Raw genomic sequence first — 144,179 nt, 5'->3', positions numbered from 1 at the left:
TTTATTGAGGCATAATTGTACATGCCATAACATTCACCCATTTTATATGTACAGTTCAATTATTTCATTTATACAGCTGTGCAGTTATCATCATAATCCAGTATCATGGTCAGTTTCTGTTTTCTTAGTCCATCTTTTCTATATGGTGAAGGAGGACTTATTCTCTGAAAGACCCCTTCAGTGAAAGATGGGTGGAGCTGAACTCTAAAATGACCTATACGAGACTTCCTTGTCTAATGATATCTCTCTTTAATTTGACATATGCATCTTTCTGGTACAAAATGAATTCTAAAAGTATCAGGACATTTTTTGCTACTGTTAGAAGGAAAATTTGAAAGGTTGAACAGGGCAGACATAGCCTAGATTCTGTTTGGTTGGTTTTTTGACCTTTCTGTAAGTGAAAAATTTCCACAGAATATTGATTACTGTCGAAGTTTCCAACTCAGATGTAGGTATTGAATGGAAGCAAATGTGAGCAGTTCTCTGATGCTCCCAAACCATGCTTGTGGAGAGCATTGCTCACATGCTGCCCACATCTCCAGCTCACCTGAGAAGCCAGTCCTACAGTCCCCAGGCTGGGGCCTCTTCTCAGTGATGTACCCAGAGAAGGAAATGTCAGTGTATTCACCTGGCTCCCTACCACAGAGACACCTTCGGAAAGAAGTCACCTGAGACAGGTTAGCACCTAAATACCGGCCCAACCCTTGCTCCAGCCTCCTACCTGCGGAGAAGCAGACAGGACACCTGGTGCCACAGTGGACTACACCTAGAACAGTGGGAGCAGGGAACATGGCTTCACTGTTGGTGTGCTCAGTCATCAGAGGACTCTGGCTTCCACTCCTCAGCAGGCTAGCCTGATCTGGACTCTTCATTCAGTCTGAGGAGTCCCGAACCCAGAGGACACCTGTGCCAGTACCTCTGCCCCAGACAAAGGAACACAGCTGCCACTTCCACACCCTGACAGTGTACGTTTTAAAAGGCAAAAGAGGTCTAAAGTGTTTTTACATATCTGCAGGTTATTATAATTCATTTATAATATATATTTTCCAATGGTTGTGAGGAAAAATATTTTCTGTAAAGAGTTTATAAAATCATCTGACTCAACTGACTGGAAAGGAAACACTTGGTAAAGTAGTCTTCAAACATTTGTGAAGTAAAATGAAGGGAAAACACGTCCATGGAGCCGACAGGCAGAGTTGTATTGAAACTGATGAACATGAGACCTATTTAGTAATATTTAATAATATCAAAAGTCATTGTGCATTTTCACATGCACAGACTAATGGGTTCATAGGGAATGGTCCCTGATTAAAACAGACTATCTTACTCAAAAAATGTGGAGCAAAAGAATCTTGTTTTTATATTATATTATAAAATATTATAATATTTACACTATAAATATTATATTAATGCACAATGATATAATTAATACACATTAATATATTAATACACATTATATCAATACTACCATGAACCTATGGTGTTATATAAGGAAAATTGAAGTTTATGTCTATCAAATATGCAACTTAAATCTTGGCCCTCAGAAATTATTAGAGGTTTTCAACAGTTTCTAAGAAAGTATAAATAGGAGAGTTGATATCAGAATTACATTTGTAGTATTCTCAATTCAGTGCATAAATTTGTGTGTATGTTCATGCCAGTGTGTGATTGTGTGTGTGTTTCCATGAGCCATGGTGTAAACTTGCTATCAATATGTTAGTTGACTGTCTTGTTTTGCTAAGTATTATACACACATATAAATTCCTGTTAACTTAAATATTTTAAAGAATTTCTGTTTCAAATTATTTATATACACCTATATGTTTTAATATGATTGCATAATATTTTATAAGAAATGTAGTTTGCATAAATTTACCAATTTGAGTTCTTGGGTCAGGCATATATTTTAACAGTGGAATAGCAAAGTAGGCTGAAATGGTCTAAGCTTTAAGTCTTGTCTTGGAAATGAGACCAATTGCTCGAATAGGGTATCCTCCAGTGTGGGAGCAGGTTCACACAATAGACACAACTGTAGTTCAGTATTATATTTCTAAATAGAAAATAAGATTGAGAGAATTAAAGTGATTTTAATATTTCTGTATCGTGTTGAGTTATTCTTCTTTATTTTAGAAGTTTATTTCAGTCTAAGTAACTGAGATTGATGATGATCCACCATAAGCCATCTGTTCTCACTTGCCTTTACCCAGAACATCCTAAATTACTTTGAACATTTTTCAAAACATTTTACATTGTTCATGTTTTAACTTTTATTTTAGGCTGCATACTTTCTAAATCATGCAGAATTCCTGTGTTCCATCAATAAAACATCAAAAATAGTAAGAATCATCTTGCTTATTCTGCCAATATTGCTCATCAAATGTTTTGAAAATATTAAATTTGAATCTGTGATAGATCAATCATGAATTCTTTACTTATGAGGATTAGAGAAATTAGAAGTGCAATGGCATGACCTTTGAGTAAGTATAACACATTATACATGTATAAGTAAAGATGCGTATACTAAGCACATATGCATGTATACACACATGTGTACATGCATTCTGATTGTTACAACAGATTATAATAATTTAATGGCTTAAACCAATGCAAATTTATTATCTTATAATTCTGGGGTCAGAATTCCAACATGGGTCTCACTTGGCTAAAACCAATGCATCAGCAGGGTTGTATTTCTTCCTGGAGAAAAATAACAGGGAGAATGTAGGAGAGCATCCACTTCCTTACCTCTCCCAGCCTGTGGAGACCACCTGCATCCTTTGTGGCTCTTACCTCCATCTTCAAAGTCAGCAGTGGTGAGCAGATTCCTCATGCTGCCATCTCACTTGGTCTCTGTAAGTAGGAAAGATCCTTTGCTTTTTAAGTGCTCATAATAGATTGTGCTCACTTAGGATATTCATGATAATCTTCCATCTTTAAGTTATTTAAGCTTAATTACTTTTGCAAAATCCCTTATGCCGTCAAGTTAACCTATGCAACAATTCTGAGGATTAGAGTGTGGCTATATTTTGGGACTATTACTCTGTATAAACTGATGAACATGAGACCTATTTAGTAATATTTAATAATATCAAAAGTCATTTGATTCAAAATGTGAAAAATCACAAGTGCTTTCTTTAGGCTTAATATAAAGTATGCAGTTAATATTTTCAATGTAATATTAAGTAAGCATATATTTATTGACAAAATATGAGATGATTAACTGTAAAAGGAAACATTTATAAAATTGTCTTCATTAAAACTGAGAATTTTGGTCACTGAAGGCATTATTAGACTGAAAAGGAAAAGCGAGGGCTCACATCGAGATTATATAAAGTGCACCTAAACATCAATAAAAAGTGATCAGAAGATGCAATAGAGAAAAAAAAAAGCAAAACACTTGAATTTTCACTTCATCAAGAATAAATACAAAATTTCTGTTAGCATCTGTAATGGATCTTAATATCATTGGCCAAAGCAAAATGCAAATTAAAACCTTAATGTGGTGGCTTAGATGGTAAATCATGCAATGATTACCATGCAATGCTGGCGATAGATCTGGATTTGGGTTGGGAAGATCCCCTAGAGGAGAGAATGGCAACCCACTCCAGTATTCTTGCCTGGAGAATCCCCATGAACAGAGGAGCCTGGCAGGCTACAATCCATGGGGTCGCAGAGAGTCTGACATGACTGAATGACTAAGCACAGCATATACACCTACTTTAATGCTATTTTTTTTTTAACTGACAATACCAACTTTGATAAAAATGTGGAATGACTGACACTGATATACTGCTTTTAGAAGTAGAAATTGGTACAACCACTTTGGAAAACTACACAGAATGTATACCAATGCTAAATATATGCTTTCCTTATAACCCATTCATTCCCCTCCTAGATATATATATATATGTAATAACATGAGTACCAATATCTGTCAAAAATGTGGAGAAAGTTTGTATTTTTTAACACTTGTTTATATTAGCCTCAAAGGTAAAGCAACTAAAATTCTATCAACACTAAGATAAATAAATTGTGATATGTTAATACAATGGAACATTAAACTCAGTAAAATGTAACAAACCACTACTACATGCAACATGTGTCAATTCAGTAGAAATTGAAGAGCAAAAACATTTATACCAAGCAGTGTAATTGCACCCACATGAAGTTCAAAAACAAGGGTAAATCTCTGGTGATAGAAGTCAGATAGCAATTACTTCTATAGGTGGCTTATAGACAGTAATGTGAAATGAGAGACGCCTTTGTGGAAAATGTCATATATCTTGGTCTAGGGTGCGGGTTATATAAGGATATTTATGTGTAAAATCTTATCAAACTGTATCACATCAAACATTAGTAACATTTTACACTATGCATGTAGTATTTCTGCTAAAAATATAAAGAATCACCTGGAGTGGTGTTTGCTATTAAAAATCAATTTCTGGCAAATACTTCATCAATTAATCTTGTATGAATAGAAAGTATGAGAGCTTTTTGGAAAGTCTCCAGGTTAATTTAAACCACAGTTTGGATAGAGAGCCACTTTAATAAAAATTTCTGGAGGACTGAGATGTAGAGAGACTGCTTAAATACTAAATGGCCAGCAATTTGGTTAGAGGAGTAGAAATAATAGAGTGCAAAAGCTACAGGGGTAAACACACTCTGAAACCAACCAACAGTACCAGATAAAGAGATAATGGCCACTCAGCACGACCACCACATTGGGAAATTCTTTTTGAGGTGACTCTTTGAGGTGACCAGATGTTTTCCAGATATTGTTGGAACAGACTATCATTTCCAGTAGTTGGAAGATCATAGCATGCATGTTTAGCCTCCCAGCTCTTGCCTTCTGCTTGTTTCATGCGTATTCTCCTAAAAATGTACAGTTGGAGAAATAACAAACATCTTGAAAGACAAGGTCATCAAAAATTAGGATCTGGCCTTGCAATTTTCTCTCCTCCTTCATGTGCTAGTCTTCTTTGCAGTCCTGAATTCCAACCTCTGTCTTCCCAACAGTGGTTCCCATTGTTCCTCATAAAAGAATCAGATTTTGATGCAATTGGATGGTCATAAGGAAGGCATATACTTAGCATTAGTATGAACTGTTACACAGTTTTCCAATTTTACAGTCCCCAAACTACTGCTTTCCATTCAGTCTCTCTTACCCTGGATGATAATTGGCAAATTCTCTAAGAAGAAAAATGCCCTCACTTATCTCAGATACTCACCTCCTTTACTCTTAAATATATATATATATATATATATATGTGTGTGTGTGTGTGTGTGTGTGTGTGTGTGTGTATATATATATATATATACACATATACACACACACATATATATATAGTGGAACAGTCATTTTATATATTGTTTCCAGATATTATAGTAGTGGTAGAGGAGCGAAAGTAAATAAGCTTATATTCTTGATATAAGAGAAGGTACATTACTGGTATTTTTACACTTTCTCTAGACAAGGGAAGAATGCTAGAACCCTACAGATTTCCTTCCTACTCATATGTTATACTGAGCAGTTTTATTAGATAGATATAGAACATTACATAAGATATTATTGCTATTTTTAAGTCAATTATATATATATATATATATATATATATATTTACTGACAGATTTTCTATTTTAAATGATTCTCTTTTAATGTCAAATCTCTCAACCATCTGGGATGATTTCCTTTCTGCCTTTTGTATTTCCATAAATACAGATGTGCTATTGATGAATTATCTCACTATATTTTTTTCTGAAAAGTCTTTTACATCTTATTCTCTTTGAATAAGATGTTAATTTGGTGAGAATCTGGACTAGCACATATTTTCTTTACTAAGAAAAATATATTGATTCTGGCTTCCATTTTTCCTCATAAAGTATCAGATTTCAGTGCAGTTGTTACTTATTTGAGATAATCCAACCACCTTGCAATAATTTTTAAATTTGCACCGTGTCTTTGATTTTCAGCAGTTTTTCCTCATATATGTATATTTCTGCTTAGTGTTTTAGGGTTTCTTGAATATATAACTCTGTATTTCACATGTTTTTATGTTTCCATTCTTTAAGTTATAATTATTTTTTGGTGCTTTTTTCCAGGTAACCAATTATTTCCTCAACTATACCTTTCTTTCTCTCAGTATTTTTTGGGATTATGTTTCATCATTTTCTTTGACTAAAGCATAACAACAAAAATAATTTATATATAAAGAACTTGACAAATATTTACATATGTAAGCATATCTATAGCCACCACCTAATAAATATATTGATTGAACATTTATAACACCCTGGTAGATTTCTTTCATCACCATTCCTGTCGAAGATAACAATCATTTTTATACTAGTCATCATAAACTAATTTTGCCCTGTCTTGAACTCTTATGACTCCCCATTCAGAAAGTGAGAAACTTGGCTCTATCTACCAATCCATTCACTTAATTGTTCATTTCCAGTATACATGTATAGAAGCTATCCTCGCTCGGTCGTGTCCCACTCTTTTTGACCCCATGGTCTGTAGCCTGCCAAGCTTCTCTGTCCATGGGATTTTTCAGGCAAGACTACTGGAGTAGGTTACTATTTGCTTCTCCAGGGGATCTTCCTGTCCCAGGGATTGAACCTGGGTCTCCTGCATTGCAGGCTCTGAGCCACCAGGGAACCCCATACATTGTTAAAACTGTTAACCAGGACCTTCAATGTAGACAAGTATGTCAACCAAACTGAGGTGTTAATGAACAATATAATTTGCTTTATTTTACAAACTCCATTCTTTCCAAAGTTATTTAGGTCAGCATTTTTCTGCTCACCATGGAGGTTTCATACATGCATAATTCATTTAAATTGTTTTCTCTCATCATGCATCCCATCCTATAATTTCTTATCCTACAAAATGATTTTTTTAAAATTTACATATTTTAAGGTACACTCTGTGTGCTGAGTTTTATGGGTATTAATATATGCTTAGTGTCATATTTCTACAATTACAGTATCATATAGAATAGTTTCAGATACTCTGAGAATCCCTGAACTATCTATTCAACTCTCCTTTCCTGTTCCCAGAATGCTATATCTGTTCCTTTTTTGAGAATAATATTTTGAGTGTTGTTTTATTCTGCTCCATGTTTCATCTATATCTGCCTCTTTCCTTTCAACTATATAGTAACTTTTCATAATTGATTGATGCTTAGGTCCCATAAACAGTTGTCTAGCTTCTTTTAAAAGTATGTGAAAATGTTATTTGAAACTGTATTTTGATTTGGTTTCGAAAAGAAACTGTTCATAACTTTAATCAAAAAAGTTGAAAAGATTTTCTAACCTTTTTGTAGATTTTATCTTGTCTGTGATTGACACTTCTGATTCTATCTACTATATACTACTAAAGTCTTTTTATTTTCAGAGCCATCTTTAATTGGCTTTGTTTATAGCATCTGTGTTCTTGATCAACATAGCATCTTTATTCACCTATCACTATTATGTGATTCATGCAAAACAGTTAATTTACCATTAATATGCTAAGAGAATATACAAATGAACAAGGTACTTATTACCTCTTTAAAAACTGAGCATATTTTAAAAACTTTGCCATTAATATGCTAAGAGAATATTCCAGTCAACAAGGTACTTATTACCTTTTTAAGAACTGTGCATATTTTTAGAAGAGAGACCAGGAGGAGGAGATAAAAGAAGGGGAGAAGAAACAGAACAGAAAGAGGGAGAAGGAGAACAAGCATAAGAAGAAAGAGGAGAACAAAACAGAAGAAATACACATAGAAATAAAAATGGAAGGAGTAGGAGAACATGTGATTATGTAAAGAGATCTTTCATATGAGATTTAGTCAGCTCATTTACATAGCCTATCATTATGTTAAAATATATCTACTCCACAATTCCACTATCACAAAAACTTGATTAGGAAATAATCTTTTCATTTGCTACTTTATAAATATATTTTTAAAAGATAATGAAAAATATTTATAATTAAAACTTAAATGACCTTTTGAACAATTTATTAAAACATGTTAAATTGTTCATCTTTTAAGAGATGAACATTTATTATCAATTAAATATCATTATTTTGCAATTGTTATGTGGAATTATTAAAATATTGCCAGGTCAGCCACTAAAGGTCCAATAACTGGTACATTTTGGAAATTTAAAATTTAGGAAAAATAATTCAGGTAAAAAGTTAAACGTTAGGGAAACAAGAATACTAAAAAATGGACGATCACTTTATGAGTTTATTTTTTCTATGTTGGAAAAACCTAACATCTAACCAATGTTAATGTTTAAGAAATTTTTTCGTAAAATGATTAGTCTCACAGAGACATACACATATTGACATAATTCAACTTATGAAATATAAATTTTGCTTGTAGACATCATATTATGGAAGTTTTTAATACATTATGAACCCATCCACATCAAGATATTATTTTCATTTCATTTTTATTTCCTATTTTAGTACTCTTATAACCCGCAGGAAGTTTAAAAATTAAGCCCTTCTTAGCTGCACTAATTTTAAACATGATTAAGCTAGTCAACTATTTTATTCAAGCTCTTCAAAAACTATGCTGATAACATTGTTAAAATATATTTTATATTAATATAATAGAAATAATATTGTTAAAATATATTAAAATACATTAACATAATTTCAAAAATCATTTAAAGCAAATGTTAAAAAATTAATTTGGTTGGTTTATCCTAAAAACTTTTATTAGAAAAGTATTTTGAATAATATCAAATTCCATATAAAATATGATTGCCAAGCTAACTTATTTCAACTTAAAATAGAAAAAAAATTCATGGTAAGTCATTTTACATATTGCCAGTTTAAAATCCTACTCTTTCAAACTTCAATGTGATTTTTTAATATATTAAGAATATTTGCATATTGAAAATATGTTATTAATAATGAAACCTGGAAATGCCTTTATGTGATTAGAATTCTATTTCCTCCACACACAACAGACAAAAAACACTTAAGGGATTTTTGATAGCATGAAGCCAAGATTAGCAAGAGAAAATCAGAATAGTAACAAACCTTTCAATGGTACTCTAAATTTAGCAAAGATTATAAGAAATCTGCCCTCATCTTCCTAATTCTGCAATTTTCACTGCAGCTCCTTTGAGGCCTATTGTAGTTTACTGCAATATTTTATTTACCCTTTCCTTCATTTTCATCACTTCTTTTAAAAATTAAAATTAATACTCACCATTTGTTATTTTACAGTATTTTAGACTTTCTGTTGTATTTCTAAGAGTCCCTCAACTCACAGAGAAACAAGTGCTCATTTTATCAGAAAATGAATATATCTATATATATATTGACTTAATGAACAGGATGATTTTCACAATGCTGTAACATCTGTGTTTCTTGCAATGAAAGATGTTCTATAAACTCATTTGACTCCATAAATCCAAACTAATGTAATTACTGTAGAGTAACCACAGTGAGATGCAAGTATTAATTCAAGAAGCTCACATTAACATAAAGGGCTTTTCAGATTGGAGGCAGCCAACTTCACCAATAAAATTTGGGTACATTCAAAGTGTTTACAGTGCTGTGTTTCCTCAGAAGTCTATATTTTGAGAGAATTATAAACAATTACAGCATAAGCAAGAGAGAGGATTAGAGTTTTGGAAGTAAGCCATGTGAACAGCAGTTCATTTGTTCTGTAGAATCCTAAAGTGAGACAAGTCCATCATTTTTAATATGAGAAGATTTTCTATCCAAAAAAGAAAACCTGCCTTGAATTCATCTAGAACTGAGAAACATCTAAAAGTAGAATGCATAAGTAAACAAACCCAACATCATAAAAAAAAGTACATAAAAAATAAATAGGTATTTGCAAAAGTAAAACAGAACTTTGCTGTATTATTTAAGGTGATAAAATTGAAAATATCATAGTTTTAAAAGTACTATAAGCAACTGAGCAATATACAATATTTCTAAGTGAGGGGGTTACTATCAAAATTCAATTTTTAAATAATTATATTACCAAATTAATGGAAACATGATAATTTACACTAATGGGCAGAAGCATTAGTAAAACAGTAAATCAGAAATTGTAGCAATAATATATGAGGGTCTAATTTCTCACAGCACTATACTGCCAAATTAAATCTTGGATGGAAACTGATGTTCCATTTGATTTTATAATTATTGACTTGGCCATGAACTTGCTACTCACTGAAAATAGTTATGAGTGATTGCCCAGTTGTTGCTGGCAGGTAGAAGAGCTGCTGAAAGTTGAGCAACAGTTTCAACTTCTTATAAAGTTTCTCTGAGTGAATGAAGTAATATTGGTAGCAGATGAGGCTTACTTATAACCACACAAATTTGGCCATGTACATGCAATTGTTTAAATGTTTATAATTAAATACTATTAATTAAAAATTATAAAAAGACCAGAACTTCAAAAGTGAAGTGACCAATTAATCCTATTTTTCTTCCTTATAATCTAAAAATCTATATTTTAATTGATGGTATTTTTTTAAATTAATATTTTCTGTAAATTAATGTTAAACATGAATCAAGTAGTATAAACAAAGAATTATGTTAAAAACATATATTTTTATAAACCATGTATGAATGCCACCTAGTATTTCCTACAGAAATATGCTTCTGTTTTCTGTAACATGGAGTGGAGTTTAAACATTGCTGGAGAAGATAGGACTAAATTCTGAATGTAAATGTACCCAGTGTACATTTACATATTTGACAGCATTAGCTGTAAATTGGGTTATTTAAAACACATTAAAAATTATATTTTGGTTTTAAGTTTATTAATTTGGTAAAATGAATAGATTTGTAACCTAGGATTGGTAATGAATTTGCTGTAGAAGTAAAAATAAACTGTAGCTCTGTTTATACTATTGAAACATAAATGCATTTTTCTTTACAAAACATAGGTATCATCTGTAAGAAACATGAGTTATAACATGAAAGAGTATAAGATAAAATGATTAAATAATCTGTTCACGCCACCATCTTGTTGTAGTATGCCAGAAGACTATCTTTCTCTTGAAATTTAGTGAGTTCACAAGAATATACCTCACTTATAGATGGTTTATGTTTTGGGATATTTAGGATTAGAGATAGCAGTGTTCTTTACGTTAAGATCATGTATGTTAAGATAATGTAAAATTGAATACTGGCCTAATGGTTATTTCTCCAATAAGGGTTATCATTAATCTGTTGCATTTTCAGTAAGACTTCTGTTTACATCCTGTTTTCCCAAAAACACCCCAGCTTCTAATTCTTTACAGAAGGCTTTAAAGACAGAAGCAGCTTACACTTCTATCTGTTAATGATCCTCATTTGAATGATCTATTCACAAGTTGGCAGAGATGCAGCCATATTGCCTGACACAGCTGATTATCATATCTTAGCAAATGAAGAGAGCCCTAGGGCATTAAGAACTCTCAAGTATTAATACTGGTTTTGCCACAAGGCAGTTACATAAACTGACAGTTTGGCAGAGGCATGCCTCCTTGCATACTCATATACTGATTACCTCTGAAATATTATTAATATCACTAAGTTTTCAGTTACAGTTCAGTTTAAAAAAATCAGCCATTATGGAAGCAAAAAGTATGAACAGAATACCTTGATGTTATTATAGTATCTATTACGCAGAAGTTTATCAAATTGAAAACTTTAAACATAAATAATGAAAATATAATAAAATGTGTTTTTCTTTTTTTCTGAAAGTGTCAACTGTACATGGAATGTGCTTCCAAATTTTAGACATTAGAACTATGTAAGATTTCTCACAAAATGAATTTGACTTAGAAACCATTAAGACTTTTAATTGATGTAAATTTTGTTTGAACACATATAATATTTTTCATAAAAGATGTCTAAAACCAGGATGTTTACATTTTAGAAGCAACATATACCAATGTTTTAATTGTTATATTAAGGACATTTTTTTGTAATATTAATGTTCAATATTGCTTAAATATTGATAAGAAATATGAAACTGATGAGGTTTTAGTGTTCAAATGATTCTTTGAGGACCACAGTAATTTATAAAATTCAACAGTTAAGTTACATGATTAATTACAATTATCTAAAAGTCATGGAGAATATTGGCATCAATCATCTGAAGTATATTTTTACCTAAGTTTTGTCTTAAGTATATTTTATATTCCATAGAGAAGGTAATTTTCTCCTACAGAACTTAATCTATACTAAATTATTGGATGGCACGTTTAAAAAAAGTAAGTGGGAAATTGCACAACCAATATCCTTGTTGTAACATGTATGTTCCTACATACTTAAACTTTAAATCCTTGAATTGATTATTTAGTGTGATGATTTTAACAATATTATGTTTAAATCTTTTAGTTTTTGACATTCTACATGCCTAAAATTGAGCAAAAGCAAGTGGATAGAGAAAAGACCCTTAATTGATAATTACTCTTGCTTTGTATAAATTAGCACAAGTCTTGGGCAAAGCCTTTGCAATACACTGTGATGCTTCTACTTTGTCTAAGCAATTAACTCTTCTAATCTCCAGGAATGATATTTTACATCGTCTTCATTCTTCATAAAACTACAATGTTACTTTTGATGCATGATTTTATTTTGTATTTCAATGAGAAAATATAAACAAATCTTAATCCTCACTTTTTATTACCTTTCTTTATAATAGGTCTCTTTTTTAAGTTCATTGAGATATAATTCACATACAGCATTATTTACCAACTAAAATGGATAATTCAGTGGTTTGTAACATGTTCAAAAAGTTGTGCAATCATCATCAGGTCAATTTTAGAAAACTTTTACCTCCCCAGAAAGAAAACGTGTACCCGTTATTAATAACTCCCCATTATTCCCTAGTCTCTTAAACTCTACATTACAACTTCTATACTTTATTTCTAGGCATATTTTGTACACAACATATAAATGGAATCATATGATACCTGGCCTTTTGTATGCGGCTTTTATGACTACTTTCACATAGCACAATACTTTCAAGATAGTGAAAGATTAAGATGAAATGGAGAATCCACAGAATATTTCCAGACAGATCTCTCTCCTATTTATTTGGTTCATATGTTTTACCATCAATATACTCTGTTTCACACATAAGGGTTTTCTATAGGAAAATTCATACCATCCTAGGGCAGTTATATTATCCTGACAACTTTAGTATCATCTCTTCCCTAGGCTCCCAGGTAAAGTTTGCAATCTCATGAATAGCTTTTCTTCCAGTTCCTCCAAATGTAGTATTGCAGGCTTTATAATCATCTTTACTTCAGGTTACCTGGCAAGGGTAGACATAGGTAGGCATGGCAGTCACTGGGTAATTGAGCCATTAAGTTGGCAAAGACTGTAGGTGGAAATGAAAATCATTTCGTGAAAGTACATGCCCTCCTTGAAGATACTGTTATCTCATGCCTGTTTTATCAGTAAAAATCCACTCAAATATAATTCCCGAGTTTAATAATTTTCAATTTTTTAAATGTTTTCTTTCATTTCAGTCACTCAGTCATGTCCAACTATTTGTGATGCCATGCCAGGATCCATGCAGCATGCCAGGATTCCCTGTGCATCACCAGCTTGAAAGAAAAATGTTTTCTTTAAAGGGCCATGGGGCTTCCCTGATAGCTCAGTTGTTAAAGAACCCTCCTACAGTGCTGGAGACCTGGGTTTGATCCCTGGCTTGGGAAGATCCCTGGAGAAGGGAAAGGCTACCCACTCCAGTATACTGGCCTGGAGAATTCCATGGACTGTATATTCCATGGGGTCTCATGACTGAGTGACTTTCACTTCACTTCACTTAAAGGGCCATATGGTAAATACTTTAGGTTTTGTGGATCATACACTATGCATCATAACTAATCAACTCTGCCAGTGTAATGCAAAACCAACCATTGATAAGTTGTAAAAACGAGAACAAACTATCTTTCAATAAAACTCTATTTGTAAAAACAGGTGTCAGGCTGCAGTTGTCCTGAGGATCATATCTTGCCAGCCTCTGCTCAGTTTTATCATCAGTTTCATAATGATAAGTACTGAATTGCCTCTGAGTCCATCTGTCACTTCTGTCTTTCCTCCCAAATCTTTCTACTTTCTCCTCCTGGTATATTACCAGAAAATTATCCTAAATTCTCAGTCTCTTCTTTGCAGTACCTAAAACCTGGACCTCCTATATGGCACCGTTTTCACCATCTATCTAAAATGTAGGCCATGACATCCACATCTTCAGTTTTATTACCTTTGTCCTCTCTAGCCATCAATCCCCAGGAACATTTTTAAAGAAACACTTGTTATCAACAGAAAACCTCCTAATTTCAATATCACTAACAAGCTTAGAGAGTTCCAGAAAAACATCTATTTATTGACTGTGCCAAAGCCTTTGACTGTGGATCACAGTAAACTGTGGAAAATTCTGAAAGAGATGAGAATACCAGACCACCTGACCTGCCTCTTGAGAAACCTGTATGCAGGTCAGGAAGCAACAGTTAGAACTGGACATGGAACAACAGACTGGTTCCAAATAGGAAAAGGAGTACGTCAAGGCTGTATATTGTTACCCTGCTTATTTAACTTATATGCAGAGTACATCATGAGAAACACTGGGCTGGAAGAAGCACAAGCTGGAATCAAGATTGCCAGGAGAAATATCAATAACCTCAGATATGCAGATGACACCACCCTGTCACAGAAAGTGAAGAGGAACTAAAGCACCTCTTGATGAAAGTGAAAGATGAGAGTGAAAAGTTGGCTTAAAGCTCAACATTCAGAAAACTAAGATCATGGCATCCGATCCCATCACTTCATGGCAAATAGATGGGGAATCAGTGGAAACAGTGGCGAACTTTATTTTTCTGGGCTCCAGAATCACTGCAGATGGTGACTGCAGCCATGAAATTAAAAGATGCTTACTCCTTGGACAGAAAGTTATGACCAACCTAGACAGCATATTAAAAAGCAGAGACATTACTTTGCCAACAAAGGTCCATCTAGTCAAGGCTATGGTTTAACCGGTGGTCATGTATAGATGTGAGAGTTGGACTGTGAAGAAAGCTGAGCGCCGAAAAATTGATGCTTTTGAACTATGGTGTTGGAGAAAACTCTTGAGAGTCCCTTGGACTGCAAGGAGATCCAACCAGTCCATCCTGGAGGAGATCAGTCCTAGGTTCATTGGAAGGACTGATGCTGAAGCGGAAACTCCAACACTTTGGCCACCTCATGCGAAGAGTTGACTCATTGGAAAAGACCCTGATGCTGGGAGGGATTGGGGGAAGGAGGAGAAGGGGACAGCAGAGGATGAGATGGTTGGGTGGCATCACCGACTTGATGGACATGGGTTTGGGTGGGCTCCAGGAGTTGGTGATGGATAGGGAGGCCTGGTGTGCTGCGATTCATGGGGTCGCAAAGAGTCAGACACGACTGAGCGACTGAACTGAACTGAACTGAACAAGCTTATGTTGCTTCCTAAACACAGCATCCTGTCTTTCTGTGTGTGTGTGTGTGTTTTTTTCCTCAGTAACTAAAAATGTATCTATAATTTATAAAATTTAGACTCTAATTCATTGGGTAAATTTCACTCTATTAAGTTGCCCTAATACATTACTCACTTATTCAGTTTGTATTCTGTAGCTGAGATTGCATATCATGTTCATATATTCACCAAGCTATCCTATCCTCCTGTCTTTTGTTGCCTGTATCTCTCAACCCTTAACATTCCAGAAGAGTCTTATTGTTTTTTTTAACTTGCACTTGAACAGGGAAGTTCTGCTGGAATGAATCACACAATAAGCAAGAGGAAAGTCACTCAAAAATCATAATTTAGTATCTTAATTGAAGCTTCAGCTGTTCCTGGGAAATATATTGTTGTATATGTGCAAACAAGTCTGCTATAGTCTTCAAATGTTCCTAGCCTTTCTCACATTCTTTAAACTTCAGAGCCCTCCCAGCCATAACTTCCTTCACTCCACTTAAGAGAAAGTCTGGTCTAATGCTAAATCTGTTCACAAATGTGCAAAACTATTTTTATTGAATTCACTCTATTTTTTCTGTTCTTCAATTATAATAAAGGCTGTGTCTCTCATACTAATGCCAAATCCTTTTCCAATCCTTTGACTGTCCCCTCTTCCAATTATATCTTGTCTATTGAAATAAAAAATGTACTCAAGGATTCAACATTGATAACAGCATTGGGATTTTCCTTGGGGGAATCACTGTTACTCTATTCAGACAAATATGGTTCATGTGGAGTTGATTTTTTCCTTTGACTTCAGAGTTGAATGTGTGAACAAAACTTGACTGGTCAAAGCTTTGTATACTCTTCAGAGTATTTGGTTAGAAACGACTACTTGTCTCAGAGACTTTCAAAACTAATAATGTCCTCAGCTTTAAAAGAGGCACTTTCTGTTTCCTCACCAGACCTTAAACTTAAGGGAATGTAAGCCTGCACTGCTGATAGCTAGCTGTGAAGAAATCAAGTAATAATAGAGGGGAGGAGAGCTGAAATAAGAGAGAATTAGACCTATGATCTCATAATATGAAGTCTTGAATTGTAGTTTGCCAGAAGATTTGTCACTGAACTTTTAGTAACATTAGGAAATAGGTTACTTTTTACTTTGAATTATGCACTGATTACTTACATCAAATATCCTTGACTATAGATGTGATTGCTTTGTAATTTACTCATTTTACTCATCTCCAATATAGCACTCACTCATTATTATTTCAGAAAGGCAACCCCTGCTTTGCTTACCAAAGGCTGCTATAGGACAAAATCCAGTAGAACTTGTCTGTTTTGTTTCACTTAACATTTTAGCATCATGTGGAAGTGCTTAATACTTCCTTCTTCTTGGTATAACATGGAATAATTATGGAAATGGACTGTACATGTCTTTTGTAATAGTGTAAGACTGCCTCCTGAGTTTTGAGACTTTGTGAAGGATGTTCCAGTAGAGATCTCAGGGATGAGACAAGTGCTCGGGCCTGGTGCACTGGGAAGACCCAGAGGAATCGGGTGGAGAGGGAGGTGGGAGGGGGGATCGGGATGGGGAATACGTGTAAATCTATGGCTGATTCATATCAATGTATGACAAAACCCACTGAAATGTTGTGAAGTAATTAGCCTTCAACTAATAAAAAAAAAAAAGAAAAAAAAATTAAAAAAAAAAAAAAAAAAGATCTCAGGGATGTTGACTGTTTGGTTCAGTCATAAAAATCACTTTTGCCCAAGATGTCAGGTCTCTTACTACTTAAGGAAAAGCTGGTTTAGTAATATGAGTAACATGTAGAGCTTTCTTTAAGTAGCTGAACTTTACAATTTAATGTTGATCAGATTGATATTTTGTATGTCAGGGGTATTACAAATTATACAAGATATGAGTAGACATATCTCCATAGATATTTTGGATACTTTCTATGACTTTAGGGTCAAAGAATAGATAGTTTGAGAATTGCTTTTTTTCACATTCAGGTTATGTAATGCATTGCTAAATAATTATAGTAAACTCTTTAACCTTAAGTCATACTATCAGTGTGTGTGTGTGTGTGTTCTCTCAAAGGAACAGAAAGGGGTCCTAAAAGATGATACTTGATGGAATTTATTTAAAAATATTCATAGGAAACTGTTCAGTTCCCATGAATACATTACATCCAATGAAGAATTTTTAAATATCCCTATAATTAATGTTGACAGTTATAAATAATCAAAGGGGTGAAAATTGTTAAAAATTCTGTTGGGAGTAACATCAGCAAAATGGTGGAATAAGAGGTCTCAGTCCTCATGTTCCGACAAAAACACCAATTTGATAACTGTCTATGGATGAATATACCTTTATGAGTCTCCCTTATAGCACCACAGTTGAACACAGCAGTGAGAAGATGCATTGAAAAGGTTAAGAGCAGTTTCATCTTACCTCAGTCTCCTCTCCCCCAGATCAGCACAGTTCAGCACTGAGAGAGAGAGAGAGCACTTTGTGGGATATCCTGTAGAGGAAAGAGGGGGCAAAGTGGGTACCTGGCCTCCCAGCGTTTCAGAATGCTACCCAAGAAGTCTGTTTCTAATGCATTTGCACCTGGGAGTCTAAGGGAATCAGCTGGACTAGTTTGTTAGGAGTGATTAAGAACAAAGAAAGGCGGGAATTCTCATCAATCAGTACAGGGATCTCAACAACTGGCCCACAGACCGCCTCTTCTATAACTCAATAGCTGAAAACAGACAACCCAATTAAAAAATCAGCAAAATAACTGAAAACACATTTCTGCAAAGAAGACATTTGGCCAGTAAGTGTGTGAAGAGGTACTCAATATCACTAATCATCAGAGATATGCAAATCAAAGCCACAATGACATATCACCTTATAGCTTTAAGGATGGCTGCTCCTAGAAGACAAAACAAAAATAATACAAAACTACATACACAAATAAACTAGTATTTTAAGGATGTGAAGAAAGGAAAAGTTTGTAGATTGTTAGTGGGAATGTAAATTGATGCAGCCACTGTGGAAAACTGTATTACATGTCCTCAAAAAATTATAAATGGACTTAGCATATCATTTAGATATCCCATGTCTGGGTATTGTTTCAAAAGAAACAAAATCAGTATTTCAAAGACATACCTGCACTTCCGTTTTCATTGCAGCCTTATTAACTATGGCCAAGGTATTGAATCAACTTTTATTTCCTCATTGACAGGCAAGTGAATAAAGAAAAGATGGTATCAACATATAGCGATATTATTCAGACTTTAAAAAAAAAAAGAAATCTTGCCATTTGCTATCTGGATGATGTTATGCTAAGTCAAATAAGTCAGACTCAGAAGGACAAATACTACGTAATCACACATGTGTGAGAAATCTAAAAATCAAGCTCATAGTGACTATAGTTAACAATACTTAACTATACTTTAAAAATTGCTAAGAAAATAGATTTTATTTTGTGTCCATATAACTCACAGACATATACCCCTACACACATAAATAACTAAAAAGAGTGGGAGGAAACATTTGGAAGTGATGAATATGTTTATTTCATTGATTGTGGTGATGTTTTCATGGTTTATACTTATATCCAAAATCAAGTTGTATATAATAAATATATACAGCTTTTTGTACATCAGTCAGACTTCAATAAAGGTTAAAAAATCTATTAATACTGAAAGAGTTCAGTGAATCTTATGTAGTTATAACATATTCAGATGCAAGATGTAAATACAATTTTTAAAAGTTTTGATCCATAAAAAATGTGAATCAAAGTTATGAGACATTTCCAAAAATCTTTACCAAATAATACAAGTTCTGAAATAAGGCTGAATAGCTTAATATTGTAAGGAATGTAATATTCTGCCAAGAATTGACACTAAAATTTATAGAGGAACAGATTTTGTGAAACAATTAAATGCTATTCATTCTGTGTGATGATGTGTTGAATTTATTATGTGTATGCTAATTTATTTGTATGAAGGTTCTGCCATGGAGTCTTATGCATATGTGTATGAATATTTCCTTATGTTATGCTTGGGTGTACTCCAATCTCATCCAAGAGTGAAAAATGAACTTTGGGGGAAATTAGAATTGCTACCAAAATACTAATCCTATCAAATAGGAACATTTTTACATATGCCTTGAGTAAAATGAGGAAGACATTTGTAGACTTGAAAAATGTAAGCTCATTCACAAAAATGAATCCACATACATTGAGTGTTTGGCATCATGCAGATAATATTTTATGCAAGGATGCAGCCATAAGTTGGCATTTGAATGTTAATGTTTCTAAATTTTTCAACAGCTTTGTAGTTTGAACATATATAGTTTGATGTGATACTAAATCACAAGATGTAAGAAATATGTTATAGCTATGTGATAAATAAGGAGAAGGAACATTTGGATTGTTGAAACTATGAAGAACACTTTATGAAGCTCTGTGTGAGAGTAGCACTAGTAGGTTTTCAATGATGTTAAGCTTGTTGAAAATGTAAAACATAAATCACTTTAGTACCAGACTATTGTGTTGTTTCAGCATTTCATCTTGCTTCATGTACATGTAAGATTATTTTTCATATTAAATAATATATTTGATTTATACTTATCATAAATTAGATTTAAGAACATCCTTCATTTATATAATTTAAGATTACCAAGGACCTTATTATCTACTGTAACAATATATCCAAGCAGGAAAATATTATGATTTATGTAGCAGATCCAATTGAATATGTCAATAATTTGATATATTTTATCCATAAAATATTATGGGCTTTTGGCGGCAATAGTGGTAAAGAACTTGCCTGTCAAAGCAGGAGACATATGAGATGTAGGTTCTATCCCAGTGTTGTGAAGATCCCCTGGAGGAGGGAATGGCAACCCATCCAGTATTCTTACCTAAAGAATCCCATGGACAGAGGAGCCTCGTGGGCTAGAGTCCAGAGGGTTACAGAGTCAGACATGACTGAAGCAACTTAGCATGCACGCACATCCATAAAATATAAAATTTAAAAATATGTTGTAATTTCATTAAAGAATAAAAATATAATCAGACAAATACATCCTACAGAAAAAAACAGTGATGCAGTTTAAGAAAATCAGATGGTAGAATTTATTATAGTTCATAAAATTATACCAGTAATATTTTTTATTCCCATGACATAATTTACAGTTTACCTAATACATATGCATTTAAAATAATTTCAATGTATAAATGTAAGTTGCTTTTATTTCCTAGATTACATTTTAATGTTAAAATAGTTTAATTTTACAAATATGATAAAGCAAATGTGTTAATCTTCAAATAAATGTTTTAGACCATTAACTATATTTAGTAATATTTTTACTATTGCAGTGTCTCAGTTTTGATATTAAATTATATAATTACTTTATAGGTTTTTTTTTTTTTTTTTTTTTTTTGCCACTAAAATTAAGTTACATTTGGTGGAGACTGAATATGTATTATAGATTCCTGTAACAAATCTTTGAAATGCATGAATTATAAAATAGAAACTTATAAAACTATAATTATATAAAGTAACTAGATAGCTTATTTAACTAGAAATTATCAGAAGTACCTAAAAGGCAGAAAAGAGGAAGGGTTGGCTTGAAGAATGTTCATATCAAAACCAGTAAGTTTACAGACATATGATAGAAGTCATGTGTCGAGTTTGATGTGTTTCCAAATGTGGTGGAGGACAATAAAAGAAATAGACACAATGGTAGCCAGGAAGTGTGATAGTGGGTTCTCATGACTAACACTGTACTCTCACCAATTTTGCTCTTTTTCAGAAAATTAAGCATATGTTTATTTATTTATTTATTTAACTTTGTAGTGTAGGTGACTGGAAGATGCTTTTTCTTTTTTTTTTTTTCATTTATTTTTATTAGTTGGAGGCTAATTACTTTACAGTATTGTAGTGGTTTTTGCCATACATTGACATGAATCAGCCATGGATCCACATGTGTTCCCCATCCCAATCCTCCCTCCCGCCGCCCTCCCCATCCGATCCCTCTGGGTTTTCCCAGTGCACCAGCCCCGAGCACTTGTCTCTTGCATCCAACCTGAGCTGGTGGTCTAATATGGACCTTTCAATTGTGTTACAACATAGTTGCCCAAAATGAAAGAGAGAGGTCAGCACACACTTGGACACAAATGTTCACATTAATTTCATTAAAAATAATTCAAAACTGAAAGTAAGCTAAAATGTCTGGATAAATAGGTTGTTTTATGTCTCTACAATGAATATTAATCTATCAAAAAAGGAAAGAAATATTGTTGCATACAACATGAAAGAACATAGGACAAACTATGGTGAGAGAAAGAAATGATGCTTGAAGAAATATGTAATGGATGCTTCCATTTATTTGAAACTCTAGTAATGGAAATATAATCTATAGACAGGAAAAAAACATTGATTGACTGAATTTAAGAGTGGACCTATTATGCAGAGTGAAGTATGTCAGAAAGAAAAACACCAATAAAGTATATTAACGCATATATATGGAATTTAGAAAGATGGTAATGATGACCCTATATGCGAGACAGCAAACGAGACACAGATGTAAAGAACAGACTTCTGGACTCTGTGGGAGAAGATGAGGGTGGGATGACTTGAGAGAATAGCACTGAAACATGTTTATTACCATATGTGAAACAGATCGCCAGTCCAGGTTCGATGCATGAGACAGGGTGCTCGGGGCCTGTGCACTGGGACGACCCTGAGGGATGGGATGGGAACACATGTACATCCATGACTGATTCATGTGGATGTATGGCAAAAACCACCACAATATTGTAAAGTAATTAGCCTCCAATTAAATTAACTGTTTAAAAAAGAGTGGAATGAGAAAAATTAGGAAGTGGCTCAACAGAACTTTTTAAGTTGATGAAAATATTCTATATCTTGTTTGTGTTGGCATTTAAGAGTATATCTTTATTAAAAATTCATTAAATTGATTGTACAGTTAAAGTAAGAAAAAGTATAATTAACTGGGCTACAGAATAAAATCAACAAAATTTAGAAGTGAACTTTTGACAAAACAAAACATCAAATAACAAGTTACAGATGAATGACTAGAGCACAGCATGGGGAAATAGTGTTTTTACTGTGAAGAAACCTTGCAGACACCACTTGAAACAGGTGTTCAGGTACCACCACCAAATAATGTATTACTTCATACTCTTTGATATAAGAAAGTCACTTCACCTCTGTGATATTCTCCCCCCTAATCCATAATCCCAGATTAATCATGCGAAAACATGGAACATAAAGATATTTTACAAAATACCTGGTTAGCACTCTTCAAAAATATTGAGTTTGTGTGTAACAGGGACAAACTGAGAATCTGTAGCAAACTGAAGTAGAGACATGACAGCTAAATGTTTAGATTAGGATCAATAAAGGATTAGTGGGAAAACTGGTGAATAAATTCTAAGACTTACTTTATAGTATTGTCAGTTTTATAGCAATGTTAATTTTATAAAGTTTATATGTTCACCATGGTTACATAAATGTTAACATTACAGGAAGGTGACCAGAAGGTATATGGAAACGCTCTATACTACCTTTGAAACTCTTTTTATAAATCTAAAATCATTTCAAAGTAAGCCATTTACAACAATCGCATCTTTCACCTACATGAGAAAGAAAGTGATTTACAGCTCTATCCCTCACAAAAATCCTGTTTTGCCTTTCCGCTTTGTTCAGTGGGAGGGTCATCTTGGCAGCATGAAATCTTGATTTTCTTAATTATTTTGTTTATTGTCTATCTTGCTTTTCAAAAAGTAAATTCCAAGACTATAGGGAATTTGTCAATTCAGTTAAATGTGATACCTAATGTACCCAGAATTTAGTAAATATTCAAGTTGAATTCAAATTTAGCATTCTGTGGGTTAGAAATATATTTTGGGTATAACTATTTAATTTCTTTGCCTTCCCAGGTGGCTCAGTGGTGAAGAATCCACCTGCTAATGCAGGAGACGAGGGTTTGATCCTAGTTCGGGAAGATCCTTGGAGAAGGGCAACCCACTCCAGTATTCTTGCCTGGGAAATCCCACAGATAGAGGAGCTTGGCAGGCTACAGTCCATGGGGCTCTAAAGGGTCAGACATGACTTAGTGACTAAGCAACAACAAATTTCAATTCTTATTATTTTGAGGTTCAAAAAAGAAAAGTAGGTTGCTGAATCCTTGTCAAATTTCTACAATACACTCCTCAAGGCAGTGACTACATCAATTCACAGTTTTATAGGCAAAATAAAATATATATATAATACTTAATTTTTATTGTTTTTTATATTGAATATTAGCCATTTCTGGCCAGATAATAGAATATCGCTAGCCATGTCCCCATTATAGCCAGTTTCTACCTGTTTTGAAGAGATAGTTAACCATGTTGTTCTTGATTTAAATAATTGTAATAGGCAGTAAAATGTCATATCATTGTGAATAAGACGAGTAATGCATAACCTTAGGTTATGTATCACTTAGAGTAAAACTAGCCTCATTATTATGAAAATGTAATCACTTTAAAATAATAGTTTAATATATGAATTGTGCTTTTGCTATGACTTTGATACATATTTATTTCTGGAATTTTCTAATCCTCATATGACAGCCAAATATAGCATATGTTTTTTGTTAAAACTTATGACATTCTGTTGTCTGCACAAATCTTTGACTTTTCACCCATACTTCCGTAAAATTAATTATGTTTGTTCTTGCTTTGGACCATTTGATGGATTATGTAGCTATGATTTGTGTATTAATACTGAATGTTGAAGTTTATAAAGTCTCATCTATAAATTTAGTGGTGAATCAAATTAGTAAGGAGTGACAGAATAAAATGAGAAATAAAACTCTAGCATAAAACAAGTATCATTTAAATTGATTGCACTTTGGAAAATATTACTTAATTTTCAGAACAATCATGTTACATCCAAAATAGTTATAGACCTACTTAATAACCCAATAAGGAATAATTAAAATATTGCAAGTAGTTTTAAAAAATGTGAATGTGCTATTTATAAATATGACTTTATTTTTAAATAATTTTAAGCTTTCAGAGGTATTGCAAAAAATTAGAAGGACATTTTCATTTATCCTTAGCCAGTACCCCTAATGTTTATAACAGTTGTAGAAGACAAAAACTAAAACCTAAGGAATTAGTACTAGTATAATACTAATATGTAAACCATATATGATATTTGGATTACATAGAATTACTTGGAGTATGTTACAGATATTCTAGCCTGTAACAGTTCTAACTTCATCTTCCTTTGTCTTTTATGACGTTGACACTTTTCAAAAGTACTTGTCAAGTATTGTGTACTTGACTTGTCCCTTGATATCTGATGTTTACTTTTGATTAAATTGAAATTATATTTTCAGAAATAATGCTACAGAAATGAAAAGTGTTCTTTTCAGTATATCATATCAAACATTATTTCAATATCTCTTCATTTTGATGATGTAAGCTTTCATCACATAGTTTAGGTAGCATCTGCTTTCTTTCTTCACTTCTCCCATTTTAAAATTTTGTAATGAATACATATTTGGGTGGAGAAATCTTGAAAAGTGTGAGAAACAAATTCACCAGAGTGTATACACTACTTTTGGTCTTTATTTACCAAAGTTATTTAGATCAGCTTTTTTCTTCTGCATCTCCTTGAGCACTATTACATAATTCATTTGTAGCACAAGTAGATTTATTTTTCTGTCCACATTCCATTTGAATTTCCTGCACACCATGATTGAACTTTTCAAATTTATATACACTTACAATTCACTCCATATTGTGTAGTTGCTATATTTGACAAATACAGATAGTCATTTATCTACCACCACAATAACATATGGCATAGATTTGTCAGCCCAAAGATTCCCTCAAGTTGTCTCTTTCAGCCAGTCTCATCTCTTACTCCAACCACTGGTAATCACTGATTTATTTTCCATTTCCATATTTGTATGTTTTGTAGAACATCATATATATCTAATCATATAATAGTCTTATGAGTTTAGTTTCTTTCCTTTAGCAAGATATATTTAATGTCTTGCATGTGTGAATTAATAGTTTGTTTCTCTTTATTGCTAAGTGTTATCATTCCATTGCTTCAAAGTACTACAGTTGATACCTATATTATTGTCGTATTTTGATGATTATGAGCATAGCATCTATAAATACTCATGGAATTTTTTTGTGTGTGAACACTGTGCTCATTTCACTTGGCTTAATTCCTCAGAGAGGGGTTTTAGGGTTGCATGGTAAACAGTTTTGAGGTTGGTTGTGATATTCTATGTTGTTACCAGCAATGAATAAGAGTTACAGCTGTTTTAAATCCTTAAAAAGAAAAGATTAAGATGCAGTCAGAGACTGGATTTTGAAGGTACATTCATGTCATGGATATCACCAGATGGCCAACACCAAAATCAGATTGATTATATTCTTTGAGCCAAAGATGGAGAAACTCTATACAGTCAGCAAAAACAAGACCGGGAGCCAACTGTGGCTCAGATCATGAACTCCTTATTGCCAAATTCATACTTAAATTGAAGAAAGTGGAGAAAACCACTAGACCATTCAAGTAGGACCTAAATCAAATCCCTTGTGATTATACAGAGGAAATGAGAAATAGATTTAAGGGACTAGATCTGATAGACAGATTGCCTGATGAACTATGGACAGAGGTTCATCACATTGTACAGGAGACAGTGATTAAGACTATCCCCAAGAAAAAGAAATGCAAAAAAAGCTAAACGGCTGTCTGAGGAGGCCTTCTAAATAGTTGTGAAAAGAACAGAAGCCAAAAGCAAAGCAGAAAAGGAAAGATATTGCCATTTGAATGGAGAGTTCCAAAGAATAGCAAGGAGAGATAAGAAAGCCTTCCCCAGTGGTCAATGCAGAAAAAATAGAGGAAAACAATAGAATGGGAAAGATTCAAGATCTCTTCAAGAAAACTGGAGATACTGAGAGAACATTTCATGCAAAGATGGGCTCAATAAAGGACAGAAATCGTATGGACCTGACAGAAGCAGAAGATATTAAGAAGAGGTGGCAAGAATACACAGAAGAACTGTACAAAAGAGATCTTCACAACCCAGTTAATCACTACGGTGTGATGACTCACCTAAAGACAGACATCCTGGAATGTGAGTTCCAGTGGGCCTTAAAAAACATCACTATTGGGAGGTGGGAGGCGGGATCGGGATGGGGAATATGTGTAAATCTATGGCTGATTCATATCAATGTATGACAAAACCCACTGAAATGTTGTGAAGTAATTAGCCTCCAACTAATAAAAAAAAAAAAAAATCAAAAAAAAAAAAAAATCACTATTAACAAAGATAGTGGAGGTGATGGAATCCCAGTTGAGTGTTTCAAATCCTAAAAGATGATGCTGTGAAAGTGCTGCCCTCAATATGTCAGCAAATTTAGAAAACTCAGCAGTGGCCACAGGACTGGAAAAAGTCAGTTTTCATTCCAATCCCAAAGAAAGGCAATGCCAAAGAATGCTCAAACTACTGCACAATTGCAGTCATTTCACACGCTAGCAAAGTAATGCTCAAAATTCTCCAAGCCAGGCTTCAGCAATATGTGAACCGTGAACTTCTGTGAACTTTCTAAAATCAAGCTGGTTTTAGAAGAGGGAGAGGAACCAGAGATCAAATTGCCAACATCTGCTGGATTATTGAAAAAGCAAGAGAGTTCCAGAAAAGCATCTATTTCTACTTTATTGAGTATGCCAAAGCCTTTCACTGTGTGGATCATGATAAACTGTGGAAAATTCTGAAAGAGATGGGCATACCAGACCACCTGATCTACCTCTTGAGAAATCTGTATGCAGGTCAGGAAGCAACAGTTAGAACTGGACATGGAACAACAGACTGGTTCCAAATAGGAAAAGGAGTACATCAAGGCTGTATGTTGTCACCCTGCTTATTTAACTTATATGCAGAGTACCTCATGAGAAACGCTGGGCTGGATGAACCACAAGCTGGAATCAAGATTGCCGGGAGAAATATCAATAACCTCAGATATGCAGATGACACCACCCTTATTACAGAAAGTGAAGAAGGACTGAAGAGCCTCTTGATGAAAGTGAAAGAGGAGAACAACACAATTGCCTCTAAATTCAGTATTCAGAAAACTAAGATTATGGCATCTGATCCCATCACTTCATGGCAAATAGATGGGGAAACAGTGGAAACAGTGGCTGACTTTATTTTTCTGGGCTCCAAAATCACTGCAGATGGTCATTGCAGCCATAAAATTAAAAGATGCTTACTCATGGAAGGAAAGTTATGACCAACCTAGACAGCATATTAAAAAGCAGAGAGATCATTTTGCCAACAAAGGTCCATCTAGTCAAGGCTCTGGTTTTTCCATTAGTCATGTATGGATGTGAGTGTTGGACTATAAAGAAACCTGAGTGTAGAAGAATTCATGCTTTTGAACTGTGGTGTTGGAGAAGACTCTTGAGAGTCCCTTGGAGTGCAAGGAGATCCAACCAGTCCATCCTAAAGGAGATCAGTCCTGGGTGTTCATTGGAAGGACTGATGTTGAAGCTGAAACTCGAAATACTTTGGCCACGTGATGTGAAATGCTGACTCATTTGAAAAGACCCTGATGTTGGGAAAGTTTGAGGGCAGGAGGAGAAGGGGATGACAGAGGATGAGATGGTTGGATGGCATCACCAACTCAATAGACATGAGTTTGGGTAGGTTCCGGGAGTTGTTGACCGACCGGTAGGCTTGGCGTTCTGTGGTTCATGGGGTTGCAAAGAGTTAGACATGACTGAGCAACCGAACTGAACTGAACTGATTTATTCTGTATATGTTGAAGTCCAAGTGTTCCAGTAAAATTTTTGAAAACATTAGCATTTGTTTATTGAATTGTATTTTCACCTTCATCAAAAATGACTTAAATGCATTTTCATGGATCTATTTATGTAGTCTCTGTGTTATTCCATTGATCTGTGTGTTTATCCTTTTAATAATATTTTCTTGAATGCTGTCTCTTCTTTTTCATAAGATGTGATATAATTTTTCCAAATTCTATCATCTTTGTATATACATTTAAAAATCAGTTGGTCAGTAGCTATCCAACTTGATTTTAACTCAGAATGCATTCAAATCTACAGATCCTACTGGAAAGAATTGATATAGCAATGTTGAGTCTTCCAATTCAGAAACGTGATAAACCTTTTCCTTTATTTAGGTGTTCTCTGATTTCTTCCATGCATGTTTTCAGGTTTCATCAGGCATTATCTGTATATTTCTTTAGATTTATATCTAACTATTGTATTTTCTGTTAATATACACTGTATTTTATTTAAAATTTCAACTGTTATTATATGGAAGTGCAGCCAATTATTATACATTGACAATTTGCTCTGTAACTTCTAAATTCATGTTGATTTTTCTGTGATTTTTCTTTTTTTTTTTCCTCCTATTTTGGGTTTTATTTGATCATTTTCCAGTTTCGTTAGGTAATCTTATATTGATTTTTTTAAAAAATAATATAAGCATTTTCTGCTTACATTTTCCTTTAATCACAGCTCTGTTTCCTCCCTCATATCTCAATATTTTTATTTTCTTTTAATTCAGAGTATTTTTATCTTCTTTCTATACTTTTTTTCACCCATGAATTAATTAGAAGTGAATTTTTTTATTTCCAAATGCTTGGAAAATATCTATGTATCTTTCTGTTGTTGATTCAGAGTTTAGGTCATTTATGGTCTGAGACCATCTCTGTGCATATTGTTTTCTTTTAAGTATGCTGAGGGTTACTTTAGGCCCCAGGATCTGGACCATATTAGTGAAAAGCTCATGTTTACTGGGGGTGCATGTGCACTCTGCTGTTGGTTAGCTATGTGTCAGTTTTGGTGAAGTTGATGGATAGTATTGTCTAGGTCGCCTGTATCCATATATGTTGTCTGCCTACTTGTTTCATCCATTACTAAAAAAGCTTTGAAGTCGACATAACTCTAGATTTGTCTATTTTCCTCTAAATTATGTCAGTCTTTGTACAGTGTACATTAAAACACTCTTTGTTGTTCAGTATGTACACATAATTCTCTAGCTTTGGTCTGAATAGTATTTGAATGGTATGATCTTTTTATTTTTTTACCTGTCTAATTCTCTACATTTAAAGCAGGCTACCAGTAGGTAGTATCTAATTAGATGTTTTTTTTTAACCCAGTGATTCTCTTTTATCAATACTTGGTTTTCTTACATAATTCAAATTTAATGTGATAATTAATAATGATTGGAATCTCATGCTTAGTCATTCAGTTGTGTCTGACTCTTTGTGACCCTTTAACTGTATTCTGCCAGGCTCTGCTGTCCGTGGAATATTTCAGGTGAGAATATTGGAGTGGGTTGCCGTTTTCCTTCTCTAGGGGATCTTCCCAAGCAGGGATTGAACCTGTCTCTCCTCTGTCTTCTGCCTTGCAGGCAGATTCTTTACCCACTGAGCTGAAAATCCCTCCCATTTGCTATGTATTTCCACTTTGTCTGACTTCTCTTAGCTTAGGTAAGTTTTTTGTATGACTCTATTTCATTTCTTCTGTTAAATATTTGTAACACTTTTATTAAACTTTAAAGAAAGCATAAAGTATTTTAATATACTATAAATACAAATACTTTTGCAATTAATTGCATTTTAGATAGTTCAGTGTTTTTTACTGCACTTAAACTAATTAAAAATTTTATCTTTACTTCATTTTCAGTGTTCTTCATTTCATTGTGTGAAATGTTTTTGTCTTGTATTCTGTTCCTTCTGTCTGATAATTTCCTTTGCCATAACTTGTAGAGAGTCTGCCAGCAGTAGACTTTCATGTTTCTTTTTACTATTTAGATTATGAACAATATTTCATTTAATCTAGATATCAAATTTTGGGAAAACTGAGTTGTATAAATATTAGAATTTCAGTCTATTATTATACTATATCAATCTGTTTAACATAGTTATTTGCTTTTCTCAGTAACATTATGTACTTTTCGACATAAATGTATTGCAAATTTTAATGAGACTTTTTGTTTCATTGATGCTATCATAATAGCATATTTTGTCATTTATGTTTTCTATTCAATTTTTTATAGGATATAGAAACACCATTTGCTTTTAAATTTTGTATTTTAATCCAGCAACGTTGATTATTTCTGTGTTGATTGTTTATCTGGCTTTTTTTTTTCTGTAAAGATTGTAGCATAATTCATTAGTCCTTTCCCATCTTTGCAACTTATATCTTTTCTCTGTCGCTGAAACAGTATTGTTGTATTCATCATCTCTTTTTCTTGAAATATAGGGCTCTTCAACTCCAAATTTTAGCTCTAACAAAGTTTTTTTATTTTAAATTCATTTTGTTTTTTGCTGTCATTTATTAAAATATGGATGCATACTTAATTCATTTTCAGCTTTGTTTTCTATAATATATAGCCTTTATATGTATAAGTCTCTCCCTAAGATATGCTTAACCACATCATCCAACTTTTACACATTATCTGTTCATCATTGTTTAGTTCAAAATATTTTATAACTTCAAGCTATGTCCTTTCTTGACTAAGAATATTTTTAAGTGGAGTGCATAATTAGATAGGCAGTTTTCCAATTATATTTGTGGCTTTTCCCCTAGATTTGCCAACAGGATCATATCTGTTCTGAATAATAAAAATTTTTGAGACATATTGATTTTTTATATCTTAGAATAAGGTCAGTATTTGTATATGTTCCAGGCCCACGTGTAAAGAATACATATTCTGACGTTGATGTGTATTCTATTTATTATTTTATTTTTTATTCTGTTACTAAAGATAATGAAATACTATTCAAAGAAAGAATGACTTGGTATATTAGACTGAGAGTATTGAAGCTCTGATGGAGAAGGCACTGGCGACCCACTCCGGTACCCTTGCCTGGAAAATCCCATTGATGGAAAAGCCTGGTAGGCTGCAGTCCATGGGGTCATTAAGAGTCAGACACGACTGAGTGACTTCACTTTCACTTTTCACTTTCATGCATTGGAGAAGGAAATGGCCTCCCACTCCAGTGTTCTTGCCTGGAGAATCCCAGGTACAGAGGAGCCTGTTGGGCTGCCATCTATGGGGTCGCACAGAGTTGGACACTACTGAGGCGACTTAGCAGCAGCAGCAGCATTGAAACTCTGAAAGATTAATTTAACATGAAGTCACTTAAAAGCACTATCAATATAATAGTAAATGATAATTTTGTGACCACTGAGTTGAACAATAATTCCCCCAAAGGCTGGCACTGTATTATCTACTTTTGTACACCAATAGGCCAGCACACAATAGGAACTTGATTGGTAGCTATTAAATTGAATTGAAATAACCATCTTTTGAAACTCAGTCATTTATCTATCACCAACTAACTTATAAGCACCTACTTAGTAGATGGCACTCTTTTAGATGTGTAGGCTCTAAATGTAAAAAACATAGTCCTATCCTCAAAAGTTCCCATCCCAGTAGAGGAGAAAGACAACTGTGCAGTTAACTGGGTTTGGCAAGTAACATGTAGAACAGAGTTCTGAGCACTGACTTCACATTAGAATCACCTGAGAAGTTACAAAAGAAATCTTATGTCCAAGACCTGCCCCAAACTATTTGAATCAGAATATTTGGGAGTGGTTTAAAGCCATAAATATTTTGATGCTTTATCAAGTAACCTGATGGGCAGGGTATTGACATACAGTGTGGTGAGGCAAGAAAGTTGAAAGGAAAGGTGTTCATAATAAGACCTAGTCGTTATTTTAACTAGGTTGTGACAGGCCATACTGATTAAATACGCAGGGAATGAGATGACTTGAAGCTGGTCTTCAGTTTTGTGAAGGCAGGGTTTGTTTTTGGCTCACCCTTACCCTTTGTGCCACCTGAAACGTCTGTGCGTTGGCCACATCTCCTCTTTCTTGTGGGCTCAGTGCTCAGTCATGTCCAGCTCTGTGTAACCCCACAGACTGAAGCCCACCAGGCTCCTCTGTCCATGGGATTTGCCAGCAGGAATACTGGAGTGGGTTGCCATTTCCTCCTCAAGGGGAGCTTCCTGACCCAGGGATCAAACACTTGTCTCCTGTTTCTCTTGCATTGCAGGCAGATTCTTTACTGCTTGAGTCATCAGGGATGCCCTCTTTCTTGGCAGGACTTAAATCTCAGTTGGTAATAATTTGGCTAATATAAGAGTTCACTGGAGACTCACCTCAACTTCTTAGCATCTCTGCTACAGCTGTAAACTAGGAAAGTGCTTCAAGGGTCAGTATTAGTCCCCATCAATGAGCTTTTCACTCCCTTTCTGTCTTTAATCAGTCCTATAAATCCTTGTCTCCTTGGTAACTGCCCAGTGGCACAAAAGTATCTAGTTTACCATTACAGAAAAGAGAAATTCTTCTTATACTTTGTATGTTGTCAATATTTTAAAAATTATATTCCCAGTAAATAAATGGAAAGTCTCCAATTTTTTGTTTGATTATAAAGATGAATAAATATGAATGTTTATTATATAAATATTATATGTGTAATATAAGTATCAAATATGAATATAATTGTACTGTAGTGTGGTTTGCATGGTTTGGCTTTCTGCCTTACATTACTGAGTAACGTCTCTTGAAGTATATAATTGTTTTAAGTTTTAAAATTTCATACCTTTAAGGAATTTAATCTTTTAATTATACACTTAATATAGTCATATATGTATGTGTGTGTGTATATGTATATATATACACATATATATATACATTATTCACTTTACCTTGGTAAATTTATTCCTCTACCACGGAAGATTTAGGATTGAAAAACATTATTTTTTAAACTTGCTGTTTTCACTTAAATCTTTTTCAGTTTATTTCCTCTTCGTATCCTCTTTTCCCCTTTCCTTGCCATTTTTTTTAAAAACTTTACCTTCTTCTCTTTGACTTCGTTTGTTTTATTGTCACTATCGACTAATTTTAATGAATAGGGATTTTTTTTAACATTGTAAAATAAAATCTAAGCAATGATATATATGCCTTAGAATTTGCTTGGATAAGTGTATACTAGTATTTGCAAATATCATAATTTTTTTCTGATTTTCAGTTATGACTTGCCACTCTATTTTGAATTTATATATGTGTGGTATCAAATATTCTTTCAAGAGAAATCATATTTTAATTGTATTTAGCTTTGACTCATAAAAATACAGCCTGAAATTTCATTCATTTGACTCTGTTATCTGAACTTTAAAACACGGTATTATATAGAATAATTTTTAACTTTAAGTTTTGTAATTAATGTTGTCTCTTGAATTAGCTATATGACATGAATCTCTTTAAATATATTTAGAAATACACTCATTACTGTCCCATGGGCTATATACAGTATGGTCCCCATGGGCTGTATTCAGGATGATCTCTGTCATTTGCTTCTTACATATGTGGAGAAAATTGATGCCAGAATAATTGGAAAGTTGATGAGCTATATGTATATGAGTGTCCATATATCAACAAAAGACATAGTTCATTTATTAAATGAATAAAATATGAAAACCAATGATTTGTCAATCCTAATATTTTCCTTTAGTATACTGCAATGTTTAGGAACCAACAAAACATATTTAGAATTTTGTAAGCATATGTAACCTTGAGTACACTCATGCTTGGGATACTTCCATAGCTAACACTGAATGAAAAAAAGATAGGCAGGTAACAAACATGATGGAGTTTCAGTTGCCTGGTCATTAATGTGCCTTTCTGGGATTAATAAATTGTTTTCATTATATTCCAGATATGGGAAAGTAGAGATGTCTGAACTAATTGCTAGAAGGACATGAGAAAGCAGAGATATTGTGTATAGTAAGTAGGTTAGTGATGAAAAACTGGTATATCTTTTCAGTGGTACATGTCATAAATATGACTTGAATGATTTTTATGTGGTTTGTAAGGATAATTTTTAAGGTATTTATTTCCCATTGAGGTTTCTTTTTGAGATATTACCTAACTTGATCTATATGTTAGGTATTAGATTTAGCTTCTAAATTTCTATTGCTCTTTTCCAATATAAAATACATAATAAATAAAATACACCCCTTTTTCTTCTAATTTTATTTTAATAAATGTGTTATACTCTGAAAACAGTTTCAGCATTGTTTCAGATAATGCAGAGATTTACAATAAGTAAACTAATTTCCATGAATATATATGTTCAATTAATATATTCCCTTCGATATATGACTTTAAATATATTTTTAATAATAATTATATCTCAATGTAGTTAGACATACAATTATTATTTAAATAATGTATATAAAATTGCTAGAAATGTCATGAATATGCTTATACCAATTTTAATTGTGAATGGATTCATAAAGAAAAAGACAGCAGATCTATGAATAAAGATGAATTTCTAAATTTGAAGCACATTTTCTTCCACTGAACTCCAAGTTAACCAAGCTTATGTAGTTGTGTAGAAAACCCATCTTTTTGTCGAAAAGTATCTCAGAAGTGTAATGAGCAATCTTATATCCTAGTTAAATCACCCAGATGTTATATCTTATTATAATATTCCCCAGAAAGTAGGAAGAACAGGTGGTTGGTTATATGCTGGAACAGAGAGAGAGGAAAGGATGCGTGATTTGTTGTTTTTTTTTTTTTGTAAACTGTCCCAAGTCAGTTATTTTTCCAAGAGTCACAACTCTTCCAACAGGAACATGTTTCTTTCTAAGCTGTTTAATTCCACCAAATTCTATTTTAGCCTATTTCATATCTGGGTCTCTGCCACAAACACAAACTGTTCTTGGTCACTGTGTTAAAACAATGATCCACAAACAGTCTGTTTGTGTCAGTTTCAACTCAAAATATACTCTGTATTTCTTGCTAAACTGCCAGTACTGTAGACTAAACTCAATGCTTAAAACTTGAAAAATGCAAGTTCTTTCTCTTATATAGGTACTTTGTATTTTTCAATATTTTTATTGGCTTCTCTTTGCATCATAAAAAAATCTCTTTGGTGCCTTTAAACATTTATCCATAAGAAATAATAAAATCTCACTTCTAAACACATATACATCTTTAAAATTATTAATAGTAAATATCTTTGAAAATTTCTAAACCATTCTAACTAAATATGCTAAAAATGTTGTTTTTGAGGTACATGAGGAAATGTATTTGTCAGAAGTAAATGTTTTAATATAGAGTTGTTTTGCATTATTGCTTAAGAAGATTTTGGAAAACAGTATTTATGTCAAATATTTATTGTATATTATTTTTTCCTAAATTTTCTAGTTGGCTATGACATGAGAAGATAATTACTATTGATTTCTGTAGGCTGAGCTTGTATCCCATATATATGCTACATTATGTAATTAATTTATTTGTTCATTCATTAGCTTCTGTAAGTAGGGTATTTTATTACCTATAAATAATGACCGTATTTTCTCCCTTTTTGTATTCATGACACTGATTCATTTTTCTTGCTTTATTTCATTATCTGTAGACTATGTCATTGGCAAGCATCAGTAATTATCTATGTTCATTATTCTTGCAATATATAAAGATTTCCTCTCATCCTGTTTGAGCACTACATATATAGAGATTTCTTCAGTATTCTTAATCTGTGTATACCAAAAAATATTTTATTATTCTATCATATTAGAGATAGATGTAATATTCTGGTTTCAATTGTTTCCAAACAACACATAGCGTAGGATTCTGCTTCCATAAAATTGAGAAACAAACGAGGTGCCCTGATGGTTATACTGCTGTCTGCCTGAAAGTGCTTTACTGACTGCAGCAGAGTCGGAGACAACCAAGTAGAGCACTGAGTTTTGGAGAGAGTTTGAATACTGGAAAGGCTAAAGCAGCTGAAATTCATGGAGCAGAGTAATAGAAAGAGCAGTGAATAAAAATACAGAGCTCTCCAAGTTGCATATATAGTTGCTTTTCTCTGCTGGGACTAAACATTAAATTGAAACTCATCGAGATCTGTAAAGATATACAGAGGAACTATACGCTAAACAATTCTAAAATGTCACACAAGTTTCAAAGACATTCAAGTGTCAATGTACAAGAATAAAGATACTCCTTGACATTTAGGGATGACCTCCAGAAGGATCAGCCCAATAGTAGAAGAGCTAAACTGGCCCTAGCATAAAGGCTAATATTGATTTGCACCCACAAATACAAAAATATCATAAATGTAGCAATCTAGTCTTCAGATAGCTTAATTGCCTCCCTAAGTATATTTCAAAACTTCTTATAGTAAGATAACACAATCAGAAACTAAAAATTTGACAATGTCTATATCCAATAATGTTACTAGATATATACTGAAATTATGATAATACAGCCCTAGGAGAAATATTAGTCAGTAGAAGCACAATTTGAAAAGATAGTGATGCTCAAATCAATAATGAATAATTTAAAAAGGTTATCATAAGTTTATATGTTCAAGTATTTAAAGAAATAGCATAAAAACCTAGGAGTAATATATATTTTTAAAGAAACATTTAAAGGTAGAAAACACAATAAATTATATTTATAAAATTTTAAATGGGCTAAACAGTACATTAGACACTGGGAAAAATAGAAGAAAATATGAAGACACAGCCATGGAAACCATCAAAACATGAACTTTCCCATATGATAGATTCAGTTCACCACACAACATTTCAGTACTCAATAATCACACAAGGTTTTGAGACTCCGCTTTAGACAGTGCATATTATAAAACATTTCTATCACTGTAGAGTCCAGTTGGAAAATGCTGAGCCACGTTAAAGCACAAAGAGAAAATGTCCAAAATAATTAGATTTCCAAAGGATGATGGTAAGCAGAAAAATATAAAGATAAATAGCCCAAAATATTCTAAGTGTGATAAATACTGTAATCTGCAGGTCTAAAATAGCAGCAAAATTTAAACAGGATAATTAGACATCTACAGCAAGGGACATCATAACCTAAATTAGTGAAAATTAATGTAAGAGAAAATTGTAAAAATGTTCAGACTTAAACGAGAGAGAGAGCAATTCATTTGCTATCAAAAGAACAATCACAATCTTCTCATCAAAGATTGTGTTAGCCAGAACACAATGGAATGATATATCTAACAACTTATTTAATAAGCTGATGAAATAAGTTGGGGGAGGGAGAAAACCTAAAAACTTAAAATTCTACACCTAGGAAAATTTTTGCAGTAATAAAGCCAACATAAAATCAGACAGACAACAGTGGAGGAAATTTTTTGCCAACAGACAAATACTATATAAGAAATTAAAAATGTTTTCAGGCAAAATATAAACAGCAATATGTGAAGCAATGTTAAAAAACAAAATCACCAGAAATAATAAGTATGTGGTAAATAAAAAGACTTTACTTTCCCTTTATAAAATTATTTTATGAAATGATGGCATTAAACAGATAACCATCATCTTAAGTTATATTTATGTTGACAAATCCTATAACAGAGATAACATGAGTTTATTTGACTTTTTAAAACTTAGGTAGAATTAAAGTTCTCTCCCTGAATTATATTTAATACTGATAGCTCTAAAGTCGTATCTGTTTTAATTAAAACAGTAAACTTAAGCTACCTTTTATTTACCAAATATTATGCTAGATCAGGGGAAATTGAAAAAACATTTGGGTTAGTTTCCATGTTTCTGAGAATAGACTTGATTTGTTTGCCTTTAAGCTATTTAAATAGAGCTCATGAACAAATTGTCAGGGGAGTGTGTAATTTCCTCAGTTCTGTCTCACCACAGCAAAAATTTGAAGCGATGGACAGACCAGTGTTACAGATTGGTTACAGCTCAGTTTAAATGGCAGACACATGCTGCAGCTTGGTTACAGCTCAGTTTAAACTGTGGACCAGTGTTATACCCAAAAGAAGTGCAGAGAAGAGAAGAGAGAGACTTAATTTTGGCTCCTCTTTTTATATGATTTTTCTCCTCCCTCTGAGCCAATCCTAGGTAAATTAGGCTAGCCAGGAGGGCTGGTTGCTTCACCTGAGGTTCTCACTCTGGTCCTCAGACTTCTTTGTTCTGTTTTTACAGGCTTTTTCCTTTCTTTGTCTTTTAGCCACTGCTATTTTGGACTCCTTTTTCCCATTCTGACTACGTAACAAAATGAACTTAGGTAATTCTATCCAGAGGTAGGAAAACATCACACATCTGTAATATACATACATAGACAGAAACAGAGACATATAGCTTTTAAGATTTTAGCCAAGAGAGTGAGTGCTTGTTGCATGCTAACTCACTTCATCCTGTCCAACTCTTCGTGACCCTGTGGACTATAGCCCACAAGTCTCCCCTGTCCATGGGATTCTCCAGGCAAGAATACTAAAGTGGGTTGCCATGCTCTCCCCCTGGAGATCTTCCCTTCTCAGGGATCAAACTCATATCTCTTACATCTCCTATCTTGGAGATGAGTATGATAATACAAAACTCACTAGTTTTTATGAGAAAAGTTGCATCCAACTTGTTCCTGGCAGATCAAATAAGTTTACCGCTCACATGGCTAGAGCTTTTTACTTAACTTATGTGAAGCAAACTTTTAAGATCTTTCATAGTTCTTGTTTTCAAAATAACCTCTTTTTTTTCCTTTTGATAAGAATTACCTTGGTTTCTGGAGATGACCAGGTAGAATGTGTTGATCTAAAACAAATAGACCACCAGATATTTCTCCAATCAAGATGTAGTCAAGATCAATAGAGAATAGTAATTTGGTGTATGTTAGCATGGCAATGAAATTTCTGCATGGCAAGGAAGATGAACACTTTTATAGCTGAAAAGGAAGTTGGGAGGACTATAGTAAACAGAGGCCAATAGCTTTTAATTGGCTGACTTGTTGCCAGGAAAGGAGTCTTTTCCCTGTTGAACTCTGCTGTCTTCATGGATAGAGAACTCCTCTTCTGATCTCCTGACTAATTTAGGTTTCTGTTTATTAACTTTTTTTTTAACAAGGAAAATTAAAGGCACAGAGAAAAAGTGCAAGTTTCAACAAGTTTCACCATTTTCACCCTAAGTCCAGATATGTTATAGTATCTGTAAGCCTTTTGGAGAAGGCAATGGCAACCCACTCCAGTACTCTTGCCTGGAAAAATCCCGTGGACGGAGGAGCCTGATAGGCTGCAGTCTGTGGTGTTGCCAAGAGTTGGACACAACTGAGCAACTTTACTTTCACTTTTCACTTTCATGCGTTGGAGAAGGACATGGCAACCCACTCCAGTGTTCTTGCCTGGAGAATCCCAGGAATGGGGGAGCCTGGTGGGCTGCCATCTGTGGGGTTGTATAGAGTTGGACACAACTGAAGCGACTTGGCAGCAGCAGCAGGGGAGGATTTGGAATTTGTAAAAAGGATATGTGGCTTTTGAATTGTTTCTGGAGCCACATTTCAATTCTTGTACTGACTCAATTTGTAAAATAAAAGTAGTTGTTTTTAATTCTTCAAAGAAGTTGGCTGCAACCTGAACAATAGAGGTTCACACACTCATCCAGCTACATTATCCTTAGTCTGTTTCTTTATGTAAGGCAGAAAATCTTAAATTAAGATGAAATTTAAAATATTACCATGTTCTAGATTTAGAGTTCTGTATCTTTGGCATATTTTAGTAAATGCTTCCACAGATTTTTCAGGAAAAAATTTTTTTCTTGTTTCGTTTTTTGTTTTTGTTTTTTTTTTCTTTTTAGGTACATACTTTGATTTTATCTTAGGAGAGAAGGGCTGAAACAATGTTTCTTTATGACCCTGAATTATCAGCTTCAGCTTTGCCAACTTCTCACCATAGAGCTACTTAAATTATTTTTTAAATGCAAATAAAAGTTTTTAGTATTGCATATGATCAGGTTTCAGCCAAAACAAGCAGTAAATATTCCTAGCAGTATTGAACGACCTCATGAATGCAAGAAACTGAAAGTGAAAGTCTCTCAGTGGTGTCCCGCTCTTTGAATCGTGTGTGGGATTCTCCAGGCCAGAACACTGGAGCAGGTAGCCGTTCCCTTCTCCAGGGGGTCTTCCCAACCCAGGGATCCAACGATTCTTTACCGCTGAGCCACAGGGAAGCTCAAGAACACTGGAGTGGGTAGCCTATCCCTTCCCCAGGGGATCTTCCCAACCCAGGAATCAAATTGGTGTATCCTGCATTGCAGGCAGATTCTTTACCAACTGAGCTATCAGGGAAGCCCATGAATGCAAGGGTCATCCCTCAAAAGGGCACAAAAATTACTGCTCACACAAGATCCAGAGCAACTCCCAAAAACCCCTCAAAAGAAAGAGTTATCCTGAGAGCTGGCAATAGTAACACGCTAGCAGCAAATGAGGTTTACCTCACATTCCTACCTGGCCGTGTTTTTCAAGCCCTCAACCTTCAGGTTGCCAAGAAAGTCCTCAGGGCACAAAATGAGACAAACGAGAAGATAATAACAATGTCTAGAGAGAAAGAAGATTAATGACCGGTGGGTACCCAAAGGGAAATTCTCAAATCACAATTCAAGGATCTAATTCTGTTTTTGCTTTTGTTTTTCTGCCAAATGGAATTTAGAAAGGAAGGAACAAAGTGACATTTTAACTTCCTGTCTTGACCAGACACCACAGAAGGAAATCGGGGAGAGCTGACTTTAGAGAGTATTCTCACTTCTACCAGTTTTCCTAGGATTCTAACTGTAGAGAGAGTGGAATGTCCTAATGGGTCTCCTGGTCACCAGAAGTTATATAGGAGGGAGAATAATTTTCTCTCTACTTTTTATGGTGAGTTCTCAGTTAAGACCCCTTTTTCCTTAGGGCATATCATGAATGGATAAGCCTAAATTAAAAATTCTCAATGTGTCTACTGTAATTCAAGATTATCTTTGGTAGGACGAACCTGCTTGTTCAGTCTTAAAATTGTATTCACCCAGCACCTCACAGTGGACCTAGTCCAGTTTAAGTGGGACTCAGTCCAACCCTGAACCAAGTCTTGTTTCTAACTGAGACCTAGTCTGACTCCAGTGGTTTCCAGACTCCATCTGGGGGGAAAAAAAAAAAGTCTGAAAGTTTACAATGTAAAAGCCGTGGAGCTGGGACAAAGAGGGGCTGACCATTTCCCCTCAGAAGCAGGGAGAAAGCAGAGAGCTCAAGGGGCCCAACTCATACCTATATCTGGCTGCTCATTGCTTCTCCAGGAAATGGCACCCCACTCCAATGTTCTTGCCTGGAAAATCCCATGGATGGAGGAGCCTGGTAGGCTGCAGTCCCATGGGGTCGCTAAGAGTCGGACACGACTGAGTGACTTCACTTTCACTTTTCACTTTCATGCATTGGAGAAGGAAATGGCCCACTCCAGTGCTCTTGCCTGGAGAATCCCAGGGACGGGGGAGCCTGGTGGGCTGCCGTCTATGGGGTCGCACAGAGTCGGACACGACTGACGCAGCTTCGCAGCAGCAGCAGCAGCATTACTTCTCCACCATGTGGGCATTTCCTTTGGTTTCCTCTTTTAACTTCTTAACTGTTAAATGATTATCTGAGGCATATTAAATTTTTTTAAGAATTTATTAGAGCAAAAATCGATTCAAATCCAGCAGAATCCAGTGAGGTATATAGAAAGGAGCTCTGAGGAGCTGTATAAAATGAGATTTTATAGCCAGAGGGAGCAAGCAGAAGGAAATTATACTAGGCAAAATGTGTTGGTTATTTCAAGGTTACTTTCCTTTAGGGGATGGTAGGGGGTCTATCAAGCTGATTACTTAGCCTTTGCTGACCAGGTGATTTCTGATTGATTGGTTTAAACTTTCATTTCTGGAAGAGCCAAAACTGTGATTAATTAAATATCAATTTGGTGATGTGGAGTTAGTATAAGGAAGACCATATTGGAGATGTTGTCTTATTTTTTTAGCACATTAAGCATTAATAAATAATCATAGGTTCAGATAAAATGTTAATGACCATTTCTAGATTATTCAATTATCAGTAAGGACTTGGAAAGTATGATAATGACAACATTTCATTTTCATCTCCATAAATGTCATCTTATTTTTGAAAGTCTTCAATTTTAACATGGATATAAAGCTATACAATTATGATAGTCCAAAAGTAAAATATAATTTTAATATGTATAATTGTGATTAACCTAAGCAAGTATTTTAAGTATTTCAGAAAGAAATATTTTCACTTTTTTCATCAGGAGCAGAAGGATGCATTAATATTTCTCACTTCATGTCAAATAATACTTGATATATCACTTTCTCCTTTAAATTAATATATATTTAATTTTTTCTATTTCCTGTTCCCATCCTGTCCCAACTACTACCCTAGGCAGCAGTGATTCTAATGTATTTGATACCATAACTACAATTTTGATTGTGTATGTTTTATACAAATGTGTGTGGTTATTCTCTGTATTTGTTGTTGTTCAGTTACTAAGTCATGTCCGACTCTTTGAGACCCCATGGACTGCAACACACCTGGCTTCCTGTCCTTTAGCATCTCCTGGAGCTTGCTCCATTGAGTCCATTGAGTCCGTGATGCCATTCAACCGTCTCATCCTCTGTCCTCCCCTTCTCCTCCTGCCTTCAATCTTTCCAAGCATCAGTCTTTTCCAATGAGTCAGTTCTTCACTTCAGGTGGCCAAAGCACTTGAGTTTCAGCTTCAGCATCAGTCCTTCCAATGAATATTGAGGATTAATTTCCTTCAGGATGGACTGGTTGGATCTCCTTGCAGTCCAAGGGACCCTCAAGTGTCTTCTCCAACACCACAGTTTGAAAGCGTCAATTATTTGGTGCTCAGTCTTCTTTACGGTCCAACTCTCACATCCGTACATGACTACTGGAAAAACCATAGCTTTGACTATATGGAACTTTGTCAGCAAAGTAATGTCTCTGCTTTATAATATACTGTCTAGATTTGTCATAGCTTTTCTTTGAAGGAGCAAGAGGTTCCTTGAGGTTATGGTGAGCACTCTGGACTCTGAATTCAGCTATAAATGGAATCATGACATGATTTCGTTTTTTAAAGTTTTTTCTCCTCTCAACTCAGTTTTATCTCCATCTGTGCAATTTGATGTCCATTACTTCAGTTTGCCAATCATATTTCACAGCATTGATTTAAAAAAAAGTTATTCATGATAATTGTTCAAGATGGTGAGGCAGACTTTATTCAAGGGGAGTTATTGTCATAGGTGTAGGGAACTCTGCACTGGATCTTACACTGGGGGAGAAAGATTTTACTTGACTCCAAATACCAGAAATTTGGGAATTTATAGTCAAGAGTGTATGAGTGAGGGTAAAGTGGATGGGAAATTACAAAGAAACAGTCAGGGATAAAAGGGTGGTCTGGTTAAACTGAGTGTAATCTGGTAAAAGCAGACTATATCCTGGAGATGTAGTAAGATAAAGAACTTAGTTCAATATTGAAGGTGATCAGATATGGAGAAGGAGGGATTCTAGCTAAACTGACTTAGCATTATTCTTGCTAAAAATTGAACAATGCAGAGATGAACACAGAAGTCCAAAGTTGAAGCTTTGTTGGAAAGGAACTCAGAGCAGCCTGAGTAGAATTTGGTTAAGGACAGAATCTGTCAGCATTCAAACATCAGATGTGGCTCTCCTAATTCATATACTAGTATAATTCATATTATGTTTGGACAACTTGATAACCTTTCTGAAAAATACATAAAGGAAAACTACATTTTAAAATGAAGTTGGATAGCCCTGAAGCAAATACCACTCAAGCACATACCGCTTTTGCAGCACGCAGATAGAAGGAAGATAAGAATATTGCTTTTCTTCTGGTCTGAGGTCTTGATCACATGAGAATTTGATCCTGTTCTTTTAGCCATGGCCTACAGTCAACGAAAAACCTCCACAACCTCAAACTCTTATTCTCCCCCAGTCAACTTTTGTTCAAAACAACCCTCCCCAGTTTTTGCCTAAGACTCAATAAAAGCAAGTTCCCCACACCTTTGTTCTCTCGACTTGCCTATGTTTCACCAGAGCTTGCCTATCCCAAATTGCAGGTTTCTGCTATTTCCAAATAAACCCAATTTACTGGTAAAATAATTCACTATTTTATATATGAGCTTGACACCTCCAACTTTAACACAAACAATACTATGATGTGTGTTCATTATTAGCTTTTTAATATCTCTACTTATTAATACTATTTTGAAAGCACACATAAGGTTTTTGAACCAGAGGAGATTAATGTTTGGGCTTCCCCGGTGGCTCAGCAGTAAAGAATCCTCCTGCATTGCAGTTAGATCCCTGGGTCAGGAATATCCCCTGGAGAAGGAAATGGTAACCACTCCAGTATTCTTGCCTAGGAAATCCAATGGACAGAGAGCCTGGTGGGCTACAGTCTCTGGGGTCACAAAGAGTCAGACATGACTTTGCAACTAAACAAGAATAAGAAGATTATTATTTATGACAAATAATAGTTGGTTTCCCTGTGTTACCAAAAGTGGGGTCTGGCTGTTTGTTGCCCAGAAGCCAATGAAGAGGCCAAGTTGGTGGAGAGGATGAGATCATCTGGTGGGAGAAGTAGAGGAAGGCAGAAGTCTGTCCAAAGGTCTACTCTCCCTGCTGATAATCAGGGGACAAGAGTTTTTATAGGCAGATGAAGGGGCCTACATGCAGAAATCAACCCTCAGCTCTGACAGACATCTTGAAATTGATCATCGGTGATCTGATCAGTGTCATCTTGATTGTTTGATTGTTTTCAGTGCAGTTGATCTTCAGTTCCAGGGTCAGTTTCCATTTCTTTAAGGCCAGTTCTTGGAATTGCGGCAGCTTATGTCTTGGGTACACTCTGGCCATCATGTAGTTAATGTCTTCCACCTGGTGGGGGGTTTCAGCATCTACAAGACAGCTCAGAATATTATTTATACCCCTTGAGGAAGAACTAAAGGTTCTTGACTATACTTAATGTTTACATTATTATTATTTGACCCCATTGACTGTTTTCCTTTGTTCCTACATGTTCTCATTTATCTGATTTAATTTATTCTTTGATTACAATTTTACACAAACAAAAGACAAGCAGAGGACATGGTGGGTGGGGAGTGGGCAAAGACCATAGGATCCTGCTCTATTTCACCTGCACCCCAATATTTAGCATGGGGCAGCACAATGAAAGCTAAATCTCACCCTACACATATGAGGTCCATATTTTAGGCAAAGAACCCACAAATATCTTCTTCTTCTTTTTTTTTTTTTTGCTTACATGGAACAAAGAGGCAGCTATCAGCAGTCACTTTCTGAGACAGTCTCCTTGGCAAAATAGTAAGTTATCCTGGTTTCTTATTCTCACCCTTTGGTATGTAGATAAATTTCTAAATGGGAGAGATTTAACTTCTCCAGATTTACAACCCAGATGTTCATCCCTTTTGAAATGTAAATCCCTACTAAAATAACTTCTGAATCCCTGCAGAGTGTTTGTTACTCAACCATCCTTTGTGGTAATCCAGGTCTATAGTTATAACTCTTCTTACCACAGAGGAGGGGACACTTAGATATATTATTAGAGAGAGAAATGGCTACAGATCAACTCTCTTCTTAGGTGAAATGCAAAGTGTTTCTGGGAAGTAAAAACAAACCTTTTCTGTCTTCACAATATATCATTTCCTGTATCTCAGGAGGCTGAGACTTTATAACTACGCTGAGAAGTTCTGGGAAGTTTCATTTTTCCACATTCTTGTATACAGAATCTCACTGATAGTTTAGAAAATTCCTCTGAGCTATAATACATTCAGAAACTAGATTAATGGAAATTAAATTTGGTTTCTAACACTGCAGCACCAGTCTACAATTTTCCTCCACTCTAAATCCATGGAAACTCATAGCATTAGCCACCTTTTTAAACTGAACCAGTCTAAAGTCAAACATTAGGTTAGTCATTGTTATTGTAATTTGCATATCTCCTATGAGTTGAAGCATCTCTTCATATACTTGCTAATCATTTGACATTTCTTTTTATATCTTTCTACCTTTTGGGGGGATCATCAACTATTTGTTATTTCTTGGCCAACTTCTGTTTGCTGTATCCAAAGAAGTCTTCATAGTCTTCATGTTTTGTTTTGTTTTGGATATGCTTGTGCTTTGGAGTTCTTGCTTGAGAGATTGTTATCCACAAAAAGTAGGCCCTGACAACATTCTCATATCTTATATCCAATTAAATTTGTAGTTTTTCTGTTAAGATTTTAACTTAACTCATCTCTAGTATATGGGTCCATGTAAAGATTGCTTTATTTTTCATGTATTTTGGAAATGTAAGAACAGCTTGTAAAACTTGTATTTTCTGCTCAAAAATGTGAACTCCTCAATATTATACATTGCACTATCTAGGCCTCTGCCATTACAATTTAAAAACACTCAAGAATACACAGAAGAACTATGCAAAATAGATCTTAATGACCCAGATAATGATGATGGTGTGGTCACTCACTGAGAGCCAGACATCCTGGAATGTGAAGTCAAGTGGGCCTTAGGAAGTATCATTACCAACAAAGCTAGTGGAGGCAACGGAATTCCAGATGAGCTATTTCAAATTCTAAAAGATGATGCTGTGAAAGTGCTGCAGTCAGTATGCCAGCAAATTTGGAAAACTCAGCAGTGGCCACAAGACAAAAAGGTCAGTGTTTGTTCCAATCCCAAAGAAAGGCAATCTCAAAGAATGCTCAAACTACCACAGAGTTGCACTTGTCTCACATGCTAGTAAGTAATGCTCAAAATTCTCCAAGCTAGGCTTCAGTAATATGTGAAACGTGAACTTCCAGATATTCAAGCTGGTTTTAAAAAAGGCAGAGGAACCAGAGATCAAGTTGCCAACATTCACTGGATCATCGAAAAAGCAAGAGAGTTCCAGAAAAGCATCTATTTCTGCTTTATTGACTATGCCAAAGCCTTTGACTGTGTGGATCACTGTAAACTGTGGAAAATTCTGAAAGAGATTGGAATACCAGACCACCTGACCTGCCTCTTGAGAAACCTGTATGCAGGTCAGGCAGCAACAGTTAGAATTGGACATGGCACAATAAACTGGTTCCAAATATGGAAACAAGTATGTCAAGGCTGTATATTGTCACACTGCTTATTTAACTTATATGCAGAGTATATCATGAGAAACACGGGGCTGGAAGAAGCACAAGCTGGAATCAAGATTGTTGGGAGAAATATAAATAACCTCAGATATGCAGATGACACCACCCTTATGGCAGAAAGTGAAGAGGAATTAAAAAGCCTCTTGATGAAAGTGAAAGAGGAGAGTGTAAAAGTTGGCTTAAAGCTCAACATTCAGAAAACTAAGATCATGGCATCCGGTCCCATCACTTCATGGCAAATAGATGGCAAACAGTGGAAACACTGGCTGGCTTTATTTTTCTGGGCTCCAAAATCACTGCAGATGGTGATTGCAGCCATAAAATTAAAAGATGCTTACTCCTTGGAAGGAAAGTTATGACCAACCTAGACAGCATATTAAAAAGCAAAGACATTACTTTGCCAACAAAGGTCCATCTAGTCAAGGCTATTATTTTTCCATTAGTCATGTATGAATGTGAGAGTTGGACTATAAGGAAAGCTGAGCACTGAAGAACTGATGATTTGAACTATGGTGTTGAAGAAGACTCTTGAGAGTCCCTTGGAGTGCAAGGAGATCCAACCAGTCCATCCTAAAGGAGATCAGCCCTGGTTGTTCATTGGAAGGGTTGATGTTGAAGCTGAAACTCCAATATTTTGGCCACCTGATGGGAAGAGCTGACTCATTTGAAAAGACCCTGATGCTGGGAAAGATTGAGGGCAGGAGGAGAAGGGGATGACAGAGGATGAGATGGTTGGATGGCATCACGGACTCAATGGACATGAGTTTGAGTAAACTCCGGGAGGCGGTAATGGACAGGGAGGCCTGGCATCTGTGGTTCATGGGATCGCAAGGAGTTGGACATGACTGAGCGACTGAACTGAACCCAAATCTAAACTGATGTCACTGTTCAGTATGGATATATATATATATGTGTGTGTATATATATATACACATATGTATATATATATACATGCATATATATATATATATATAATTGCATATATATTCATTTGAGATATATATTATACATGATATATTATATACTTAATATATTATATAATTTTTGTTTTCGTGATCACAACCTCTGTCAAGCTCGCCCAAGCCACAATCATCTCTCGCAATTGTCTTACTCTTGCTTTCAGTGATATTTACTCCTAACCCTCTAAATTTCACTCATTAATCAGACTGTATATTTTAGCCATCCTTAATAAAATCTGAAGACTTCAGCTGGACGTACCAATACATTTTAAAAAATACTCTGCTTTTTGGCTAATGTTTCATCTTTTTATTTTCTGAATCACTAGTCTTCACATACACTGTCCAAGGCTATGTATCTTCTGTCCCTCAAATCTTCACACACAGTCCAGCCTCAGGGGTTCAGTATTTGCTGTTATCCTGATTATGTGCATCACAACAAACTGGAAAATTCTGAAAGAGGTGGGAATACCAGACCACCTGTCCTGCCTCCTGAGAAATCTATATACAGGTCAAGAAGCAACAGTTAGAACTGGACATGGAACAACAGACTGATTCCAAACCAGGATAGGAGTATGTCAAGGCTGTATGCTGTCACCCTGCTTATTAACTTATATGAAGAGTGCATCATGTGAAATGCTGGGCTGGATGAAGCACAAGCTGGAATCGAGATTGCCAGGAGAAATATCAATAACCTTAGATATGAAGATGACAGCACCCTTATGGCAGAAAGGGAAGAAGAACTAAAGAGCCTCTTAAAGAAGGTAAAGCAGAGTAAAAAAGTTGGCTTACAACTCAACATTCAGAAAACTAATATCATAGCATCTGGTCCCATCATTTCATGGCAAATAGATGGGGAAACAGTGAAATACTTTATGTTTTTGGCTCCAGAATCGCTGCAGTTGGTGACTGCAGCCATGGAATAAAGATGCTTGCTCCTTTGAAGAAAAACTATGACCAACCTAGACAGCATATTAAAAAGCAGAGACATCACTTTGACAACAAAGATCCATCTAGGCAAAGTTTTGGTTTTTCCAGTAGTCATGTATGGATGTGAGAGTTTGACCATAAAGATAGCTGAGCTCCAAAGAATTGATGCTTTTGAGCTATAGTGTTGGAGAAAACTCTTGAGAGTCCCTTGGACAGCAAGGAGAGCCAACCAGTCCATCCTAAAGGAAATTAGTCCTGAATATTCATTGAAAGGACTGATGCTGAAGCTGAAACTCCAATACTTTGGTCACCTGATGTGAAGTACTGACTCACTGGAAAAGAGCCTGATGCTGGGAAAGATTGAGGGCAGGAGGAGAAGGAAATGACAGAGGATGAGATGGATGGATGGCATCACCGATTCAGTGGACCTGAGTTTGAGTAAGCTCCAGGAATTGGTGATGGGCAGGGAAGGCTGTCATGCTACAGTCCCTGGGGTCCCTAAGAATCAGACATGACTGAGCAATTGAACTGAAAACCTCTTGCACTTAGATTTGCCCGTATCCCTCATTCATCCAGTCATGTACCCAAATTTCAACACCTTTGACGAGGTCTTAGCTAGTTTCCCTTTCTAAAATACATTATTCTTCACTTTGATTACCCTAGATTTCCTCATTATACTCCTAGAACACATGAATACATTATATTAAATTTGTTGACTAAAAAGATGCACAACCTGAGAGTTGTGAGTTAAGTTTTAATTGAAGCAAAATGAGGATTGCAGCCTAGGAGACAGCACCTCAGGTAACTCTGAGAGACTGTTCCCAAAAAGGAAGTTGTGGTAGGTCAATTTATATGATTTTGGTGAAGGAGGAGTTCAATGCAATCAAGTGCTTACTTTACAAAAGATTTCTGCTAAGTCACGTGGAGTTGATGTCACCATGGAGAGACTTAGTGCTTTTCTAGATATGAGGGGCCTTCCCTAGTGTCTCAGGTTGGTGTCTCAGACAATAAAGAATCTACCTGCAATAGGAGAGACCTGAGTTCCGTCCATGAGTCAGGAAGATCTGCTGGAGAAGGGAATGACTACCCAGCAGCCATTATTGCCAGGGAATGCCAGTATTATTTCCTAGGAAATCCCATGCACAGAGGAGCCTGGTGGGGCACAGTCAGCAAAAACAAGATGGATAGCTGACTGTAACTCAGACCATGAACTCCTTATTGCAGAAAGTAGGGAAAGCCATTAGACTATTCAAAGGACCTAAATCAAACCCCTTAAAATTATACAGTAGAAGTGACAAACAGATTCAAGGGATTAGATCTGATAGACAGAGTGCCTGAAGAACTAAGGCCAAAGGTTCGTGACATTGTACAGGAGACAGTGATCAAACCATCCCCAAGGAAAATAAATGCAAAAAGGTAAAATAATCATCAGAGGAGGCCTTACAGTAGCTGAGATAAAGAGAAGCTAAAGGCAAAGGAGTAAAGGAAAGATATACCCATCTAAATGCAGAGTTGCAAAGAACAACAAGGAGAGATAAGAAAGTCTTCCTCACTGATCAATGTAAAGAATTAGAGGAAAACAATAGAATGGGAAAGACCAGAGATGTCTTAAAAAAAAAAATAGAGCTACCAAGGGAATATTTCATGGAAAGATGGGCACAATAAAAGGACAGAAACAGTATGGACCTAACAGAAGCAGAAGATACTAAGAAAAGGTGGCAAGAACACAGAAAATAACGATACAAAAAAGATCTTCATGACACAGATAACCACAATGACGTGATCACTCACCTAGAGACAGACATCCTGGAATGTGAAGTCAAGTGGGCCTTAGGAAGCCTAGGAACAAAAGGACTGGAGGTGATGGAAATACAGCTGAACTATTTCAAATCCTAAAAGGTGATGCTGTGAAAGTGCTACACTCAATATGCCAGCAAATTTGGAAAAACTCAGCAGAGGCCACAAGAGTTTAAAAGGTTTGTTTGCATTCCAATCCCAAAGGAAGGAAATGCCAAAGAATGCTCAAACTACTGCACAGTTGCACTCATCTCACACTCTAATGCTCAAAATTATCCAAGCCAGGCTTCAGCATTACATGAACTGAGAACTTCCAGATGTTCAAGCTGGATTTAGAAAAGGCGGAAGAACCAGAGATCAAATTGCCAACATCTGTTGGATCATAGAAAAGGCAATAGGATTCGAGGAAAATATCTACTTCCGCTTTATTGACTATAGTAAAGCCTTTGTCTGTGTGAATCACAACAAACTGTGGAAAATTCTGAAAGAGATGGGAATATGAGACCACCTTCCCTGCCTCCTGAAAAATCTGTATGCAGGTCAAGAAGCAACAGTTAGAACCAGACATGGAACAACAGACTGGCTTCAAATTGGGAAAGGAGTACATTAGGCTGTATATTGTCACCCTGCTTATTTAACTTATATATAGAGTACATCATGTGAAATGCCAGGCTAAATAAAGCACAAGCTGAATCAAGATTTCCAGGAGAAATATCAGTAACCTCAGATATACAGACAACACCATCCTTATGGCATAAAGCGAAGAACTAAAGAGCCTCTTGATGAAAGTGAAAGAGGAGGGTGAAAACACTGGCATGAAACTCACCATTCAGAAAACTAAAATCATGGCATCATGGCAAATAGATGAGGAAATAATGGAAACAGTGGCAGAGTTTATTTCCTTGGGCTCCAAAATCACTGCAGATGGTGACTGCAGCCCTGAAATTAAAAGGTGCTTGCTCTTTGGAAGAAAAGCTATGAAGAACCTAGACAGAATGTTAAAAAGCAGAGACATTACTTTGTTGAAAAAGGTTTATCTAGTCAAACTATGGTTTTTCCAGTAGTCATGTATGGATGTGAGAGCTGGACCATAAATAAGGCTGAGTGCTGAAGAATTGATAATTGAACTGTGGTATTGGAGAAAACTCTTCGAGAGTCCCTAGGACTCTCAAGGACATCCAACCAGTCCATCCTAAAGGAAATCCTTCCTGAATATTCTTTGAAAGGTCTGATGCTGAAGCTGAAACTCCAGTACTTTGGCCACCTGATGCAAAGAACTGACTCATTGGAACAGACCCTAATGCTGGGAAAGATTGAAGGCAGGGGAGAGGGGGACAATAAAGGATGAGTTGGTTGGATGGCATTACTTACTCAATGGACATGAGTTTGAGCAAGCTCCGGGTGTTGGTGATGGACAGCGAAGCCTGGCATGCTGCAACCCATGGGGTCACACAGAGTTTGACAGGACTGAGCAACTGAACTGAACTGAACTCACTCCAGTATTATGCCTAGGAAATCCCATGGACAAAGGAGCCTGGCAGGTCACAGTCCATGTGCTGCAAAGAGGTGGCACAACTGAGTGACTGTCACTTTCATCACACTTTAGATACAAGGAGATACAAAGATTAGGATCAAAAAAATATTCCTGAAAATATCTATCTACAGACCTGTTCCACTAGTTTCCCTGGGGCATGGAGTGCCTCACTCTCCACCTTGAATTCCCCTTAGCTGGTGCTAAGTGTCCACAGTTGCAGCAGCACATGGTTCAGTCTCTGCAGAGGCGAGGGCAAATGCCTTTGTTGTCATTCAGTCGCTGGCAAATGCCCTTGGCAAGTGCTAATTTGCAGTTGAAGAATTGATATTTCTTTTCTTATTTGCCTGCTCACTGTTTTTCTCTGTCATAATTTAAGGCTCATGAGGGTGGAGATTATATTTGTTCTCCATTATATTTCTTGTTATATAGTAGAACCTCAGTGAGTTTTAAAGGAATAAATAAGTAGATCTCCAGCTGATAGGAAGCATAGAGTTTTAAAGATTTGATTATAGAGATATTAGAGAGAAATGAATTGAATAGCATTCTACCTATTTAATTCAAACTTAGAAGGGAAAGCACAGCAAATGATAAAATAATAATTAGAATTTTAACATTAAGGCCCTGGTTTTTTTATTGTGAATATCATTTCTACTCTTCAAAATCAAAAGACATACCCTAAAAGAATATTATAACAGTAGAAAAAGATACAGAAATAGTAGGAATTGAAAAGAGAAACAAATTATACCTTATTAAATTATTTGAATAATTTTAAAATATATTGAAAAACACTGATGTAATACTTATGAAGACTATAATTAAATGTATATATTTTAACATAGTAAATATGTAGATATTTTATCATTTTTGATGATGGTTGAACAAATTAGATTTATTTTTGTCACTATCAATTTTTGCAAGTGCAATATTTACACCTGCAAAGAAGTCATAGCTTCTTTAAAAAGAGTATTGATAATTTAGTGTGTATTCCATTCACATAGCCTAATGCATAGTAAAAATGTCAAAGCTAGTTGAGTTAATTTCATAGAAATAATTTGTTTGCTTGAACCATATATTAAAAAATTAGATGCAAAGAGTGATTTAGCCTATAAATAAAACTGCCTGTGTGTGTGTGTGTGCGCGCACTTAGTTGCCAGTCCTGTCCAACTCTTTGCGACCACATACACTATAGCCCTCCAGCCTCCTTTGTCCATGGGATTTTCCCGGGAAGAATATTTGAATGAGTTACCATTTCCTCTTTTAGGGGATCTTCCAAACCCAGAGATAGTACCCATGTCTCCTGAGTCTGCTCTATTGACGAAGGATTTTTTTTTCCCCTTTGAGCCACCCAAGAAACCTCCAAAATATAATTGCTTACATAACAAAAATTTGTAAGACATTTGCATCAAAATGTAACACAAAATATTTATCAAAAAACAAAATCAAAAGAGTGAAAATATTACAGCAAGTATTCTTCTTTCTCTCTAAGAACATTGTCTGAGTTTTAACATGTTCATAATTCCACTCCAATATTCTTGGGCTTCCCTGGTGGCTCAGATGGTAAAGAATCCGCCTGCATTATGGGAGACCTGGGTTCAATCTTTGTGTTGGGAATATCCCTGGAGGAGGGCATGGCAACCCACTCCAGTATTCTTGACTGGAGGATACCATGGACAAAGGAGCCTGGCGGGCTACAGTCCATAGGGTCACAAAGAATCGGACATGACTAAGTGACACAGCACAGCACAATTCCTCTATGTCCATGTTACATATACATGTCTCTCTCTCTCTCTCTGTTTTTTTTTTTCATTAGCTGTGGATTTCATATTAGGAGAGTATAACATCTTTAATTTTTATATAGTTTTTCTTTAAATCTAATGACCATGAATTTTGAAAGATAGTGCTCGTTCAAAATGATTTTCAAAAACTTATTGGAAGATTATACTGCAAATCATGAATAGGGACTGAAGTTTTCACATGCTGTTTCTTTTCCACACGAAAACAAACAAAATGATGAAGTGTTCTTGCTTACAAAATTATAGAACCCTGATTATAAACTTTACACACTCATAAATCATTATCTAGAAAAATACAGTATTTTTTTAAGAATGAAAGAAAATTTAGATGTTTTAATCATATTTGTTCTTTTAAATGATGAGGAAGTACATTTTATCTGCAATTTCTAATTTCATTAACAAACTGTCTTCTTACATTAACCACAATTACTACTTAATAGTTTACATTTTTAAAATTAGCATACCTTTAAAAATAAGTTCTCAATTTTGTATTAAAAATTATGAGTTTCTGCTTTTTTATTTAGAGATACTTTCAAAGATAAGAAACCTTTAGAAATCTGTTAGTAACACTATGTTATATTCTAGAAAACAGAAAAGAAATAATAAAAATTCCTGCAGAAGATGTGAGAGTCATATGGAATTAACAAACTGAGTAGGAATCTCAACAGTGATTACATATTATTGTTTATTTTAATTACTGATAGGTCTTTTGAGATGAACTCTTAAATAAAAGGAGAAATGTTTCCTTATGTTGTGTGCCAAAAGGACTCATCAAAAATACATACATATTTGCCAGTTAGTACCTGCATTTTAATCAGTCACCTTCTGTCATGTAGTAATGCATTTGTACATCTGTTATACAATTTAATTATTAGTTGCACCCCGTGAGTAATGAGCATATAAAATTATAATATCTATAATGCAAATTTTTTTAATTCTAAGAAAGAATTTTTTTCTTTCATGCATGTGTATCATATCTCTAGAAATCTTGAGTTTAAATCGAAGAATTAGCTATTTTTCTTTACCTATTACATCTGTATAGAATTAATTGTGAGCTGTTCATGTTAGAAATGAGGATCCAGATGTTAAAGTAGAGAGGTGATAATCCACCTGAGCTGTCAGCAATAATGTGGGCTGAAAAAGAAAGCTAGTAGAGCTTAGACGCACCAAGTGCACAGTTTGCTGGGCCTTGGTCTCAGGGGTATGGGAAACTCGGGGAGATGTGGAGGGCATACCACTCTGTTTTTCTGTGTTTTTTTTTTTTTTGTTTGTTTGTTTGTTTTATCTTTTCTCTCAAAGATGTGTAAGGCTAGGCATTAAAATCTGAAAAGAGGTCAAACTTCTCTTTCTCTGAAGGCAGAATATCCATACTTTTCCAAATTCTTTTGACAAGGAACAACCCTGGAAATTATACACTAAACAAATTGAATTACTCTGAAAAATGGACAGAAGAAGGACTTAGGATCCAAGGGAAAACATAGAGCTAAATATCCTGGGTTGGAATTTTGCTTCATATATGCTAAATTTAGAATGCAAGAATCCACAACCCAGAAATGCCAACAAAGTTAGATAAGAATGATTTAACAAGAGCCTACTTTCTCAGGTCAGAAGACAAGAAGTATAGAAAACTAGCAAGTCATAAATATTGTAGAAAGTAAATTCAAAATACCACAGACACTAAAAATTCTGGCTTCATACTCATGCCAACAAAGCCCAATTAAACATAAAATCATCTTATGCTGCCCAGATGTTGTCAAAGAAAGCTGAGTAGAGAACCAGACACTTTGGTTCCTAAGCAGTGACAATGCAGTGAGGATATAATGCCTATCTTTAATATGTGAATTTAGGTCAAATGAATATCCATGAGGAAAAAAATGAATCTTGATGCCTACCATAGACAGAGCATCTGTTTAAATGGATCACAGACCTAAATGTGATGGTAAAACAATAATGTTTTGAAAAGTAATCATAGGTCAATCCTTTTGTTAACTTTGAATAAGTGATAATATGTGAAACAGGGAATTAAGTGTACTAACCACAAAATAATTAGCTGATTAATTGAGCTACAATAAAATCATAAACTTATATCTTAAAATATTACAACAAAGAGGATGATTTGGGAAACCATAGAGTGAAAGAAAGCATTTCCAATACATATTTTGGATAAGATACTCTGTATCTTAAGTATAGTGGACCAAAATCAGTCAGTAAGAGAAAGAGCAACACAATAGGAAAAAAAAAAAAAAAGGAGAAGCAGATATAAAGATGTATCATTGCTGCTGTAGGCAACAAGGGCTCAATTATCTAGGACCTTTAGGAATTTTACCAGAAGTTTCCCAGAATTTTATCCCTGACATACTGAAGGCTGAATTATGTCTCATTCTCCATTTTTGAGACTTACAACTGGGGAGACCAGATTAATTGCCCCACATTTTTTTAATTGCCCCACATTTTTAAGCTGCACATATATACAGGGAGAAATAATCCATTGATGATATAGAATGCTTTAAAGAATGTAAAAAGATGGCTGGCATTCTTGAGATGTTGTCAGTGAAAGGGATATTGGATTTGTCCAAAACAGCTGCAACCCACATCAAAGATTGAGACATAATGCTGGGTACTGATGAAGTTGGAGCATCATTAATTGTGAAGTGAAATCGTTCAGTCATGTCTGACTCTTTGTGACCCCATGGACTGTAGCCTGCCGGGCTCCTTGTTCCATGGGATTTTCCAGGCAGGATACTGGAGTGGGTTGCTGTTTCCTTCTCCAGGGGATCTTCCCAACCCAAGGATCGAACCCAGGTCTCCTGCACTGCAGGCAGACTCTTTACCTTTGGAGCCACCAGGAGACCTATCATTAATTAGGTGCAGTGCTAAAAAACAGATGAACTAAAGCGCAGAGAAGGAGTAATTTAAAAGGTTACCCTAGATTCTTCTGTGAAAGAGGACAATTTCTAATTTTCCCCCTTATGAGCTAGTGTAGCCATTATTTTACTATCCATGCAATGTGTGATGTTGCCTATATTTTGTCACAGTTTCTATTTTCATGAATTTTTATCATACATTGTATATATTTTCAAATATCATAGTTAGCTTAAAATTTCAAAGTAAAATTTGGTCTTCAAACTAAAGAGGATGAATATTTTGAAAAAGAATATAAACACTTAGTATTTGTCTAATTATTGATATGTATCTTGAATACATATATAAATATATATATCCATTATATATACATATATACACACACACACACACACTATATATATATCACATCACGAGAAGTGCTGGGCTGGCTGAGTTACAAGCTGGAATCAAGATTGCCAGGAGAAGTGTCAACAACCTCAGATATGCAGACGATACCACTCTAAAGGCAGAAAGTGAAGAGGAACTAAAAGCCTTTTGATGAGGGGAAAGAGAGTGAAAAAGCTGGCATGAAACTCAACATTCAAAAAAACTAAGATCATGGTATCTGTCCCATCACTTCATGGCAAACAGGAGGGAAAAAGTGGAAGCAGTGATAGATATTCTCTTCTTAGGCTCCAAAATCACTGTGGATAGTGACTGCAGCCATGAAACTTAAGAGACTCTTGCTTCTTGGAAGGAAAGTTATGACAAACCTAGAGCATATTAAAAAGCAAAGAAAAAAAAATAAAAAATAAAAGCAAAGATATCACTTTGCCAACAAAGGTCCATATAATCAGAGCTCTGGTCTTCCCTGTGAAGTCAAGTCAAGTCTCTCAGTCATGTCCAACTCTTTGCGACCCCATAGACTGTAGCCCACCAGGCTCTTCCATCCATGGAATTTTCCAGGCAGGAGTATTGGAATAGGTTGCCATTTCCTTCTTCCCTGTAATCATGTACAGATGTGAGAGTTGGACCATAAAGAATGCTGAGTGCTGAAGAATTGATGGTTTTGTATTGTGGTGTAGGAGAAGACTCTTGAGATTACCTTGGACAGCAAGGAGATCAAACAAGTCAATCCTAAAGGAAATCAACTCTGAACACTCAGTGGAAGCATATATACTAAAGCTGAGACTCCAATACTTTGGCCACCTGATGTGAAGATTCAGTCCACTCATTGGAAAAGACCCTGATGCTGGGAAAGACTGAAGGCAGTAGGAAAAGAGGGCAGAAGAGGATGAGATAGTTGGATAGCATCACCAGTTTAATGGACATGAACTTGTGCAAACTCCTGGAGATAGTGAGGGACAGGGAAGCCTGATGTGCTACAGCCCATCGGGTTGCAAAAAATTGCACACAGCATTGCAACTGAACAACAACAACAATTTATTTAGTCATTTCAGTCACTCAGTGTTGTCCAACTCTTCGTGACCCCATGGACGGCAGCATATCAGGCTTCCCTGTCCATCACCAACTCCCAGAGCTTGCTCAAACTCATGTCCATTGAGTCAGTGATGCCATTCAATCATCTCATCCTCTGTCACCCTCTTCTCCTCCTGCCCTCAATCTTTTCCAGGATCAGGGTCTTTTCCAGTGAATCAGTTCTTCTCATCAGGTGGCCAAAGTCTTGAAGCTTCAGCTTCAGCATCAGTTCTGCCAGTGAATATTCAGGACTGATTTCCTTTAGGATTGACTGGTTTGATTTCCTTTCAGTCCAAGAGACTTTAGAGAGTCTTCTCCAACAGCACAGTTCAAAAGCATCAATTCTTCAGTGCTCAGCTTTCTTTATGGTCCAACTCTCATATCCATACATGAATACTAAAGAACAAAACAAAACAAAACAAAAAAGCCCAAAAACATAGCTTTGACTACACAGATCCCTGTCAGCAAAATAATGCCTCTACTTCTTAATATGGTGTTTAGGTTGTCTAGGATTAAAGATTTACTGAGCATAGCCCTGCATATCAGAACAAGACCCAGTTTCCCCCACAATCAGTCTCTCCCATCAGGAAGCTTCCATAAACCCCTTATCCTTATTCATCAGAGGACGGACAGAATTGAAACCGCAATCACAGAAAACTAATCAACTGATCATACAGACCAAAGCCTTATTTAACTCATTGAAACTATGAGCCATGCTGTGTAGGGCCACCCAAGATGGAAGGGTCATGGTGGAGAGTTCTGACAAAACATGGTCCACTGGAGAAGAGAATGGCAAACCACTTAAGTATTCTTGCCTTGAGAACCCCATGAACAGTATGAAAAGACAAAAAATTAGGACACTGAAAGATGAACTCCCCAGGTCGGTAAAGTGCCCAATATGCTACTGGAGAAGAGTGGAAAAATAACTCCAGAAACAATGAAGCGATGGAGCCAAAGTGAAAACAACTCCTTATTTGTGGTTGTGACTGGTGATGGAAGTAAAGTCTGATGATGTAAAGAACAATATTGCGTAGGGACCTGGAATGTTAGGTCCATAAATCAAGGTAAATTGGAAGTGGTCAAACAGGAGATGGCAAGAGTGCCATTGACTTTTTAGGAATCAGTGAACTAAAATGGACTGGAATGGGCAAATTTATTTCAGATGACCATTATCTTTACTACTGTGGGCAAGAATCCCTTAGAAGAAATGGAGTAGCCCTCATAGTTAACAAAGAGTCTGAAATGCAGTACTTGGGTGCAGTATCAAAAATGATAGAATGATCTCTGTTCGTTTCCAAGGCAAATCATTCAATGTGACAATAATTGAAGTCTATGCCCCAACCACTAATGCTGAAGAAGCTGAAGTTGAAGACCTACAAGACCTTCTAGAATTAACATGCCCCCCACAAAAAAAAAAAGAATAACAGTATATTCAGGACCATACCAATTTTTTTTTAATTTCAGTTGACTACAAAAGTGTTTAAAATATAAGACAAAATAAATGTGAAACATGAGTCAGAGTTGGTTTTTGTGTTTGTTTCTATGTTAAATATTATTTTAAAAAATTAGATTCCATGTATATACAATGGAATTACAGGAAAAATATCTTTCAAATGTAATTTATTTAGATTTCATTGAAATTCAATTTCAATTTCTTATATAACATTTTGCTCATACCTTGTTCTTTAAATATATACAATTTAATCTCATTTGTTTCTTAACAAAAATAATACTAGTTAGCACAGGATAGTTACCATGCCATTTTATTAAGTAATAACTGTTGCTGAATTTATATAGTTTATAGGAAATAACTCAGTGAACCATACTGGAATTGAGCTCATCCTTAAAATATTTGTTTTAAAAAAGATAGGATGACACACTAGTGGTCTAAAAATAGTATAGCCTTCTGAAGTTTAACAATTTACCAAAATGTTATTTTTACACCAGAGAAGCTCTGAATAAGTGGAAAAAAATCATGTAATGCTAAAATGGTAAATCCAATCTAACATTTGGATGCATATATGATAAAATATTTTATACTGATATTTTCTGTTATGTAAAAGCAATGATATCCATCCAAGATTTTGTTTTTCCAGGATGTAGTACTGTATACAGACAGATATATTAATACCTTTTTTGTTTATTCCAAAATCTTTACTCTATGCAAATAATCACAGGAAAAGTTACTAGATTAGCATGAGGCTTATTCTTATCAGCTCTTTGAAAAAGCAGAAACAATCCCAGGATTCTATACTTGTGTTTGAAAATGTTAAGTATATCTATAAATTTCTGTTCTAATATATAGCTGTCAGTCAGTTCTGCTACTATACACAGATATGTACTCTAGAGTCTGTGGCAAACAATTTCCAGTACACGTACATATATTTTCCCTATAAAGTTTGAAGTATTTATTTATTGATTTATTTATTTTAGTTTGAAGTATTTAAGCAGAGTATTTATTTTACACATCAAAATATTGAAATGTGTATGTTAGCACTGATTGCAGGTAATACAGCACATTGATATAAGGGTCAGGTATTGGCTGTTTAACAATTATTGATTAATTTTTTTAGTGATTATTTGGTGTTAGTAAACTCAAAACAGAAAGCAGTTATGACTGAAATAATATACCAAGTAAGATATATAGGCGTAAGTTCTTATTTATAAAACTTAGTAGACAAACAGATTCTGCCAACAACAATAATCAGAGAAGACTAAATAATTTTGAAGCTTAATCAACGCCTCAAGTATAAATTAAAAAAATTGTTCAGTGATAAGTTCTCAGTAGCATTGACTGATTCACATTTTTAAGGGCAACAGCAGCCATATTTCAACAGGGAGTTTAGACATTGATAAATTTATCACATGGAAACTTTTCTGGTATTCAGCTCATATAGCAGTGAAATGTTGCCTTTGTGAAAATTTACAGCCATAATATGAGATACATAGCTCATCCTTTTATTTATTGTAGAAGTCCCCTGACTACTAGCAAAGTTATAAATGGTGAATTAAGTCACAAAAATATAGTTGCAATTCAATCTAAGTCCTTTTATGCTAAAAAAACAAAAACAAAAACAGGTTTGGAAAATGATTATCAGTAACACATTTGTTTTTATAGCTTAACAATTAATTTCATAAAAATAAAGTATGTAAGTTACTTAATTAGAAAATGAGTTGATTAGGACCATTGGGAAAATTCTTGAGAAACTCAGAGTGTTGAGGTGAGAAATCTACATGACAGTTTTTATGTGTGCAGCAGAGTATAACTCTGCAGTTGCTGCTTTGGCTATAATGTGAATCATTATGGAAATAGATGTTGAAACAAAGTCTTAAGGAAAATAAATTTTATTTGGCTATTATGGTCTGGGGTCTGTGTACTTGTGGGTAGCAAACTGTAGGTAATCCTTAACTTCTGCCACCTGGAGGTGGTTTTAGAATCTGCAAAATAGCTCAAAGAGATTGTTTTGTGTGGGTTTCCCCAGTGGGTCAGCTGTTTAGTCCTCCTGCAATGCTGGCAATGAGAGACACTGGTTTGATCCCTGAGCAGTGTCCGCCGCTGGGTCAAGAAGATTCGCTGGAGAAGAGCATGGCAACCGCCTCCGGTATTCTTGCCTGGAGAATCCCATGGACAGAGGAGCCTGATGGACTACAGTCCATGGGGTGGCAACGAGTGTGACATGACTGAGGCAACTTAGCACTGCACTGCATACTAAATATTGATGTTTTAAAACTCGCTAATTAAAGGAACAGAGATCTCAGATTGATGATATAAGAAGTTACTGCAGCAATAGAGAATCATTTGAACTTAAAAGATTCGTGTATGTTAGTCACTCAGCAACCCCATGGACTGTGGCCTGCCAGGCTCCTCTGTCTGTGGGATTGTAGCAAGAATACTGTAGGGTGTAGCCATTCCCTTCTCCAGGGGATCTTCCTGACCTAGGGATCAAACCTGGGTCTCATGCATTACAGGCAAATTATTTACCACTTGAGCCACAAAGGGAACCCTTAAAAGATTTAGAGGTGTTCAAATATGAAGGAATGAACAAGATATAACAGGGACATATGACCTAAAAGAAAGCTAAGTTACAGACTTCAATATCATAAAATAAGAGAATTAAAAGACAGAAAAATATCTTTATAAAGCATAATATAATCTGTAATAAAATAATAGTTCACACAATATTGTGATAAAGAACAAATGTAAATGTGACAACATAGTCTTAAAATATTTAAGGCAATAATTTAATAATGATGTTATTTTTGTTTTGTAGTCACTAAGTTTTGTCTGACTCTTTTACAACCCCATGGACTGTAGCCCACCAGGCTCCTCTGTCCCTGGGATTTTCTGGGCAATAATACCAGAGTGGATTGGCATTTATAATAAAGAAGAACAAATACAGACCACTTATTTTCTCTTAAATGGATGGCAATAATTCCCACCATTCCCCTGTACAGGGTTTGCATTTTTGTTGTTGTTCATTTGCTCAGTTGTGTCTGACTCTTTGTGACCCCATGGACTGCAGCATGTCAGGCTTCTCTGTTTTTCACCATCTCCCGGAGATGATTGCTCAAACTCATGTCCACTAAGTTGGTGATGGCATCTAACCATCTCATCCTCTGTTGTCCCCTTCTCCTTCTGCCTTCATTCTTTCCCAGCATCAGGGTCTTTTCCAGTGAGTCAGTTCTTCACATCGAGTGGCCAAAGTCTTGGAACTTCAGCTTCAGCATCAGTCCTTCCAATGAATATTCAGGATTGATTGGATTGACTGGTTGGATCTCCTTGCAGTCCAAGAGACTCTCAAGAGTCTTCTCCAACACCACAGTTTGAAAGCATCAATTCTTCAGCGCTCAGCCTTCTTTATGATCCAACTCTTACATCCATACATGACTAATGTAAAAAACTTTGCTTTGCCTATATGGACCTCTGTTGGCAGAGTGATGTCTCTACTTTTTAATATGCTATCTAGGTTTGTCATAGCTTTCCTTCCAAGGAGGAAGCGTCTTTTCATTTCATAGCTGCAGTGACCGTCTGCTTTCATTTCATAGCTGCAGTGACCGTCTGCAGTGATTTTGGAGCCCAAGAAAGTAAAGTCTGTCACAGTTTCCTTTGTTTCCCCATCTATTTGCCATAAAGTGATGGGACTGGATGCCATGATCTTAGTTTTTTTTAATGTTGAGTATAAAGGCAGCATTTTCACTGTCGTCTTTCACCCTCATCAAGAGGCTCTTTAGTTCCTCTTTGATTTTTGCCATAAGGGTGGTGCCATCTGCATATCTGAGGTTATTGATATTTCTTCTGACAATCTGGATTCCAGCTTGTGCTTCATACAGCCCAGCATTTCTCATGATGTACTCTGCGGATAAGTTAAACAAGCAGGGTGACAATATACAACCTTGACGTACTCTTTTCCCAATTTTGAGTCAGTCTTTTGTTCCACATCCAGGTCTAATTGCTCCTTCTTGACCTGCATACAGGTTTCACAGGTGGCAAATAAGGTGATCTGGTATTCTCATCTCTTGAAGAATTTTCCACATTTTGGTATGATCCACACAAAGGCTTTAGAGTAGTCAATGAAAGGTTTCCATGTATGCATACAATTTCACTTCTTATCTAATCAAATTGGCCTACCAAAATTTACCATCTTTGTCTCCTCTATCATCAGATTGTTGTTACTTTGCTTCATGTCTGCTAGAGCATTCCGATCAGCATTAATGTTTCTTTTTTTTCTCATAATTTTAAACTATTCTTGACGCTATCTCCTCTTTACCTACAACTCTATTTCTTTGTCTCTTATGTTATAAAACTCAAACATCTTTGCTATAGGCATCGCCTCCAATTCTTTTTCACCCATTTTTCCTGAGGTCTGCTCTAATCAGGCTCTCATTACAACTAATGAACAGAAACTCTAAAGCTAAGGTAATAATTGACTTGTACATTGCCAAATGCAGTGGCAAAATTTCAGTCCTGAGGATACTTCTGAAAGTAGCAGGACAATTCACTCCCTCTGTTACATTTTATCTTTGCTTATTAGATACCACCATTTTCTCGGTTTCTTCTTACCACAGACTCTACTGTTTTACAGTCTCCTGTACTATATTCTCCTCTTGTCAACATAAGTATTAAGTCTCTGCTGCTGTTTTCTATGTATATTTAATCACTTGATGATGTTATTCCAGCTCAAGGCTTTAAACACTGTATGCACATGTTATTATAATTATTCCAAGCTCAAACATTTTCTCTAGCACTTTCTTGATGTTTAATTCTGAGTGTCTAGTAGATACCTGAAAAAGAAAAAAAAAAGTCTAACTATGATTATCAGTCTTCTATTTAAAAAAAAATTTTTTTTGCAAAAGGCTTCCCTTTTATCTACTTCACTATCTCTGTAAAAAAAAATGTACACCATTGACTTTTCTCTTACACCCATATTGAACTCATCAATACATTCTGTTGGCTTTACCTTCATAACATAGTTAGAATCACAGCAATCAAACATCTAAACATGAAAACTACAATGTCAGAGATGATAAACATATAGACAGTTTACTTTGACTAAAAGGAAGAATGACAGATGTGTGAGTAAATACCATTTAATGGACCGTGATCACTGTTTCAACTGGATGGTCAGAGACTTGGAAGGAATGTGACTGAATATTTGATGACAAAGAGTTCTGGGGAATAGTTGTATAGATAGACCTCTCTAAGTGGCAAAAGAAAATGTTTTGTCCCCTCTCATTGTCCAGAAATAGGTAAGCTCAAATGCAGTACTTGGATGCAGTCTCAAAAACAACAGAATCATATCTGTTCGTTTCCAAGGTAAACCATTCAATATCACTGTAATCCAAGTCTATGCCCCAAACAGTAACGCTGATGAAGTTGAAGTTGAATGGTTCTATGAAGACCTACAAGACCTTCTATAATTAATACCCAAAAAAGATGTCCTTTTCATTATAGGTTACTGGAATGCAAAAGTAGGAAGTCAAGAGGAACCTGGAGTAACAGGCAAATTTGGTCTTGGAGTACAAAATGAAGCAGGCCAAAGGCTAACAGAGTTTTTCCAAGAAAACACACTAGACTAGAGATCTCTTCAAGAAAATCAGAGATATCAAGGGAATATTTCATTCAAAGATGGGCCCAATAAAGGACAGAAATGGTATGGATCTAACAGAAGCAGAAGATATTAAGAAAAGGTAGCAAGAATACATAAAAGAACTATACAAAAACATCTTCATGACCCAGATAACCACGATGGCGTGATCACTCACCTAGAGACAGACATCCTGGAATGTGAAGTCAAGTGGGTCTTAGGAAGCATCACTACAAGCAAAGCTAGTGGAGGTGACGGAATTCCATTTCAACTATTTCAAATCCTAAAAGATGATGCTGTGAAAGTGCTACACTCAGTATGCCTGCAAATCTGGCATACTCAGCCAAGGACTGGAAAAGATCTATTTGCATTCCAATCCCTAAGAAAGGCTATGCCAAAGAATGCTCAAACTACTGAACAATTGCACTCATCTCACACACTAGCAAAGTAATGCTCAAAATGCTCTAGGCCAGGCTTCAACAGTATTTGAACCATGAACTTCCAGATGTCCAAGTTGGATTTAGAAGAGCCAGAGGAACCAGAAATCAAATTGCCAACATCTGTTGGATCATCAAAAAAGCAAGAGAGTTCCAGAAAAGCATCTACTTCTGCTTTATTGACTATGCCAAATCCTTTGACTGTGTGGATCACAACACACTGCAGAAAATTCTGTAAGAGATGGGAATACCAGACCACCTTCCCTGCCTCCTGAGAAATCTGTATGCAGGTCAAGAAGAAACAGTTAGAACTGGACATGGAACAACAGACTGGTTCCAAATCAGGAAATGAGTACGTCAAGGCTATACATTGTCACCCTGCTTATTTAACTTATACACAGAGTACATCATGAGAAATGCTGGGCTGGATGAAGCACAAGCTGTAATCCAGATTACCAGAAGAAGTATCAATAACCATAGATATGCAGATGATACCACCCTTATGGCAGAAAGGGAAGAAGAACTAAAGAACCTCTTGATGAAAGTGAAAGAGGAGAGTGAAAAAGTTGGCTTAAAACTCAACATTCAGAAAACTAAGATCATGGCATCCAGTCCCACCACTTCATGGGCAAATATAGGGGGAAAACAATGGAAAAAGTGACAGACTTTATTTTTGCGGGCTCTAAAATCACTGCAGATGGTGACTGCAGCCATGAAATTAAAAGATGCTTGCTCCTTGGAAGAAAAGCTATGACCAATCTAGACAGCATATTAGAAAGTAGAGACATTACTTTACCAACAAAGAGGTCCACCTAGTCAAATCTATGGTTTTTCCAGTAATCATGTATGGATGCGAGAGTTGAACTATAAAGAAAGCTGAGCACCAAAGAATTGATGCTTTTGACCTGGGGTGTTGAAGAAGATTCTTGAGTATCTCTTGGACTGCAAGGAGATCCAACTAGTCCATTCTAAAGAAATCAGTCCTGAATATTCATTGGAAGATCTGATGCTGAAGCTGAAACTCCAATACTTTGGCCACCTGATGTGAAGAACTGGCTCATTAGAAAGACCCTGATGCTAGGAAAGATTGAAGGCAGAAAGAAAGGGGGATGACAGAGGATTGGATGGTTATATGGCATCACTGACTCTATGGATATGAGCTTGATTAGGCTCCAGGAGTTGGTGATGGACAGGGAAGCCTGGTGTCCTGTAGTCCATGGGGTCACAAAGGATCAGACACGACTGAGCGACTGAACTAAAGCTCAGCAGAGGAAGGTTTTAATCATAAAATAGATAGGATGACTTGTTTTCTGGATACCAGTGGGTTCTTTCCCCAGGCTCACTTGTCATTTCTCAGGTGAGAAAGTTGGCCATGGTGTCAGGGATGGAGGTTATGTATAGGCTCAGGAACTAGACTTCTGTGTGCCTGTCTATAGTTACTGCTGAAGTCCAATATTCCAACATCAGAAATCAACACAGTTCTTGATTTGACACCATTTGCCAGCATAATCACCCTGTTACCTAGTGGCAAGTTGATTATGTTGCACTAGGAGATGTTTTGTTCTTAATGGAATAGATACTTACTCTGGATATAGATTTCCCTTTTTTACTTGCAATACGTCTGCCAAAACTGCTATACATGGGATTACACAGTATCTCATATACTAATATACTACACAGCCTGGCTTTTAATGAAAACCTCACATCAAAAGTAATGAAGTTTGGGAAGGGACCCATAGTCATGGAATTCATTGGTCTTACCATGTAACCCACTATCCTCAAGCAACTGGCTTGATAGTTTTTTGAAGACTCAGTTACACGGGTAGCTAGGGGACAATGTCTTGCAAGGCTGAGGCAGTTTTATGAGAAGGCTATATAGTTTCTCAAGCAGAGTCCAGTATATGGTACTGTTTCTCCCATAGCCAAGATACAGAGGTTCAGTGTGAGAATAAGAGTGCCATCATTCTCTCTTATGCATTATGACTTTCTACCAAAATTTTTGCTTCCTGTCACTGTGACCTTATGCTCAACTGGCATAAAGGTCTTAATCCCAAAGGGAGAAATATCTCCATGAAGAAATATACCAATTATTTCAATAAATTGGAAGTTAAGGCTACTAAAAGGCAATATTAGACTCCTCATGCCTCTAGATAAGTTTTCAAAAATCTGTATAATTAATATTGCCTTCCAAGTGATAATTGGGCTGCTACTCCACAGTGAAGGTAAGGAAAAGTATACCTGCAATATTTGAAATCCCCTAGAGTGTATCTTACTATTACTTTATGTTCCCTGGTGGCTCAGATGATAAAAAATCTGCCTGCAATGTAGGAGACCCATGTTTGATCCTTTGGTTGGAAAATCCCCTGGAGAAGGGAATGGCTACCCACTCCAGTATTCTTGCCTGGAGAACTCCATGGACAGAGGAGCCTGGTGGGCTATAGTACATGGGGTTGCAGAGTTGGACACACCTGAGAAACTAATGCTTTTATTTTCACTACGGTTAAAGTCAGTGGAAAACTACAGCAACCCAATTCTGGTAGAAATGTTATTTGTCTAGAGCCTCAAGAAGGAAGGAATGATCTTCAGATGGCTATAGAAGGCCCCTTCTCCAAGGGATCTTCCTGATCTAGGGATTGAACCCGGGTTTCCCACATTGCAGGCAAATTCTTTACCATCTGAGCCACAAGGGAAGCCTGAAGAAGGTCTAATTCGATTTTAATTTTAATGAAGTTCAACTTATCACCTTTTCCTTCTTGGATAATATTTTTGGTGTTGTGTGAAACCCCACCAGCCAACCAGAAGTCATGCATATTTTCTTCAGTGCTTTTGTCCAGAAGCTTATGGTTTTACATTTTGAGTTTTGGACTATAACACAGTTTAAGTTAGTTTTTATACAAGGTGAGAGGCCTGTGTCTAAGTTCAATTGTTATATATAGGCATCTAGTTGTTCCAGCTCTGTGGGCTGAAAACTCTCGTTTCTCAATTGAATCCCTTTGTCTTTTGTCAAAAATCAGTTGACTGTGTTTATGTAGGTCTCTATCTGGGCACTCAATCATGTTTTATTGACCTCTTTTTTATTATCTTACCATCATCATGTGCTTTTGATTTCAATTGTTCTATAGTCTTGAAATTGGATAGGACGTTCTCCAATTTGTGTCTTCTTTAATGTAATATTGACTATATCGTGTCCTTTGTTTTTCTGTATACATCTTACAGTCAGTCTGTGGATATTCACAAGATAGTCTCCTGGTATTTTGATTGAAATTGTCTTGAATTAATAGATCAATTTGGGAGGAATTGACATCTAACAATACCAAGGCTTCCAATCTTACGTTTCTAATCTATTTTCCAATCTATGCAAAATACACCTACATTAATTTAGATCTTTATGTTTTTTCAAGTAATTTGTAGTTTTCCATGTATATTTCCTATGTATACTTCTTAGGTTTGTACACAAATGCTTCATGATTGTGGTGCTATTTGGAATGTTATTATTTTAAATTGCAGATTCAGTAGTTTATTGCTTGGGTACAGGAAACCAATTCATTTTTGCACATTAACATTATATTCTGCAACCTTGCCAAATAAGCTTATTACTTAGAGACTTGCTATTTTTGTTTGTTTGTTTGCTTTTTGTATGTTCTTTGACATTTTCTACCCCAGATCACTGAAAATGTATTGAAAATCATTTCATCTGAAGATGAACACAATTTTCTTTCCTATCTGCATCCTTTTCTTTCTTTCTCTTCCCTTATTGCCCTAAGGGGAGTTAGAACTTAGATCTTCTAATGTGGTGTTGAACAGAAGTCAGAGAGGAACGCATCCTTTCTTTGGTCCTGATCTTAGAGGGAAAGTAGTAGTCTCTCAGTCTTTCCTGGTGGCTCAGTGGTAAAGAATCTGCCTGCCAAGCAGGAAATGCATTTTCAGTCCCTGGGTCAGGAAGATCCCCTGGAGAAGGAAATGGTAACCCACTCCAGTATTTTTGCCTGAAAGATCCCATGGGCAGAGGAGCTTGGTGGCCTACAGTCCTTGTAGTTGCAAAGAGTTGGAAGCCACGGCAGCAGCTGAAGCAGTGGTCTCTGACCATTCTGTATCACATACCTATAAGTTCTGTGTATAGTCTGTCTTAGGGCCTCCCCAAGACCTTCTTTACTCAGAAGGTAAAGAATACGCCTGCAATGCAGGAGACTTGGGTTTGATCCCTGGTTCAGGAAGATCCCCTGGAGAAGGAAATGGCAACCCACTCCAGTATACTTGCCTGGAGAATCCCATGGACAGAGAGCCTGTCGGGTTACAGTCCATGGGATTGCAAAGAGTTGGACACGACTGAGCGACTAACGCTTTCATCTTCATAGCCTATTTTTATGGTAAGGGAGTTCTATTCTAGAATTTTGGGAGTTTTTAATCACAAACAGGTGTTCAGTTTTGCTGACTACTTTCTATGCATCTTATGATTTTTCTTATACAGTCTACTAACCTCAAAAATTGCATTTACTTATTCATTAATGTTGAACCAGTCTCCTAATCTTGAAGCAAACTTCACATAGTCACTATATCTTATCCTTTTAAATATTATTGTATTTGATTTGATATTTTGTAAGGATCCCTGCATCTCTTTTCACTTATAGTGACATTTGGTAGTTTTATTCTAGTTAGAAAAATGTTGATTACTGAAATATGAAAGAAATAGTATTGGATACATTCCTATACTAAATAATTGTATTACCATGCAAAAATTCTGCTATCCTGAATCAAACTAATTTATACAAAAATAAGGTAATATATATGTTTTAAATTCAAAAAAATGTTTTTAATTGTGTCTATTCTTTTGAAATACTGTGTTTGTATAGTGTGTAAGTGAATGTGTAAGTAACATCACATTCCTGGGTGATGTTAAATAAAATATGAAGATAGGGCAACAGTTCAGATAAGTGTTATTATATGGGAACAAAGATCACTGACTCTAGAGTCAGAACAATTAAAGTGTAAATCCCAGCTCTAACATTGTATGAACCTTGAAAAATTCTTTGCTGTCTCATTAGGTCAACAGAGGGTTCCCTGGTGGCTCAGTGGTAAAGAATCTGCCTGCAGTGCAGGAGACCTGGACTTGATCCCTGGGTCAGGAAGATCTCCTGGGGAAGGGAATGGCTACCCATTCCAGTATTCTTGCCTGGAGAATTCCATGGACAGAGAGCCTGTCGGGTTACAGTCCATGGGTCCCAAAGAATTAGACATGACTGAGCAACTAACCCTTTCACTTTCACGAGATCAGTAGAACAAGTAATCCTATTTCAATCATGGAATTATTATGAGATTATATGACAGAATGTTTTTCAAAATTCACAGTATAGTTCTGACATATAATAAATATGTATCCATTTACTCAGCAAATGTTTGTTTAATGACTATTCTTCTACTATAGTTAATAGGCACAAATTGAAAATTAAGAAGCCATGACTCTAAAGATGAATATGGTTAATTATGAAAAGGATAATTTAATGAATAAAAGTTTGTGGCAATTTATCAAAGACTTTCGTGATTTGATTGAAAGGATGACAGGCAGAAAATGAGTCTTTTCCCAGAGTTTCAGTAATCTATGGAATGACCACAACCTAACAGCCTGACATTTCAGTTATTAATTCTCAAATATGTGGAATTATGTGTTTGTAAAGATGCTAATTTTGCCACAAATTATCTTTTTTACTAATCTGGATTAGAAATGTGCTAATGTGTCTCTTGCATCTCCTGCATTGACAGGCAGATTCTTTACCACTGAGCCACTTGGGAAGCCCAGATTAGAAATATGTATTAATAAATTAACTCAGTTTTAATATTCTGTTATCAAAATTGCCAAATAAGCAACTGACTAATAAATCTAAACACATTAAAATAAGCTTGAGTTATCGACATTTTAAACAAATACATTGATATGAAACTAAATACAGATTCTTTGAGAGCCTAATACTTCAATGAAACTGGAAAACTAGATTATGAGTTTTTAGTATATTTGAAAGATTAATTAAGTTAATGTAAAAGGGAACTGATTTAATAATTCTATGGCTTTGTATTCTTTCAGGTTCCTTTATTATGTAAGATTTGAATTTTTGACAATGCTTTCACCTAATTTTGAATAATTGAATTTTAAAATTATCATACATGTAATAGTAGATATTTTTATAGGAATGTAAACCTAAAATGTAAGATAATTTAGAATATAAGAAATTATGAAGCAACTGATATTGCAAAATATTGTTAACCAAGTTCACAAAGAAAGTATATTAAACTCCTCACATGCTTTTTCATCAAAATTTCATGGAACTTTTATCTGCAGATATTCAAGTGAACCATTGTTTTTATATGTACCTAAGTAGCAGAAATAAATAGAGACACTGTTGTATCAGTGTATTGATCTCTAATGGGTGACTGCACACAAGTAGTAATACATTAGACAAGAAACAGGTTGTTTTTCTGCATTAGCTCTGAGGTGTCAGGACAAGTAAAACAATGACAGCAATATTAATGTAGTACCTCCAGGTGACTACATTAGAAATAAGAAAGCTATTGATTTGTTAAACATCTTTAAAATCAGGAATAAATCATTGTCTCATGAAGAAAGTGACATATTTATTTATTTCAAGTCTGACATTTTATATGATTTGTATGTGACTTAAATGACATGTTCTACTTTCCACATTTGAGATTTAAGAGTACAAATAGAGGTGTACACGTCAAGACAATAACACAAACAAATGGATTTTATCACCCATATTTTTTTAATATTTAAATAAATTAACAAGGAAACATACTAGCAAAGAAAGAATAGTAAAAGAGGTGTATTTTTTTTTTTTTTTAATTTGGGAATAAAGTTGCCCACAGTACTGCCAGTTCTGATTATTTCTTTAAGCTATTAAAATTGGATTAAATGAGGGATCTGATCATTTAACAAAGAAAACCCTCAAAAAGATTGATCTGAGTATTAAGAATGTATGTCAGCAAATTTATAACATCCAAGAAATTAAAATAACAATTCAAAGCAGAAAGAGAAGAAAAGCAATTAAAATAAATTTACATGAAATGATATATAGAAATATGCACAAATAAATATTATCTCATAAGAACTCACAAATAGAGAGAAATATCTGTGGCATGTTGTAAGGTTATTACAAAGTAATATATTAGATTAGTTTGGGGATTTTGTACCAAAATAAATAATAAATACCAACAGAGCACATTGTAGAGACTGTAAGGGGTAATATTATGACCAAAGGTTTATCTAAACAGTTAGATTTTTAGTATGATAACATGCAGAGCTGGTAAAATAAAAAATGAAAACTCTGGCTGAGGAAAAATACAAAAATAAAGTTAAAGTATTTATTCCACCTCTTCAAATGTCAGTAGTGAAGCACAGTCCAGATTTATTCAGTGCTTCCTAGGCAAATGGGGAGAAGAGAAGTAGATATTTTTGCCCATGACATTTTATTGGAAACTCCATGTCCCTCCTCATATGGCCAAACGTAGGTTTACAGGTTTTATTCTAACATTTTCATTTGGAACCTGTTTTATTTTTTTAAGCACTTTTTAGATGAGTGTAAACACAATGGAAACTTATATTAATAAAATTGATCATCAATATTTTTTAAATTTGTTTTCTATTGAAGGATAATTGCTTTACAAAGAATTTTGCTGTTTGCTGTCAAACCTCACCATGAACCAGCCATAGGTATACATACATCCCCTCCCTTTTGAACCTCCCTCCCGTCTCCCTCCCCATCCCACCCCTCTAGGTTGATAAGAGCCGCTGTTTGAGTTCCCTGAGACACACAGCAAATTCTCGTTGGCTCTCTATTGAGGGAGTACTTCCATACAGATGTGACACATGAAGTATAACTAGACTCTATAATCACATCAAGAGTATAAGCAGGGCATTTAACTGAATGGGAACAGCATGGGCAAAACTCTCTGACTGGTAGACTTCCTTAAACAGAAAGGAGGTTATCGTAGAAAATTTTTGCATATCATAGGATCAGAAATTTTCAGAGCTAGATGAAGCTTAAGGAGAATTTACTCTTAACTTCCCAATATTTCTAAATGAGAAAACTAACAAGACAATTTAAGAATTCTGCCATATACCACATAGGCAAAACAGAACAAACAAAAAGAACTGTGTTCAAGTTCCTTGACCCCAAATCTGATCTCCTTATAGTCTCACCAAGGTGAAGACCACAAGATCTGTGTTTTGCATGTCTGTGCACAGTGACATAAATCTTTTTCCTTTAAATAATCTAAGGCCCACACATCTTTATGAAATGTGATTTATATTACTATACAAGAAATATGCAATGCAGTTTTAAAAATGCATATTTTTCACTAAAGATCAATAACTGGATGAGAATGAACACCACTCCTTCCTTCTTCTCTACCATAAGGTTTGCTAGCTCTACACAGCTGTAGAAATCTAAATAACTGGCATGTGGGGACAGGGAGAAATTTAGCCTTTTCAAGCAGATTTTTTTTTTTTTGCAATGACATATTGTCTCATCAACACATCTAGGAGCTTCTATTTTTGAAATGCTTCACTTATCACTTGTGGAGTGTTGAAATAGAACCTATTTTTTCCCCAAGGAGAACATTCCTTGAGAAGACAGATTGTCTCATCTGCATTAAGAAACTGTCCCTCATGCAATACTCTGTCTATTGAGACAGCACATGCTTTCTCGCTGCAAAATTTGAATATTTAAAGATTGGAACTTTTACTTTATTCTTGAATGGTGTTTTTTTTGTCAGGAGCTAATATTCTAACTGTTTGGGTTTACATTCCTCATAAAACCCAATTATTATACTTAAAAAAGAAGAAATCATACTTACATAAAAAAGTACTGAATATAGAGACTGCAAATAAAACTTGCCTTGGCTAGTTAAGTGTCTACCTCCCCCCGGACACACACACATATATATATATAAAATCAATGTATGACAAAACCCACTGGAAAAAAAAATAATAATAATAAAAATAAATAAAAAAATAAAAAAAATTAAAAATATTAGGGATCTTGTGACAGATAAAGGAATTATGTTAAGTTGAAGAATGCACCTATGTGGAGAAGCTGAAGGGCTTTGGGACACTGTGAACAGTGAAGCTGTCCTCTCAGCCCAGGAATGGTCTGATATCCAGCACAGCAGGAGCGGGCTCAGGGTCCAATAGCAGACAGTCTAGGCTCAAACCTCAGATAAACTACTTCCTGGTTGGTGACATTGGCAAGTCACTCTACCACAGTAACTCTCAGTTTCTGCGTGTGTTTGTCTGTGTGTCTGTGTGTCGGTGCGTGTTTAATGTACAGGGTGAGAATACTAATGGCAGATAACACATGGGGATCTTGTGAGGCCTGCAAGTGCTGCAGCATGCCATGTGCTTAGCATATACTACTTGGAAAGGAGTAAAGTCTACATAATGACTTAAAAAAAAGTTATTGCAGTATAGTTGCTTTACAATGTTTTTCCTATATAGCAAAGTGATTTCAGCTATATACACATATATACACATAAATGTATCCCCTTGTTTTGAGTTTCCTTTCCATTTAGGTCACCACAGTGCACTGAGTATAGTTCCCTGTGATACACAGTAGGTTCTCATTAGTTACCTATCTTATACGTGTTGTTGTTGTTTAATTGCTAGGTTATATCTGACTCTTTTGCAACCCTATGGACTGTAGCCCATTGGGCTCCTCTGTCCATGGGCTTTCCTAGGCAAGACTACTAGAGTGGATTGCCATTTCCTTCTCCAGGTGATCTTCCTGACCCAAGGATGGAACACATGTTTTTTGTATTGGCAAGTGGATTTTTTTTTTTTTTTTTTTTTTACCACTGAGCCACCAGGAAAGCCCAGTCTTATATGTAGTAGTGTGTGTATATATATATCAATTCCAGTCTCCCAATTTATTCCACCCATTTCTTCCCCCTTTGGTGTCCATGTTTTTTTCTGCCTGTGTCTCTGTCTCTGTTTTGCAAATAGGTTAATCTGTACCATTTTTCTAGATTCCACATATAAGCCTTAGTATTCGATATTTGTTTTTCTCTTTCTGTGTGACACTCTATGACATTCTCTAGGTCTACCCACACCTCCAAAATAGAACTACAGTATGACCCAGCAATCCTAATCCTAGGCGTAAACCCAAAGAAAACCATAGTTCCAAAAGATACATGGACCCCAGAGTTCATTGCGGGACTATTTACAATACCCAGGATATGGAAGCAACCTAAATGTCCATTAAAAGGGAAATGGATAAAGAAGATTGTGAGATATATATATATGTGTGTGTGTGTATATATATATATACACACACACACACTCAGCTATAAAAGGAAGAAAATATACATATAGCTTTTAACATACATTTTTATTAAGTGTGATATTCATTTTGATAAAAATTCATATTAAAAGCCATAGAGTTGGACATGACTTAGTGACTAAACAACATTCATTTTGAAAATTAAACTTATATTGAAATAGCTCTATGTATTTTGATCAAATGAACCTCATATAACCAGCATGTAATCGGCATTCAAATCAGAGCAGCAGACATTCCTAGTAACCTTGTGGAACATTGAAATAGAACCTGTTTTTTCCCCAAACCTTTCTTACCTTCTTGGAGTCACTACACTAGCAAAGGTAATGACTATCCTGACATCTAACTATCAGTTTCTTTAGCCTGTGGTTGACTTTCTGTGTGAGGAATTATACAATATGAATTCTTTTTTCATTTTGCATGTTTCACTCAGTATTTTGTGATTTGTACGCTCAAGGCATCTGGGAAGAACGAGGTTCAGACAAAGGAATAAATCTAGCTATTTCTCAGTCAGTGGTGAGGAAAATCAAATGGACACTTTTTTCCTGCACAACATCATTCAATTGCAAATAAAGACAGAGAAATATTTACCAACATTCATAAAAACTAAAGTGCACAATTTTATACCATATCATGCTGTTGTTCTTTAGTCACTAAGTCATGTCCGATACTTCTGCAACCCCATGGATGTAGCCCACCAGGCTCCTCTGTCCATGGGATTTTCCAGACAAAAAACTGGAGTGGGTTGCCATTTCCTTCTCCAGGGTATCTACCCAACACCGTGATCAAACCTGCACCTCCTGCATTGACAGGTAGATTCTTTACCACTGAGTCAGCAGGAAAGCCCTACCATATCATACTGACTTTAAGATGTAAATAGAGCAAATAGTTTCAAAGAGGTAAGAATTCAGGGAACATAGCACCTAAAATTATTTATAAATAGCAAAAAATACTGATAAAATGTAGCCATTTAATAGAATAAAGCAACTTTAATAAAAGTATCCAGTATCACATATAAAATTGTATGTAAACAATGGTCTAAAAATATAAATGTTGCAAATCATGTAAGTATAAGAATAGCATTTTGAGAATTAACACTTGGAAGTTAGAGGCAGCAAGCCCTGCTAGTGCCATAATCTTATTTTTTTTTTTACTTAGAAATTAATACAAATTATGTAGATTTGTTAAAGTAAAAACATATTTAACTCCATTATGTAAAGTCAAAATATTTAACCAAGAAACTTAAAAATAAAAGCATAAATATTAAAAATTAAGAGATAGGCAGAGGAGAAACGTACTTCTACCAATCTGTTTATATTTTTTGTTGAAAATCATTTAAAATGCCTCTTTATATTTTCTCCTTTCCTGATTTATATTGGGTTAAAATATTTACCATTTCACTATTTTTTTATTACTATTTTGGAGTCATTGATTGCATTCCTCTTTTTTCTTTTATCCTTAAAGTTTAAAACAAATGTTGTTGTTGTTAGTTGCTATTTTGTGTCTGACTCTCCATGACCCCATGAACTGAAGCATGCAGACTCCTCTGTTCTGTACTATCTCCTGGAGTTTGCTCAAATTCATCTCCGTTGAGTCAGTGATGCTGTCCAACTGTCTCATCCTCTGCTGCCCTGTTCTTTTGCCTTCATTCTTTCCTGGAATCAGAGTCTTTTTCAGTGAGTCGGCTTTCTGCATCAGTAGGCCAAAGTTATGGAGCCTCAGCTTCAACATCAGCCTTTTCAATGAATATTCAGGGTTGATTTCCTTTAGAATGACTGGTTTGATCTCCTTGCTGTCCAAGGGACTCTCAAGAGTCTTCTCCAGCACCACAGTTTGAACTATGAATTCTTCAGTGCTCAGCCTTCTTTATGGTCCCGCTCTCACATAGCTTTGGGTATACTGACGTTTGTTGGCAAAGCGATGTCTCTGCTTTTTAATACACTGTCTAGGTTTGTCATAGCTTTTCTTCCAAGGAGCAAGCATCTTTTATTTTCATGGCTAGAGTCATATTTAACTCTCAATATTCTAACTATTTTATAGCTGCTTTTACAATTAATTAATGTTAGAAAGGATCTGTTTTACTAATTTGAGTGCCCTATTGTTTCTTGTATCTCAGATGTCTTCTCAATGTTTGTTTCCTTTTTACCAAAAGATAGAGTTAATATTTTATTTTGAGAGTTTTAGAATGATAAAAAAAAAAAAAAAAAAAAACATTAGATCTGATAGTCATAGTTAAAACATTCCCCTGGGGAGTCTATGGTGATTATTTTCTTGCTCTATGACCAGAGGTATAGTGTTCAAAGTCTCTGTTTTCTTTTCATTTGCAGAATGAAGATTTCTATTAGAAGATCTTATGCTGTCTTCCCTGTTTCTTAACTGATCCTTTATATTTTTGTCCATGTGATCTTTGAAATGTATACATTTCTTCACATTTGTGTTTGTGTCTTTTAGTGGTATGTTTTATCCACTCTACTGTCTTTGTAATGAGACAGTGCATCTTTAATTTGTAAAACTTACCAATATAGACAGATACAAATATAGTTATACACAAAGGCATAGACATATATAGATATATATCTATATCTTTCAATGTTTCCAATGAGATCTTTTTCATAGGCATCTGTTCTTTTGTTGTTTTTACTTGTCTTTATTTCATGAAGCTTTTCTCTGTCCTACTAATTGTCTCTAATTTATATTTTTGAACATCTTAAATGAGTTTCCTTTAAAATTGTAGTTAGACATAATTAGTTAACTCATAATTAATCTAGGTTGAAATTATGTATTATTTATTTACCTTGTTGGCTTTCTTAACATTTTTTTCCATAAAATGGAACTTAACTTTTAAATTCCCCTTTAAAGAGAGAAGATTGCTGTTATTTCACTCTTTAAGTATTGTATAATTGTTTCTTGCTAATCGCCAATGACACGCTAGGTGTTGTAATACCAGTTGGTGTTACTGTCATTTTATATTAAGATATTATGCATCTGGTTACTGAACTGGTATTAAGTTTTTGATGTGGTTTGATCCACTTTTCCTTTCTTTTCCTTCTCATTCTTCTTCACAGGAGTCAATTCAATTGTCAAGTCAAGTCAAATCAGCAATTCAATCTGACTACACTTATAGCCCCATCCAGTTCCCCTTTCCCTATATTTTCCTCATCAGCATTTTTTCCACTAAATCTCTTGTTCTTCTAATATCATTTTGGTTTCTATATCACAGAAGACCATGACTAACCCACTGGGTATCCCACTTAATGACAATTTATTGTACCTTCATTTTCTACCACTAAGAAAGAACAGTGATTGGCAGGTCTCTGTGACTTATGGATGCAGGACGTATTTTCCATCTTCATACATTTAACAGATCAAATGAAAGAATGAAATTGTTCAGTGGGCGGTGTGAAAGCCCATTTCTTTGACTTCAGTGGGTAAAAGTTTTTGAATCTTAACCTAAATTGAAGAGTTCTTCTGCAAAATCAGGCTGATGCTATACTCCCTGGAATCTGAATTTAAATCATCTCCACCCTGGGCTTTGCCCCCCTTCTGGCCCACTTTCCTCACTACCTTCTGATCTCACTTCTACATAAATTGATTTTAAGCGTGTGTTTCTGGAGAATATAGTTTAAATGACTTCTTACAACATGCACAGTAATGAAGGGAGAATTCTGAACAAGGTAGACATGATCATTCCTTTAAGGAAATTTGCTCTGTTATAGTGCTTAGACCTCGGAGAAGGCAATGGCACCCCACTTCAGTACTCTTGCCTGGAAAATCCCATGGACGGAGGAGCCTGGTAGGCTGCGGTCCCTGGGGTCGCTAAGAGTCGGACATGACTAAGCGACTTCACTTTCACTTTTCACTTTCACACATTGGAGAAGGAAATGGCAACCCACTCTGGTGTTCTTGCCTGGAGAATCCCAGGGACGGGGGAGCCTGGTGGGCTGCCGTCTGTGGGATCACACAGAGTCAGACACGACTGAAGGGACTTAGTAGCAGCAGCAGCAGTGCTTAGACCTAACATGGTAAATGAAATAATTATAGATTTTAGTAATGTTTATGCACACCAGAAATAACTGACTGAGATAGCTAATAAGGGGTTTTCATATAGAATGATCAGAATCTGACCATCCCAGACTCTCTGGGCTCTGCTGCCAAGGCACAGACAGCTGATGCATTCACTTCTAGCATAAAGCATTGAGTATGCACCCTGGGGATGAAGGAGTGCTGAGTTCCTATTAAGTAGATATTCTTCCATTCCCAATGGGATGCACATAATCATTCTCTGCAGGTAAGCTATAGTTATACCCTTCCCAGAAGCATTTTATGCTCCATCACCTACAATCACTGGAGATAGTCCCCTACATTAGAAACCATATCCACATACAGGGAACAGGTATTCTTTAAATAAAATTCAAGCTAACAGCCAATAATCACCAATCTAATAGGAAAATTCAGACAATGAAGGCATAGTAACGATGTTCATCAATATATAAAAAGACAAGGGAAATCCCATTATAACAAGCTACCTATTTCAGAGTGGGCAAACATACCTTCAAAAGAGCAATTTAAAAAAGTTCACATAACAATATTAATATGAGACAAAATATATAACTATCTAATTTTATTATAGACAACAAAGGGATAACTCTGTAATGCCAGAATAGTCAAGCAAGAGGATATTATGTTTATAAACATGTCTACCTGTGAAAACATAGGTTCAATATATGTAAAGTGGAAAGATAATTGATCATATAATCAATCATGGGATAATTTCTTATTCAAAAGGGAAAATAAAACTAATCATATTTCTTAACACACAAATAGAAGTACACACAGACACACACAGACCTAATGAAATAACTTCTGCATGTGAAAACAAAGCTCTGAATTATTTGAAGAAAATATATAGAAATTATATTCTTAATATTGCAAATAACAAATGAATTCCTAAGTAACATGCCAGCAGCCAACCTACAGAGATAAGATGTATAAATTTAAAACCATAGACATATAAATCTGTGTGCATCAACAGAACAGATGAAAATATATCTCCAGATAGGGTAAAAGATTTTTGAAACTTTCACAGATATAGAGACATCACAAACAAACCAATAGGAATTAAATGATAAATGGGCCAAATATGTCACGAAACACTTAGCAGAAGAGAGGAGTATTTTTATATGAAAAATATTCAAATATATGTGACATATTGTTTAACAACCATTAGATTGATAAAAATTAAATTGTGATCCAATTTAAGCCCGTATAGTGATACGCAGAAATAAGCATTCTTACATGTCCACTGTAGACAGAAACTGTGTAATATTAACAAAGCTATAGTTGTATGAACCCTCATAGCATGTGCTATGGCTTACTTATGCCAAATAAGACCTGTACATATTTTCTAATCCCATTGTTTATAACAGTTACAACCTGCAAACCAATCGTACATATGTTATAGGAGAGTTAATAAATCATTAATAATGTTTATGTTTAAATTAAGAAACACCATATATATGCCCAGTTAAATTTCACAAAGATACATATATAAGAATATGCATATCATAATTTTTATAGTAGCAAAAATTTTGGAACTAACCTATGTATTTCTTAGTGCTTACTTTGTGGCATACACTTCATAGAGTATTGCCTATTATGTTAACTTGATCTTCAAAAAATTTCTGTGTAGCGACCAGTTTTAGACTGTGTAGCATGTTTTCAGAAGAGGGAGGCCCAGAGGTAACAAGTAGCATGGGTTCAGTGTCGCTTCAATTGTGTCTGACTCTTTGTGACCCCATAGACTATAGCCTGCTAGGCTCCTCTGTCCATGGGACACAGACAAGAATATGAGTGGGCTGCCATGCCAAACTCCAGGGTTTCTTCCCGACTGAACTCTCATCTCCTGCAGCTCCTGTGTTGCAGGCGGATTCTTTACCTCTGAACCAGCGGGGAAGCCCAACAGGTAGCGTGCTTAAAGTTATTCATAAAATTAATAGTAGAGCCAGGATATAAACTCAGTCATTATACCTCTATTAGCCACTGCTGTAAATACTGTGCAAAACATTCACTATGAGTATGAAGGATGTACTTAGCACACTAGATAGTATTTTATAGTAATGAAACTTTGCCCTATGTATTAACTTGGATTATAGAGCAAAAATATCTTATAATAGATAGCTATAGTATGAAACATGTATATAAATTTAAAAAAATTAAAAACATACAAACCCCAAACCATATATTCTCTAGATGTTTTGTTTCACTGCTAATTCTAGTCCTGACTCTTTGTGACCCTGTGGACTGCAGCCCACTAGGCTCCTCTGTCCATGGGATTTCCCAGGCAAGAATACTGGAGTGGGTTGCCATTTTCTTCTCCCAGGGATCTTCCCAACGCAGGGACTGAACCTGCATCTCCTACACTGTAGTGGATTCTTTATCACTGAGCCACCAAGGAAGCCCCTATATTCTAGAGATAAATACCTAATAAAATAGAAAATGACCTAGGCATGATAAGCCATTATTCAGTATGGCTGTTTATTCCAAAGTGGTATTGGGGCTAGAGAGTAAGACTGAGAAGGGGTGAACAAAGAATTCAATAATATTGTTATTTTTTAGATAAATAAACACTATAGAATAGATTCAGTAGTTTAATAAGTCCCATATATTTTGGAAATTTTGCATGATTTCACTGCCTCAGAGTGTCAGCATGCCAAGAAGTGGAGACAGTCAAACCAAGATTGAAAGGCTTCAGGGTCTGGTGTTTATGTTAGGAGCCCTGGACATCAACCTGCCCTCCTACAGGTGAGCTCATCTGAGAATGGGCTGCTCTAATATTTTTACACAGAAACCTAAGTCAAGGGCAGTTCTCAGACAACACACGGATTACTAATAGTCTGTACAGATCCACACCGTAAGAGGATGAATAAGAGAAAAAAAAGGTAAACGAGGCTTATAAAATAAGGGAAATAAAGCAGAGTTCATAGAGCTTAGAAAGTAAACATCTGAAAAAGACCACCATGAGGGTAGAAGAAGACGTCAGGAAACTGTCACCTACTAAATGCATTTCCCTTCAAAGGTGCTAATGAATTTCATTTGTCAGTATTTTTAAAATAATTTTTGAATTAATGTTTATCAGTGATACTGCCTTGTGATTTTCTTTTCTTGTAGGGTCTTTGTTCATGCTATCAGAGTAATGCTTATCTTTTAGAATGAATTTGGAAGTGTTTCTTCAGCTTCAGGTTTTTGGATGTGTCCGAGAAAGATTGATGTTAATTCTTTTTTAAATGTGTGGTAGAATTTAGCATGACATCCCACTCCAGTATTCTTGTCTGGAAAATTCCATAGACAGATCAATTTATAAAAAGTTGGACACAACTGAGCGCACATGCGCGCACGCACAAGCACACACGAGCACGCACACACACACACACACGTAATTTAACAGTGAAGCCTTCTAGTACAGGGCTTCCATTGTTAGGAAGTGTTTTATTTATTTTATAATACGTCCTAGGTATTCATGGTACTTTATACTCCTGGTCCAAGATGGCTACCAAAGCCATCATATCTACATTCAAGCCAGTCCAGATTTAGGAATCTAAATAAAAGTATCACATAATATTCTGCTGGCATCTCATTGAAATTTAGTCATGTGCCAAAGATTGCTCCAGGTCTTTCACAATCATTTTTGTAAGTATTGACATCATAGAGAATTGCTACTGGTATCACAATAGGAGATCATTAATAAGTTAAAAAGAAACAACAGAAAATTGGTTATCTCTGGATAAAAATGGTATATGATGTGACTGAAAAGACATATGTGACCATAGAGATGACTTCAGATGTATTAATAATACAGTAGGTGCATGAGTGTTAGTTAGTGTTAGTGTTAGTTAGTGTACAGTAGGTGTTAATGTAGTAGTTAGTGTACAGTAGGTGCATGTAGGTACAGTAGGTGTACAGTAGTTAGTGTACAGTAGGTGCATGAGTGTTACTATTATCATCAATAATATTTATTTGCATACCTCCATATACTGACACCAACACTATATACCAGTACCCAGGTTACACCACTACCCAGGTTTCTTTTTAGGACTAAGCAGTTCCTTAGGCAACTGCATTAGCAGGGTAGCTGTGTGATTGATGGCTCTTGATTGAATCACTCTCTGTATAGCTGCAGCATACAATCATGTCTTTCTCACGGAGTAGGTGTCTCACATCCATTGACTAGTATATATGGGAGACAGGAGAATGAAGTAGACCCTGCAGGATCAGAGCTCCCTGTAGGCCCCACTCAAATTTGTTGCAACTGAATCACCTGTCAACTCCAACCTCCACTCCATCTCACTTCCTTCTCTTTCCTTAGGAGTTAATCCACTGGGAATTGCCCCCCACCCCCATACAGTTTCCACATGTAAATCTCCACCTCAGAGGCATTTTTCCTGAAAACCTTCTATGAAAAAGAAAATGGTGTCTAATGCCTGTATTATATGTTCACAAAAGTTTAATCAGTTGTAAAATGAAGCATTGCAAAACAGATCAGAAATGTTTAATGACACAGTTGTTAAAATGCCATGATTTTTTGTTTTATAGCAATACAAGAACATTGCTTAATTTTCAAGTACTTCCCTATTTAAGATTTTGTTTGCAGAATCAAGAAAAATCTATATTTCAATCAACTCTATAAATTATAGGTATCATAGCTAAATTATTAATTCCCAAAGAGTGTTAAAATGCAAGACAGTTTGGAGGGAAGGAGGGATGCTAAATAAATCAATGGTGATTTTAATAAACTAGAAGCTTTTAGGTACTAAATCTGTCTGCATCTGATCTGAATTGCAATTACCTGTCAAAAATTCATCCATCACCACAAACTCCAAACAAACTTTCTTGGCAGCAGATGTTTGAGGAAAGCTATTTCGTATGGCAAATTTTTCTTTTGGTTTACAACATCCTGAAGAATGACAGAAATTTCAGGGAACGTTTCAGTACAACTCAGCAATAACATATTAGGTAGAAAAAATCATGGTCTGCATAGCTCATATAATGAATGTGTAAATATGTGCTTTATATATAAACCATTTACTCACAAATGAATGGCTTGATTTCATTGTTTCTAATATAATATTTCAGTATTTTCCAGGAATACATGGAAATGTATATTTTAACAATAGACTTGAATGAAGCATTCTCATTTCATAATATTTTTGTGTTAAAAATATCATAAGTTGTATTTGGATAAAATTAGCCTGTCAGTACTTTGTAGTCTTCAATGATAACTTAGCAGGGTTCAAGGGGGCTATCTACAATGACCTTGATAAAAGGAAAATCTAGAGGTATTATTTGGAAAACAGCAAATTGCTGTTTGTAACTTTTGTTCCTTATATTTATCCTTTCTTTGAAAAAAAGTATTGCCAATTTTTAGATTTTGCTACTAGGAGATGCATTTCTAATTCAATTTTTATTGAAATGTTTTTTAATAGCTCAAACATACTGTTTGGTGCATAATAGATTTTTATAATTATTGGTTAATTGATTAATGCCTACATTGAATGTATGGATGTTTCTTTTATTTTGTTGTTTATTTTAGTACTCAAAGTCATATATTCCTGACATGATTTATTGTTTTGTGTGCAAAAAAATCCAATATTTCTAAGACAAAACATGGAATAATATCTTTGTGCATTTAGGTTTAAAATACAGATTTTCTCAGAAGTCAAAAGAGCAATATGCATAAATATACAAAAATATGAAAAAGTAGGTTTCATAATTAAAAACTTCTGTTAATCAAAATATACATCAATTAAATAAGTATGCTGTAAGCTGAAAGTAAATATTCACAAACCATATAAAAAGATCTACAATTCTGTAATAAAAATATAAAAATTTTAATAAACACATAAGAAAAATGTTTAAGTAATGTTTACAAAGAGTTCACTAATGGCCAATAAACAGGAAGCATTCTTAACCTTATTAATTTTAAGACATTATAAATTGAAACCACAGTTAGATATTACTATACCCACCATAGCAGTTAAAGTTAAAAAGACTGAAAGGATGAAAAGATAAAATGCTGGTAAGTGTAAGGAATACTGACGTGCTCAACTTTTGTTACTGAGCCTGTAAAACATTGCAACTACTTTGGAAAAAGTCCTGGAAGCTTTTTTTTTTATACACATAAAACTAAATACAACAAAACTGTGAACGAGCGATTTCACTCCCAGGCATTAATAAAGATAAATAAAATCTATTTTATTTAATAGAAAATAAAGCTTATATTAAAAAACAACAAAAATAAGGAAAAATATCAGCATAATATAAAACTGGACATCAATTGATTATCCATTGTATATAACTGATTAATAAAAATCAGTTCTATATTTATATATGTGCCATATATTTATACAATAAAGATAGAGACAATCTGCCACTACATGAAACCAGAAAAATGAAATTCAGAACTTTGTTCTGAGTGGCAGAAGTCTTATAAAGACAAACTGAATATGTGATTCCACTCTCACATATTTCAAAATCAAGCAATTCATCTATGGTGGAGAAAATCAGAATAGTAATTAGAAGTCTAAAGAGTGAGTGTGGTGATTGACTGGAAAAAGATATAGGAAACTTTTGGAGGTAATAATTATACTATTTCATTCAAGTCACTGAAGATTTATTCAACTGTCAAAACTCTGGATATGTATACTTAAGATTTGTGCATGACATGTATGTGAATTTCACCTAAAATTTTGTGCAATAATATTGAATTCTCCTTAACAATATGCTTGCTAAAATATGTATATTGTTTGAAATTTATTGGAAAGGTATTAAAAAATATGAAATGGTAAAGGAATAGTAAGATCTATAAAAATGTGACAAAACAAGTTTAGTAAAAATTATTAAAGGTGATTGAATGTTTATTCTAAATTCTTTCATTTTGCTTTGTGTTTGATAACTTTTATAATAGAACACTAGAATAAATTTGGAAATACAAAGAAGCTAGGTGACTGGTGATGAAGTAGCCCCATTTCTTCCTCATATAATCATAAATGCCTAGACATAACACAAGAGCAAGCAAAGGAAGCCTCTGAAAGTTGGAAAGAGAAACCTAGATAGGCTAGGGTTCTTAGGACTGCAGAAAGAGATGGCAGTGAATTCCCTGGGTGTCCTTTTTATATATAACAAAACTCGGCAGAAACCTGAATCCCCAAAATGACAAAAGACAGACCAAAATGATTAAAAAAAAAATCTTTGAGAAAGGCTTTATGCTCTGGCAATACAGTTAGGACAAATGGTAGTCAGATGATAGAAAGGGCTTCCCAAGTGGTGCTAGTGGGCTAAAGGTGTTAGGTGGGCTAAAGATCCTGACTGCAGGAGATAAGAGATGTGGGTTCAATCCCTGCATTGGGAAGATCTCCTGGAGATGGGTGTGGAAACCCAATCCAGTGTTCTTGTCTGGAGAATCCCATGGGCGGAGGAGCCTGGTGGGCTACAGTCCATAGGATCAGAAAGAGTTGGACATGACTGAAGCACCTTAGCAGGCATGCGTGCAATGACAAAAATCCATTTTGGCAGTAACCATTCCATTCCAGTGAAACAGCAACTGAACAATGGTACACTCCTACTCGTGGTCTCAGGCCAACTAAGTAAGTAATAATAATGTGATAATTAATGTAATAATGAAAATGAGCAGAAATAGATAACATAAACAATAGACAAATGATAAAGAAAATTAACAAAGACAAAAGTGGATTCCTTGAACAGGTGAATAAAATTGATAGACTCCTAAAATTGATAGATGATTACATTCTGAGAGAAAGAAAGTGAAAGGAATATGGACTACTTTATGACAAATTTCACAACTTAGGAAATATGAATTTAAGATAAAATAGAATATTTGAAAACCCTGTATTGGCTAAAGAATTTAATTCATTATCAAAAACATTCCTAGAAAAATCTACAGGCCCAAATAGTTTGTCTAGTGAATTACTAAAATAAATAATATAGAAAATATCCAAAGAAAGGAGGAAAAAAATGCATACTTTTTTTTTGAGGTCAGCATTAACAAGATAGAAATACCAGATAAAAGTATTCTGTATTATTTATAGATCAATTGCCTTCATACACACAAGCATAAATGTTTAACAATGTATAGTCAAATAAATTAGGCAATATAAAAACAGGATAATATATTATGGCTAAATGTTACTTCTCTCAGGAATGTAAATTTGGATTAACATTCAAAAATTACTAAATGTATTTTACTATATTAGTAAAATAAAGCAAATAAATCATATGGCTATCTTAATAGAAGAAGGTTACTTTGGCAAAGTTTATCACCTGTTCTTGATAAAAATCAAGAGCAAGTTAGAGAATGAAATTCTTCAATCCAATAAAATGCATGTGTTAAAAACCTATAGTTATCTCATATGGTGAAGCTAGTGACCAAATCAAGCATATTGATTCTTACTATTTCTTTTCAGCACTGTACTAGAGAACTTACCCATTGCATTTACAAAAAGAAAATAAAGACACATATATTGAAAAGGAAAAAGTAAAGCCCTTTTCACAAATGAAATGATTGCTTACATAGGAATACCTAAGCTTTTAGAAGAGAAATATTAGAACTACTCAGTGAATTAGAAATGTTCCAGATAAAAGATCAAAATATAAAAATTTGTTACATTTACATATACTAGATTTAAACACTTTAAAATGAAAAAAAATTATAAATCCCTTTTATAATAGTATCACAAAGTATAAGATGTTGAAGAGCACATTTCACAAACTACTTTCAAGTTTGCTAAAGCTACAGAATATTGCTGAGAAAAAATAATAAAATCCTGGGTAAATGGGAAATTATACCATGTTCATGAATTGGACATAAATATTTACTTAAGATTCCCATTCTCCCCTGTATGATCAATGTTTTAGATCATTAAAAATTTTTTCTTGTGGGAATGAATAATCTTCTTACATTTATGTGAAAAATTGCAGAAGTTCTAGAATTTCTGAAAGCAGCTTGTAAAGTGAACGCAAATTTGGAGGATGTATACTATTTCACATCAAGACTTTCCACGAAACTGAAGTGATTTGATTTTGTGATAAATAAAAATTATTAATGCAAGAGAATTGAGTTCAGAAACAGACCTGCAAATATAAGGTCAATTGATTTTGACAAAGGTGGCAATTTACAGTGAAGAGATTAAATTCAGTGATGAGATTAAATAAATTTTAAATTGTACTGAAACAGCCAGATACAATTTAGGAGGAAAAAAGAACTTTCTCTTACACCATGCACAAATAAATATTAATTTGAACAGGATTGTAAATGTAAATTTAGAGTTTAAAATTATACAGCTTCTGTAGGAAGGACTGATGCTGAAGCTAAATCTGTAATACATTGGCCAACTGATGCAAAGAGCTCACTAATTGGAAAAGACTTCGATGCTGTAAAAATTGAGGGCAAGAGGAGAAGGGGTGAACAGAAAATGAGATGGTTGGCATCACTGACTCAAAGGGCATAAATTTGAGCAAACTCAGGGAAATAGTGATTGACAGAGAAGACTGGCATACTGTTCATGGGGTCGCAAAGAGTCAAATATAACTTAGCGGCAGAACAACAAAAAGAGGAAAGCAGAATATATCAGTGGCCTCACATTAGGTAACAATTTCTGGAACTGAACTCAGAAAGCAACAATATTAAAAATTATTAACTAGATATAATTAAAATCAAAATTTTTCTAGAGGATCTCATTCCTTTTTGGTGGGAATGTAAAACAGTGCAACCACTTTAGAAGACAGTTTGGGGACTTCTTACAATACTGAATATACACTTACAATCCAGCAATCTTTCCCCAAATAAGTTTAAATCTTATGTGTACACAGAAAACTATACATGAATGTTTATACTAATAACAGCTTTATAATTGCCATAACTTAGAAGTAACCAAGAAATACTGCTATAGGTGAATGAAGAAATAAACTAGACTATAGGATATTATTCAGTACTGGAGGAAATGAGCTATCAAGCCAGAAAAAGAAGTATTAAATGCATATCGCTCAGTGAAATAAGTCAATTTGAAAATGGCTACACACTATCTGATTTCAATTATATGACAGTCTAGAAAAGACAAAACTATGGAGATGGTAAAATAAGAGTGACTTCCAGGTACTTTCAGGGATTCAGTGGGAAAGGAGGGAGCAATGAATAGGAGGAGTACAGATAATTTTTAGGGTAGTGACACTCGGTCATTCATGTTGAGGGGATGGGGAATGAATAAGGAGTATGTGAGAACTCTTCACTTTTCACTTAGTTTTGTTTTGAACCCAAAACTGCTCTGAAAAAAAAGTTAAAATTTTGTTACTCAAAAGACACTACCAAGTAAAGAAGTAAGGTAGATAAAACAAATGCTAAATATTTGTAAAATATATAACAATCACAGAACATATTGAAAACTCATAAAGAACTCACCCACCCCAGGACTGAGATAAGAAAATCTCAAGGGGTACCTGCGGCATCCTTTGCTCTAAAGTAATGAATTGCCCAAAGAAATGTATAAAGCACAAAGAAGCCACCTGGAAAAGGTTCCTGACTTAATCTGGGGCAATGTGAATATCAGAATATACAATGACAGAATGTATGTAGCTCACTGAATAAAAAATGTTAGACCTTATTTATATAAATATATCAGTAATAAACAGAGGGAAAAAAGCTTTTGAGTGCTGACTGTATAATCAAAAATATGGGTGAAAGGTTAATGAGAAACAATATATTTGCAAATTTTCAAAATGGATTCTCCAATATTATCTATTGAAAACAAAGAGGGAAAATAACTTCACTACATTGGAAAAACCCTGAGAATAATTCTGAAATTAAATGTCTAAAATTAACATCACCATTAATGAAATAAATCAAATGTCTTACTTCCTGATATGTTGCATTCAGAAAGACAATTTCATATTTGCCAAAATGTGTATAAACTGAATTTAAGTATAAAATAATCTTCCTCCAATGCAGGAGACCCAGATTCAATCCCTAAATTGGGATGATCCACTGGAGAAGGAAATGGCAACCCACTCCAATATTCTTACCTGGGAAATCCCATGGACAGAGGAACCTGACAGGCTACAGTCTGTGGCGTTGCAAGTATCAGACATGACTTAGCAACTAAACCACTACAGCCAATATAATAAACATACAAGTCAAGGGATGTTTTTAAAACTTATTGCCAAAATCAGAAAATATGAAGAAAGACTGAGTAAATATTCCAGATTAAAAATTACTAACACATAGCAACTATTGATAAATGCGATGCCTATGCTAAAATTGAATCTTGGACTGGGAATAAAAGTATAATCGTGTAATTTACTTTGAGATGGTTAAAATTAAAATGTACTATAGATTAGATAATAATATTATATCATGTTAAATTTCCTGATTTTGACAACTGCACTGTGATATGTGCATTGCATATTTGAACCAAAGACATTGTTTTCGGGGAAAACACATGGAAATATTTAGGGTTAAATGGGAATGTTTCTAACCTACTGTCAAACAGCACCCTTCTCTTTGCCTACTAGTGCCAGTCTGTAATAATAACTGTGCAAACTGAAATCATGCAAAGTCACTATGAAAAATTACAAATGTTCCATGACTTTTAAGATTTTTGTCAAAACATTAAAATTCTCTTACTTTATGTTATAATGTATAGAGTAATTAAAATTAGTGAAACTAAAATGTATTTTATATTCTGTAATGTAAAAATATTGTCAGAGGACCCAGAGATCAAATTGCCAACATCCTCTGGATCATAGAAAAAGTAAGGAAACTCCGAAAAACATCTGCTTCATTGACACTAAAACCTTTGACTTTGTGGATCACTACAAACTATGGAAAATTATTAAAGAGATGGGAGTACCAGACCACCTCACCTGTCTCCTGAGAAACCTACTCCTGCTTCTTGTATGCAGGACAAGAAGCAACAATTAGAACTGGACACAGAACAACTGACTGGTTAAAAATTGGGAAAAAAAGTATATCAAAGCTATATATTGTCACCCTGTTTATTTAACTTATATGCAGAATGCATCATGTGAAACGTGAGGCTGAATTAGTCACAAGCTGTAATCAAGACTAATGAGAAATATCAACAATCTCAGATATGCAGATGATGCCACTTTAATGGCAGAAAGTGAAGAGGAACTACAGAGCCTCTTGATGAAGGTGAAAGAGGAGAGTATAAAAGTTGGCTTAAAACAGTGTTCATTCAAAAAACTAAGATCCTGGCATCTGGTCCCATCACTTCATGGCAAATAGAAGGGAAAAAAGTAGAAACTGTAACAGATTTTCTTTTACTGGGCTCAAAAATAACAGCAGATGATGACTGCAGTCACAAAATTAAAAATATCCTTGCTCCTTGAAAGAAAAGCTATGGCAAACCTAGGCAGCATATTAAAAAGCAGAGGCATCACTTTGTCGGCAAAGGTTCATATAGTCAAAGCTATGGCTTTTCCAGCAGTCATGTACGGATGTGAGAGTTGGACCATAAAGAAGGCTGAGTGCCAAAGAATTGATGCTTCTGAATTGTGGTGCTGGAGAACACTCTTGAGAGTCCCTTGGGCAGCAAGGAGATCAAACCAGTCAGTCCTCCAGGAAGTCTACTCTGAATAGGCTTTGGAAGGACTGATGCTGAAGCTGAAGCTCAAATGCTTGGCCACCTAATTTGAAGAGCTGACTCACTGTAAAAGACTCTGATACTGGGAAAGATTGAGGGCAGGAGGAGAAGGGGACAACAGAGGATGAGATGGTTGGATGGCATCATAGACTCAATGGACATGAGTTTGAGCTAACTTTGGGAAATAGTAAAAGACAGGGAAGCCTGGTATGCTGCAGTCCATGGGGTCACAAAAAATCGGACATGACTGAGTGACTGAACAACAAGAACAAACATAAAAATATTAGAAATATTAAAGTATTTTGCTTTTTTGTGTAAAACTTATCAAGAGAAATTTGAAAGTTGCTTGCTTTCTTTCCATCATATTATTTACAATATATATGAGCACCTTTTCATTCCTTAATGAATTATTTTTCTGCTTCTTAAGTTAGAATTGGCTTCTAATGTTATATCCTTTGCCCTTTCAATAATGTATAATATCTCCAAGAGTTTGTTTAATGTGTTTCTTTTACCAGCATCACTTCTGAAACATCATCACTTTTTTGTCATTGTCTCATTTATTTATGGCCATAAAATTGCCTTTATTAACTTCCTCTGATTGCATACTTTGTCTCTCAAATATTGATGGAATCAACATTCCCATGGTCAGCCTCTATTTCTTCCATGATTCCTTTTATGTTCAATTTTGATTTCAGCCTAGCTTTATCACTTTTAATTTGTTTGTTGTACTTTCATATTTGTTGATCAGTTTCCTCCTTGGTAATTCATTTTTATAAAACACCATATGGTTTTATCATTGGGAGATAAGAAATTGCTACACACTTTTCTATTTGTGAGTGAACTGAATAACAGGTACATAGTGCCAGAGAGCTGATAGTCTCTGAAAGAAATGACATAGTTAGTCACTAATCCTGATGTACATGTGCTATTTACATAGTAATTTACAGGACTGAAGAGCTAACAGTGATGTTTATACCCTGCAATTCAGTTCAGTTGTTCAGTGGTGTCTGACTTTTTGCAGCCCCGTGGACTGTAGCACACCAGGCTTCCCTATCCATCACCAGCTCCTGCAGCTTGCTCAAACTCATGCCCATCAAGTCGATGATATACCACAGTAACTAAAATCTGAACTTTGGACCTGCTTGGGCCTGGTATTATTTAAATAAAAGTTGGTAACTGAAATTTATTTTTGTGGAAGTCATGTAAGGGCTCTGTGAGTATTTGTATGTCTGTGTACTTGTGTGAACAGGTACACATTTGTGCATACAGATATTTTTTTGCTGAGACAAAGACAGAAATAGAGAAGCAGGTAAGGCAAAATGATGTGAACAGTTGTTAATCTGTGGTAATGAGATTTCATCATACTGTTCTTAAAACTTTTCTATAAGTTTCAAATCATAGCATAATAAAAATTTGGATGATTAAATAAACAAGGAAATGAAGTACTAACTTCCTCTTTAAGAACTTTGCAAATAGAATGTTTCTCAGGTTACAATTAAAAGAATCTTTGTAGGTATCAATGATAATATAAAATATATATAGCAAATTTGTTCCAAAATTTCTTTTAGTCCCATCATACAGTTATTATACCTGTTTCAGAGTAACTGTATAGATGAGTTTTCTTGAAAATGCTGCTTCTGCACCAGAGGCATTAAAATACCTGTGAGTTAGAGATTGATAATTCAATCAGGTGTTGTTCGTATATTATCATGCCATCATAGGATTTAGTGACATCTTTCTTGTTATTTAATTCATTAACATTCTTAGTTAGGAAATGTGCCTTTGAGACCTTCAAAATTCGAAACAAAGAGCGTTTTACAAAAATTGAAGAAAATATGCCCTATGTCTGGAATAAAAGCTAAGTGTTGTGTTGCTCAGGAAGACCTGATTATTGATCTTGTTCTAGGTTCTTATGATTGAATTCACAAAAGCAAAGATAGTGCACATCATATATACACATACACACACACTCATATATAATTATATTTTATATATAAGTGTATATTTATATGTATATATATGTGTGTGTATATATGTGTGTGTGTGTATATATATTATATGTGTGTGTATATATATATGTGTGTGTGTGTGTATACATATATATATATATATATATCTTCTAATTCATCAGATGACTGGGATTACCTTATATTGACATATAGATGTTATAACCTGAAATTATGGTGGAAGACCAGAAATTCTGTTTTTTTTTTACATTCATTTATTTATTTTATGTATATATTTGGCTGTGAGAGGCCTTATTTGGAGCATGTGAAATTTTTTTAAAATTAGTTTATTTTTTAATTGAAGGATAATTGCTTTACAGAATTTTGTTATTTTCTCTCAAAACTAAACGTGAATCAGCCATAGGTATACATATACCCCTCCCATTTGAACTTCCCTCCCATCTTCCTCTGATTCCACCCCTCTAGGTTGATACAGCACCCCTGTTTGAGTTTCCTGAGACTTAGACAGCAAATTCCCATTGGCTGTCTATCTTACATATGGTAATGTAAGTTTCCATGTTACTCTTTCCACACATCTCACCCTCTCCTCTCCTCTCCCCATGTCCATAAATTTATTCTCTATGTCTGTTTCTCCACTGCTGCTCTGGAAATAAATTCTTCAGTATTATTTTTCTAGATTCCATATATATGCATTAGAATATGATATTTATCTTTCTCTTTCTGACTTACTTCACTGTCAAGGGATGTTTGACTTTAAGGAATCCAATATGTTGCCATTTCTCAGCGATTCTCTATTCCTTATCAGTTCCTATTCCAGGAACAAGTGAAACAGCATGCTGTTCCCAGGACTGAGGTCATAGGAAGAGACATGTATGAATTCCCTTCAGTGACTCTTTTCAGCATCAGCGACCTTGTATGTATTAGACTATCCATATTGTGGCTCTTGATAAAATTTCATCCTGTGTAATAGCTGAGTAATCATCTTACTAAAGATATATAAGCCTGCATTTCTGCTAATAAAGCACCCTTGTTCCATCAGAGCTTGGGTCCCCGTGTCTCTCTGTCTCTTTCTCTTTCACTTTCTTATCGTTGACTCCAGACCACCAGGTTCCGGTCCATTAAAGGACCACAACAAGTGGCGCCTGAACAGGGACCTGGTATACATGACATTTTGGGTGGAGTGACTCAGGGTCTATTGAGGTTGGTAAGTACTAAGACATGGGTTAATCGGCTGGAAAGCCCCCTCCTTTGTCTACTTTACTTCAAATGGCTGAAAAGACCCATCATTTCTCTACTTTACTTCACCATTTGTTTAAAGCTCAGGGACTTTTGGTATCACGCCAATGAATAGAGGCTTACCTTCAAACAGTAGTTAAATGTAATCCTTGGTTCCCTGATAAAGGCAGTTTTTTATTTAGAAATTTGGCACCAAGTCAAAGAAAATGTTGAACGAGCTGCCAGATGGAGAAAAAAATATTACAGTTGATTTCTGGCCCCTATGGGCTCTCAGCAAAGCTGTAATTCTGCCACTCTCAAAGTAATTCTAGCCCTCACGATATTTGACAACAGACAGAACTGTTGTTACATGAATATGAATTAGATGATAAAACTTTACAAAAGGCCCAACTAGAATAGCATAAAATATTTCAGAATTTTCCTTCAAGCCCTGCCCCGGCTGCTCAAAATGCTCCTCTGCCAGCAGGCACAAATCCAAAAGTCTCTCCTTTGCTAGACTTACTCACTCTCCTTGGAATTCTCCTACTTTTGCTGTAAAAAAGAAATCTAACAAATGACATCTCTTAATAGGCCTTAAAAAAGTTAATGAAAAAAGATCCTGATTTAAATAGCCCTCATTCACTTTCTCAAGAGACATAAGAGCAACTCTATTTAGTACAAAATAAATTACCAAAATGGTTTCTTACTCACATCAGACTAAATTTACCTTCATAGTTATTTGTACTCCCCTCTTTTCATTCTCCCATGAGACTTCCTGACCCAACAGTCCAACCTTGATATAACAAAAACATGCCTAGGTCAAAGCCTATGTTAACTTTTATCACATTATTAAAATAGACAACCCACTTTGCCTGAGATGTCAGCCTTAGACAGATTAGTACAACTTCAAGCCAAAAAATAAATAAATAAATAAAGGGGGGGGGGGGGGCAAAAAGACCTTTTAAATCTTAAAGCAGAAAACTATGAGATCTCTGTCTGTCTAGATATATATGTATGTCTCAATGTATGTCTTTGTCTCTGGATAATATTGCTGAGGTTAATTTATAAATGAGCTAAACAACAGTTCATGGTTTCTGAAAAAAAGTAAGATACATGTTTTCAGTCAAAAGGGTATAAGAGACTACTTTGGCTATTTGAGGTCCATTTGTTTCCATATGAAATGTGAAATTTTTTGTTCTAGTTCTGTGAAAAATGCCATTGGTAATTTGATAGGAATCACATTGAATCTCTAGATTGCATTTGGAAGTATAGTTATTTTCAAAATATTGATTCTTCCTACCCAGGAACATGGAATATCACTCCATCTGTTTGTCATCTTTTATTTCTTTCATCAGTGTCTTCTAATTTTCTGTGTACATTTCTTTTGTCTCCTTAGGTAAGTTTATTCCTAGATATTTAATTATTTTTGTTGCAATGGTGAATGGGATTGATGCCTTAATTTCTCTTTCTGATTTTTTTGTTGTTAGTATATAGAAGTGCAAGTGATTTCTGTGTATTGATTATCCTGCAACTTTGTTAAATTCACTGATTAGCTCTAGTAACTTTCTGATGCTATCTTTAGGTTTTTATATGTACAGTATCATGTCATCTGCAAGCAGTGAGAGCTTAACTTCTTTTCCAATCTTGATTCCTTTTATTTCTTTTTTTTTCTGTGGTTGCTGTAGATAGGACTTCCAAAACTATGTTGAATAATAGTTGTGAAAGTGGACAGCCTTACTTGTTCCTGATCTTAGGGGGAATGCTTTCAGTTTTTCACCACCGAGAATAATGTTTTCTGTAGGCTTATCATATATGGCCTTTGCTATGTTGAGGTAGGTTCCTTCTGTGCCCATTTTTTGAAGAGTTTAAATCATAAATGGGTGCTGAATTTTGTCAAAGGCTTTTTCTGCGTCTATTGGTTTTTATCTTTCAATTTGTTAATATGGTGTATCACACTGATTGACTTGCGTATATTGAAGAATCCTTGCATCCCTGGAATAAACCCAACTTGATCATGGTGTATGGGCTTTTTGATGTGTTGTTGAATTCTATTTGCTAAAATTCTGTTGAGGATTTTTGCATCTATGTTCATCAGTGATATTGACCTGTAGTATTATTTATTTGTGTTGTCTTTGTCTGGTCTTGATATCAGGGTGATGGTGGCCTCGTAGAATGAGTTTGGAAGTGTTCCTTCCTCTGCAATTTTTTGAAAGAGTTTTAGAAGGATAGGCATTAGCTCTTCTTTAAATGTTTGATACAGTTCTCCTATGAAGCCATCTGGTCCTGGGCTTTTGTGTTTTGGAAGATTTTTGATCACAGCTTCAATTTCAGTACTTATGTTTGGGTTGTTTATAATTTCTCTTTCTTCCTGGTTCATTCTTGTGAAAGATTGAACTTTTCTAAGAATCTGTTTCTTCCAGGTTATTCATTTTATTGCCATATAGGTGTTCATAATGATCTTTTTTATAAAAGACCTTTGTAGTTCTGCATTATTTGTTCTAACCTCTCCTATTCCATTTTTAATTTTGTTGATTTGATTTTTTTTTCTGATGAGACTGACTAAAAGTTTGTCAATTTTGTTTATCTTCTCAAATAATCAGCTTTTAGTTTTATTAACCCTTACTATTGTTTCTTTCCTTTCTTTTTCATTTATTTCTGCTAGGTTCTTAATGATTACTTTTCTTCTGCTAATTTTGGGGTTTTTCCATTCTTCTTTTTCCAGTTGTTTTAGTTGTAAAGTTAGGTTGTCTGGTCGAAGTTTTTCTTGTTTCTTGAGATAGGATTGTATTGCTATAAACTTCCCTCTTAGGACTGCTTTTGCTGCATCCCATAGGTTTTGAGTTGTGATTTCATTGTCATTTGTTTCTAGAAATTTTTTTTATTTCCCTTTTGATTTCTTCAGTAACCTGTTGGATATTTGGCAACATATTTTTAATCTGCATGTGTTTGTGTTTCTTATAGTTTTTTTTTTTTTTTTCTTGTAATTGATATCTAGTCTCATAGGGTTGTGGTCAGAGAAGATGCTTGATATGATTTCACATTTCTTGAATTTACTGAGGTTTGATTTGTGACCCAAGATGTGGTCTATCCTGAAGAATGTTCCATGTGCACTTGAGAAGGTGTATTCTTCTGCATTTGGATGGAATGTCCTGAAGATATCAGTGAGATCCATCTTGTCTAATTTATAAATTTAAAACTTGTGTTTCCTTATTAATTTCCTGTTTTGATGATCTGTCCATTGATGTGAGTGGGGTGTTAAAGTCTCCTACTATTATTGTGTTACTGTCAATTTCTCTTTTTATTTCTGTTAATGTTTGTCTTATGTATTGAGGTGCTCCTATGTTGGGTGCATAGATATTGCAATTGTTATGTCTTCCTCTTGGATTGATCCCTTGATCATTATGTAGTGTCCTTCCTTATCTCTTGTAATATTCTTTATTTTTAGATCTGTTTTGTCTGATATGAGGATTGCTATTCTAGCTTTCTTTTGCTTCCCATTTGCATTGACTATATTTTTCCATCCTCTCACGTTCAGTCTAAATGTGTCTTTTCATCTGAAGTGGGTGTCTTGTAAATAGCATATATATGGGTCTTGTTTTTTTATCCATTCAGCCAGTCTGTGTCTTTTGGTTGGAGCATTTAATCCGTTTACATTTAAAGTAATTATTGATATATATGTTCCTATTATCCCAGAGGTCTCTGAGACTATCATCAGTTCTTTTCATTCTTTTTACTTTATTCTGCTCTTCAGAAGTTATTTCCACCATTTCATCTTCCAGCTTACTGATTCGTTCTTCTACTTCAGATATTCTACTCTTGAGTCCTTCTAGAGTATTTTTAACTTCAGTAATTGTGTTGTTTGTCTCTGAATGTTTATTCTTTAATTCTTCTAGGTCTTTGTTAATTGATTCTTGCATTTTCTCCATTATGTTTTCAAGGTTTTTGATCATCTTTACTATCACTATTCTGAATTCTTTTTCATGTATTTTGCCTATTTCCTCTTCATTTCTTTGGACTTCTCTGTTTCTGGTTTGTTCCTTCATTTGTGTAGTATTTTTCTGCCTTTTTTTTTAATCTTTAAAAATTTTTTTAAAAAAAATTTATTGTGTTTGAGGTCTCCTTTTCCCAAAATTCAACATTGAATTATTTCTTCCTTTTGGTTTCTGCCCTCCTAAGTTTCGTCCAGTGGTTTGTATAAGCTTTGTATAGGGTGAGAATTGTGCTGAGTTTTTTGTTTGTTTATCCTCTGATGGGCAAGGCTGAGTGAGGTGGTAGTCCTTTCTGCTGATGATTGGGTTTGTATTTTTGTTTTGTTTGTCGCTTAGATGAGGCATCCTGTACAGGGTAATACTGGTGGTTTCGTGATGCTGGGTCTTGTATTCAAGTGGTTTCTTCTGTGTGAGTTTTCACTATATGATACTCCACCTTACCTCCCTATGATGTACTCTAATACTGTGCTGGTCTCTGACCTGCAACTCACATTCTAATCTCGTCCTACTCCTGTGTGTCCTTGCCTCCAATGTTCACAGCTATCAAACTAGTACATTTACTTTTGTGGGCACTCAGTATCTTTTTATATATTCCGTAGACACAGAGTCTGCCTAGTTGGTTGTGTGGATTTAATCTGAAGTTTGTACAGCTGGTGGGAATGTTTTGGGTCTTCTTCCTTAGCCACACTGCCCCTGGGTTTCTATTGTGGTTTTGTTTTTTTCCACTTCTTCATGTCTCCTGGGGTTTGCTCCTGAGGCTTCCCTGGAGGACTTGGGTATACCCCAGGGAGGGCCAGGTGTGGAGGTGGTGCAGCTGCTTGGGTCGTGGGGCTCTGGCAGCACCAGGTACTCAGGGCCTTTGGCAGCTAGGGAAGCAGAAAACACAGTGCTCTAGAAGGGTATGGCAACAAGTATTGGCCAATGTGTTCCAGTATTCTTACCTGGAGAAGCCCCCTGACAGAGAATCCTGGCAGGCCACGGTACAGGGTCACCAAGAATTGGATGTGACTGAAGCAACCCTGAATGCATAGATGCAAGACTTTTTTTGCCTGTGGCAGCTCTGCCCCAGTGAGAGTTGGGTGTGAAGGAGGCATATCTGCTTGGCTTGCAGGGACCCTGGGGGTGCCAAGTGTGCAGGGACACGGACTGTCTCTGCCACAGGAGTTATGGCCCTTTCAGAGGCTTTTTTCTAGCCTCTTGTAGTTGGCAATCAGAAGGCCTCTTTGGCCAGTCTTTCTCCATAGCTCCACCCATTCAGGCACTTAGAGGGCTCCCTTGCCTGGGGTACTTCTCTGTTGTTAGGTGGGTGAGGCATATAGAGGGACCCCTCTGGCTGGGGTCCTACTCTGTAGATCAGTGCATCAGGCACTTAAAGGGGCACCCTGGATGGCATCCAACTCTGCCATTTTTCGCGTGAGGCACTTAACGGAGCACCCTGTGTGGGGTCCTATTCTGTAGTTTGGCGTCAGGTGCTTTATGGGCCAGTCTCTATTGTTCACCTGCTGATGCTGCTGTGTGGGGAGAGAGAGGCTGTGATGATGACTCCACCCTCTACGTGTGCCCCAGCAGTATCACCTTGCTTCCATGGCTGCCTGGCTTTCCTCCACAGGCACTTCCCACCACAATCTCCTCCCTCACAACCCTTTGATCTGTCTCTCCACCGTCAATAGCAACTGTCACCCTGGGATTGCTCCACAATCCCTAACTCCAGCTCCCAGCGGCTGCACTTTCTAGGGGCCCTGTGTCCCTGGCTGCAGCAAGGACTGTCTGATTCTCATTCCATTTAGCCTGCCACAGATCAGCAGTTTCAATCTCAACCTTATATGTTTCTCCTCTGGCTCAGATGGTTGCCCTGATGTGGGGATGGGACTGCTGTTTCAGTTCCTTCACCCTCTGAGGGCAGGTCGAGTCCTACTAACACTCCTATTTCCCCCCCTAGTTCCTCTGTCCTACTGAGTTTTGTGTGGTTCTATATATTCCTTTCCATTGGTCAAGTACTCCTCTCCATTCTCAGCTGGTATTGTGCATGCCCTTTGTGTCTGAAGGTGTATCTCTGATATACCCATGGAGGGAGACGTATTCCACATCTGCCTTCTCCTCCACCATTTTGTTCTCTTCCAGCATGGAGGATCTTTAGTTGCTCTTAGTTGTGGCCAGTGGGATATAGTTTCCTGGCCAGAGGTCAGTGCATTCCTCTCTGCACTGGGAACATGAAGTCTTGGCCACTGGCCCACCAGGGATGTCCCTGAAAACCAGAAATTCTTTTTAAAAACTCCTTTATTAAAATGTCCAAAATAAAATTATTCTGGAACAGATAGAGAACATGAAAAGCTAAAGTTTTAGCAGAGATCTCAAATGCAATTGGATTTGACTAACATAGTGACTCAAGTCTGTTTTTCAAAATTTAATATTGGCTGTCACTTAATGCTCCATTTCTAATGAGTAAAATAGATATATAACAAGTTTTCCATTTTCCTAATATTTCCTGAGCAAGATTTGCCTCTCATCTTAATCATCTTTTCTATTTTTTTTTATTTATTTTTTGATCCAGTTATTCAGTGGCTTACCTAGTGTCTCAGACTGTAAAGAATCTGCCTGCAGTGCAGGAGACCCAGATTTAATCCCTGGGTTGGGAATATTCCCTGGAGAAGGGAATAGTAACCCACTGCAGTATTCTTGCCTGGAGAATCCTATGGACAGAGCAGCCTGGCAAGCAACAGTCCATGGGGTCCCAAAGACTTGGACACGACTAAATAAGTAACACTTTAATTCAGTGCTACAATCTGAGATATCTATCAGAAGCATCTGTTTATGAATGGAGATCTGTCAATAACCCTTTTATAAATATATGTTCATAGTGCTGTTAGTTTTAACCAATAGTTTTTGTTTCAACTCCTGTTTTATATTATTTTTAATTAAAAGCTATAAGCACTTTTGTGTATAAATAACTGGAACTGACTGGAACTTAATTTAAACATCTCAGTCATTTTCAGAGAAGGCAGTGGCAACCCACTCCAGTCCATGGGGTCACTAACAGTCGGACACGACTGAGTGTCTTCACTTTCACTTTTCACTTTCATACATTGGAGAAGGAAATGGCGACCCACTCCAATGTTCTTGCCTGGAGAATCCCAGGGATGGGGGAGCCTGGTGGGCTGCCGTCTATGGGGTCGCACAGAGTCGGACACGACTGAAGTAACTTAGCAGCAGCAGCAGCAGCAGCAGCAGCAATCATTTTATAAAAGTTTTGATTGCCCACCATTTGCTCATCTAAGTATGTTTTCTCTTACATTTCATGCTGAAGTTTGAGTTGAGAAAGAACAAATATGAAAAAATAAAACAAATAGTTTGTAGAAAGAAAAATACATCTTTATAACAACTTAGGAAATGAGATGTGTTCCACAGACACTCTGATTCCCTGACCAAATCTCTGACTGTGAGAATGTCTGCATAGCTTATTGCTGAATCCTTTTCCAGAAATCAGATGAAGGAAGCTGCATTATCAATGTTTTGGTTCTCCCAGAGGAGAACTGGCTTTCAGTGACTGATTGCAGGGGAGAATGTTGAATGAATGAAGCCTCTTTCTTCTAATTAAGATACTTCTGAAAGGACCATCCCATCTGCAAAGCACTGATAGAACCACCTGAGGACACACATGTGAGCTCTGTGTGATTTCTCCCTTACCTATTCCTGCTTCCACAGGGTTTGTTTCTCAGGACATGCCGTAATTGAACCTCCTGCACATCAGTCTCTTTCTCAGAGTTTGTTTTTGAGCAACCCAACTCAAGATGGATAAAGATTTGATCCCTGAGAGATAATTTCATTAGTATAACTGTTTTCTGGCATTCTTTCAAACTCTTTGACATTTAATGCTAATGTCTAACTTTTCATGCAACAAATATTATGTCTATGAATTACATCAGAAAGATGGGAGACACCATCTTAGAGCAATGTTTCTTAAACCTCATTTTTTTTTTTTTTTTACCAGAATCCCCTGGAGAGCTTAATAAAACTCCTATTGTGGGACCTCACTCCTAGAATTTCAGATTTGACTTGTCTGTAGTGGAAGCCAAAAATTTTCATCTTCAGCAAGTTCCCAGGTGATGCTGCTGCTGCTGTTTTGGGGCACACACTTTTAGAGAGATGGTCATTAGATGGCCTTCTTTAAAAAAAAAAAAAAAGAGGAGTGGTAAATGTCAGGAAACTTGATGATGCCAAATAAGCTTTTTCATAAAATGAGAAATTATAAAAATTATGAGATATGGAGGACAGTTTTCTAATTTGATTTGGATGTAAGTAGTTTATTTTCTCACTATATGTAACAGGGTAAAGGAATCACACTGAAATATGCTGTCAGAGGAATCATTTACTATTTGTAAGAGCAGATTATGAAAAGTTACTGTGATGTCAGGGATGCTTCACCATAAGTATCATGTAAGATATAGTTGCTGCCAACGATAGAGGAAGTCATGTAAACAGTGACTGTTGGGTCGGTATTTTCTTCAGACAGAACCACTTATCTTAAGGCTTGGTGCACAATATAGCAGACAGATTAAAGTAAGAAATTGGGTTAAATGCTTTAACTACATCAAAAACAACCATTGGTGGGAAAACTGGTGAGAGTAATATCATTAATAAACTCTACCTCACAAGCCATTATCAGCCTTTCTGAAATAAAACTTTCAAGGAAGAAAATATGACAAACCATGCTATAAAGTACCACAGAAAATTGTATAGTTCTTTAAAATGTTAAAATGTATTAATGAGATACGCTTTTGCAAAATGTATGGGGAGCTGCCAAGAACAGGTTTTGAAACATGATTAATGGGTTCAATGTATCAATATTATGAGACAGGTTTTATAAAACCACAGTCATTCATTATTAAATACACAATGCTAGACACTGCCTCAGGTATCATAGGTTTACTGACAAATAAAACAAAGATGTGCAGTATCTTCATACAGCCTGCATTCCAATGGGAGAAAAAAACAATTACATATATAACCGGATATATACAAACACATTTGTAATTATTTTGACAAAATTTAATGTAAACTAAAAGTCAGAATATTATTTAAAAGCAAAATCAAAGGATTGTGCTATCTACTGTTGTAAGAGTAGGAGTTTAACACAAGCAATATGATAAATATGCATGCTAAGTAGCTTCAGGCATGTCCGACTCTTTGCAACCCTATGGATCCCTGTCTGCCAGGCTCTTCTGTCCACAAGGTTTCTCCAGGCAAGAATACTGGAGTGGGTTGGCATTCCCTCCTCCAGGGTATCTTTCTGACCCAGGTGTCCAACTCATATCTCTTATTTCGCCTGCAAGATGATATAGTGTATATTTTAAACTTTGAGTGAAGGCAACATCAAAGATATAGAATGGAGAAATAGTTATACAAAAATATTTTTAAATGACATTAAAAGAAATATCAAAGAACAATGCAATAATATATATGAATCTGAGAATGCTTATGAAGTTAGAAGAAATAGTTATATGCCAAAGCAGTGATGATACATGTACTGTAATAAATTGGTACAATAAGGGTAATTTTAAAAATTGTAGGAGCAAGAAGCAGCCATTTTAAAATCGCATACACCTTTATAAAGGTTTTATAAGCAATTTTTAAATCATATTAATGTTATGGATTATAGATTCTCAATCTGAATTACCAAAGATGTATTTTTTAAAAATAAAACTTTAACAATGAAATACAATAATAGAATTTCAGGATAGCTATCTGAAACAGTAAAAATATGAAGTGTATTAGTAAATATATACATTATTGAAACAGGAAAAATAATTAAAATATAATAAGAAACCAAAAAAAAAAAAAAAAAAACGGAATGCTGAGAAAGATCTTCTAAAAGCTATGGTAATTATTTTGTCCACTAAAATAGTCTCCACGTTGAAAAAAAAGAAAAAAGAGTTAAGGGTAGATAAACATATTTTCATGTAGGAAAAAAGAGAGATTATGAGATATGTATACAGTAGAGCAAGTGGTTGATGTCTTTGTGCATTAAAAATTTAAACTGAAAAGGTGAAAACATGTTGTCATAAAAGTTTCATAAATGTTTTCTGGATCCATTGTTCTTATATGTCATAGGATCTAATTCCAAGCATCACAGGTGTCCATGCTTCTTTCAGATAGTCAAGAGTTTCCTGTTTCTTCCCACTGATTTATAAATTCTTAGACTGGAAATCCTGTTTATTCACCTATGAAATTAATTCTGCTTATGCAAATGAATTTGATTAGTTTAAAATCATTGTAGGATATATCAAGATTAGCTTTACTGAGTGTGACTTTAAAAATAATAAGGAGATGGAACTCTAATCATTTCTTATTAACACAGCTGAGTGATCATCTTAGAAATGTGGGAAAAAAAAGAATCCGTATTTATTGATTTACTTTGCACTTCTCCAGACTAAAGAAAAAAAAAATCATATTGACTGTATTCTAAAATCACTACTACCAAAATATTAATTGGAAGATTTACAGAAAACTTATGACTTCATCTTTTATTTTCTTTTTGATATGTGCAACAACATATTAACTTTTAAACTTCAAAAACATTATATTGAGTAACAGAAGATGAATACAAAAGAAACATACATTCTATACAATTTCTTTGAAATGAAACTCAAGGACAGTTAAAACTAATTCATGGTAAAAACAGATCTAGTGGTTGCCTAGGGAAAGGGGTAGTACCCAGAGGGAAGACTGCAAAGCAGTAAAAAGAAACTTTTTGGATGATGTCAATGCCTTACATCTTAACTGAGGTGCTGGTTTCATGGGTATATGCCTCTGTCAAAACTCATTAAATTTATGCTTAAAATATGGATATATTTAACTTATTAAAAATTAATGTATTTTAATTGGAGGCTAATTACTTTACAATATTATCATGGTTTTGCCATACACTGACATGAATCAGCCATGGGTGTACATCTGTTTCCCATCCTGAACCCCCCTCCAACCTCACTTCCCATCCCATCCCTCAGGGTCATCCCAGGGCACTGGCCCTGAGCACCCAGTCTCATGCATCAAATACATATGGTAATATACATGTTTCAATGCCATTCTCCCATATCATCCTGCCCTCACCTTCTCCCATAGAGTCCAAAAGTCTGTTCTTTATTGCTGTGTCTCTTTTGCTGTCTCGCATATAGGGTCATCGTTACCATCTTTCTAAATTCCATATATATGCATTAATATACTCTATTGGTGTATTTCTTTCTGACTTACTTCACTCTGTATAATAGGCTCCAATTTCATCCACCTCATTAGAACTGATATAAATGCATTCTTTTTAATGGCCGAGTAATATTCCATTGTGTATATGTACCACAGCTTTCTTATACATTCCTCTGCCGATGGACATTTAGGTTGCTTCCATGTCCTGTCTATTGTAAACAGTGATGTGATGAATATTGGGGTACACCATTGGGAACATTGGTGTCTCTTTCACTTCTGGTTTCCTCGGTGTGTATGCCCAGCAGTGAGATTAGCAGTTCTATTTCCAGTTTTTTAAGGAATCTCCACACTGTTCTCCATAGTGGCCATACTAGTTTGCATTCCCGCCAACAGTGTAAGAGGGTTCCCTTTTCTCCACACCCTCTCCAGCATTTATTATTTGTAGACTTTTGGATAGCAGCCATTCTGACTGGCGTGAAGTGGTGCCTCATTGTGGTTTTGATTTGCATTTCTCTGATAATGAGTGATGTTGAGCATCTTTTCATGTGTTTGTTAGCCATCTGTGTGTCTTCTTTGGAGAAATCTCTGTTTAGTTCTTGCCCCATTTTTTGATTAGGTTGTTTATTTTTTTGGAGTTGAGCTGCATGAACTGCTTATATATATTTGAGATTAATTCTTTGTCAGTTGCTTGGTTTGCTATTATTTTATCAATTCTGAAGACTGTCATTTCACCTTGCTTATAGTTTCCTTCGTTGTGCAAAATCTTTTCAGTTTAATTAGGTCCCATTTGTTTATTTTTGCTTTTATTTCCATTACTCTGGGAGGTAGGTCATAGAGGATCCTGCTGTGATTTATGTTAGAGTGTTTTGCCTATGTTTTCCTCTAGGAGTTTTATCGTTTCTGGTCTTACATTTAGATCTTTAATCCATTTTAGTTTACTTTTGTGTATAACGTTAGAAAGTGTTCTAGTTTCATTCTTTTACAAGTTGACCAGTTTTCCCAACACCACTTGTTAAAGAGATTGTCTTTTCTCCATTGTATATTCTTGCCTCCTTTGTCGAAGATAAGGTGTCCATAGGTATGTGGATTTATCTCTGGGCTTTCTAGTCTGTTCCATTGATCTACATTTCTTTGTCTTTGTTCTAGTACCATACTGTCTTGACTGTAATTTTGTAGTATAGCCTGAAGTCAGGCAGGTTGATTCCTCCAGTTACATTCTTCTTTCTCAAGGTTGCTTTGGCTATTCAATGTTTTTTTATATTTCCATACAAATCGTGAAATTATTTGTTCTAGTTCTCTCAAAAATACCGTTGGTAGCTTGACAGGGATTGCATTGAATTTATAGTTTGCTTTGGGTAGTGTACTCATTTTCACTGCATTGATTCTTCCAACCCATGAACATGGTATATTTTATTTATTTCATGAGTGTTTCATAGTTTTTTATGTATAGGTCTTTTGTTTCTTTAAGTAGATATATTCCTAAGTATTTTATTCTTTTCATTGCAATGGTGAATGGAATTATTTCCTTAATTTATCTTTCTGCTTGCTCATTGTTAGTGTATAGGAATGCAAGGGATATCTGTGTGTTATTTTTATGTCCTGGATTATGCATTTATGTCCTGTAATTTTATGTCCTGCAACTTTACGATATTCATTGATTAGCTCCACTAATTTTCTGGTGGTGTCTTTAGGTTTTTCTATGTAGAGGATCATGTCATCTGCAAACAGTGAGAATTTTACTTCTTCTTTTCCAATCTGGATTCCTTTTATTTCTTTTTTTCTCTGATTGCTGTGGCTAAAACTTCCAAAACTATGTTGAATAGTAGTGGTGAAAGTGGGCACCCTTGTCTTGTTCCTTAATTTAGGGGAAATGCGTTCAATTTTTCACCATTGAGGATAATGTTTGCTGTGGGTTTATCATATATGGCTTTTATTATGTTGAGGTATATTCCTTCTTTGCCTGCTTTCTGGAGGGTTTTTATAAATGGATGTTGAATTTTGTCAAAGGTTTTCTTTGCATCTATTGAGATAATCATATGGTTTTTATTTTTCAATTTGTAAATGTAGAGTATCATATTGATTGATTTGCAAATAATGAAGAATCCTTGCATCCCTGGGATAAAGCCCATTTGGTCATGATGTAGGACCTTTTTAATATGTTGTTGGATTCTGTTTGCTAGAATTTTGTTAAGGATTTTTGCATCTATGTTCATCAGTGATAGTGGCCTGTAGCTTTCTTTTTTTGTGGCATCTTTGTCTAGTTTTGATATTAGGGTGATGGTAGCCTTATTGCAGCCATGAAATTAAAAGACGCTTACTCCTTGGAAGGAAAGTTATGACCAACCTAGATAGCATATTAAAAAGCAGAGACTACTTTGCCAACAAACGTCCATCTAGTCAAGGCTATGGTTTTTCCAGTGGTCATGTATGGATGTGAGAGTTGAACTGAAGAAAGCTGAGTGCCGAAGAATGGATTCTTTTGAACTGTGGTTTTGGAGAAGACTCTTGAGAGTCCCTTGGACTGCAAGGAGATCCAACCAGTCCATCCTAAAGGAGATCAGTCCTGTGTGTTCATTGGAAGAACTGATGCTGAAGCTGAAACTCCAATACTTTGGCCACCTCATGCAAAGAGTTGACTCATTGGAAAAGACCCTGATGCTGGGAGGGGTTGGGGGCAGGAGGAGAAGGGGACGACAGAGGATGAGATGGCTGGATGGCATCACCAACTCGATGGGCATGAGTTTGAGTAAACTCCGGGAGTTGGTGATGGACAGGGAGGCCTGGCATGCTACAATTCATGGGGTCGCAAAGAGTCAGACACTACTGAGCAACTGAACTGAACTGAACTGAGCCTCATAGAATGAGTTTGGAAGTTTACCTTCCTCTGCAATTTTCTGAAAGAGTTTGAGTAGGCTAGGTGTAAGCTCTTCTCTAAATTTTTGGTAGAATGCACCTGTGAAGCCATCTGGTCCTGGGCTTTTTGTTTGTTGGAAGATTTTTTATTACAGTTTCAATTTCTGTGCTTGTGATGGGTCTTGTAAGATTTTCTATTTCTTCCTGGTTTAGTTTTGGAAGTTTATAGTCTTGTAAGAGGTTGTCCATTTCTTCCAAATTGTCCATTTTATTTGTATATAGCTACTGATAGTAGTCTCTTATGATCCTTTGTATTTCTGTGTTGTCTGTTGTTATTTCTCCATTTTCGTTTCTAATTTTGTTGATTTGATTCTTTTCCCTTTTTTTTTTTTTTTTTTGATGAGTCTAGCTAATTGTTTATCTATTTTATTTATCTTCTCAAAGAACCAGCTTTTAGTTCTGTTGATTTTTCCTATGACCTTCTTTGTTCCTTTTTCATTTATTTCTGCCCTAATTTTTATTATTTCCTTCCTTCTACTAATCCTGGCGTTCTTCACTTCTTCTTTTTCTAATTGCTATCAGTGTAAAGTTAGGTTATTTATTTGATTTTTCTCTTGTTTCTTGAGGTAAGCTTGTATTGCTATGAACCTTCCCCCTAGCACTGCTTTTACTGAATCCGATAGTTTTTGGGTTGTTTTGTTTTAATTTTCATTCATTTCTATGCATATTTTGACTTTTTAAAATTTCTTCTGTGATTTGTTGGTTATTCAGAAGCGTGCTGTTTAGCCTCCATATGTTTATATTTTTAATAGTTGTTTTTCTGACATCTAATCTTACCACATTATGATCAGAAAAGATGCTTGAAATGATTTCAATTTTTTTGAATTTACCAAGGCTAGATTTATGGTCCAGGATGTGATCTATCCTGGAGAAAGTTCCATTTGTACTTGAGAAAAAGATGAAATTCATTGTTTTGGGGTGAAAGGTCCTATAAATATCAATTAGGTCTAACTGGTCCACTGCATCATTTAAAGTTTGTGTTTCCTTGCTAATTTTCTGTTTAGTTGATATATCCATAGATGTGAGTTGGGTATTAAAGTTTCCCACTGTTATTGTGTTGCTGTTAATTTTCCCTCTCATACTTGTTAGCATTTGCTTTACATATTGTGGTGCTGTATGTTGGGTGCATATATTATTGTTATATCTTCTTTTTGAATTGATCCTTTGATCACTATGTACTATCCTTCTTTGTCTCTTTTCACAGCCTTTATTTCAAAGTCTATTTTATCTGATATGAGTGTTGAGACTCCTGCTTTCTTTTGGTCTCCATTTGCATGAAATATTTTTTTCCAGCCCTTCACTTTTAGTCTGTATGTGTCCCTTTTTTTGAGGTTGCTTCTCTAGTAGACACCATACATAGGGGTCTTGTTTTTGTATTCATTCAGCCAGTCTTTGTCTTTTGGTTGGGGCATTCTACCCATTTACATTTAAGGTAATTATTGATAAATATGATCCTGTTGCCATTTACTTTGTTGTTTTGGCTTTGAGTTTGAAAACCTTTTCTGTGTTTCCTGTCTAAAGAAGATCCTTTAGCATTTGTTGAAGAGCTGGTTTGGTGGTGCTGAAATCTCTCAGCTTTTGCCTGTCTGTAAAGCTTTTGATTTCTCCTTCATATGTCAATGATATCCTTGCTGGGTAAAGTAATCTGGGTTGTAGGTTTTTCTCTTTCATCACTTTAAGTATGTCCTGCCTTTCCCTTATGGCCCGGAGAGTTTCTATTGAAAGATCAGCTGTTATCCATATGGGAATCCCCTTGTGTGTTATTTGTTGCTTTGCCCTTGCTGCTTTTAATATTTGTTATTTGTGTTTGATCCTTGTTAATTTGATTAATATGTGTCTTGGCTGTTTTGCCTTGGGTTTATCCTGTCTGGGACTCTCTGGGTTTCTTGAACTTGGGTGGCTATTTCCTTCCCCATTTTAGGGAAATTTTCAACTATTATCTCCTCAAGTATTTTCTCATGGCCTTTCTTTTTGTCTTTTTTTTTTTTTTTTTCCTGGGACTCCTATGATTCGAATTGTGGGGCATTTAACATTGTCCCAGAGGTCTTTGAGGTCCTCATTTCTTTTAATTCTTTTTTCCTTTTTCCTCTCTGCTTCATTTATTTCCATCATTCTATTTTACACGTCACTTATCCTATCTTCTACCTCAGTTATTCTACTCTTGGTTCTCTCCAGAGTGCTTTGATCTCAGTTATTGCACTATTCTTTATTGATTGACTCTTTTTTATTTCTTTTAGGTCTTTGTTAAACATTTCTTGCATCTTCTCAATCCTTGTCTCCAGTCTATTTATCTGTAACTCCATTTTGTTTTTAAGATTTTGGATCATCTTTACTATCATTATTCTGATTCATTTTCAGGTAGACTCCCTATGTCCCCCTCTTTTGTTTGTTTTGGTGGGCATTTATCATGTTCCTTTACCTGCTGAATATTTCTCTGCCTTTTCATTTTGTTTAGATTGCTGTGTTTGGGGTCGCCTTTCTATAGGCTGGAAATTTGTGGTTCTTCTTTCTTGTGAAGTTTCCTCCCTGTGGGTGGGGTTGGATGAGTGGCTTATCAAGGTTTCCTGGCTAGGGATGCTTGAGTCAGTGTTCTGGTGGATGGAGCTGAATCTCTTCTCTCTGGAGTGCAATGAAGTGTCCAGTAGTGTGTTTTGAGATGTCTGTGGGTTTGGTGTGACTTTTGGCTGCCTGTATTTTAATGGTCAGTGTTATATTCCTGCTTTGCTGGAGAATTAGCTTGGTATGTCTTGCTCTGAAACTTGTTAGCTCTTGGGTGGAACTTGGTTTCAGTGTAGTTATGGAGGCTTTTGGAGGAGCTCTTGGCGATTAATGTTCCCTGGAGTCAGGAGTTTTCTGGTGTTCTCAAGTTTTGGATTTAAACATCCTGCCTCTAGCTTTTAGTCTTATTCTTACAGTAGCCTCTAGACTTCTCTGTCCATACAGCACTGATGATAAAACATCTAGGTTAATGGTGAAAAGATTCTCCATAGTGAGGGACACAGAGTTACATGGAGAAGAGAATAGGGAGGAAGGAGATAGAGGTGACCAGGAGGACAAGAGGGAGAATCAAAAGGGGAGAGAGCAATCTAGCCAGTAATCAATTCCCTGTGTGCTCTCCACAGTCTGGAACACCCAAAGAGGTTCACAGAGTTACATAGAGAAGAGTAGAGGGAGGAAGGAGATAGAGGTGACCAGGAGGAGAAGAGGGGAAGTCAAAAGGAGAGAGACTAATCTAGCCAGTAATCAGTTTCCTAAGTGTTCTTTACAGCCCAGAACACCCAAAGAGAGTCACAGAGTTAAATAGAGAAGAGAAGGGGGAGGGAGGAGATAGAGGTGACCTGGGGAAGAAAAAGGAGTGTCAAAAGGGGAGAGAGTAATCAAGCCAGTAATCACACGCCTAAGTAAAAATGGGTATTGAAGATTAGATTTGTAATGGTACAAAATTGACAACAAATACCAAAAAGTGAAGATTAAAAATCTAGAGTAGATGTTTGACTTTCAAAAATACAGTATTTAAAAATAAAAAACAAAATCACAAAAATTATTAAAATATATATATATATATAATATTTGCTTTAAAAATAGGGTCTTTTTTGCAAGGTAACAGTAGGTTATAAAAATTAAATATAAGGAGTAATAAAGAACTTAAAAATAATTTAAAAAAATGATAATAGTAAAATGTATCTAAGAATTTCTCTGGAGCTGTTGAGGGTAGTATGGGGTCAGTTCAGTTTCAGATAGTTCCTTGTTCCAGCTTATACTTCTTCTCAAGGTCTATAGGTCTTTTCCAGTGCTTAGTCAATGTTAACTACAGGGTTTTAATCTGTTGCACCTGCCACTTCCAAAGCGGTTCCCTCTGTTTATTTTGGCTTCCTCTGTTTGCAAGTCTCTTCAGTGTCTAATTTCCACCTTGACACAAGAGGGTGAAGGTGGTCACTTATTTAGGCTCACTTGTTCAGTCGTGCTGTGGGGAGGGAGGGACACTGAAGACAAATATCCCTGGTGTGTGTGGGGAGTGCATGCAGTGTCTGGACCACACTGGGTTTGCCCCCGCTCACGGTGTGTATGCTTTCCCAGTCTACACTGTTCAGGCTCCAGGTTGCTCTGCCGGGGATCTATCCAAAGCAGTCCCCGGGCTTTTTGTACTTCAGGTTCTCGTGTACTCCACAAAGGCACAGACTCGGTTAGGCCTGCGTTTTGTGCCCTTCCCAGGTTCAGGCTGCTCAGGTGACCAGGTGCTTGGCAAGCGCACTGTCCCAGGTGGTCTGTGCATGTTAATCACCTCCCTGGTCCCAGCCACTTGATTTCCTGGGCGCGCTGCAACAGTGCCGTCTCAGGTGTGCCATGTGATCCTCTGGGGAGCTGATCTCTGGCTGCGACCCTCCTGGCAGGTGTCAACCATCCAGGATCCCAGGAAGACTTGGTTTGCAACTGGGAGCTGCTCACAGTTTGGTGGAGGATGCCCTCTCTGGGGCCAGGATTGCCCCTTGCCTTCCTGCTCTGGCTGTCGCCCGCCTGCCTCTCTGCCTCTGGCAGGGGTATGGCCCGGTCCGCAGCCAGCTAACTCTCCTCTGGTGATTGTTCAGTCCTTTGTTCTGTGAGCAGGCCAGCCTGTGGCTTAGGCTAGAGCTTTTTGCGAGAAAGTTCTCTCTGACTCTTTCTCTCTCTCCCTTTTTTTTTTTCTCTCTCTCTCTCTGGCTCTCCTACAGTTTGGGTTGCTATCTCACATTAGCCCCCTCAGATTGTCCTTAGGGCATTCAGCCCCGTCCTTACCCTAAGCATGCAACCTGCGCCTCCCTGTCCAGCCCCTGCTCGCTGCTGGTGGAGTGTCTGGGCTACTTCTCCAATGGGTGTTGTGGTTAGGTGTGTATTCTGTGGGTTTGTTGTATTTTCTTTTTTTTTTTTTTTCCTCCTGGTTATGTTGCCCTCTGAGATTCCAAAACTCCCCAAAGACCCACCGGTGAGAGGGTTTCCTGATGTTTGGAAACTTCTCCTTGACTCCCTCCCTGGGATGGGTCTCCACCCCTAACTCTTTTGTCTTTCTTTTTTTCTTTTTGTATCTTGTCCTACCTCCTTTCGGAGAGAATGGGCTGCCTTTCTGGGTGCCTGGTGTCCTCTGCTAGCATTCAGAAGTTGTTTTGTGGAAGTTGCTCAGCATTCAAGTGATCTTTTGATGAATTTGTCGGGGAGAAAGTGGCCTCCCCATCCTATTCCTCTGCCATCTTAGGACCCACCCCTCTAAATTTCATCTTAACACACACACGTGCGCGCACGCGTGCACACACACACACACACACACACACACATGCATGCACGCATGCACTTCCCAGGTGGCGCTGTGGTAAACAACCTGCCTGTCAATGCAGGAGACACAAACGATGTGAGTTCTATCCCTGGGTTGGAAAGATCCTCTGGATTAGGAAATGGCAACTACTCTAGTATTCTTGCCTGGAAAATTCCATGGACAGAGCAGAAAGTGGGCCACAGTCATGGAGTTGCCAAAAGTCCGACACAACTGAGCATGCACGCAAGTAATATACACACAGCTTATTGTAAATGCATTGCTTTATACCGAAACAAGTATTTTAATGTTATTTATTGACTTATAATTTGGCTTTTCAATTGACTTGCTTACTTATTTTTCATTTTATTATGGTCTACCATTGCGTGTTCTCCTGTCATATCATAATGATTAGGAATTCAGATACATACTTTTAAAATTTTACCTATTTAAAAATATGTCTACAATTTTATGGTTTAAAGCAATCTATATGGATATAAAAGGCAGCTTGGGTGTTATTTTTTTCTCAGTGTATTAAAAAAAGTCTTGAATCTAGGGTTTGATTATATAACCTGTTAAATCTCTCCTAGCTTCTGGTGGTTTTCAGGCAATCTGGAATCCCTGGGCTTATAGATTTCTGCCTCCATATTCACATTATGGTCTTTAAATTTTCAGTCATTTTGAATTGGATCCCAGCCTACTGCACGACCTCACTTTATTAATTACACCTGAGAGGAACCTATTTTCAAACAAGGTCACATTCTGAGTTTCTTGAGGGTAGCTCTTCAGCATATGAATTCTGGGCTAGCACAGTTCAAACCAAAATAGTCTTTTTCATACACTTTCCAAATTTTAGGTTAGAGTTGTGATTTTTGTTGATATATAACATTATATATATATATATATACACACACACACACACACATATATATCTAGTTGATATATAACATTATATATAGTTTTAAGTGTACAGCTTAATTGTTGTTGTATATTTTGAAAAATGATTACCACAATAAGTCTAGTTATTAAACATAATATATTTTCTGTTATTTTTAGAACCACTGCTTTACCTGCACAAAAATTGTTTTTATATTGTGTGACCTAAGTTTCAGTGTGCTTTTTGAAATCCAGGCATCTGTTATACATGGATATTTTAACATCCACAATGAAAATCCACTATCTTTTAAATGTAATGCTTTGTTACTTTTTGGGTGCTGTTTTATTATTGATATATGTGTTTTTTTAGCCACCTTTTTACTTATTTTCTTATTATCTATAATTTGTTAAGTTTTTGGCCTTTTTGTTTACTTACACATTATTGTTGCAAATTTGATTTTAATTTGTTTCCTCCCTCTTTGCTGCACTAGTTTGAGAGCTATGTTTATTCTTACTATTATTTTAGTGAAAATGTTTCACCTTCTGATATTCATAAATAATTTAGTAAGTATAATATTTTCTAAACTCTATTCTCACCAAAAAAAAAAATCTCACTGAAGCATAGGAGTGATGGCAATGTGATTGGACTACAGGTGCTTTAATTTTCCCTGGCTTAACTGGAGCAAATGCACTACAGCTTCTCCACCAGCTTGACAGTGTACACTTTGTCTCAGAAAACTTCCTTTCTTACTCAGTTTTATAGATCCCAGATTTCCTTTTGATTTTTATTTTAGGCTCCATGGATGACTGAAACAGAAACAGAACTGAATCAGGCCCTCAAGAATCTTCCAAGATATGTAAGTATAATTTATATTATAAGCTTCTATGTGAGTGTGTTTTAAGCAAAAGTGGTGTTACATGAGAAATAATAATAAGTGTTGTAAATATTGTGGAAATACAGCCCTGAAATTTTAAAAAAAAATTCTAAATGTCCAGTTTAGTCAACATTTCTCAATTTAACTTCATGAGTATTTAGGAGTGATGTACATATCAATCTTAAGAGGAGAAATCATATGTACATATAAGAGGAGAAAGCAAAATGAAAAAAAATATGTATAATACCAAAGGAACTTGATTATTATTATAAAGTGTTGCTTCTTCTGTTCAGCGTAAAATTTTCACCATTCAATACATGTGTTGCATAACATGAATGCTTCCGTCATTTTAAATATGGTTAATATGCAAGCCTGAACTTTATGTTTGTTTGCATTTTGTTGATTTGGATAGGGCAAAATAAGAATTGATCTTTCATTTTGCTTTTTGGAATACTGGGAATTTCAAGCCCTATCTGTCTTTAAGGAAAGATCTTAAAAAATTTATCTTGACTCAAGGTATATTTTGAAATAAAAGCAGGATTACAGTTTTCAAGGTGAAAAACTAAAGAGGGTGTTGGAAGGAAAATATGGGAGTTACCAGCTAGGGCCTAAGCCTGACAGGTGATATGGTAAAAATTAGTCAATAAAAGTATGTGTGAGCTAGGAAAATGATTGGAGAGAATGGAGAGTTGAATCCTCTTCTGCAGACCAGTAAGACTGCACTTACAGGTGAGAACCCCATTCCCTCATAGTGGCATAAAAATGGCCTCTGCTTCAGTGTCCTACTCATTAGTCATCTACCATGTCACATCATTTACAGTCAATTCCATTTTATTATCTCATTTGAAGAGTTGGAACTCTGGTTAAAAACAGCATTTATGAGAAAATGCAAGTATTTAAAAAGTATTGGTTTATTTGCTTTGTGCTACTTAAGGGGAACATTCCATAATGGCATTAGATGAGAATAGAATATTTACAAGAAGTCTTTAATGTCATTACCTATCATTCTGTATCAGAAAGAAATATTTTGTCAACAACTAAAAAATTAATCAGTCAGTTTAAGAAAGAAATGGAAAACTTGACTGAAGTAAACTTGAGGATCATATCTCAGGAACAGCCTTTCTGAAAGCTCTGAGAACTGTTTCTCTCAGTAGAGGTCAAAGCGTAGTTACATAGATTTTTGAGACAGAGGGCTGTACATTCCATGATGAAGATAGTTTGCACAGTCCAGACCTGTAAGTACGAAGTGGTGAGATGTGATTCCATACAAGATCAAGACGGAGTATTATCTTTTAAGAAGTTGTATTTTTGTTGCTAGAAGAATGTTGTTTTTTATGGTATTTCTGCTGATGGTGAGGTTTGGTTGATGTAAATATAATGTAGATACACAATATACAGTACAGCAGAGAAGGAAGGTTAAAGGACAAAGAAGATTTGAAAATTCTTTCATGTCTTGCTATAGAATATGAATTTTATTTCACAGTTATGGTAATTATTATAGATGTATGCATGTGTCTCATGATTTTTATTGATTCATATAAATAATGTCTTGCATGTAATCAACACTCAATAAATTTTAGTGTTACATTTATTATTACAGTCACATAAGCATGCATGCTCAGTTGATTAGTCATGTCTGACTCTTTGTGACCCTATGCACTGTCACCTTCCAGGCAAGAATACTGGAATGGATTGCCATTTCCTTCTCACATATCGTGGTCTCAAATATTGGCTTGTATACTCATTTTTTGAGGAATAAATATAAATCTTGTACAGACCTATCAAAGAAATACGGCACTAGACAGAGTTAAACAGGCAAGGAAGGCTTTATTCAAGAGTGTTACAATAGAGAGGAGAAAGTGGACTCAGATCTGCTGAAAGCAAAGGTGAGATTTATAAGGGCTGTGGTGAGCTATTGAGAAAACACCAGGAGGTGTTGAGGGGGCAGTTGGTCAATATGACTAGGCCATTTGTGTTGGTAATTGTCACCTTTTGAAGTCAGTGTCCTTATTGCCGAGTCTCTGTGGGATTACTTGTCAAGGGAGTCCCCAGGTCCATGGGAAAGATACTCCCCGCATTCCAGTAAAAACTGGAAAAGATTTACACCTCAGAGGAACAGAAAAAAATAATTTACAAGAGTTCTAAAGAAGATGCTTTTTTTTGAAAAAAGAGAGGTCAGAGACTTCTGGTCAGGAAGAAGACAGTCCAAAATATACTAAAACTGGGACAGGAAGATTAACTTGTGCAGCCCATATGCACAAAACAGCAGGGGGCAAAAGCACCTTCTTCTGAATTATCTTGAAAATAAGTGCTTGTCCATATACTAAGGGACTGAAATAGTCTGGGATTCAGAATACCCTTTGTGAACATAATTGAGTAATTTTAAAAGTAGAAAAATATCATTTACTCTAGATAAAAACAAAGTAATAACTCACTGAAAAGTTTTTTTGCCAAGTGAAAAGGTCTCTTGAAATGTAAATTTACTGTTTATCTGGGCTTATTTTAAAAGTACTCAAGGACTTTTAAAAGTCTTTTATATCCTATTATTCTTATTATTGACTAAGAAATGTTACTGATAAGAGAGAGATGGTTCAGAAAGTAGTACAAAGTAAATACAGGAAATATCAAAGTTAAAGCAAGGATTTCTGTGACTCTGGTGAGCAGATAAACTACGTCCTTGAAGCATATTTCATAGCCATCTAATGGACAAAGCTTAATGTAATGGTTGCTTAAAGATCTAGATAGAGCAATGTGAAGATATTGCAGTAATGAGCAACTTTAAAGGCTTTTAATGATAATCTAAAGAACTATGCTGATATCTTTAATAGATTTGAAATGATTAAATGAAGAATAACTGCATTGAAAGCAATCTGGAAATCCATGAGGCATGTCCTCAGTAAAATAATCATCAAGCAAGAATTTCTCAACAGCAGATGACTGAATGTCAAAATACAAAGTCATACTATGCTAGAATTTAAAATTAAGTATACAGCCTTCTCTAGAAAACTTATATATTGAAGTCAGGAAGTTAAAAACAATTCCATGTGTAATCACAAAAGAATGAAAATGGACAGTAAACTCTTCTAAAGAATCATTTAGTTTAGGGATCATTGTCTTTATATCTTAATAGCTGAACATTGATAAATGTTATATACTTGTGCTTTTTTTTTTTTTTAGGGGAAAGAGATCACAGATAATTTAAATATTTTAAAATAATGATACAGGAACATCAAAATTTTCTATTTTAATTTTTTAATATTTGTTTTTATACTTAATGCACACATGAGTGAAATTAGATTTTTTCACCTTATAATCACCAACTCAATGGACATGAGTTTGAGCAAGCTCCGGGAGTTGGTGATGGACAGGAAAACCTGGCATGCCATAGTCCACGGGGTTATAAAGAGTCGGACACAACTGAGCAAATGAACAGAACTGAATGTTACCACTAACATGGCATAAATGTATTGTCTGTAATAAATCAGCAACAACATAAAATAAAAATAAAATATATCTCATGCCTGAGTTGAAATAGAGAGTCTTTAATATTCCTCATGAAATCGTTTTGGAATTCATAAAGCACTTGGTATGGTCCTGTGAAATATTTTCCCTGAAAAAAATCCCACTTTGCAACAAGTATTATTAAAGATAGTACCATATATATAAACCCCTCAGCTAGAATAAGACTGTGTCACAGATATTTATCTGGGAAATTGATTATAGCCTTTGTTTAAGACTTTTTTCTTTCTAAAATGCCTTTTAAAGTAAGTATAAATAGTTGTAAATAAAATTAGCCATGTTTCCACTAATGGATTCTCATGTGGAAAATTCTTCAGATGGAATATAAGAAAGCACAGCAGAGACTACATAATAGTATAAGTTAAATCTGGTCTTCCTTTGGTACAAAAAGAATACATTTCTTAAAGGAAGACTCAAACATCCTACCATTATGATAAATATAATCTTGACTATCACCATGCTTTCATCATATCAAAATGATATGTTTAGAAAGGACAATTATTCTTTCCTGGTCTATTTTAAATTACCATTTTGAGGGCTGAAAGGGTTACATTTGAGCATTATTCTTTATCCTTTCATAGTCTTCCTCCATGAATCCACAAAATAACTGTACTACTTCAATCTTTTGAATATATTCATTGCCATTCATGTATTTCATATGCAAAATAATGTCATTTAAATTAATCAGTTATTTTTTTGACATATATATTATACTCTATACTTGAAGAAAAGAAATAGTTGAAAATTTTATCCAGTTAATGTTGCTTCTGAAAGTATTCCTGAGTGATTGTGACTCTTCAAAGATATTAAAAAACACTGAAATGAAGAATTTAAAATCAAAACAGTTTATATACTTGGAATAATAATCCTCACTACCAGCAAGAAAGGAGTAGTTTTCAGAGTGAGTTATTTAACAATTCAAAACATTATTCTTAGTCTTTAGTCAGTTTCTTTCACAAAATATTTTTCATTATACTACAGAATTTACACTAAACTATATGTATTTCAATAGAATGGTTAATCTGTCTTATGGATAATATAGTTATTAAAATATTGAAGTAAATATTGTTATGAAAATTAATAATCACAGTAATGTTAACTACTTGCACAATGTTTTGATTACTTTAAATTGATACATATGTATATATGCATGTTTTAAATTTAATTTCAAAATAACCAGTGGAAAATTAACATATACAAATATACAGAGGAATAAAATTTTACATATGTGTAATTACATATATATTGGTTGGTTTTTATTTTCAGCAAGTATAGTATAGTATCTGTCTCTTTGGTTCAGCTGACTGAATTCCCTTTACTCCCCTCCCCATAAATTTTTTAATTAAATAACTTGTTTTGAGACATAATTGACAGGTAAAAATGTATATATATTAAGTGTTAAGGTAAACAACATAATAATTTGGTACATTAATATTGCAATATGACAGCCATTGTAGCATTGTCTAGCACCTCTATTTTGTAACATAATTATGATCTCTTCTAGTGATGGGAACATTTAAGCTCTAGCCTCCTAGTAAACTTAATGTTTACAATACACTTTTGTTGTCTATAATAACTACACTGTGTATTAGATCTCTAGGACTTATTTATCTGGTAGTCATTAGCATGCACCCTTAAACATCTCTTCCATTCCCCTACCCTCTAGGCTCTGATAACCATCATTTCACTCTGCTTTTTCAAGTTCATTTTATAAAATATTCCACATATAAGAGATCATACAATATTTGTCTTTCTCTGTCTAACTTATCTCACTTAGGCCAATGTCATCAAGGCCTGTCCCTGTTGTCACGAATGACACAATCTTCTTTTTCCTCATGGCTGATAAGTATTTCACTAAATATATATGGTCCCATCTTCTTTATCCATTCGTCATTTATGAACAGATTGTTTACTTACTTTGGTTCCTGTGAATAATGCTACAGTAAACTTGAGATACATATATCTTTTCAGTAACTTGTGTTTATTTCCTTTAGATATAAACCCAGGAGGGAGTTTATTGGATTATGTTAGTTCAATTTTAAATGTTTTTGAGGAACTTCACTTCTCTTTAGTGGCTGAACCAGTTTATAATCCCAACTGTGCTAAAGGGTACCCTTTTCTTCACATCTTTGCCTAAATTTGTTATCTCTTGTCCTCTATGATATTTGCTCTTACAGGTATGAAGTGATATCTCATTGTGGTTTTAATTTTTACTTCCCTGATGATTAGTGATATTGAACATGTCCTTATGTTCCCATGGCCATATGTATATCTTCCTTGAAAAAATGTCTATTAAGTTCCCCTGCCAATTTTTTTAATGGGGTTGCTTTTTGCTGTTGTTACTGAGTTGTATGATGTTTTTGTGTGCGAAGCTAAGTTTATTTAATTTTAAGAATTATTAAGAATTTTAATTTTAAGAATAAGGACCTTTTATTTTTACAGGTCCTTATGAACTTATGTCCTTCCTACCTTTTTGGTTATTAAAATAATTTTTCTTATTTAAAGAGTAGTGATAGTAGTGAAAGTGAAAGTCACTGAGTCATGTCCGACTCTGCAACCCCATGGACTATACAGTCCATGGAATTCTCCAGGCCAGAATATTGGAGTAGGTAGCCTTTCCCTTCTCCGGGGGATCTTCCAGACCTAGGGATTGAACCCAGGTCTCCCTCATTGCAGGTGGATTCTTTACCAGTTGAGCCTCAAGGGAGTTGTACTTATTGTTATTCTAATATATTTATTTGAAAACATAAAGCATTGCTATACCCTGACCATACTCTCCATTTCCTCCCTCATTTGTTTAAAAATTTTACTTATTTGTGAAATCTGAAAATCTGAAAACCAATGCACCTTACTGTAGATAAGAATAAGAAGTGAAAAAGTGAAGTTGCTCAGTCGTGTCTGACTCTTTGCAAGCCCATGGACTGTAGCCTACAAGGCTCCTGTATAAAGCCAAAATATTAAAAGCTTGGCACAGCTATGATTTTTTATTAAAAAAAATCATCTGAAAATGGGTTTATTACCCATTTATTATCATGTTTAGTTACTCTGAAACTAAACAATAATTGGTGAGATATTTTGTGTAGTATAAACTTTAAACAGAAAATGTAACTAAAGATATTCTAAAAATAGCTTAAGTTTATTGCATTAAGAAAGTATTTGTGAATTTGCACACCTAGAAATATTTATGGCATCAGTTCTTTCTAGGTCATCCTGAGTGTCTGGTCATTAGAATTTTCATATGAACATTTATCCTACAAATGTCTTTGTGACTGGTGGTCTATTTGATATTAACTTTGAGAGACATTGTTTTTGTATAATTTAAATCATTCTGTATAAACTTGTAGCCTGCTTGTTCATTTAACCTCATAAACATTTTTATCTTAATGTGATCTTTGTAGACTCTTATTTTGTTGGAGTATAGTTGATTTACAATGTTGTATTAGTTTCAAAGTGATTCAGTTATATATATGTGCATATTCATATTCATTCTTTCTTAGAGAACTATTGCCTAAACCCCGGGGAAAAACAAAAGGGGCCATTTCATGTCATATGGGATAGAAACAGACTTTGTTGAAAGGTCCTTATGACTAATACCTGTCTTTTGCTTATTTGTACTTTAAGCTTTTAAGCTTTCGAAAAGATTATAGATATATAGATATATCTATATAGACATATATATGTAGATATAGAGATATATAGATATTCAGTTGAGTTCTAGAAAGGATATACTAGTTAACCTCCTCTGATCTTTGTGTTCTCTGAGTGGAGTTGGTGATTTTTTTTAATTATTTTTATTTCCCAGATGAGAGTAAGAATCCATGACATGCCCATCATCATGGGAAAATATAACTTTCCCTGCCCTAATATACTCTTCACCATATCAATTGACCTAAAAATTGATAGAATTTTGTCCATGGCTCAATTTTACAGAGCTGAGGAAAAAAAAAATTCATTTGACTATTCAATTCCGGAATCATTGTACTCTGTGGTTTCATGGATAATTTGGTGGAAAATTGAGAGAGGATCTATTTGGTACATTCATACAGTTACCATTTTGAACCTGAGGATAGTAATTTTGTGTATAAGGCAGAATAAAAGCAGAAACTAACCATTGAAATAGTATTGCATAGTGTGTAGTTCTTAAAACATAAACCTTGCATTTTGGACCTTGAAATACCAAAGTCATGAAGGCACAGATATCTTATTAGATAACCAAAGGCAAATCCATTTAAAGTACAAAGCTTGCATTTTATCCAGGCACTTTCTTAAATAAGTGAGGTGAAACATCAAAATCACCTTGAAGTAAGAGTCAATGGCTGTATAAAAGTAATTGAATCTGAAAGTTTAAAAGTTAAGAATACATCTAGCAAATTTTAAGATTAAATGCTATAGGCTAAAGGTTTTTTAAAGTTACTTTAAAGATGAAAATATGTATATTTTAAAAGTAATAGCATATATTTCATCTCACTGACAATTACTAAGGTCAATTTACCAAATATTCAACTATTTAAAGTTATGTAAAACCAATTAAAATGTATATGGTAGGATAATAGAGGACTATTTCAGATAATGTATAAGATTATACTTAAAGCTTTAAAGAAGCAGTTTTTAAAACTCCACAACATTACCATATTCAACAACTCTGATCCTTCATGTGGTAAAAACAAAAAAAAATTGACAAACCATTAAAATAAACCAAAATCTCAGTCAATTGAAAATATAACCTTATATTATACACTAGAATAGTGCATGAGTCGTTGTGAAGAGCCATATTTTCAGACCAATTTTGGGGGAAATATTTGGCAACTAACTATTTGTATATATTTTTTTCTAACCAAGGCTTAATTGAGATAAAATTCACAAAATATGAAATTCATCATTTTAAAGTGTGTGCTTATATTGAAGGTGTGCAACCATGATCACCTCTATTTAGTTTCAAAAACATTTTCATCACCTCTGGAGACATTTAAACAATTAGTCCTCCATTTCCCTCCCCTCCACACAGTCCCTAGCAAACACCATTTTGCTGTCTGTCTCCATGAATTTACCTATCATGGATGCTTCATAGTAGAATCATAATTAAGTGACTTTCTATGCATGACTGCTTTCATTTAGCATATTTTCAAGGTGTGTTTTCTTTATAGTATGTATCCCTACTTCATTTCTTTAATTGGCTGAATAATATTGTATGTATAAGCCACATTTTGTTTATCCATTAGTTGATGGACGTTTAGATTGTTCCTATTTTTTATAGGTTAGGAATAGTGCTATTATGGACATAACATATGCAAGTAAATATTTAAGTTCCCATTTTCAATTCTTTGGGGCATGTATATAGGAGTGGAATTGCTGAGCCATATTTAGGCTGTATTTAACGTTTTGAGGAACTACTAAAATTTCCACAACAGCTGAAAACCATTTTACATTCTAATCAGTGATATAAAAAAAATTTCCAATCTGTCTGTATCTTCTTCAGCTCTTCTAATTTATTTCTTTGAAAATTATAGTCAAGTTAGAAGGTGTGAACTAGTATCTCATTAGGGTTTTGATTTACATTTTCCTAATGATTAATGATTTTAAACATCCTTTCATATGCTTTAACCAAAATTTTTGGATCAGCTTTTTCACTATGACACTGCTAGCTTGTTTTGTTTGTTTTTTCTTGGTAATAGACCATTATGTCTGTTCTGGAAAAATTCAAGAATCTTCACAAAAACTTATTTTAGAAATGTATGACTAAATGACTATTAAAATTGCTTTAATAAAATGTAATGATAACCTAACAGTATATTTGCCAAAGCTATTTCAAAATATTAGATCAACAATAACATTTGATCATTTGAATATCTAAATGTCTATTCAGACCTTTTTAAATAAGACTATTTTTGTGTGTTGGTGGTGCTAGTTGTTTGCTTATTGAGTTTTATAAGTTTCCATATATATTTTGAGTATTAATCTCTTGTAAGATATGTGCTTTGTGAACATTTCTCACATTCCATATGTTACATTTTCATTTTGTTGATCGTATCTCTTATTGTGCAGAAGTTTTTAGTTTGATGTAGTTCCAATTGCTTTTTGTTGTTTATGTTTTTATGTTTGGTGTTCTATGTGAAAATGTGACCAAGACCAATGTCAAGGAGTTGTTTAATTCTAGAAATCTTATGGCTTAAGGTCTTACATTTAATAATGTTCCAGTAGTCCTTTTTAGGTTCAATCCCTCCAGGCTCCTCTGTCCATGGGGATTCTCCAGGCAAGAATACTACAGTGGATTGCCTTCCCTCCTCCAGGAGATCTTCCCAACCCAGGTATCGAACCCAGGTCTCCTGCATTGCAGGCAGATTCTTTACTGTCTGAGCCACTAAGGAAGCCCTCAGTCCATTTGGCTTCCTTTAAACTTCATTAATCTGGATGTTAGTTTCTTTCTTCAAGATTGGTAGATTTTCAACCACTACTCCTTGAATTAGACTCTCTGTCCTTTTCTTTATTTACTTTTCTTTCTGGGATTCCCATAACATGTATATTGTTTCACTAGTGAGGTCCCATAAATCCTGAAGGCTTTTTTCATTCTTCTCCTTTGTTGCTTCTGTGACTGGATAATTTCAAATAACTTGTCTTTTAGTTTCACGATTCTTTATTCTGCTTGGTCATGACCACTGTTGAAGTTCTCTATTGATTATTTATTCACATTAGTCAGCTCTGTAATTTTTGTTTCAATGGCTTCTGTTTCTTTTTTGACTTCTCATTTTGTTCATGCACTGTTTTATTAATTTTATCTGTTATTTATTAAATGTCTCTGTTATTGTGGTTCATTGATCTTCTTTAATAGGATCATTCTGAGTATTTTGTCAGAAAGTTCATAAATCTCCATTTCTGTAGAGTAAATTATTGAAGTTTTATTAGTTTCCTTTGGTGTCATGTTTATCTGATTCTTTAGAATACTGAATTAGTAGTATATTTGTGTAAGCAGTGTTGTTACAAAACTCAAGTTTACCAGCTTGTCACTTAAGAATCCAATACTGAGAGACTAACTTTGGGTAAAAGAAAAGAGCTTTATTGTGGAAGCTGGCAATATTGGAAATAAGATAGACTCATTCCCAAAGAGCTAACTCCCACTGTTCATCAGGAGGTAAGAGCTTTTAAAGGGGAATTTCAGCTGTTTATAGACAGAGGAAGGGTTCTATATGCAGAGCAGCACAGTCAGCTCTGAAAATAATCTTGAACTTGGTCATACAGTGGTCTGATCAGTGTAATCTTGATTGTTTCAGGCACTGTTAATCTTCAGCCCCAGAGTCAGTTTGTTCCGATTCCCTTGAGGCCAGTCATACAAGATGCAGCAGATTACATCATGGTCACAGTCTGGTCTTCTTCCACCTGGTGGGGGTTTCAGTATCTGTGAAACCACTCAAGGGGTATGGCTCAGAATATTATCTACAGCCTTTGCAGAGATATTAAAGGTCCATGACTTTGTTTAATTGCTAAACTATTAGTATTTTGTCATTTGATTATTTTCCTTTGTTTCTCCATTTTCTCATTTCTTTGATTAAATTCATTCTTTGGCTAAAGTGTTTCTACAGACAAAAGGCAGGTGAAGGACAAGAACAGGGACAGGGAGGGGGGATGTCTGTTCTGGAAAGGTCGCATAGGGCCCTGCTCCATTACAGTGTCATCTTTCAGACTTTACAGGTACGTTTTGGGAGGGAAAGACACTCGCCTGTCCCCTCACCTTGAGCTTCTGCACAGGTCAACTGATGGCATCCATGAGCAGGCATTGCTTGACTCCCTGACCAGATGCCACCACTGGCTGGATTTCACATTCAAGGGCTTTGCTCATGCACTGGGCTTCAGGCCCTGGTCTGCGATCAGTTTGGGCCACACGCTGTACCCTGAAGCTGGACAAGGCCATAGGTTAGGCACCTGATCAGGTGGGCTACTGGCTATCCTCCACTATTCAGTAAGGTGTTTGCTGGGATCTCTAGTGGAAAGTGGCCTGCAGTTATATGCCATAGTTGAGTGGGGCCACATACTCATATCAGGTATGGTTGCTCTCTGGGTTTTCTGCCTGGGAAAGGCCACAGGTTGCATTCAGCAATCAGGCAGGGCTATAGGCTAAGGTCCACTGCATATCAGTTTTGGACTGAGCCAGGTTGGCTGATAGATGTGATAAGGCAATAGCTCAACAGTGTCTGGATGGTCTAAAATAGCCTCATCTTTATATCTGGGACCTTATCTCTGACAGTTGGGGTTGCTAAGACCTCTCTCTACAGGATTTGTCATCCTCAAACAGGACACCCCTGATGTATTCACATGGTAATAGAAGGATGTGAAATAGGAAAAAGAGCAAGCTCCTAAGCACAAGCAGCTGTCATATCTCTGCTAGAATCATGATTGCTAATGATCATGAGACAAAACAAGACACAAGACCAAGACCAAATTCAAGAGATAAAAATTAGATTTTGTCTCTTCATGAGATAAATTGCAAAATATTGTATATATTGTTTCAGTCTGCCACAAGGATTTTTTTAAAAAAAACTTTACTCACAAAGAATAAATCTAAATAGGTTATAAATACCATCTTATTTTTTAATGCATTTGATTATATTTGGATAAAAGGTACAAGAATAGATATGGTGTATTCTGTGACTTTAAATGAATCTGGGAAGTATGATGCTTTCATCAGAGGCACTATTGGCTGTATGTAAAGAACATTTTATACTGAAGCTGAAACTCCAGTACTTTGGCCACCTCATGCGAAGAGTTGACTCATTGGAAAAGAGCCTGATGCTGGGAGGGATTGGGGGCAGGAGGAGAAGGGGACGACAGAGGATGAGATGGCTGGATGGCATCACCAACTCGATGGACATGGGTTTGAGTGAACTCCGAGAGTTGGTGACAGATAGGGAGGCCTGGCGTGCTGCGATTTATGGGGTCGGAAAGAGTCGGACACGACTAAGTGATTGAACTGAACTGAACTGAAAGAACATTCAAATTTCCTTTAAATAATAATTACTGTGTCTAATATTACAGAGACCTCAAATTCCCAGAGGAAAAATAGTGTATTTTTTAATGATATTTATAAGAAGTCTGCCTTTCGTCTTTCGATAAATTTACAAATCAACAGAATGATACAGAGTTAGGGTTAGGGATGACAATTTCAATATCTTATATCACTTTTTTAATGAAGGATCATACCCAAACTTTTGTTACATTGTCTAAATGTTTTGAAACTTCAAAGTGGCAGTCATACAGAGTAGAGAGTGTACTCTAGGTTATTTTGACGAAGTATGAATAAGATATCCACACCATGACTTACCTTCTGAATATCACATATGTCATTGCATTTAGAGCATTGATAAATGTTGTATTCAAAAACATTGGGGCAGGTTAAGTAATAAACCAGTGTATTTAATCATTGATTAATGTGCATCATCTAAACTGTAGGTACACCCAGAAAGTGTCAAACAGTAGGTAGAGATGAATCAAGCAGTGGATGGTAGAAAACTTTTAACAAAAAATTAGTAAAATAAAAGCACATTATCTAAAATAGGATTCTTAAATAGAATATTTGGGATTACTTGTGATACCTGCAAATATGTAATAATATATTTATAGGTCTTTGGTAGAGATATATTTGAAAACATATCAAAACATATATTATATTGTAAGTTTTATAATGGTGCATTATATTCTATTGTGGAGACCAAATATAAAATTTATTAGGAAAACTAGAAAAATCACTAAGACCAAAGAATCTTAGATGGTGAACAAGATGGGATTAAAATTCAAAAATATAAAATAGAAGAATAATAGCATTGAGTTGAGGTAAATTAAACTATTTAATGTACAGATATAATAAATGCTGTATTAATTTGGTTTGTCAATTTTTGTGGGATGCATATGTTAACATCAAACATAGACTATTTGAATATGATGAAGTATATTCACTTTTATGAACATAGACTTTTGGTTCTAAAAGATTTTCTAGTCTAGTTATCAAAGCAACAGTTAAGAACTTTACATTGACTTCCCAAAGTAATTTAGCTATTAGAAGCAGAACTGAAATCATAATTCACATCTCATTCTTACTTAGTGATATTTTCATTTAATTATGCTTATTTAAAAATTCCAGATTGCATATTCACAGTCCAACCAGAGCAGATATTGAATTATTATGGAAAGTCAATTATATATATTAATACAAAATCCCCAAGTGAAAATATTTAATTTTAGGTGAAGGTTTTCCTGCTGGATAACATCCAGTCCTATTTCTAGCTAAATTATAATGGTAGAATTGGCAGTTAAGTTTCAATTTCTGTATCCCAAATAATTTTGTCTTTTATACTTTCTACATTTTCAAATGAAATTTATAAAAAAAGATAGTAAAGTCAACAAAAAGTGACAATTTTGTGCAATTGGCCAAATGTAAGTGCCATGGCTCATTATGTAAAACAGCATTGAGCATAAAGGTCATTATAGCAGCAAACTTTACTAATTTTTTATACAGGCAATTCTGAATGTGGTAAAATCAATTTTAAAACCAGTGTCTAATAGTAAGCAATAAATTTATTATGTTTACTTTTTACTTTTAAATAATGTGAATGCCTATAATTGAAAAAAAAAAAGTCAGAATAAAAATCTGTGACACACATTTAAATCAAAATGACCAAGGATAAGAGCTCGATACATCTGACAGACTGATGAAAGGATTCCTATTTGGCACTATCTTTTAGAAAATAAATAAATCAAGTGATTACAGCTTTTTTTTTTTAATTGACCTGTAAGTTACTGGCAGAAAAATCAATAAATTCCAAATGAAAAATAATAATGCAATAACCACACTCAGCTTTGACCTAAAAACATGTATAACAATCTATATGATAAAGACTCTGTAAATATGATTTAAAAAAAGAAAATTTAGTGCATTTATGTGAAAAAGTCATTTTGCCAGCTAAACATTCTCTGCTAATACTGAACATTCATTTCACTTAAGTTTTAAATATCCCTATGTCCTGAAAATGCATACATTATATTCTCAGTGTTCAAAATAATAATGTGCTAGAATGAAAGCACATCTCTGCAGGTGATTATTATATATAAATTATCTATCCTGTGTGTTTGTAGGAAAAATATACATTAGATGTTATAAAATAACATGAATTTAGTAGACTGTTTCTGGAAAACTAGAAAAAAAATGGTTGCATTATTGAATAGTACCTTTAATTAATGTAGGCATGCTGTAATCTTGTGTTCTGAACTATGACAAGCAGAAGACCTATTCACAAACTCGCATGTTAAGTTGTTGAAGTCGTGTCTGATTATTTGCGACCCTATGGCCCGTATCCCACCAGACTCCTCTGTCTATCTGGTTCTCCAGGCAAGAATATTGGAGTGAGTTGCCATTTCCTTCTCCAGGGGATATTCCTGACCCAGGGATTGAACCAGAGTCTCTTATATCTCCTGTATTGGCAGATGGGTTCTTTATGACTAGCACCACTTAGGAAGCTAGTTTCTCAGTAAGTAACTATTCATAGTGATACTTCAGATAAAAATCAAAAGGCAGCCCACTATATTCTAAACAGAAATTTATACAAATTATCCATTACATAATTCATTATCTTTAAAATTTTTATTAAAATGTCCTTTAAAATTTTCATAGGATACCAAAGTTATACCTTCAAATTTAATTCTTTCACATAAATGATTAAAATCTGAGTTTGCTTGACTTCCCTTCCAGGGAAGAAGAGGAGTCTTTCTTCTTCCTGCTTTCTCTGCTCTTGTAAAAGGACTTGAAAGAGGTCTCCCAATTCTATTTAATTGTATTTTCTGTTTACTAATTTTCTTTTCTATTTCACCTTTGATCAAGATCTTTCTCTGAAACATTGCTGATCAAGAGTAAGATTTTCCAGTTTCAGCAGCTTTTTGTCCTTCAATGCCAAGAAGTAAATTTCTCGGGGGTAGTGTCTCATGTTGGAGAAAAAGTGCATAGCTTGGAAATTATTAGGGTTACATTCAAGTAACAAGGAAGGGGAGGAGGGAGACCTCAGGTACTTTTTATCTAAAGTCTATATATTATAAGGATTATAGACATTAGAGATCATCTGAAGTGGTATATTATCATCAAAGATTTTGTGATAAACTCCAGTAGGCCTGGTCCAGATATCTTGGGAAAAGCTGTCTCATCAGATGTTGTTGCATCAGGTAACAGGTAACCAGACGATGTTCACTTCTGGTCAGGGTTCAGCACTTTCTTTAGATTTGTCAGTTTAAAGTGTCCTAGAGCAGCATGATGGTTTCCCAGGTGGCACAGTGGTAAAGGATCTGCCTGCCAATGCAGGAGTTGTAAGAGATACGGGTTTGATCCCTGGGTTGGAAAGATCCCATGGGGTTGGAAATGGCAACGCACTCCAGTATTCTTGCCTGGAAAATTCCTTGGACAGAGGAGCCTGGTTGGCTACAGTCCATGGGGTTGCAAAGCATCAGACACAACTGAGCACGCATAGCACACAAAGAGATCAGTATGGACAAGATTCCTTGAGTTGTAATTTGGATAAGTGGGATAAGGCAGGCACTTTTGAAGCCTTGTTAGTGTATTCCCACCAATACTGATTCACAAAGACTATCATTTTGTCAGTAAACCAATAGTTAAATGCGTGTATAGAGGTATGGAATTGGAATTTTAGTTTGTCCGGTAAGATGGGGTTGTTATTTGTTTTAAACCAGAGCTTTATCTTTTTATCCAACCAAAAAGTTTTAAATTTTCAACTTTTTTTTTTTTTGTTTTCTGAGGCCAATTTTGGGCATTCTGTAACCAGTGATTCTAAATTACCATTTGAAAAAATATTCCTTTGAATCATGATAAATATTTAACTATTATCAGTCCCATGAGAGCAGCATTCCTTGCAGAAATATCAACTAAGTGATTTCCTTTAGCTTCCAGAGAGTCAAGTTTAGAATACTCTGGAGGGGAGTTCCCTGGTGGCCTAGCAGTTAGGATTCAGGACTTTCATTCCCATGGCCCAGATGGCCCATTTTCAATCCCTGGTTAGGGAACTGAGATCCTTTAAGTCTCATGGTATGGCCAAAAAAAAAAAAAAAAAAAGCTCCAGAATCTTAATAATAGCTAAAGTTGCTGGTAAAAGTATTGATTGTGTAATTCCTGAACATAGGGGCTGTTTTTAATTTTATTTTACCTGGAATTAAGAAAGCTGTGTTTCTTCTACAATAGTCCAAAATCATGTACTACTTCAAAAGTGTATCTACCTCACTATAAATATTGGTAATTTTGTTCTTGGCTAATGCTGAGCTGGGAAAGATTGAAACCAGGAGAAGGGGACAACAGAGGATGAGATGGTTGGATGGCATCACCAACTCAATGGACATGAGTTTGAGTAAACTCCAGGAGTTGGTGATGGACAGGGAGGCCTGGCATGCTGCAGTCCATGGGGTCACAAAGAGTTGGACACTACTGAGCAACTGAACTGAACTGAATGTACAAGTTCATTTAAGAGTGTATAATTCAGCCTATTGGACCAAAATAACCATAGGTAAAGATGTTGCCTCAGTAACAAGAAAAGGAGTCATGATAACATACCCAGCACAATATTGACTGTCACCTTTTAAATAACAATCACCAATGAACCATGAGAGGTCAAAGTTACCCAGTAGAATTTCCTATAGGTTATCAGGGGGAGTCAGGAGATGGCCACTTCATAGGTGGTGAGGTGGTTGACTGAGAAATGTTGTATGTGATGAGAATTGAAGACACCTTCTTGTTTATGAGGTACACAGATGGTTAGAGCAGACCCCGTAAGTTTCTTAGTGACCTTAACCAAAAGCTCAATAACCATATCTCTCAAGGGAAGGGGTTATCCCGATTCCATAGGGTCCAGTTTCTGGCTGTGGGTCAATGGTGATACCTTGTTTTGGGGTGAGTATTCCTTATTTTCATATAATAAAGGAAAAAAATAGGAATCTGAAAATTGTGGTGTCCAAGGACTAATGGATTCATCAAACTCTCTTTAAAGGCCTTGAAGTCAGTCATCTGATTTCTTGTAAAATTGGGTCAGGGTTGTTATGGCCAAACTGCTCAATTTTTTACTAAGCAATAAGTGAAATTTGGAGTACAATTTTAGTGATAACCAAGTAGCCTGGAAACCTTGCAGTTGGTGCTTAGTTTTGGGTTTTAGAAAACTTAGGACACCATAAACTCTATCTGAATGTAGGTGTAACCCTTGTTCTGATATCAGTTGCTCTAAATATCAAACCTTGGTTGGCAAACTACAGTTTTTCTTTGGTAAACTTATGTCCCTTTAAGGCTAAAAGCTTTAGCAAGTGGGTACTGCCTTTCTGCGAGTTTTGAGAAGGAGAACAAAGCATCAAATCAACCATATGTTTTGGAGTAGAACCTCTAGGGAGAATTTGTCATTCAAATCAGCCTTCAGGATTTGTGAGAAATAAGGTCTCAGAAAAACTCTGAGACATTACTGTCCAGGTGAATTCTTTCTTCCCAAGTTAAGGCAAAAAGGTATTGGCTAGTTTCATCATCCAGAATACTAAAGAATATACTGCATAAATCAATCACAGTAAAGAATTTAACTTTGGTTGGAATGGATGGTCACCCAGTATGAGGGTTAGGAAACAGGATGTCATTGGATAGCAAACTATTTCTTGTTCTAATTTCTTGGACAAACTTCCACCATCGACCCTTAGATTTTCTTACTGGTAAAACAGGAGTTTGGGTAAGAAAATGAGGTATTGGGCCTTGTAGTTTTCTTATATGGGCTTTTGGCCTTGAAGGGCTTCTTTATTTATAGGATATCGATTAATTCTGGAAAGATACTTTGGAGGAGTCTCTCTGAATTTTGATGAGTGCTGCACTGTGAATTTTGCCAACATGAATTGAAGATTTTTCCCATAAGGAAAGTGGTAGCTGAATCAATAAGGAAAAAAATGATCAATGTTTCCAGAATCAGCTTTAGTACTGTCAGAGATGGAAAAAATAAAAGTTGTCAAATTATTATTTAATTCACATCATGGGGTACTTTGACTACTGTCAATTTCAAAAATTATTTTATCCTTTTGAGAGAAAGACATTCATTCCATGATACTTCTCTAAGAATAAACAGTTAATAAACAATTGTTGGGGAGGAACAAAAGAGGGAAGGGTGTGTATCTCTGAGAGCCAAAAACAAAGGAAGAGGCTCAGAGACAACAGTTAGTACCCCAAGACAAAGGGTTGTTTTACAATAGTGCTGTTGGGCATCAAGAGTGGCTCTGGTATCAGAGTCACTTCCATTACAAAATGGAAGAGATTCATGCTAAACCTGGAAAAATGTTTCTCCAAGGCAATTAAGAGAAAAGATTGGGAAGAACCTCTGTAATTCCTTAGAGTCTGGTCACTGAGAATTGGAAGGACACTGGAAAGTCTAGTTAGTGGGCTGAAGGTGCCTAAAACATTTAAATTTGTAACAATCTCTTTTCCAATGCCTGGCTTTTTACAATAATAGCAGAAACTAGGAGAGTTTTGATTTTGTTTAGGAACCTTTATTTGCTTGAGTTGAAGATTAAAAATTTTAATAGACTTTCTTGGAGGTGACTCATCTAGAGTAAGAAAACTAATTTGCTTGGTTAACTAAATATAGAGTGGTCATTCTAGTCCTTCTCACTAGAAGGGAAAGGTCCTGGTTCAGCCCGTTAATAAACAGATAAAAGATACCTGAGTGCAATCAACATCTGAAGGAGTATCAGATTTTATTTAAGAATAATCTAAAGTCAATTGAATAATTCTGAACAAGTTAATCAGATTTTTCTGTACAAGTCTGAATTTTACTTCAGGCAACAGGCTTTGGAAAGGTGCTAGGAATTGTTCAGTGATTGTCCAAACCTGAAAATATGCTAAGTTAGTGGCCTGGTCTTCCAGTTGTAATCCCAGAGACCTTTCAGGACTTACCCAATGATCAGTTGCCATGTGTTGAGCCTGGTCTTCACTGACAAGTGTGTAAACTAGCTGGTATGAGTCAGAGAAACCAGGCTGGTAGATTTGAATGACCATTTTTAAATTCCTTAGCAAATCTGTGAGGTTCTTTGATTATTTTGGGGAAATCTTTGACTATGGCTCACAGTTCAGCTTCAGGCCATGGAATATAAAAAAAAAAATTGTGTGTTTAGCTTCTGAATCCTCAGAAGCCTTAGTTTTAAAGCTTTCTGATATGTTCAGAGGAGAAGGAGTGGGAAGAGTTTGAGAGAAATGAGGTAGTTTCTGAGAGAATTAGTGCAGGGAATTGAAGGTGTAGTAGAGACGTAAGAGGCAGAGAATGGAAGGAATAAGATGATGATGGAAGCAGAGTGGCCAGAAGGAGCTGAGTGAGAAATAAGATGATGCCAGAGGCAGATCCCAAGACAAAGATGGAAAGGAAGATGAGCCTGAGGCTTTGGGACCCATTTTACCTTTTCCTAATTTTTCTTCCCTCAGTTAATCTTAAAATCTTATTTTGCAGAGTGGTAATTTTCTACTCCTGATAACATTGGGAAGCCTCAAAATACCAACTGAGATAAGCATTTCATTCATTTTTGGAAATTTTTGAACTATTGTAGTCCAATTTTGTTTTAAGGGAATTGAGTGTGGGGATTTCGGAAGTTCCCCATAATGGCCATTGATATTCTAAATAAATTGCTTTTGGTCAGGTTGGTTCATTTAACTAGAAATGTGCATAGGAAAGACAGGTTTTTAGACATAACATTGGCTGGAGTCCCTGTGCTGGCAGCACCCTCAATAATAACTGAGTTCGCATTTCTCGGAGGTTTCTCCTCAAGAGTAAACTACAAATGTCAAACAATGTTCAAATGGCTTATAGCATAAATGGCTTGCAAACTGTTTGAACTGAGCCAATCTCAGCCATTCCTAAAAAGCAACTTGGTCCCAGGGGAGCTAGACCAAAGACTTTTTAAGCCAGTCTCTGGAGAATAGCCCTTATTCGGGCATAGGCCAGAGGCTGAAAATTGGCAGTTTCAATTGAAGCTTTCTTCCTGAAGTTACTGGGCTGAAGACTTTTTCAGCCAGCTTTGGTTGAAAGTCCGACCTCAAAATTACACCTAAGTGCTAAATGAGTGCTGATGTATAGAACAAAGAATTAACCAGACATACAAACTTTTAAATAGATACCTAATAAAGCCTGGAGGGTAGCAAAATCAAGGAAGATATGAGCTCAGATACAGGAGAAAGAGATCCCTTCAAACTCTAAAGCCACTGAGAGAAATCAGTGTGAAATGATGGGTTCAACTGTGGTACCATACCTGTTTGCACACCAGCCCTGGAGCCATTTAGAGCGGGCTTCCTTAATCCCCATACTGGCCACCAAAATGTTAACCTGAAACAAACAGCCAGGTATTTCTCCAGCAAAGATGGGTTTATTCAGACCAGCAGAGGATTGCAATACAGGGTCTGCAGCCATGGTGAACCGCATGCACATCCCCATATGTCAAGGGAATGAGAACACTTTTTACAGAGAGGAAAAGAAAGCTGGGTGGGCTATAGTGAACAAAGAGTCCATGGCTTCTCAGAGGCCGAGTCTCTTCTTCTTCCTGTTGGGCCCTGCTACAGGCACAGATCATGAGAACTCCCCCTTCTGGTCTCCCAACTCTAATGAATTAAGTATACTGTTTCTTAACTTTTTACAGAGTATACATTAAGGATATTTATGGATACTGAATTAGGCCACTCTGAAAAAAATGACAATGCAGTTGAGTTTTAGATAAATGAGTTGTAATTAGGTAGATGGGTTAAAATGCAGGGGAAAATGCTTAAAGCTGTCATTCTCAACCTTTGCATTAAAATTAGGAGAGTTTTAAAAATACCACTGTCTAGACAGCAAATAAGGTCTATTAAATCAGAATTTCTGTGGATGGGACAAAGGAATGAAGAACTTCCTAATGTCCCCCAAGTGATTCCAATGTGCAATGTATAGCTAATTTTTAAAACCACTGAGTTAGATAAATGACAATGTAAAATTTTAAAGAAGCTATTTATGATGCATAGAAGATAGAATGGAAAAATAGTGTTAAAGACAAGTTGACACACATTTTAATCTTTTTGATAAGATTATTGCAGCTGTAATATAATCATTAATAAAATACAATATAAGCTCCCTTTTTATCACTTTTGTGGCTCCTAACACCTTTATATCTTTTCCATCACGACCCATTTCATGTATCTTTAATATACTGTTTGCTTTCTTCTGGACACAATCATTAGGGGTTAATCAGAATATATTACAGTACCCCAAACTGGTTAAGAACAAGACAGAAAAGAGCGAAATATATTTATCCTTTTTTCCCAAGCTGATAGTTAGGTTTGATATTTAGCAAAGTATGCTCAAATGATTGAAATAATCTTGAATTAAGTAAAACATTGTAGAAAAAAAATACTCAACTTGAAAACAGGAAACCAATATCAACACCTTACCACATAATCTTAGAAATTTGGACCTACCATTATAGTGTGCAAAAGGTAAAGTAGAACACTGCTGTGAATGCCAATTTGAGGTGGCCAAATTGAGAAGTTCTCTTCTTTTTTTCTCCTTAGTAACATGAAGCATATTTTCTAAGGATCTTTTCAATATTATAAATTTATATACAAGTTGTTTAACACTGGATGGAATTAAACTGACAAGTAACTGAAATATAAACATAAGTTTTCTTAAGTAGATTGGCTCATCTCAGAAATGACATATCTTGAAAAATAGATTTTTTGACATTGTGAAAGATAATTGTCCTCATTATATCTTTGACTCTGTTTAAAAAACAAACAAAAACAATAGGCTATTATGTATGCTATATAATTTGTGGAATTCTTATGGAAATGAATCTAATTATGTTTTTAGAATGCTTTGAAATACACTTCAAAAATGTTATGAAGTAGTATAAATTAATTTAAGTATATTATTTTGTGATATCTATGATCACTATTCATGTCTAATTTTTATATGAAGATATTTTTAAGCATTCATATCCTGGGGATTATTCTGAAGTTTTATATTTACTCACTTAGATTTTTTTCACTGAAAGTCTATAAAATAGACACTAAGCTTCATTTTACAGGTAAGGAAACTCATGCGAGAGAAGAAATATACCTTAGCCAATAAACTCACAGTGGAAACAGTGCTTACTGAGTTGTAGGCTTCAGAGTCTGTGGAGATCAATTATATTTCAGTTTTTCTTTCTGCTTGTCTATTTTAATAATTAGCTTAAAGAAAAATATGTTTGAATTGTTAATAAGAAAGAATTAATTAATAAGATGCTGTATGCTAAATGAGATGCTAGTCACTAAAATAGATACAGTCACCGCTCTCATGGAGCCTGCATTCTAATGTGCATCAGGCAAACCAAGCAGACAGATGTAACTAGTAGGCAGCATTAAAGTTGATTATAGGTCAGAATACATGACAATATATGTGGGCATGCTGCAGTCCATGGGGTCGCAAAGAGGCAGACATGATTGAGCGACTGAACTGAACTGAGTTGGTATAGGGTGATTAAAAAATGTGTTTCTAAGCAGAATTGTTTAAAATGGGATTTAAAGGACAAAAATAAGAGAGCATTATGAAGAGTAGGAAGAGGCATTACAGCCACAGGAAACAACATATTTTGTGACCAAAGTAATGGCAGCATAGTCACTGAGGAAGAAATGAGATGGCATATGATATGAACCATATATGGTCTTAAAAGATCATCATAAAATATTTGATTTTTATTTTAATTCCAATAAGAATCCACTCAAATTTGTTGTGTTTTGTCTTACTATTGATATGATAAATTTGTATATAAATTTCCTTCAGTGATAATAAATTGTAATCAGAAAATTATCAAATTATAATTTTAATAATCAATTTTATAATCAAAATATAATATAATTGTTCTGATTATAACCAGATTATAATCAGAAAAATATTGCCAGTCTTCTGGTTTTAGCTTAGACTTGCAAAGAGTTTGGAAGGCATCACTTTCTTCATTAAAATAGAAAAATGGGAACTAACTAAAAATTAATGATTTCTTAGACCTACTAGAAAACTTAACACAGAATAAACTGTGATTCTAAAATCTGGAGAGAAAGGTACATCCAGGGAGATACAGAAACAAAGGCAAGGGGTAAGTTAACGATCACCCAGTATTTCTGTCTGTCAGATGACAATGTTATTATCATCTAGAGCCTCAATATTTTTGACAAATAATTCCCGTTGTTCAAATGTTCAATCAAAACTCACTAGACATGCCAAAGACAAGTCATACAACTCAAATAAAAACTGTAAATAGAAGTAAACTATTTGCATGAGCAGATAATGCCTTTATATAATTTTTATTAATAAATTCAAGGTAGCATATGATAATTTGTAGAAAATAGACAAAAAATGGTTTTTCCAGACACTGAATTCTAGGGAGAGACAAAACAAAACAAAACTCTAAAACTGAAACAGCTACAGTTGAAGAGCTCAATATGTAGAGTGAAGAGTAGCAGAGTCAGAGGATTCCTAAACGAGAAGTCAGTTTACTAAAAATATCTAAAGTCAAAGAAAGGAAAAGAACAGAAAACGGAGAACATCCTAAACAAATCTAACATGAATATAATTAGACACAGACTAGAAAGGAAAAGAATAAGCAGCAGTCTTATTGGAAGAAATTATTTTCCAACCTGAAGGAAAAATCTAACTCTTGCCCAAGCACTTTGTGTCATTGCTTAGACCCATTTTCCTATATAAGAAAAACGACAAAGCAGCAAGAGAAACAATCCATGACACCCTCAAAAAAAATGGCAGTAAGATTATAGACATGGAAATAGAAAAGCCATTTTCTATTATAATGACAGTTACTAGAGAGACATGGGCACCTCTTTTTAATTTGCTGGCATGAATCACACTTGCAAAATTCTTCACATAAACCTCATGCACCTTAGTGAATAAATCCATTTATATTATCAGCTTTTTAAAAAAGATTGAAAAAATGTCATACTTAAAAATGCGTTCTTTGGGGAGAGTGGTAGGAATCATACTTAAAGTTTTTAATTAGTAGAGTTAGCAGTATATATATGATAATAGCGGTATATACATGGTAATAACACACCATATATATGTTCTTAGATAATGCAATTCATTAACATTGGATTGATGTCTTTCCTACTGTGGATTTTTAGAAGTCTCCTTATTCCACATAACATAACTTTTTGCATTTCTGAATTTGTTCTTTTAGTGTTAGGATGGATTTTATCAAAATAATGTTAGATTTAATTACACATCAATAATATAAAGGGGCATTTTAGTGAATTACAGTGCTATTGAGTTATAAGTAAGAGTCCATACACTACTTATTCAGGATTCATGAGCACAAAATGTATAGGAGTTTTAATACATGAAGCCACATTTTTCTACCATAGAGTTGAATTAAATTCATCTAATTTTATAGTGTCTGACACAAGTACAAATATGATTTTGTAAAAAAAAAATCATATAAGATATTCAGAGTGTTGAAGGAATGTAGAACACTGTGTAAAATGTTATATTAAAACATAATGTGGTGAATAATATATTTAGTTTCCTAATAGTAAAAATACGATTTACAAAACTAACCATAATTTATAAATGGCTTGACTGCCTCTTCTCTGTCATTCCATTTATAGGAATAATTGAAAATTGCATCTTTTTAAATGAGCATGCATGACAGTAAAACCAATATAGTACACTAACCTATTCAAGTGTATGAATGCTGCATTTCAAGCACCTATATTGCTCTTGGATAGAGAGATTTCTAACCCCTCAAGGTGGTAGATTAGCACTTGAAGTACCACGAGACTGTCATGCCCAAAGCAAAATTCTTGGGAATAAGGAAATAAAAATCAATATAGCTTTTTATAATATTTTGCCCCTTGAAAGGATTCTTTTTAAAAAATTTTTGTGTAATTTTGTGCACAGTCCTGTGTGTGTTTAGATTTGAACTTATTCAGAAATTTTATTTGTGTTTTGAAATTGTTGTCAAAAAGAAATTGATTTAATCATCATTATGCTTTGAGCCTATAATAATCTGCCGTTGAGTATCAATCATTTGATTTAGCAGTTATAGTCTATTATTGATCTTGAATCACATATTCAGTAGAACACTAGGTAAGTCTGATGTGTTTGAGGTTGTGAGAGGATGTAATCAAGTGAAGACAGCAAATATTTATGTTAGGATGTCAGTAAAGTCACCCGTAAAGAGATCATATCTGCATAAAAATCTGAGATTAAAGTGATTACTTAAATTTATTAAATGTAAAATAATCTTTTTCTTATGACCTTTCATTTATACCTATTGTATATCAGCCAACTTAGAGAGAACAGTGAAATGTGATGCTTTTTACCAATTGGTATCTTTGCAGAATTTTTGAGTAACACAGATTTGTATTTTTGGTAGTGACAGAGAACTGGTTAGTTTCTACTTAATAATTTTCACTACAATAATCTTAGCATCATTAGCATGGTAGTCATTATAGGGATTTTGCTATTTTTTTAAGTATATTTACTCCAACTACACATTGAAGTAGTGAAGAAATGTATCATGTGATGGTCTCTGCACACTGCTATGTGTGGGTTTGTGTCAAAACTCTTATCACTTCTAGGTTAGCTTTATCTAGTAAATGACAGAGCATTCAGTTATCCAGAAATTGTCGATTTGGGTGTCTTTTCCATAGTCTCTGAAAGATAAGGGTGTTTTCCTTTCTTTAGTATGTAAATGCCTAGCTAAAGAGCATCTGGACATTTGGCTGAAGGTTTACAATGACATTTGGCATGTTTTTTTTCTTTGTTATTACTGAGGGGTCCTTTCCTAAGTTTTTCAGCTTCACCTGGATTCTATCTCAAACTATGGATTAACCCAGTGCATGCATGCATGCTGAGTCACTTCAGTTTTGTCCAAATCTTTCTGACTGTATGGACTGTGGCCTG

This window comes from Dama dama, chromosome 17 (assembly GCF_033118175.1).
Source record: "Dama dama isolate Ldn47 chromosome 17, ASM3311817v1, whole genome shotgun sequence".
NCBI lineage: Eukaryota > Metazoa > Chordata > Mammalia > Artiodactyla > Cervidae > Dama > Dama dama.
The sequence above is the reverse complement of the archived record's forward strand: the minus strand, read 5'-3'. Positions refer to the sequence as shown.